The sequence below is a fragment of the Salmo salar genome, chromosome 22, assembly GCF_965601325.2.
Source record: "Salmo salar chromosome 22, fSalSal1, whole genome shotgun sequence".
In the NCBI taxonomy this organism is placed as follows: domain Eukaryota; kingdom Metazoa; phylum Chordata; class Actinopteri; order Salmoniformes; family Salmonidae; genus Salmo; species Salmo salar.
Genome location: NC_138312.1, coordinates 17325140 through 17450360, shown reverse-complemented (window position 1 = coordinate 17450360; position 125221 = coordinate 17325140). Strand labels below are relative to the sequence as shown.

General features: G+C 43.2%; 1 protein-coding gene across 4 annotated transcripts; it reads right to left on the bottom strand.

Moving 5' to 3' along the window:
- Positions 1–10627: 10627 nt before the first annotated feature.
- Positions 10628–114598, bottom strand: LOC106582865 (semaphorin-3F). Of its 4 annotated transcripts, none has more exons than XM_014166429.3 (19): positions 114209–114598; positions 111356–111511; positions 48091–48251; positions 47624–47686; positions 46367–46486; positions 37661–37750; positions 35725–35818; positions 31604–31720; positions 31172–31311; positions 29656–29770; positions 21044–21113; positions 20752–20896; positions 20285–20507; positions 19171–19259; positions 19014–19055; positions 17702–17859; positions 16784–16851; positions 16446–16579; positions 10628–14646 (listed from the first exon to the last, which is right to left on the bottom strand). In XM_014166429.3, the coding sequence occupies exons 2-19, from the start codon at positions 111471–111473 to the stop codon at positions 14209–14211; spliced, it is 2385 nt and encodes a 794-aa protein (XP_014021904.1). In that variant the 5' UTR covers positions 111474–111511; positions 114209–114598; the 3' UTR covers positions 10628–14208. The 4 variants fall into 4 exon arrangements, with proteins under 4 accessions (XP_014021904.1, XP_082823526.1, XP_014021906.1 ...); XM_082967400.1 differs by having other exon boundaries at positions 16784–16867; positions 17703–17859; XM_014166431.3 differs by lacking the exon at positions 37661–37750.
- Positions 114599–125221: the final 10623 nt, after the last annotated feature.

The window sequence follows — 125221 nt, the reverse complement described above, 5'->3', positions numbered from 1 at the left end:
ACAGTTGTACCTTATGCCACTCAAACACGCAACCTTTAGATTGCTGGACGGTCGCAGATTACGCCCACCCATCCTCCCTGACTAACCTCCCTACTTTTATTTCTGTCTAAAGTAACTATACCATTAGTAGGTATAGTTACATACATAATGTATGTTACGTATGGTTTTGAGGCCAGGCTGCTATGTCTCTCTCACTTATTCTTCTCAACCGCTTACTTTTCTAAGATGTGCTGTACACGGCTAGAACATCTTTTATCTGGAACGGCAAGCAACCATCCAATACAGGGCAAACACTCATGTCTCGATTCAATCCACATCGCGGAAGATACAGCGTGATTGAAATGTACAGGTAATTTCTGATTGAGCCGACATATGCAGCGTTTACCTGAATGCAGTCTCCGCCAATGCGCGAACATTGCCTTTACATTTCAAACACGAGCACATATCTTCAGCTCTACGGATTGAATTGAGCCTTCAATTAATATTGCAATTGAAAGCTGACTCATAAAAGCAGCTTGTACATGAAATGACATGATCAAGCTTAATTTTAAAGCTTAAATGGACAGATTCACCAGTGACTCATAAGCAGGCTCATCCTATCGTGCCTCTGTCATGTGTTATGTACGTGTAGACAGTAGCCTCTCTAAACAATAGAGCGTACAGTGCATTCGGGACGGATTCAGACCCCTTGACTTTTTCCACATTTTGTTACGTTACAGCCTTTTTCCTCATCAATCTACACACAATACCCCATAATGAGAAAGCATTCAGAAACTTGTCCCGAAGTCACTCCTGCGTTGTCTTGGCTGTGTGCTTAGGGTTGTTGTCCTGTTGGAAGGTGAACCTTCACCCCAGTTTGAGGTCCCGAGCGCTCTGGAGTAGGTTTTCAACAAGGATCTCTCTGTACTTTGCTCCATCATCTTTCCCTCAATTCTGACTAGTCTCCCAGTCCCTGCTGTTAAAAATCATCCCCACAGCATGATGCTGCCACAACAATGCTTCACTGTAGGGATGGTTCCAAGTTTCCTCTAGACGGGATGTTTGGCATTCAGGCCAAAGAGTTCAATCTTTTCATCAGACCAGAGAATCTTGTTTCTCGTGGCGTGAGAGCCCTTTAGGTGCCTTTAGGCAAACTCCAAGCGGGCTGTCATGTGCCTTTTACTGAGGAGTGGCTTCAGTCTGGCCACTCTACCATAACGGCCTGATTGGTGGAATGCTGCAGAGATAGTTGTCCTTCTGGAAGTTTCTCCCATCTCCACAGAGGAACTCTGGAGCGCTGTCATAGTGACCATCGGGTTCTTGGTCACCTCCCTGACCAAGGCCCTTCTCCCCCGATTGCTCTGTTTGGCCCCCCGGCCAGCTCGAGGAGGAGTCTTGGTGGTTCCAAACTTCTTCCATTTAAGAGTGATGGAGGCCACTGTGTTCAATGGAAACAGGATGGACCTGAGCTGAATTTAGAGTCTCATGGCAAAGGGTCTGAATACTTAAGGAAACAAGATATTTCTGTTTTTAAAATACATTTGCAAAAATGTCTAAAAACCTGTTTTCACTGGGGTATTGTGGGAACATAGATTTTTTTTATTTAATCCATTTAGAATAAGGCCGTAATGTAACAAAATGTGGAAAAAGGAAAGGGGTCTGAATACTTTCCGAATGCACTGTAAGTGAATAACTTTTTCAATTTAAGTTGAACTCATATTCTAGTATGATTTTAAGCAAGAACAATCCCTAAGTGTGCTATGCCAAAACGGACACAATTCGAGTGACTCTGTAGGATACTTGGAATTAATTCAGATTGGTCTCTTTGAATGTTAATGGATAAAGATGCCTGAGATGGGAATGGGATATCCTTCCTTTAGAGAGGCTTGCCATGTCTCATGCCTTCTGTTCATCTGTATTGTGGTGGGAGGAATGAGAGTCAGTTTCCTGCCCCTCTTAAGACTGGCGGTTGCTGAGATTAAAAGCCAGTAATAACAGCTATTCCTTACCCAGTGGGACATGGGACTTTAACATGCCTTTCACTTAATTTCCGGTTAGATTTCACTGAATAATTGATTGGATAAACGAGGGAACAAATCAAATCAAAATGTATTGGTCGTGTACACAGATTTGCGCATTAACTAAATGCTAATGTTTCTAGCTCCAACAGTGCAGCAATAGCTATCAATACAAATCAATACACACACAGAGCCCAACCTGTTTTGAGCCCCACCTGTTTAGCTAAAACAAAATGGTGTTGCATGTTTTGCATGTTATTTGGGTATGTGTCACATATCAGTTTGCAACAATGTAAAATGAATATATATATATTGAGTTAATAAAGCCACATATGAATATGGTCTCTTTTTTGCTTTCTTGAGTAAGACAGCTCCAAAATGCAGGTGTTTCAGCCTAGCTCAGTGATTTATGTGGTGGAGGGGATGCCAGCAGAAAATACAGAGCATAGGGTTTGGTAATCTTCTCTAATTGCGCAGTGATTGGCTCAGTGTTCTGTCACAGCAAAATCTACAGGGAGATCTAGAAAGTTCAAGCCCACTTGGGTGCCATCCAAGAAGGCTCAAGGTCATTGGCCACAAATAAAATGACGTCAACTCACGTTATATCTACCGTAGCTTTGATTAGATAGCAAGCTAAACAAGCAGTCATCACATGAATCACTTCGACAATCTACTGGTAAATGCTTTTCAATCCTTGTCATATGCAGATCCTTGTCATAGGGTGGCAGGTAACCTATAAGGTTAAGAGCATTGGGCCATTAACTGAAAGGTCGCTGGATCGAATCCCCAAGCCGACTAGGTGAAAAATCTGTTGATGTGCCCTTGAGCAAGGCACTTAACCCTAATTGCTCTGGATAAGAGTGTCTGCTAAATGACTAAAATGTAAAAATATGAAGATAAAATATAGATTGGTGCTCGTCAGCCATTGGATATAAACATTACACAAAAAGTTGGAAATCGCAAATTCAACAATGAGTGACTTGGAAGGAATCAGTTGCAAAGCAATCCCTGTTTTGCTTCCCCTGCCTGTTATTAGGTGGAGAGGGTGTGTGGTCCAAGTCTGGGTTTAAGAGTCTCTTTTCCAAGCTTTAAAGGATAAACATTCACAAGCAACACCATGGGCCAGAAAAGGTTGAATAAAGTGGCCATGCTGTCAATCCAGCATGACTTCTGCCGCATTCAAAACAACTGGAAATTCGGAACTGGGAAATATCAGACTTCAGTGAGTTCAAGACAACTGGGAAAATACATTTTGAACGGTCATCCAACTCTGAATTCTAAGTCGGGAACTCAGGCCTCTTTCTAGAGATACGACCTGAAAATCACTGATGTCATGATTCAACCTTGTTTTTTCAGAGTTCCCAGTTGTCTTGAAAGCACCATAAATCCAAAGACTGACAGAATTTGCTGACAAAGTTTCATGACAAACTTTGCCCACAAGAAGGACCGCCGCGCCACCTTCCTGTCCAAGTGAGCACAGCACAATGGTAAGTCCAAAAATGTATTGTATGCTGCTGCAGAAATTATGTAAAATGCCAGAAAGATATGTATACTGTAACTGAGAAATTAATACTAAGTGTATGTTGTGTAGTAAGCTTTTAGTAGCCCATGTGTCTCACCCTAAAAATGTGTTCCCTTTCCCCCTCATAACTTAGCCTACTTTTCTGACTTGGTGTGGTGGTATACCTGTAGCCTATAGCCTGTTTAGAGAAATGTATCATCAAATATTGTAAGAGCTTTCATTGTCTGCTTATATGCCGCCTTTATTTAGGTTATGGTTCTGACTTGGTGTACAGGATACTGTAAGAACGGCCCATGTACTGAATTCTGTCGTTGTACATTAAAATGTGAACTACGTCCATCTTAGCTCGCTCATTAATGTCTTAATCAAAATTACGGATTGCCTCTTATCCGCTTATCGTTCCTTTATGCCATAGTTTGTTCATCTCAATTGTCAGTAGAAACCACATTTGCTTAAGCAAGTCAGCCCTATCAGCTATGTTTTTAAAAAGGCAGTAAATGAGGCTAAATGTACTGTTTTGCTGCCAGACAAGATTCCGCTGATAGCCAGGTGTAGCAGTGGTAAGGATTCACTCCATGGTGCTGAAAAGAAAGCTGTGCTGTTGGGACAGATTTATGTAGGCCCTAACAGTTTGCGGGCACCGTTTTTTCACCGTTATAGTGCAATTAATGTATTGTTTAGCGTTGTGTTGTGTAGTGGCTTTTCTGGCGTGCATAAAATAAAATTAGTTTCCCCCCCAAAGATTGACGTGCTAAAATTGCCACTGGACACACATAATCCAAAAGTAGAAATTAAGAAATGTTGGAATGACAAACAAACATGCACATTGCTGTCTGGATTATGATAAAAAAGGAGATAAAGAAATATGAAGCTTACAAACATGTAACATGCAATGGTATAGCACTAAACATGTTATTGAACAGTAAGGTCTTTCCTGAAGGCAGAATGACATATGCTTGGAGGAAATGGTCATGGAATCAATGAGACATTCCTCCGTTAGATGAAGAGAACGTTAATAATCCACTCAGCTTTACCATTTACTATGGATGCCTCTGTTTCCTGTGACACTGAAGTGACTTCATCCGTCATCATCAGAGTGACTGAGTACATTCTCAGTGGACAAAGATTATAAAGATGATGAATATGTGCAGTTTGTCTCATTGATTTATTGGCAGTTGAACCCAGATGCAATACAAAGGCATGAATGACATTCAAGCATAGTACGTCATAGCATTTTGTTTTTCATCATGGCCACTGGTGTGTCTTGCCATCTACTGGGTGAAATGCTACAATGCAGTTTGTAGGTGGACATTTTTCCTCCAGAGCAAAGTAGGTACAGTTGAAGTCGGAAGTTTACATACACCTTAGCTAGATACATTTATACTCAGTTTTTCACAATTCCTGACATTTAATGCAAATAAAAATGTCCTGTTTCAGGTCAGTTAGGATCACCACTTTATTTTAAGAATGTGAAATGTCAGAATAATAGTTCAGAGAATGATTTATTTCAGCTTTTATTTCTTTCATCACATTCCCAGTGGGTCAGAAGTTTACATACACTCAATTAGTATTTGGTAGAATTGCCTTTCAATTCTTTAACTTGGGGCAAATGTTTCGGGTAGCCTTCCACAAGCTTCCCATGATATTTTGCTTGAATTTTGGCCCATTCCTCCTGACAGAGCTGGTGCAACTGAATCAGGTTTGTAGGCCTCCTTTCTCGCACACGCTTTTTCAGTCTGCCCACAAATTGTCGGGATTGGGATTGAGGTCAGGGCTTTGTGTTGGCCACTCCAATACCTTGACTTTGTTGTCCTTAAGCCATTTTGCCACAACTTTGGAAGTATGCTTGGGGTCATTGTCCATTTGGAAGACCCATTTGGAAGACCCTTTAACTTCCTGACTTGAGATGTCTTGAGATGTTGCTTCAATATATCCACATAATTTTCCATCCTCATGATGCCATCTATTTTGTGAAGTGCACCAGACCCTCCTGCAGCAAGCACCCCCGCAACATGATGCTGCCACCCCTGTGATTCAAGTTTGGGATGGTGTTCTTCGGCTTGCAAGCCTCCCCCTTTTTCCTCCAAACATAACAATGGTCATTATGGCCAAACAGTTCTATTTTTGTTTCATCAGACCAGAGGACATTTCTCCAAAAAGTACCATCTTTGTCCTCATGTGCAGTTGCAAACCGTAGTCTGTCTTTTTTATGGCGGTTTTGAAGCAGTGGCTTCTTCTTTGCTTAGCGGCCTTTCAGGTTATGTCGATATAGGACTCGTTTTACTGTGTATATAGACACTTTTGTACCTGGTTCCTCCAGCATCTTCACAAGGTCCTTTGCTGTTGTTCTGGGATTGATTTGCACTTTTCGCACCAAAGTACGTTCATCTCTAGGAGACAGAACGTATCTCCTTCCTGAGCGGTATGACGGGTACGTGGTCCCATGGTGTTTAAACTTGCGTACTATTGTTTATACAGATGCACGTGGTACCTTCAGGTGTTTGTAAATTGCTCCCAAGGATGAACCAGACTTGTGGAGGTCTACTTTTTTTTCTAAGGTCTTGGCTGAATTCTTTGATTTTCCCATGATGTCAAGCAACGAGGCACTGAGTTTGAAGGTAGGCCTTGAAATACATCCACAGGTACACCTCCAATTGACTCAAATTATGTCAATTAGCCTATCAGAAGCTTCTAAAGCCATGACATCATTTTCTGGAATTTTCCAAGCTGTTTAAAGGAACAGTAAAATTAGTGTATGTAAACTTCTGACCCACTGGAATTGTGATACAGTGAATTACAAGTGAAATAATCTGTCTGTAAACAATAGTTGGAAAAATGTATTGTGTTATGCACAAAGAAGATGTCCTAACCGACTTGCCAAAACTATAGTTTGTTGACAAGAAATTTGTGGAGTGGTAGGAAAAACGACTCCAACCTAAGTGTATGTAAACTTCAACTGTATGTGTTTTGGGAGGGGTAGAAGAACAAGAATATAAGATAACTGTATAACTAACAGACATTACCATTCAGTAGTTTGCAGACGGTCAAGTTAATAAATGGAATAACTAATGTGTATGAACGATTATGCTAAGGGCTCTACTCAATCTTTATCAAGGAAGTTGATTACAGCGTGATATAAGTTTAAAGGCAATGTTCCCGCGACAGAGGTGACTGCATTCCCGGTAAACGCTGCATATGTCGGCTCTATCGGAAATTACTCTTCAGCGATACAAATTGAATTGTGCTTTAAAATGCTTGTGGAAAAAAATAAATCTTAGTCCACTTATGTCATGGTTTATGCTATAACTGTCCAGCAGGGAGCAGCATTGCCCGCTTTTTTTATCTGCTTTGCCTGCCCAGGTCAAGTCACTGCAGAGTTGCCCAATGATTCTATCCATCTAGACTGTCCTTGCTAACCCAATTGTGTGTTGTATAGAGCCTAGAGTTTTTCTTGGTCAGGTAGTAAGTAGGTAAGAGAGTTTTTTTTCTGCCAAGACCTGGGAATTTGTAAATAACCCTAAATGTGACCCTAACCCTATATACAGTATTCCACGCAGTACATTGCAATTGTAATTGGTATAAGAACAGTTGATCTGCTCAAATCCCCACCAGGCAGCCACCCCAGGTTAGGACACTGATGATGTCAGTGGATTATCAGTTCTGAGTAACGGAGTGGGTGTGACTGACTGGCAGGGACCAATCACTGACTGAGGATCTTCTGAAGGTCAAATCAGAACAATCAAGCAGTTTCATGGGATGCCAACTGCTGCCTCTCACTGCTCCCAGTTCAGAATCAATCTCCCTGGCCCAACAAAGTAATTTGTGTTCCTGGGCTTCTCTGTTGTGTGTTGTGGGGGAGACAGAAGAGATTGTTGATACTTCATCTTCGTGTTGTTGTTCTTATTATTTTTGCTCTTACTGTTATTATCATTAAAATATTAAGTATTACTTTTACCATTGTTATGCCTTGTAGGCTAGCTGTGAGAGCACATCCTGTTGTTATAGCTGTCTTTAAAGTAACATTGGCCTACTTCAATTGTCTCCCAGCCTCTAGCTATGTAACGCCCTGGCCATAGAGAGGGTTTTTTTGTTCTTTATTTTGGTTAGGCCAGGGTGTTACACTGGGTGGGCGTTCTATGTTCCTTTTTCTATGTTTTTGTATTTCTTTGTTTTGGGCCGAGTAGGGTTCCTAATCAGAGGCAGCTGTCTATCGTTGTCTCTGATTAGGAATCATACTTAGGCAGCCTGTTTTCCTTTGGGGTTTTGTGGGTAGATGTTTTCTGTCTTGTGTGTGTTCGCCTGGCAGAACTGTTGGCTTTCATTTTCCCTGTTTGTTTTTGAAGTGTCTCATTACAAATCATTATGACCACTTACCACGCTGCATCTTGGTCCCCTCTTCCAGACGATCGTTACAGAACTACCCACCACAAATGGATCAAGCAGCGTGCTCGGGAGGAGATGGACACCTGGTCTCGTCAGGAGTGGCTGGGGAGGAAAGACTGGACATGGGGCCAGGTGATCGAAAGATATCGGAGCCTACCCGGGAAGAACGAGAGGCAGCCCCAAAACATTTTTTGGGGGGGGCGCACGGGTAGTTCGGCTGGACCAGGGGTGAGGCCTGAGTCAACTACCCATGCTTTTCAGGTGCCTGCCTCTCGCACTCTCTCTCCAGTACGTCCTGTTCCTGCTCCCCGCACTAGCCTGAAGGTGTGTGTTACTAGTCTGGCGTCTCCAAAGCCAGTCCCACGCATCAGGCCTACAGTGTGCATTCCCTGTCCATAGCCGTCAGAGCCGTCCGCCAGTCCGGAGCCGTCAGAGCCGCCCACCAGTCCGGAGCCGCCAGAGCCACCCGCCGGTCCGGAGCCGCCAGAGCGGCCCGCCGGTCCGGAGCCGTCAGAGCCGCCCGCCCATCCGGAGCCGTCAGAGCCGCCCGCCGGTCCGGAGCCGCCAGAGCCGCCCGCCGATCCGGAGCCGCCAGAGCCGCCCGCCGGTCCGGAGCCGCCAGAGCCGCCCGCCGGTCCGGAGCCTCCAGAGCCGCCCGCCGGTCCGGAGCCGCCAGAGCCGCCCGCCGGTCCGGAGCCGCCAGAGCGGCCCACCGGTCCGGAGCCGCCAGAGCCGCCCGCCGGTCCGAAGCCGCCAGAGCCGCCCGCCTGTCCGGAGCAGCCAGAGCCGCCCGCCAGCCTGGTGAGTCCTGTGCCTGCGCCCAGGGCCAGGCCTCCTTCATGTCTCCCCAGCCTGGTGAGTCCTGTGCCTGCGCCCAGGGCCAGGCCTCCTTCATGTCTCCCCAGCCTGGTGAATCCTGGGCCAGAGCCACCCGCCAGCCTGGAGCCGCCAGAGCCGCCCGCCAGCCCGGAGCCGCCAGGGCCATCCGCCAGCCTGGAGCTGCCAGGGCCACCCGCCAGCCCGGAGCCGCCCGCCAGCCCGGAGCCGCCGGAGCCACCAGGGTCGCCCGCCAGCCGGGCGCAGCCAGGGTCGCCCGCCAGCCGGGCGCAGCCAGGGTCGCCCGCCAGCAGGGCGCAGCCAGAATCGCCCGCCAGTCCTCCGGCGAAGCTAGGGGCGCCACCTAAGTGGCTGAAGCCAAGGGTGGAGCGGGGTCCACGTCCCGCACCCGAGCCGCTGCCGTAGGATGGCCCACCCGGACCCTCCCCTTCAGAGTCAGGTTTTGCGGCCGGAGTCCGCACCTTTGGGGGGGGGGGGGGTACTGTAACGCCCTGGCCATAGAGAGGGGTTTTTTGTTCTTTATATTGGTTAGGCCAGGGTGTTACATTGGGTGGGCGTTCTATGTTCCTTTTTCTATGTTTTTGTATTTCTTTGTTTTGGGCCGAGTAGGGTTCCTAATCAGAGCCAGCTGTCTGTCTCTGATTAGGAATCATACTTAGGCAGCCTGTTTTCCTTTGGGGTTTTGTGGGTAGTTGTTTTCTGTCTTGTGTGTGTTCACCTGGAAAAACTGTTGGCTTTCGTTTTCCCTGTTTGTTTTTGAAGTGTCTCATTAAAAATCCTTATGACCACTTACCACGCTGCATCTTGGTCCCCTCTTCCAGACGATTGTTACAAGCTAGCTCAATGGAATATCTGTCAATTTATAGTTAATCTTTATTTTCATTTCAACAAGTTTCTACTTGTGATGTGTTAAACGCCTTGATTAAGATTGATGTAAAAAAAAAAAAATCACTGGGGCTGATCTGCTTGCTCCTTTCTTACTGCAGCTTTAATTATCTCAGGTACTTTCCCCGGGTTTGGAAGGCGGCCAATGTGCTCCCTCTCCGCAAAGGTGGTGATCCCTCTGACCTAAATAATTATCGGCCAATCTCTGAACTGTCTTCGAAGCGAAAATGTTTTACTTTTTGATCAACTCTCAGCTTAGATCTTTCCTAGCTACGAACTGTGTTCTAAGTGTTTATCAATCTGCTACGAACTGCATTCTAAGTGTTTATCAATCTACTATGAACTGTATTCTAAGTGTTTATCAATCTGCTACGACCTGTATTCTAAGTGTTTATCAATCTGCTACGAACTGTATTCTAAGTGTTTATCAATCTGCTACGAACTGTATTCTAAGTGTTTATCAATCTGCTACGCACTGTATTCTAAGTGTTTATCAATCTGCTACGAACTGTATTCTAAGTGTTTATCAATCTGCTTTCAGGTCAGGTCATAACACCATCTCTGCTGCATCACTTTAATTGATGTGGTAAATTGTATGGACAAAAGGAAACACTGTTGCCCTGTTCATTGATCTGCCAGGTCCTGTACTTTTTACTGTGTATATTTACATTTTAGTAATTTAGCAGACGCTCTTATCCAGAGCAACTTACAGTAGTGAATGCAAACATTTCATACCATTTCGTGCATTTTTTTTTTATATATTTTTTTTTGCACTGGCCCCCCGTGGGAATCGAACCCACAACCCTGGCGTTTCACACACCATGCTCTACCAACTGAGCCACAGGGAAGACTATATAAACAATATTGGTCTATCTGCAAAAACAAATTACAAACACCTGTATGCCGATGACACTGTTGTGTACGCTATTGCCCCCATGGTTTACAAGGCTCTTTCGGAGCTACAATCTGCCTTTGTCGAACAGAAATTGGTACTTAATGCAGGTAAATCCAAGTATATTTTATTTTCCAAAACACTTAAAAATGTATCTGATGATTTATGCATGAGTACTTTGGATGGTGCCCACATTGATCGTGTCCCCACTTAAAAATATCTGAGCATCTGGATTGATGATATCTCTTCATAAATATCTTAATTCTATATGGCCGTTTTATTCAGAGCTGTACGCAGTATTTGGTTGTGGAATACCGCATATGATCCATTGGTTTCAAATGAAGACCATGATCTTAATTCAGCTGGCCATTGTGATTTTTTTCAGGGCGAGACAACCATGACGTTGGCCAAATGTATACGCTTTTGTTGTCCGGATTTGTTTACACTTCAAAGACAATATGCGTCTTCGACTACCTCCAGAGGCGGTCAGGAAGATCTAATCACAATGAGATCACAATGCGTCTACACCTGTCGAGAAATGTGGGCACAATCAGCATGTGGACAAGATCAGCACAACAGACATGTTAGAACAAGGTATAAAAGGGTCTACTGTGTCAGTTTGGCCATGAGCTAGATCGGTCATGGAGAAAGTGACTCAGTCTGGTGCTGCCTGGTAAGGGTCATTTCTAACCTAAGCTGTCTAGGCTTTTACAAGGTGTGGAAATCCTCAAGGCCCTACTTTAACCATGCAGTCTCCCATGGCCTTGTAGTCAGCGCCATCCTCTAAGGCAGTGTTTCCCAACTCCGGTCCTCGAGTACCTCCAACAGATCACATTTTTGTTGTGGCCCCGGACAAGCACATCTGATTCTACTTGTCAACTTGTCAAGTTGAATCAGGTGTTTTTGTCCGGGATTACAACAACAATGTGTGCTGTTGGCGGTACTTGAGGACCACAACAAATCATACAGTCCATTTGATCATAGTGAACATGATATCTACTAGTAATGAGGGTATAGGCCATGTGATTCCGTATTGAAATATGAGAGGAGATGCTAAAAATGTTACAGTTGAAGAAAAGCTCTACGCATCTATTTCCTCCCAGGGTTCCATCTTAGATAATAACAGAGCGTCACTGTCAGTCAAGCTGCCAATGATGACCTTGTCTGCCATAAATGGCTGGTAGCTCATCCTTCTCTCTCTGTGGTAGCTTGGAACATTTATTCCCAAAGTTTCTGAGTGATACACAAAATATAATATGGAAACGTCACACCATACATCAGAATAAAAGTAGAGCATTATATTTTATAAAATATAGAGCTTTAATTTATTAGTCAGCAACAACAATGGAAAGGGAAGAGAAAGTAATTTACACAAGTCATTACAATAACATCACCTCTGTGCATTGAATCTTAACTGATAGCAAAAAGAACACAAAAACTAAATACAAAAACAAAAGAAAAAAAAGACACCGTAAAAATACCAAGAAATTGTACAATCATTTTTTTGCTGTAACACCCTGTTTTCAACTGGAGGAGAGTAACAGGGGCCGTCTGGTTTTATTCTGGGAATGAATACTATCCCATAGTGAAGAGTGGAAAAGAGAGCATATCAATATCTGTCGGTACATTACACATAGTAATTGTCCTCCATTTTGTTTTATGCTGCACTGAGGCTGTCCCTCATGCCTTTGCTGACGTTTGACCATACTGTACACTTGAAGAACAGAAAAACTACAACAGTTTTTTTTGTTTCATAATTACAGTACAAATACATATTCATGCACACAATGAATATTTTGGTTATTGTCACAACGTTGTTACAATGTTTTGTTGTGTAAGGAGGACATTTATTTTTTTCACATGTAAAGTCGAAGAATCCAAACGCACCGGTAAATGAAAAGAGATGGCTCTTAGTCTGAACCAACATGGCTGCTCAGTGAAAGTGATCTGGGCATTGCCATAGATTATCCATTATATTGATCAGATACTCCATTGACCTCTCTAACAATGAAAATAAATGCCTTTAAAAATGGAAGGTAGTTGGTAGGAGGCAATATCAGGTGGGACCATTTTAGCCAATGAGAAGGCAGATACGAGTGTGATAAAAGGCACAACACCGGCTCAAAGTTGCTGGGATATGACGTGTCCTACTTATATCAGTACATTCGTAACAACCTAAGCATTGCGAAACTTCCGTTCGATCAAATAAGCCACAATAGCAAATAAGCCATTACATTTTTTGTTAACCAAATTCGACACTTTCATTGACCTCCATACAAAAACTCTTTGCTTGGTGAGAGGAAAAAAATAAGAAAAAATGGCACCTGCTGGTGAAGACAGATTTTGGGCCCAGTTTTCCCTCTCGCTTCGCCTCTTCCTCTCTGGAATCGCTTGATCTCAAACTGAATTCTGCTTTGTTTTTGTTGACCAAAAGGAAATGTATTTGGCCAAAGTGTGCTCGGTTTGGCCCTGGCCAATGTTTTGAATATCTTACACCTTCCATAAGATTCAATTGAATAATTTGAAGGTAAGAGAATAATGCCCTTTGTGCACAACCTTGACCCTTTACTGTACCTCACACTCAGTCCCATTCGATGTTTAGATCGCAAAATAAACCAAACAACGCTCGTAGACATCCTTAAAATGTATCTTTGATAAGTATCTACAGTGTTTTTTTCCCTTCTGAGTAAGTTTACTTTCTGATTCTCACAATGTCATTTACCACAATGTAGCTGCTGAAAGGTAAGGTTTTAATCCTTTTTTCATTCTTTGTTAAACAATCTATTCGATTGACCTGGCCGTTCAATAATAACCTTAGTTTCAACCCCCCCCCCCCCCCCCCCCCTCCTTTTCACGGACTCTGGTAATCTAGAGATGATTTCATGCATAGGCTACATGGCAACACTGTATTTAGAACAATTGGTTTGCCTGAGTTAATGGCACATACTGTACAGTGAGGAATAACCAATGAAGCCGAAAATAAATACCATCAACCTATTACGGGAGCCAATTATGCCTAGCAACAACAGTATTCAACATAGACATTTAGACAACAGGTTCACAGGGAGAATGGACACCTAGCCAATGAGTGGGGCCATTTGTGCATCCTCTGAAATTGGAGTCAGGAGTCTTTGTCCTTATGCACTGATTGTGAATTTACTGTATGTTCAAACAATTCCTGGTTAGCCGAGAATATGAGCATTGACATTCAGTCAAGGCAAACAAGAAACCATTATATCCCCATCTATCCCAACCCTCGGTTAACGTATCGGTTTACACAATGACCCCTTTCAGCTTTCTACCAACAGAGTTTACATTCCAAACAGAGCTGTCAATGTCGAAAGATGGAAAGATTAAGATTTTTGTAATGACAGTAACAACAATAATACAATTAATAACAATTATACAATAACACTTACCCAAAAGGTACCTATACACAAAGAGCATTTTTCTATAAGTACAAAGAAATCCACAGAATGATACTATATACAACCTACAATAAATACTGTGTATCATATACTTTATTGTTGAAAGGGATGTGGGCTGTGTTTGTTTGTATGACTTGTTTTTTTTCCACTTCCGTTTCTTTTATTTGTGGTTTTTGATTTTCTTTCACCTCGTCAGTCTCTTGAATTGAGTCTTTCCCAGTTTCCCTGGGGTGCGGTTGAAGTTTGGGAGAGTTGAGGGACCCCTCATGTCTCCACCTCCTCCTCCTCGTCTTCTCCCTCACCGTGATGTCGGCGGTTGCGTGGTTTCTTCTGCTCCTTGAGCTCTTTCATGTCATTGGCCTTGATGGCTCCCATCATGGGGTCTCCCAGCTGCCAGTAGTCCTGACAGTACTGGTTGATCAGGCCCATCTCTGGCTGGCTCAGGATGGTCAGCAGGTCCTTGTATTGACCCGCGCTGGGCGTCCAGGCGCTGGACTGGAGAGCAGATGGCCCCAGTCCCCCACCCTCCACCAGGACGTTGTTGACGGCTCGGCCGGACAGGACCACCAGCTGCAGCTTGACCAGCGTGTGTTTGAAGTTCTTCTCTGTGGCCGTGCACTGGTAGACCCCGGAGTCTGAGGGCTGGAGAGAACGCAGCAGCAGACCTTGCTCTGTCTTCAGTACTCGCCCGTCAGAGCGCATCTGCGAGAGAGAGAGTTATGACTTGAATCTACAATGATGAAATGAGGCACGATGTAAAGCCAGGGTAGTAACATCAGTGGAGAGGCCAAGCTGACAGCTAATCTCCTGTTCGGCAGCCCAGCACCACCAACCACCTACTATATCAATATATCAGTGTTATGTCTACCTGTACATTCTTCCACTAACATGATCCACATTGATCTGCAGTTAATCACGACAGTCAATTCCACTTCAATAAAAGTGCTCTAGTGATGTTTTCCAATGCCTCTCGATGTATTCCTGAAACCTATCCAAGAGTTTGATTAGCTGCTGACGGCTTTTACACCCAGAATCATATGGGCTGAGCAACAGCCCAGCCAATTGAGCCGAGCCAATGGGGAAAGGCAGCATCCAACCGAAAAGTCAAACAGAACAGACGTTACACTATAGCTTCACAATAAAACTTAATGAATAGCTTCAGGGTGAGAAACTATGAGCAGGTCTTATGTTGTTTTATGGATGGGCCCTCCCTTTGGGTACTGGGACAGTTTGGGCTTTATCCCTTCAGGTTGAAAACCAACCACCTGGTTATCATATCTGTATGGCTGTATTACAGTATTACATCAATACACTGACAACAGTAATACATCAATAGACTGACAACTTCAGCTTTCACATGAAACATACTGCAGCCTGAGGAAGACCCTTCGGCATCATTATGTAACAGAATGAGAAGTGCAGTCGACAGAGGGGAACATCATGTCCTTCGTGGGAGATTTACTCCTAAGCCAATCCCACTTTATCTGAACAAGATCACATCCCCTGTCACGAAGGTGATGTATGGTTTGAGTTACCTTAGGTCATAGTATACCAAAAACCCATATATATATATATATATATATATATATATATATATATATATATTTTTTTTATTATTATTTTTTTTTTTCACCTTTATTTAACCAGGTAGGCTAGTTGAGAACAAGTTCTCATTTACAACTGCGAACTGGGCAAGATAAAGCAAAGCAGTGCGACACAAACAACAACACAGAGTTACACATGGAATAAACAAGTGTAGAGTCAATAACACAATAGAAAAAAAAGAAAGTCTATATACAGTGTGTGCAAATGGCGTGAGGAGGTAAGGCAATAAATAGGCCATAGTAGCGAAGTAATTACAATTTAGCAAATTAACACTGGGGTGATAGATGAGCAGATGGTGATGTGCAAGTAGAAATACTGGTGTGCAAAAGAGCAGAAAAGTAAATCAAAACAATATGGGGATGAGGTAGGTAGATTGGGTGGGCTATTTACAGATGGGCTATGTACAGCTGCAGCGATCGATTAGCTGCTCAGATAGCTGATGTTTAAAGTTAGTGAGGGAAATATAAGTCTCCAGCTTCAGCGATTTTTGCAATTCGTTCCAGTCATTGGCAGCAGAGAACTGGAAGGAAAGGCGGCCAAAGGAGGTGTTGGCTTTGGGGATGACCAGTGAGATATACCTGCTGGAGCGCGTGCTACGGGTGGGTGTTGTTATCGTGACCAGTGAGCTGAGATAAGGTGGAGCTTTACCTAGCATAGACTTATAGATGACCTGGAGCCAGTGGGTCTATGTAGCGAGGGCCAGCCGACTAGAGCATACAGGTCGCAGTGGTGGCATATATATATATATATATATATATATATATATATATATATATATATATATATATAATATATAATACGTCTGGGCTCAATGGGCAGAGAGTATAGATCGCAACAGTGTTTTGGGAAAAATACTAGTTTGAGTGATATTGTGTGTGTCATAGATGGCCACTCACCTCTTTCCGGCGGTCACTGTTGTCCCTCTGCAGGTGCCACTTGATGGCGGCGTGGGGAGAACGGGCCTGGCACTCCAGGAAGCTACTGCTGCCCTCCACCCCATACTGCACCATCTCCAAGGTGTTCTTATTAGCTGAGAAAGACACCATGGCAATCATAGATTCAGTATAATTTCCCACAAAGACCAAAAATCCAAAAGAGCAATGTTTTATTTCATATCTATTTGATGAAAATGTTGCCGTGTGATGGCATAAATAAAGTCAATGAATGAATGAGATGTATTCACCACCACTGAAAATTTCTACTCCATCCACCCTCTGGCACACACTGGTCTTACCATTGGAGTTGAAGCCCCTGCACTGCCGGATGGGGTTCCCGTACTTGACGTCCTGCCTCCGGCTGCGTCTAAAGGGGTCAGACCAGTATTCCCGAATAAGAGAAGAGAATAAATTACCAAGCAAATGCAAAGCCATTCAACATTCCATAGAGTCAGTCAACAATCTGCCATAAAACATTGCATGCAGTAGCCATTCAACGACCTATAGTATAGAGCTTTTCAACCATCCAACAATCCATATACTGGAAGCCATTCAACAATCTATAGAGCCAGCTAACAATCCATATACATCAACCATCCAATCTATAGAAACAATTCAACAATCCACATAACCATTCAACATTCTAAAGAGCCATCCAACATTCTAAAGAGCCATTCAACAATCTATAGAGCCAATTAACAATCTATTGAGCCATTCAACAATATATAGAGCCCTTCAACAATCTATAGAGCACTTCAACAATCTATAGAGCCATTCAACAATATATAGAGCCATTCAGCAATCTATAGAGCCATTCAACAATATATAGAGCCATTCAACAATATATAGAGCCATTCAATAATCTGTAGAGCCCTTCAACAATATGTAGAGCCATTCAACAATATATAGAGCCCTTCAACAATCTATAGAGCCATTCAACAATCTGTAGAGCCATTCAACAATCTGTAGAGCCATTCAACAATCTGTAGAGCCATTCAACAATCTGTAGAGCCATTCAACAATCTACAGTATAAAGCCATTTACAATCTATAGAGCCATTCAACAATCTACAGTATAAAGCCATTTACAATCTGTAGAGCCATTCAACAATCTACAGTATAAATCCATTTACAATCTGTAGAGCCATTCAACAATCTACAGTATAAAGTCATTTACAATCTATAGAGCCATTCTGAGCAGCTCATGCTGATGCTCACCTCTTCTGCGAGGTGGAGTAGCGGGAGCAGGACTTTCCGTCCCAGGCGCAGTAGGGGTCCCGGGCCAGGCAGCAGTCAGCACACGCCTCCCCGTACACATCACAGCGGTGGAGGGCCAGGTGGGTCACACCAAGCTCAGAAGACACGTAGAGCTGTTGCTGTGAGAGTAGAACGCAAAGGAGGATGTGAGATCCCAGCTGGATAAAGTAGGGGAATATCCAATATTTACCACAGATCAAGTCTCAGTGCAGAGGGTTACAGTGGCCAAGAGTCGGTCAAAGCTATAACAATGTAATATGATAATATAACTATTAAAACACATGTAAATATAGTTTGCTACTTGGAAGAGTTGCGAGCACACTGGGAAAGCTCATCTTTACTGTATAACTAAGATTTCCATTGTCCCAGGAATATGCACCTTCAGCTTTTACGATCAGCTGTTTTGAATTCATCATTCTTGGCAGCCTGTGTAAAATTGTAACCCTTTCTAAGAAGGATGTCATGTCATGTATCCAAGGCCAACTATTTTAACCACAGCGAAAGACAACACTAACTTAATGCGTTTACCATATTTCTCTTTTTATTGTTTTGACCAGACTGCAGGCATTCTATGAATTATGAAGGGAAACATTAGTTCAACAGCTTCATATAGGTAGCTCATGGCATTCTTAAATAATTTCCCTTCATTTAATTCACTCCCTCCTCTTTATCCTTCAAAATATATACTACCGTTCAAAAGCTTGGGGTCACTTAGAAATGTCCTTGTTTTTGAAAGAAAAGCTCATTTTTTTGTCCATTAAAATAACATCAAATTGATCAGAAATACAGTGTAGACATTGTTAATGTTGTAAATGACTATTGTAGCTGGAAACGGCTGATTTTTAATGGAATATCTACATAGGGGTACAGAGGCCCATTGTTAGTAACCATCACTCCTGCGTTCCAGTGGCACGTTGTGTTAGCTAATCCAAGTTAATCATTTTAAAAGGCTAATTGATCATTAGAAAACCATTTTACAATGATGTTAGCACAGCTGAAAACTGTTGTTCTGATTAAAGAAGCAATAAAACTGGCCTTCTTTAGACTAGTTGTGTATCTGGAGCATCAGCATTTGTGGGTTCAATTACAGGCTCAAAATGGCCAGAAACAAAGAACCTCCTTCTGAAACTCGTCAGTCTCGTCAAACACTCACTGTATTTCTGATCAATTTGATGTTATTTTAATGGACAATTTTTTGGGCTTTTCTTAAAAAATAAGGACATTTGTAAGTGATTTCTAAGACTATTAGGTAAGCTTATACAGACATGCTTACCCTTTTGGACGAAATCTTCATTGTTGTAATTGGAGTTGGAACCTGGAATGTGGAGACAATGCATTGATGAGTCTTCTAAAGTATCTTTATTGAAAATAGACGTGGATATAGGCAGAGAGAGAGAGAGACAGACAGAAGAAAGACAGTGAGTGCTCACCTTGAACACCTCAACCTCCTCCAGGACCAATTCTTCAGTCTGCAGGTCGTCTTTGGGCAGAACAATCACCTTCTGAACCGTCCCCCTGTCTGTGGCCCAGGGAAACACCTGAGAGTTAATATTACTACACACACCTACTGTGGCTTGACACTACCCTGCCTTGCTGCCTGTCAATCAAACAGCCCTCACTATAGCCCCCTCTCAGTCTGCTTATGTAAAGGTTAATCCTCATTGCTCATTCCATCAGGCTTTATACTTCAGTACTCTTCACCTCTTTCAGACAGCTCTCTCTCAGTGTTCACCTTTGTGCTCCCCTATATGAACATCCTCTCTTTCACTTGCTTAGTACTGCATGTCAACTATCATAACGTTCTCCTCTTCCTCCCTGCGTCCCGTTCTACAGGAGCCCAAAGGTAGGAATTTCCCCCAGACAGCCCAGCCGCTCCCCAACAGAATGGCATGTTTGATTTCTGCACCCAGGCTTTCCTGAGTGCAGGATACCTGAGATTTATTATGACTCTCAATGTGCCCCAACGCAGCGATGAATGCGTGCTCCTGACGGCGGCTCAAAGGAGAGACATTCCACTGACTCCGGGCACAGTGGAGCACGGTGCACTCGTCTAAAAACACTTTAGTCTCCAAGAGACGCAGAGCAGAACAAAGACGGAACACAAAAGGGATAATGTGCTGTACGTATTGGAGAAAAAAACGTAAAATCTCTACTGCTGCACTATGCAGGTGGTGAGATTAGTGTAATGGATTTCTTTACTGTAACCCCCCACCTCCATTCCCCCTCCTCTCACCCATTCCCCCTGCCCTGCAGGTAGAGAACTCCAAAGCTTTTACTTCAAGTGAATGACGCAAAGGACGACCCTGTTTATTGGTTAAACATCCATTTTGACAAAAAGGGGTCAGAAGCTTTTCTCCTGGTGATAAATGATAGTGGGAAAGACACCAGGTCCATCTGGCGGAAGTTTACTCCTTTGTATTCCTTTCAGAAGGAAATCTGTTGAGCATCCTTGGACATTGTACAAAGAGTTATAGAAAGTAACGCTAATGTGACTTTATGTAGGCCTACTATATTTCACGTGTATATAGACTACTGACAACTCACCAGTTCCCAGGAACAGCACTTCATAGTTCCCGTCTGCGGCGGCCACCTGGTCCACAGTGATGGTGGTGAACTCGTAGTCCACGTTGGTCCGGACCACCAGGGGGCGCTTATGCATTGGGTACACTGCATTGTACATGTTGGGGTGGTTCCTCATGAAGTTGATGACTTCATCTGGGTAGTCTTTGGTGGACTTCATGTTGGGGGTAAACGTTCCACCAGGGCACTGTGGTTGCAAATGAAACGAACATTAAAACTTTGCCTCTCACCACAGAAACAACAACAACAACCACTTATCCACAGCATCATCATGGGAGACATGAGGACTCTTATAGCAGGAGAACACGGCTATGGAGGCTAATGTTTGTGTCCTGCTTGACAGACAGATGGTTTCTATTTCAAGTCTAAGTGTCTGTTATGCCAGCTTGGTTTGGTATTAACACTCATGGTCATGGGAGGGTGAGGCTCACCGTCCCAGGTCGAGGGTAGGGGATCTTCCCAGTGTAGGCGACCCACTGGTAGTTGGGCCCTTCTTTGTGGGCGAAGGGCCCATTGAAGACCTGGCGGATGTCTGCCATGGAGTAGACACACACTGCTGAGCCCCTAAACACTGAGCTGTGTGGAGAGGGGAGAGACAGACAGTTCATCGGGTTAAGAACTGAAACAACTAATAGGGACATCATATGACAACGAAAGTGTATTTAAATAATTATTCTTCAATGTTTCGAATAAAAGTTTCTGAAAACAATTTTGACCACTCACCCCGAGACGGAAAAGACTCCGTAGATAACAGGATTCTTGGTATCCTGGGTCGGCTGTATGTAAACGTCTCCTTAAAGAGATACACAGCAAGAATCACGTCAGTGCAAAGAGAAGCTAGTGTTTACAGAGGTCCAGTCAATCCGCCCTTCGCTTTTCACACCTTTTGGCAAAACCTGAACTCCCATCAGAACAGCTCTGCTCTTAGGGATGTCAAACAGGAGGAGCAAATGCACACAATGTCTCTCCTCTCCTCTTTTAGAGGGCAGGTCAGAGATCAGAGGCATGCATTTCATTTCTCTTTATCATCACATGAATCGTTTCTATTTCACTTTGACCTGCATTGTTGGAGCTCGGAGCTTAACATTTTCACTGTACCCTGTGATTAGACCTGCAACACTACATGTAACGATTCAACTTCTAATCTGAATTTAATGTCAAGCTTTGTGTTGCTTGAAGACGTTGTGTGACCGGACCACAGTCATGCAGTGGCGGCAGGTAGCCTAGTGGTTAGAGTGTTGGGCCAGCAACCGAAAGGTTGCTAGATTGAATCCTCGAGTGGACAAGGTAAAAATCTGTCGTTCTGCCCCTGAACAAGGCAGTTAACCCACTGTTCCTAGGCCGTTATTGTAAATAAGAATTTGTTCTTAACTGACTTGCCTAGTTAAATAAAAAATGCAGTGGGCTTGATGGAATTGGAGATAAACTAGCCTAGCAGTGAGGATGGGGTCAAAATGAAAGGAGGAGAAGATGTGGCTAGCTTCTTCCTCCAGGGCTGTACGACTGACATCCATCATACTGCTGACGGAGCAACAGGAAACTAACAGAGACAAAGTCCACAGGATTCCTCCCTAGGCCAAGGTGAAGGCTAGAGTACTGTCTGTACAGTACAATATATGATAAAACAAAGACAAGGTGCTTCAGAGACCACACCTTTGAACAGTAAGCATTCTATCCATGAGTGGATATTCCCAACTGAACCCAGAGGGTAAATGAAACTCATTATTGAGCATCTATGTATGCAGAACAATTAATAAAATAGACCAAACTGGGACACCATATAAAGATATACAGCTATGGAAATAGCAATGAAACCCACACAGTTGCCTGAGGTGTCTAGGCTTGAGTGAGACAACATGATTGCTGTGTCACCTGAGAGTTTTCTCCAGAATCTGAGTTATTTAATATGTGACGAACAGACACTTTCCACTTCCTCTGTCCAAGGTTGGGAGGGGTGGCAGTTGGGCTTTGTTCTAAGCCCTAGAGCAGGGGTGTCAAACTCAAGCCTAGTGTCTGCTGGTTTTTTGTTTTTCCTTTCAATTAAGCCCTACACAACCAGGTGAGGGTAGTTCTTTACTAATCAGTGACCTTAACTAATCAAATCAAGTACAATGGAGGAGTGAAAACCTGCAGACATTCCCCCCGTGGAATGAGTTTGACACGTGCCTTAGAGGAAGATGGAATCATACCTCTGGGGGGTCCCAGAGAGAAACTACACACGATTTGGCCAGTTTATTTCTGGTTGGAGCCCAGGTGGCTGCAGAAGGAGACCTACTTTAGATCTGATTGGCCTCCGGCCAATAGTGATAGTCTCTCCCCGCTGGCCTGCTTTCTGAGTGGCCCACAGTCTCCTCTCAGGAGTCCCATCCACCTCAAAGAACAGAACTCAATAGTAAGTCCGACTACTTGTGTGTAGTAGGGGAATGGCCATTGGCCAGAGGATAAAGACACTGCATGTCTACATGCAAGAGCCTGTGAAGAGCCTGTGAGAACTCGAATTGAAAGCATTACCATGCAATGGACACCAATGAGACGTATGATAAATTCTGCATGTCCTAGAGTCTACAATTCTTCCTTTTGCGTAGACTGGGCACATTGTTATTCACTAGGATTAGCAATTCGACATACTTAATAGAATACAAAGAGAAAGGCTGTCAGGGTTGCCATATAACAGATGAGCCCCACCAAGAAACACAGCTGTTCCACTACAGGAAGTGATGAATCAGATACCGTAGACTACACTGCAATAGCAAACAGCCAGAAAACCAGAGCTATCATTAGCTCAATACAGTTGGCTGTCCGAGTCGGTTGTCCCCCAAAAATGTAATTATTATTATGAGATAAGCTACTTGATTTGAATTAGAAATATTCTGACAAGGCAGTGAAGAGTTGGCAACAGGAAGGCTTCTCACTTGCATGTTAGTAAGAGCTGTGAATGAATCCAGACTCCAAAATTGCCCTTTCACCTTCCTACTTTTGTAAGGCAATAAAAATCTTGTCTTTACATTTTTCGTTTCCTCAAAAGTAAGAATGTATTTTTCCTAGAGCTTAGCCTGATATTGCCCTCTACCTCTCCCCCTTCTCTTTCAGTCTTGCTTTCCCTCTACCACTCTTGTTCATCTCTCATAAAGTCTTCTCTGTGAAATCCATGCGCAGGTACCTGCGGAATGTTGAAGCAGTGAGATTGATTAGAGTAACTTCAAACGTGTAAATATTGTTGATGCTCAATTTCATGCAATGCACTTCCTTAATTATATAAAACCATACAATCTAAACCTTTACAGTATCCATTTCTATAATTGCTTTGCATTATTCATTTTTGACATGGAATACAAGCACATGTGCCTGGATAAGGGCCTCTACCTTGTGTTTCAATTTACTGGGGGTCATTTGGGTGCAAGTTCTCAAGTAGAGCCAAAATTTTAACTCTTTCCAACTGTCAAAATCTCTGGGTCTCTGGCGTCCCAAGCTAACAGCAGCCACACATAAAACTGTTGCCACACAAGGAATACAGCTGGGCTGGAAGGCTCATCAAAGTTCACAATAATTACCCCAAGGTCCTCTTTACTTTACTACTACACCAATAGAGAGAGTGAAAATGTTCTCTTTATCCAGGCACATACCATAACTCCACCGCCACCATGGGGCACTCTGTTGAAAACGTTGACATCAGCAAACCGCTCGCCCACACGACACCATACACGTGGTCTGCGGTTGTGAGGCCTGTTGGACGTACTGACAAATTCTCTAAAACGACATTGGCTTATGGTAGAGAAATGAACATTCAATTCTCTGGCAACAGCTCTGGTGGACATTCCTGCAGTCAGCATGCGAATAACACACTCCCTCAAAGCTTGAGACATGTGTGGCATTGTGTTGTGTGACAAAACTGCACATTTTAGAGTGGCCTTTTATTGTGCCCAACACAATGTGCACCTGTGCAATGATAATGCTGTTTAATCAACTTGTTGATGTGCTACACCTGTCCGGTCGATGGATTATTTTGTCTCACTAACAGGGATGTAAACACATTTGTGCAAAACATTTGAGAGAAATAAGCTTTTTGTGCATTTGGAACATTTATGGGATCTTTTATTTCAGCTCATGAAACATGGGTGGGACCATCACGTTGCATTTATATTTTTGTTCAGTGTAGAAGGCACATAGAACTTGTTACCCTGCAGTACTGGATTAATCCTTCCATCCTTATTCTCACCTGTCAACACCACAACCTGAGCATGGACCGACAGATGTAGGATCTTCATTTGATCACTTCTTTGTTGCTGAGAATTTTAGTGGCATTCAAGGTTTAAAAAGGCTTCTAAAGTTTGTAATTTCCACTTTAAAATGTCAGCCCTAACACCCCCTACAAAATACACTACATGACAGAAAGTATGTAGACACCTGTTCATGATTTTGGAATGAGATGTTCAACGAGGGGGTGTTTGTCCCCCCTTTGATGCTATAACAGCCTCCACTCTTCTGGGAAGGCTCTCCACTAGATGTTGGAACAATGCTGCGGGGACTTGCTTCCATTCATCCACAAGAGCATTAGTGAGGTCGGGCACTGATGTTGGGCGATTAGACCTGGCTCGTCGGCATTCCAATTAATCCCAAAGGTGTTCGATGGAGTTGAGGTCAGGGCTCCGAGCAAGCCAGTATCCCGGAGTCGCCTCTTCACTGTTGACGTTGAGACTGGTGTTTTGCGGGTACTATTAAATGAAGCTGCCAGTTGAGGACTTGTGAGGCGTCTGTTTCTCAAACTAGACACTCTAGTGTACTTGTCCTCTTGCTCAGTTGTGCACCGGAGCCTTCCACTCCTCTTTCTATTCTGGTTAGAGCCAGTTTGCTCTGTTTTGTGAAGGGAGTAGTACACAGCGTTGTACGATATCTTCAGTTTCTTGGCAATTTCTCACATGGAATAGCCTTCATTTCTCAGAACAAGAATAAACTGATGAGTTTCATAAGAAAGTTCTTCGTTTCTAGACATTTTGAACCTATAATCGAACCCACAAATGATGCTCCAGATACTCAACTAGTCTAAAGAAGGCCAGTTTTATTGCTTCTTTAATCAGAACAACAGTTTTCAGCTGTGCTAACATAATTGCAAAAGGGTTTTAAAATGATAAACTTGGATTAGCTAACACAACGTGCCATTGGAACACAGGAGTGATGGTTGCTGATAATGGGCCTCTGAACCCCTATGTAGATATTCCATTAAAAATCAGCTGTTTCCAGCTACAATAGTCATTTACAACATTAACAACATCTACACTGTATTTCCGATCAATTTGATGTTATTTTAATTGACAAAAAAATGTGCTTTTCTTTCAAAAACAAGGACATTTCTAAGTGACACCAAACTTTTGAACGGTAGTATATACACTGCTCAAAAAAATAAAGGGAACACTTAAACAACACAATGTAACTCCAAGTCAATCACACTTCTGTGAAATCAAACTGTCCACTTAGGAAGCAACACTGATTGACAATAAATTTCACATGTTGTTGTGCAAATGGAATAGACAACAGGTGGAAATTATAGGCAATTAGCAAGACACCCCCAATAAAGGAGTGGTTCTGCAGGTGGGGACCACAGACCACTTCTCAGTTCCTATGCTTCCTGGCTGATGTTTTGGTCACTTTTGAATGCTGGCGGTGCTTTCACTCTAGTGGTAGCATGAGACGGAGTCTACAACCCACACAAGTGGCTCAGGTAGTGCAGCTCATCCAGGATGGCACATCAATGCGAGCTGTGGCAAGAAGGTTTGCTGTGTCTGTCAGCGTAGTGTCCAGCGCATGGAGGCGCTACCAGGAGACAGGCCAGTACATCAGGAGACGTGGAGGAGGCCGTAGGAGGGAAACAACCCAGCAGCAGGACCGCTACCTCTGCCTTTGTGCAAGGAGGAGCAGGAGAAGCACTGCCAGAGCCCTGCAAAATGACCTCCAGCAGGCCACAAATGTGCATGTGTCTGCTCAAACGGTCAGAAACAGACTCCTGAGGGTGGTATGAGGGCCCGATGTCCACAGGTGGGGGTTGTGCTTACAGCCCAACACCGTGAAGGACGTTTGGCATTTGCTAGGGAACACCAAGATTGACAAATTCGCCACTGGCGCCCTGTGCTCTTCACAGATGAAAGCAGGTTCACACTGAGCACGTGACAGACGTGACAGAGTCTGGAGACGCCGTGAAGAACGTTCTGCTGCCTGCAACATCCTCCAGCATGACCGGTTTGGCGGTGGGTCAGTCATGGTGTGGGGTGGCATTTCTTTGGGGGGCCGCACAGCCCTCCATGTGCTCGCCAGAGGTAGCCTGACTGCCATTAGGTACCGAGATGAGATCCTCAGACCCTTTGTGAGACCATATGCTGGTGCGGTTGGCCCTGGGTTCCTCCTAATGCAAGACAATGCTAGACCTCATGTGGCTGGAGTGTGTCAGCAGTTCCTGCAAGAGGAAGGCATTGATGCTATGGACTGGCCCACCCGTTCCCCAGACCTGAATCCAATTGAGCACATCTGGGACATCATGTCTCGCTCCATCCACCAACGCCACTTTGCACCACAGACTGTCCAGGAGTTGGCGGATGCTTTAGTCCAGGTCTGGGAGGAGATCCCTCAGGAGACCCTCCGCCACCTCATCAGGAGCATGCCCAGGCGTTGTAGGGAGGTCATACAGGCACGTGGAGGCCACACACACTACTGAGCCTCATTTTGACTTGTTTTAAGGACATTACATCAAAGTTGGATCAGCCTGTAGTGTGGTTTTCCACTTTAATTTTGAGTGTGACTCCAAATCCAGACCTCCATGGGTTGATAAATTGGATTTCCATTTATTATTTTTGTGTGATTTTGTTGTCAGCACATTCAACTATGTAAAGAAAAAAGTATTTAATAAGATTATTTCTTTCATTCAGATCTAGGATGTGTTATTTAAGTGTTCCCTTTATTTTTTTGAGCATATATATATATATATATATATTTTTTTTTTTACTTGTTTTAAGGACATTACATCAAAGTTGGATCAGCCATTTCACACATGTGTGTGAAATGTGAATTATTATGTGGATTATATATATATATATAATCCACATAATAATTCACATTTCCTGTTGCCGCAGGATTACTTTCCTGCTGTAGCAAACTGGCTCAAATGAAGATCCTACACCCGTATTTAGACCAGACATTATAACCCATCAGTAAACTGGAGCCTTGGCATGGAGCGCACCTATACCCAGTTAAACACATGCACTTCCTGGGGGTACAGTACCTGGAAAGTGTGGGCAGTGGCCACTGGCATCAGGTCTGTCTGACCTTTGCTTCCTAGTTCGGGATGTACTGTATGGATGTACTGTATGGACAGCCTGTGGCTAAGCTGAGTCTGCACTGTTCATTAGGAGACTGCAACAGCCCGTGTCTTTACACATTTACAGCTTTATTAAAGTAATATCCTGAACGGTGCACTGTACATGTGAACCAGTGCCAGCTCTCCACACTCCTCTAAACCCAGTGTGCACGGCATGTCTGTGTCAACAATGAGCCGACTAATAAAGACACAAAGTCATTTATAACCGTAGAGTACGCTACTCATGGTTTGGATATCCTTTCATTTACTTGGGCAAAATGGTTATATAGCACCAGTAGCTAGGTTTCCATACAATTGGAGGCAGATTTTCATGCAAACATTCTAAAATCTGCATAAAGAAAATATGTGCATTTTCCAACAAGTGGTGTGTTTCCACCAAACTGACTTGTTGCAGATAAAGTGTGTGATGACTTAGTGCACACAAAAAGTACTTTTTCGCTTCCATGTTCTTAATAAAAATCGAAAGTTCAATGTGTTTCATTTTAAACTCTACCAATAGTTTAGTCACAAAAACTGTTGCATTAAAAAGCAAATGTGCCTACTGGATGAGGCATGTGCGCTCTAGACCAGGGTTCCCAGAAGTTGGTCCTGCCCCCCCATTATTGGAAAGGAGAACAAGATCACTGTGCACTTTCACCACCCTGTGAAATTCTCTGTAAATTATTTCATCTTTAGCCTAATAGACTGCATGGTTTCCCGAGTCGTAGTGGGAGGACCACAGGCCATGTCATCGCGTGACTCCAAGTTGACTTCGATATGATGGTTGTTATGTCAATATTTGCGGATAAAGGCATTTCTATCGCCATTTCTCGCGTATCTAACAAATTATCTGTCGGCATTTATACAATTGTACCGAAACTTACTGTTTCCATCGCAGCTGTAGTGATTTTGTTTTATATACGATATTACTTAACTCGCATAAAAACTTTGGATGGCAACGTTACTGAGAGAAAAAAAACTTACAAGACTAATGCACACGCAAGCAGAATAAATCAACCATAACCTACAACGTAGTTCAATTAGGCATAATGCAAGAGTGCACTCTGGGACTAAAAACAGAGGTCAAATAGAAAGTAACACAAGGTTTTCATTCTTGAGGTTAGGACTTGTCAACTGTAGGCTCGGTCATAGAATAATCAGAACTCTTATCACTCCAACATTCTATTTAGAAGCAGTGAGACAGAGATAGAAAGACATGGTAATGGACTTGACAGTCCTGCCTGGCTACTTGATCTGTCTGCCACGAGGCAGCAAGCCCCTTATATCCAGTCTATTACAGGATGGGAGTGCTTCCCAGACACCTTTTACTGCACAGCAAGGAAAAAGGAGCCTTTTGTTTGAGACATCTTGAAAGAAAATAACAACTATAGTACCGGAGGGCGCGCAATTCCCATTACAGCATGCCATATGGGCCACAGGAGGATTGAGAGAAGGTTGTGTAATGGAAGAGGCTGCCATATGGGACAGAGACTGGGCTGTGTGCAGTGCAGCGCAGTGTAGTCGGGCACTTGTCAGGTGGTGGTATGCAGAGCTAAAACTGGCCTTAGATGAGCCTGGGTGGATAGTGCAAGCAGGGTTATAAAAGACAGGCAACACCAACTAGTTCCTCTATCAGGAGTGGGCATTTCCAGTCCTCAGGGGTCTGATTAGTGTCACCGTTTTGCCCCAGCCCCAGCTAACACACCTGACTCCAATAATCAACAAATCATGAGCTTCAGTTCAGAATGCTATTTGATTAATCAGCTATGGGGATGGAGAAAAAGTGTGACACCAATCAGACCCCCAATCAGACACCCCTGCAACTGGTCTGGAGTCCGTTCCAACACCATCATCTTTAACTGGTCTCTATTTGACACAGTTTTAATACCAACGAGAAACCTCAAGATATTCAACAGGCTGTCTGATTCCTCGCTCCTTACTTTGATGTGGATAGCGGATGAAACCACAGTAAAGGGGAGGAAGGAGAACTCACGGAGCTCGTCGAAGTGTGTCTCGATCCCGTCGGCCCCCGGCACTGAGCAGATGAGCCGTGCCTTCAGGAAAGTGCTCCACTTGTTGACCAGGCAGCAGTGTCCACCGTCATCATTCTGCAGCGAGAGAGGGGGAGGAAGAGGGGGGAGAAAACACAGTCTTCATCACACACACACTCACATCCTCTGTCTTCCCACCAAAAACAAACAGGTGGAGCCACCCACATACATTGTACATATTTTAAAAAGCAGGTCGGTTTTGAGAGCGGCCCTGCAAAACATTGAGAAATGCTTAGTTGTGGGGGGATGAGATGGTAAACACTGTCTCCTCTTATTTAGAGCCTCTCCCATCTGTCATGGAGCAGGGCCAAATTCCAGTCTACTGAGGGACAGCCAAACCCAGTAGATGTGATTTAGAGGTTTCCTCCTCCTTAACCAACACATTCTCCTTAAAGCACGTTCCACTTTGAGGGGGAAAACACACTGCCGTGTCATATATTTAAAAAATATTGCCGTAATAAATTGTTTTCACCACATATATCATTTTAATACCCACACGACTGTTGTAGGCCTGTACATACTGCACACTACCTTCCACACACATGTATTTGGAATAAATCCCTAGATGGGATTTGAAATTGTTTTCACAAACTTTGTACTCCATTTTTAGAGCAATTACGCTGTACAGTTGTTCATGTTTTGGGGTACGAGGAGTGTATAGAGCCAATAAAGTGAACGGCATTAAGAACATCCAGATGTGTATGGAAGTGAGAATGATAGAACAGCATCCCTGGGGACCAGTGTAAAAAACACTGAGAGGGGAATGAGTGTTTGTGTGCAGGGTCACCGCCTCACCTATTCAAATAAACACAGTGGTGAGCTGCGGAAGAACTGGAGCATGCACGCACACACACACACGGTGACTAACTGAATAAACACTACGCTCTCCATGTTTGTAAGCTAAGACCAGAAAGATGCACCCTAAGCTCCAAGTTTACCCTACAGGGACAAACACATTCCCTGTTTTTGCTGTTCTTCTCAATTTGTAGCTCTGGGGTAGAAGGTCAGGGCCGTGCTTTTATTAAGACAGTGTGTGGTTAATTACCACAGACACTAGAGAATACTGATGTCGAAGGGCTGCTGGGCTGGTTTAGAGGCTCTGGACTTTACCATGCTGTTAACTGAATACCTAATATACTACATCCTTTAGAGTTTTTTTAAGACTACCAGTCAGGAGAGGTCAGAGGATCATGGGGTCTTAGGTCAGAGTACCATCTCATGGACAGAGGCATGCATTGTACACAGGAAGGTTAAATAGACATGTGGATTTCAGCGAGTTAGTGTTAAGCTAACACAAGTAGTTCCACACCCAGAAAGTCCCAACGAAATTGGTTCCTTTTCCCTTTCTTAATGAAACTAGGGTTTATTTGTCATGTTGTGCATGTCACATGTTATTTGACAGTTCTGAGGTGAACGTGGCCTCATTATTAGTACACTCCATTCTGAGGCTGTGCTCACCAGGCAGATCCGACCGATGCGGGCCTGAGTCACGGGACTCTGGCCCATCTCAGCAGACGTCTCACGGAAGAAGAAGTACAGCTTGTCGTCATTCCTCTCTGCACTGTCAGGGATGAGCTGCACATGGACAAAGGAAGGGTCTGGGAGAAGGAGACAGAGGAGTGCGAGAAGCTTAGGAGGAGATTCATTTCACTGAACATCTGGTTAATATCATTTACAAACTGTCTGCATTTCGTGTTTATTAAAGGATTAGATTTTGTAAACATAAATATTATTAAACTTTTTCAATAGTTTTGGCTCACATGTTGACAAATGGTACTTTCAAATCCGTGCCATCTCATGCATAAATTACAGCACAGTAGTTTTAATAGCATAAACAAGCTCTTGTATAACACATATCTCGAGTGCCAAAGAAGCCATTTATTTATTTACCATTTAACCATCTGGAGTTATACTGGTCTGTACGCATGGCGGTCTGTTTCCCAGTACGGAAGATGGCAGAGTCTGTTCCCATGAAGTCAATGTAGACCCCAGCATAGAGTTCACCATCTGAGAGAAAAGGAAAAGAGAGACGGAAGGACAGAGGGAGAGAGAGAGAGATTAATCGGCTGAGCCAAATACTTTTGACTCTTTGATATAAAGCCAGCCACACCCTTGGCATGAAGGACTGAGGCTCTCCTTACGCAGAACCCCCCACTCCCATAATTAAACCTTTAGTCCCTGGCAGGTCTCCTGACAGGACCCTAGTGCCCAATACCTCAGGGCTTTCCATCCCCTACGTCCAGATACATATCTTTAGACTGTCATCATCACGGTGCCTGTGTAAAAGACATCTTTAGCACATAATGTGGACAAAGACAGATGAACAACACACATTATATTACACACTCATACATAAGGAAGACTGCACGGTTTGCCACTAACCAGGCCTTTTAAAGTTATGTACAGAGAAGGAGGACCATAGTCTTGTTAGTCAGTGGGGAGGCTGGGTGTTGGTCCTTCAGTTGCTGGTTGGGCCTCATATGACAGTAGGTGTCTCAGCATGCATTTGGCAGCTACGGAGAGTTCTCAAGGGTGGGGTTAACAGGACAACAGGGGCTCAGGGCAAACGGAGCAACAACTAAACTACTAGTATGTACTAACTAGAGTCAATACAGGCAGTTTTGTAATACCTGTGGCAATCGAAAACGCCTAAACTGCCAAAACCTGACAAACCAGAGGCCACCTCACTAAGATCTAACTTTGCCGTGCAAGAGAAACCGCATTGGCAGGTAACAATGGCGTGCATTGCCCCTGAACTTGAGAAGAATTTTGTCGTAATAGCTGAGGGATTCAAGACTTAATTTGCTAGAATGGATGCGAAACTAGACAACATCCACACTCTAGTTACTTCTCCATGCCAGCGGATCGTCGACCTTGAAGCAGCTGCTGAAAATACCTCAGGCCGGGTCTAAACACTAGAAACGACATGCGAAAAGCTGAAGAGAGACAACGAAATGCATTTTTTTTTAAATGTAATCTTTATTTAACTAGGCAAGTCAGTTAAGAACAAATTGTTATTTACAATGACAGCCTACCCTGGCCAAACGCAGCCGAAGCTGGGCCAATTGTGCACCACCCTATGGAACTCCCAATCGCAGCCAGATATGATACAGCCTGGATTCGAACCAGAAACTGCAGTGACGCCGCTAGCACTGGGATGCAGTGTCTTAGAACACTGCGCCACTCCATTACCCTAATAGCGAGGGTAATGGACCTAGACGGGCGCAGTAGGAGACAGAACGTGAGGATCGTGAATTTACCCGAAATGACAGAAATGGACACATACCACTGCTTTTTTCTCCAAGTTCTTTGTGGAGGTCCTAGGGGAAGATGTTTTCCCCTCTCTTCTGGAGCTAGACAGGGCCCACCACAGCCTCATTCAGAAGCCTGGACCAGGCCAGAAGCCTCGCGCTGTCATTGTTTGCTTCCACCGTTACCAAACTAAGGACCTTGTGTTGTGGACTGCACGGGTGAAGGGGCCCCTGAAATACCATAGGCACACTGTACGCTTCTATGAGAACTACAGCCCTGAGGTCACTAATAGGAGGGCTGAGCTCAAAGACGCCATATCCAAGCTCTATGAACGTGGCGTCCGATCCTACCTCCTCTACCCTGCCCACCAGAGAATCACCCAAAACGGAGAACTGGTGCTGCTGCACTCTACCCTGGAGGCTGACAGATTCATGGAACTTGCAGAAAGATCCACTGGAGAGTAGAAGACCTGGAAAACTATGGCCGAAAAAGTTTGCCCTGAGTTGCCACCGACTAGCTGGGCTACAACACTGGCTAGTTTGGCTGAGACTGGCTTTGCAAGCAAACCACAAAACTTTTTGGAGACATTCCACTGAAGGTACGGGACTTGCTGCGCTGTGTTAAACAATTGAAAGCGAGTGACTGTGTGACTAGCACCCGTTATCTCTCCCTCCTCCCTGCTGCAGCGACCACCACTGTCCCTTTTTGTTATTAGCTGTACTCGTTCTAATTGTGCGTTGTGACAATGTCAAGCACTGAGTTGTCATCGTTCCCATATTAAGCACCTTTTATTTTCGCTAATCTACAGTGGCAAGAAAAAGTAGGTGAACCCTTTGCAAATTACCTGGATTTCTGGATAAATTGGTCATCAAATTTGATCTGATCTTCATCTAAGTCACAACAACAGAAAAACATAGTGTGCTTAAACTAATAACACAGAAATTATTGTATTTTTCTTGTCTATATTGAATACATCATTTAAACATTCACAGTGTAGGTTGGGAAAAGTATGTGAACCCCCTCGGCTAATGATTTCAAAAAGCTAATTGGAGTCAGAAGTCAGCTAACCTGGAGTCCAATCAATGAGCCGAGATTGGAGATGTTGGTTAGAGCTGCCCTGCCCTATAAAAAACACTCACAAAATTTGAGTTTGCTATTCACAAGAAGCATTGCCTTATGTGAACCATGCCTCGAACAAACGAGATCCTAGAAGACCAATTTGTAAGTCGCTCTGGATAAGAGCGTCTGCTAAATGACTAAAATGTAAAATGTATAGCAGCCCTTAGTCACATCTCTTGATAAAACCACTGTTGTAGTCACAGAGGAGAATGGCTTGGGTACCCACACCTTGCATTATGGCCAAAGTCTAGGGCCCCTTTATCATCCATTCAGTCCTTATTTATCTACTGACCTAATTACCTCTTAATTACTATTCTTTATTGATTTATTTATTGAACACATTCTTTCCCCCCCACTTGACCCTCTAACCTTTATCTTTCTATCCATTTGTATTTCTTATTTTTCTTTAGTCAACTGACTGGTCAGGTTTTGGGGGAGGTGGCCGGGGGGGGTGGAGGGAGGGTGAGCCGTGGGACTGAAGTGACAGCCAGGAAGGATCTCACTATCTTCCCGGCGGGTGGGAACTGGGGATGTGGGATTGGGATGGGATGGGAGAATCAGCTGTATTGGGACCTGGGATCGTGGGAGGAGGGAGGAAAAGTTTTTTATATGGTCATTCACAACCTTTTGGGATTTTTTCACACATTCTATGAATACATTTGACCATTTGTAACCTTTAAAAATGTCCCAAACTGTGACATTATATACTCAAATGTTTCTCATGATTGGTATCAATAAAACATTTTTAACACAAAGTAGTCTCCAATTCTCAATTCCTGCCATCAGTCACCCATAGCTGATGCTAACTGGTGGAGATGGGGGGTGGGGCGGGGGGTAGTTGGTCTCAGACTACAGTCCCCTGGTTTCCTGGTTCCGCCCTGGTCAGCTGGCAGTATGCTACACTGACAATTTATACTGACTATCCCACCCCACAGAGTCAGAATCAACTTACATTGGTGGCAACTGTGAGGTCTGGCCCTGGCTGACTGACCTTGAGTGGCAGGCGGAGAACGCTCTACTACCTCATAAACACCAATATCATAGACATTACAACATGAAGTTACCAGAAACCAAACATGTTGCAAGGTGCCATGTGATTGCTCCTCATACATTGGCCAGGTAAGCAAATTATTGGATTTCTCATGAAGGTAAATGACCACAACAAATCATGTGAATATGTTCTGGGTATTTTTCCATTGGAAGTCACGAAACCACGATGGAAAGGATTGGCTTATTAAAACAGTGAACCCAGTGGTATGTGCCCAGACTGCCCACAGCTCTTTCAATCCTAACAAAGCAAAATGCCTTCTGATTTTATCATGAGAGATGAGATGACCATTCCACTGTGATCTATCTCGTGGGAAATAGGCACAGAATGGAAAAGGACACTGTCTGGACATAACTTAGGCATTAAAACATTTTTTAAGTGTGCCAAAAACAGAATTGGCCATTAAATTGAGGATAGAGGAGGTGGCCATTTTTAATAGTGGGAAATAAAAGGAGGCGTACACAGGGGACATGGCCTCAAGGTCCCTCAGAGTCACTGAGAGAGCCATGGGGACGAACTGGATGATCTGGACTGGACTGGGGACCTCTCCAGCCATTCTCCAGCCATGTGGCCAAGTGTAGATGATACTCACTGATCAAAGCTGAGACGCTGTTGAGCTTTGGGTCGTAGGAGCACTTTCCCTTCCCAGACTCCACTTTGCCCGGCTCCAAATGCCATATGTATTCCTGAAATAGAAAAATCATAAGAAAGAAGCGATACATTCATAGTGCTCTTCATCATGTCACAGTGATTCCCTAGTGGAGGGAAAATAAGGCAGTGCAATATGTTTCCAGCAGGTCCTCTGGGGCCTATAAGGCATTGTAGTTTCAGAGGATGAAACATAGAATAATGAGAGTGCCTTCATACAGAAAAACAAACTCCCAATTCAACTCTTCTAAATCCATCTATAGTGCACTAGAAGGACTGGGGGAATAATGCGTCAAAGGCTGTTCTTTCTGCACAGAAATGTCTCCTATGCCAAATGTCTCTCATCCCCTCTTGATTATAACTGTTTATGTACCCCTACTGCTGCTGACACCTGCAATCCTGCTCAGTGAAAACATTTCCTGGATGGAGGCTGGATGACTGATGCTCATGACTCCTGGCATCCCTATACACAGCACTGAAAGGTGATTGGCAGGTATTTGGATGTGCGGGTGGGAACAGCCAATGGCATGCGATGACATAGCCTTGCCACAAACCAGAACAAGTCAAATCCCCCAAACCCTCGCTCTTCAATCGAGGAAGAAGGGGAGCAGAGATGAAGACATCTCTGTCCTTGTCCTTCAACACCTGAGCAGGAGAAAGTGAGGTGCTTGCCAAAGTTATTCTCCTACGTGCACCTTTATGAGATTCCCTCTCACCTTTGATTAAAATCAACCGCACATGTAAATCTGAAGGTGTTGGCAGCTATCTGCAAGAGATGCCAGATGTTGACGTGCACCAAGTCACCAACGGTTACATGTGCCAAGGGATATTCTCTGAACATGTTTTTAAACCATTCTGAAAGATTTTACCCTACAGAGGATTAAGTGTTGCATGCAACACATTCAAACCATAAGGCTGAAAACATAATGGCCCTGTCGTTCAAAGGGTTAAGAGTTCCTTCCTGTGCTGCGAATGGTGGGAGAGCACAAACATTCAAGTAATGCTCAGCTATGTGGGTCTATTATTTCCTTTCTGCTTTAGTCGTTGGACACAGTCGGCTGGTGTTTGTCCTGAACCAACAGGGCTGCAGTGTGAGGGGGTCAGACGTTAACCGTGTGAGACCTTTGAGAGGGGTTGGCCCACATTCCTACAGCGGGAGGACGGGAGGATGGGTGGGTGGGGGGGGGGGGGGGGTAAAGGAATGGAGGGTGTGGCATTCTGTGCCCTCTAAGACAAGTGACAGGACAATGTGAGGAGGAGAGGAAAGTTACTAATTTATCTACCACAAATGAAACATGTATATTTGATTGTGTACTGTATCAACATGTTCTGTGACCTTGTGTAGCAAATCACAAAATGCTGGGCTTCCATCTCTCTCATGCATAAGAAGCAGGCAACGCAAATGCTGACAAAGCAGTTCAACAAACACACACACACACACACACAGCGAGAGAAAGAGAGAGAGCGCTCAGAAAGTGAGGCTTACATAAAAATGGACAGATGAACAACGAGAGCCACGGACAACACAAACATGATGGATAAAACTGAAAATGGACAGGGTCTAGAGGAGACATGCTTAGCCATGAGGAGATAAGCGATCCACTTCCCTAGACTCCCAATGGAGTGGGACAATTCAACTGATAAAGACAGAAATGCTTCAAGGCACGCAGAATGAGCACAGACAGAACTGAGGGGTCGGGAGACATGCACAGCCCTCCCCTACAGGGAGACAGAGAGAGAGAGAGATAGAGGCATGGCATGTTGGCTGAGTTCCATAGTGGGTCTCCCCAGCCCATAAAGGTAAGGCTCAGGGGCAGACAGGCAGGCAGGCAGATGTGCCCATGCTAGTGATGGGCACCTGACCCAGACCCACGTCCCACCTTTAGTCCCAGTGTTTCGGACACATCGTTTGGTTGGGCAGCGCGGCTAGCCCTCCCTCCGGCCTGGGGCATCTGCAGGTGCATGGCGGCCTAAAACAGGAGACAGCGACACATTCTGGACGTTACGCACCTGCAGTAGGTGGGACCTGACGTGAGTACAGTAACTCTGTCACTGGTCTGGGACTGATGTGACTACATGACTGTTTCAATAATGTCATTTGGAAAGCCTGTGGGGAAAATGTATCTCATTCTCTACATTCTCTGTGCAAGGAATGCCTGTGTGGCTCAACTTCACCAGATGGTGTGAAAATCATCAATATTAGTTCTGTACCATGTGGTTGAGTCAATACAGTCTCTCACAGTATGGTACATACATTAAACCCTGGCCTGAGCCACTGCCAAGAACCAACATTTGGCTTTTACAGACAATACTAGCTATCATAGCCCCGTGTAGGCTAATATATATCCTTTAGGTATTTAGAAAGGAAATTGTCTACAGCTGAGTGAATAGTACGTGTCTGAATAATGTCGGAAAACAAAAGAATGATGGTATCTGGCAAGCTGATAACAATATATCTGGTCTTCAGTTACAAATGTCAAAGCAGGTTCCTGACGTGTGAGAATGAGTGTGTGTGTGTGTCTATGTGTATACATCTACATGAGACAATGAGCACAGTAGATTTCTGGCAATGAGCAGCATTTCGCCTTCTCCTGGCTTCCTGTCTGGAAAAGCTGTGTGTATGGTGGTGTACCATTTCACATCTCTGCTCCCATACTTAACTCCAGACCAGCAGAGAGAGAGAGAGAGGGGACTCACGAGAAGAGTCTGACCTGTCTGTTTAATATGAAGGGGAAAATAAAAGCCATCTCATTAATGTACTATAACTAGAACATTCCACTGGCACCCCATAACGGGTGCTCTCATGGCCAATTACCCAACTTTTCATATGGTGAGGACTGGAGGCTGAGGGAGCAGAGCGGGAGCAGGCCAACTGAGAGTCACACAGGGCTTCTAGAGCTATGAGTGGATGGACGGATGGATAGATGGATGGAGGGAGGGATGGATGCCCTTTGTTTGGATCCATATGAAATAGCAGAGGGAAAAAGTACTCCGTGGTGGTGATGCCTGGCTCTAGGAAACTCAAGACCTCCAATTAAAGAGTGAGAATTAACATTCAGCGTCGTAACGGTGGGGACGACAATTGTGAAGACTGAGACTCCAATGGCTGCCTAGGCCTGGGGCTGGAGATGAAGTAGTGGAGATCGAGAGGGGTAGAGGATGGTGAAGGTAGGAATAAAGGTAGGATGGCGAGAGAGACGTAGAGAGAGAAAGAGAGATGTGGGGATGAAGAGAGAGAGAGAGAGAGAGGAGAGAGAGAAAGAGAGAGAAAGCGAGAACGAGAGAGAAAGATGGAAGGGAGGGAGGCTGTGGGATGGAGAGTAAATGTGGAGATGATCTCTACAGATCAGAGGCGGCGTTTCTCTTGGCCGAGGATTTTAATCCAGGGAAACTGAAATCCGTTTTACCAAATTTTTACCAGCATGTCTCCTGTGCAAAGAAACGCATACAAGGCCCTCCCTCGCCCTCCCTTTGGCAAATCAGACCATAACTATATACTGCTTCCTGCTTACAAGCAAAAACTCTAACAGGAAGTACCAGTGACGTGCTCAATATGGAAATGGTCCAATAAAGCGGATGCTAAACTACAGGACTGTTTCACAAGCACAGACTGGAATATGTCCGGGATTCATCTGATAACATTGAGGAATTTACCACATCAGTCACTGGCTTCATTAATAAGTGCATTGACGAGGTCATCCCCACAGTGACTGTACATATCCCAGCCAGAAGCCATGGATTACAGCAGTGGTCCCAAACTAGAGATCTCGACCCAATGTGGTGTCATCTGATATGAAAATGGGGTCGCGGGTGAATTTCCAAAATCTACCCCCAAAAAATACATATATATTATAATATTGTCTTTGTATCTAAAAATCATTGTAATATGGCTAACCTTAAAAATCTAAATTATTCAAATCTAAAAGACTAAATTCAATCAGAGAGCGCCCTTATATCATGGGAAATGTCACACTCTGATCTGTTTCACCTGTCCTTGTGATTGTCTCCACCCCCTCCAGGTGTTGCTTATTTTCCCTGGTGTATTTATCCCTGTGTTTCCTGTCTCTCTGTGCCAGTTCGTCTTGTATGTTCAAGTCAACCAGCATGGTTTTTCCCCCGTACTCCTGCTTTTCTATTCTCGTCTACTAGTCCTCCCGGTTTTGACCTTTGCCTGTTTTCTGGACTCCATTCCCGCCTGCCTGACCATTCTGCCTGCCCTGACCTCGAGCCTGCCTGCCATTCTGTACCTCTAGAACACTGGTTTTGACATTTTGCCTGTCCACGACCATTCTCTTGCCTACATCTTTTGGATTGTTAATAAACATCTTCCTCCTGTGTCTGCATCTGCGTCTCGCCTTGTGCCCTCATAGGAAAAGGCTGCACTTGAAATCATTCCCACGGTGAATGGCTAGGCCAGCTACGCTATGAAGCCACACACTATTGCAGACACTTTGATATTACCGGACACACTTCATATGGTGAAAACAATGTGTGTGGAGGCAGAGGCACAGAAACTCACATCAATACCATTCTGAGAGCACTGTTTGTAACGTGGGTATAAAGGGGACCAAGTGCTCAAGTGCTCATATTACCTTTAATGAATACACTTAAAAAGGAAAACAACCAAACAGTTCCGTCAGGTACTACAGACAAAACAACTACCCACAAAACCCAGGAAGAAAACCCCTACTTAAATGTGATCTCCAATCAGAGGCAACGAGGACCAGCTGCCTCCAATTGGAGCTCAACCCCCCAAAAAACAACATAGAAATAGAAAACCTAGAACAAACAGAAATAGAAAACATAGAAAACACAAAACACCCCCTGTCACACCCTGACCTACTCTACTATAGAAAATGACATCTTACTAGGGTCAGGACATGACAGTACCCCCCCCCCCCCAAAAGGTGCAACAAACCAACAAAAACAAAAAACAAAAGGGAGGGTAGGAAGGGTGATAATTGTCTATGGCGGCTCAAATGCAGTCTACCTAACCTTAACCTCCAGCATAGGAGGCGGCTCCGGTTCTGGGCGTACTCCCCGCTCCACCCGCTGATTCTTCTGCTTTATTACCACCTGACCGTGGATCGTCGTCGAAGGAACCGGACTGTAGATCATTGCTGAAGACTCTGGGCTGCAGACCGCCGCTGAAGACTCTGGGCTGTAGACCGCCGCTGAAGACTCTGGGCTGCAGACCGCTGCTGAAGACTCTGGGCTGCAGACCGCCGCTGAAGACTCTGGGCTGAGGAGTGTCGCTGGAGGCTCCGGACGGAAAAGCGTCGCCGGAGGCTCCGGACAGGGAGGCGTCATAATAGGTTCCGCGGAGGCGTCATAAATGGATCAGGGAGGCGTCATAAATGGATCATCTCTACAGGTTCCGCGCCAAGGATCATCACTGGAGGCTTCTTACCATGGATTATCTCAACAGGTGCCTGGCCATGGATTATTCCTACAGGCTTCGTGCCATGGTTTATCCCTACAGGCTCCGTACCATTTATAATCCCTCCAGGCTTTTTGCCAAGGATTATTTCTTCAGGTTCCGGGCCATGGATTACCTCTTCAGGCTTCGTGCCATGGATCATCACTACAGGCGTCGGACCATTGATTATCACTGGAGGCTTTGTACGTGGAGCAGGAACCGGTCTCACCGGACTCGGGTGATGCACTGAGGACCGAGTGCTCAAAGCAGGCACCGGTCGTACTGGGTTATGGATGCGCACTGGAGGGAGAGCACGAGGAGCAGGCACAGGATGTACTGTGCTATGGAGGTGCACTGGAGAGAGAGAGTGCGAGATGCAGGCACATGCTTACCACAAAAAGAACAGGGAATTGGCTCAGGTCCCAGTCCTGGCCCAGCCAAACTACCCGTATGCCCCCCCCCAAAAAAAAGTTTTTTGGGGCTGCCTCTCGTTCTTCCCAGGTAGGCTCTGATATCGCTTGATTATCTGGCCCCAAGTCCAGTCTCTCCTCTCAATCCACTCCTGATGTGACCAGGTGTCCATTTCTTCCCGGGCACCCCGCTTGATCCAATCATGGTGGGTAGTTCTGTAATGCGGGTCGTATAAAGGGGACCAAGGCGCGGCGTGTGATGTGCTCATATTACCTTTAACGAATACACTTAAAACAGAAAACAACAAACCGACCAAACAGTTCCATCAGGTACTACAGACAAAACAGAAAACAACTACCCATAAAACCCAGGAAGAAAAACCCCTACTTAAATATGATCTCCAATCAGAGGCAACGAGGACCAGCTGCCTCCAATTGGAGATCAACCCAAAAAACAACAACATAGAAATAGAAAACCTAGAACACAAACATAGAAATAGAAAACATAGAAAAACACAAAACACCCCCTGTCACGCCCTGACCTTCTCTACTATAGAAAATTACATCTTACTAGGGTCAGGACGTGACACTGTTAAACAAAGAATTTATGCTATTGCTAGCAATCAAGAGGAAACTGACTGAACTACTCAAACTCCCCAGCTTATGCTCTCCAAATGGACGTCAGCAGTGAGGGCCGAGATGCCCATGCATTTGTATTTGTATTTATTATGGATCCCCATTAGCTGCTGCCAAAGCAGCACATGCTCTTCCTGGGGTCCAGCAAAATTAAGGCAGTTTATACAATTTTTAAAACATTACAATACATTCACAGTTTTCACAACACACTGTGTGCCCTCAGGCCCCTACTCTACCACATATCTACAGTACTAAATGTGTGTGTGTGTGTGTGTGTGTGTGTGTGTGTGTGTGTGTGTGTGTGTGTGTGTGTGTGTGTGTGTGTGTGTGTGTGTGTGTGTGTGCGTGTGTGTGTGTGTGTGTGTGTGTATGTGCCAATGTTTGTTTTGCTTCACAGTCCCCGCTGTTCCATAAGGTGTTTTTTTAATCTATTTTGTTATCTAACTTTGCTGCTTGCGTCAGTTACTTGATGTGGAATAGAGTTCCATGTAGTCATGGCTCTATGTAGTACTGTGCGCCTCCCATAGGCTGTTCTATGAAGAGACCTCTGGTGGCATGTCTTGTGGGGTATGCATGGGTGTCCGAGCTGTGTGCCAGTAGTTTAGACAGACAGCTTGGTGCATTCAACATGTCAATACCTCTCATAAATAAAAGTAGTGATGAAGTCAATCTCTCCTCCACTAAGAGCCAGGAGAGATTGACATGCATATTATTAATATTAGCTCTCTGTGTACCTCCAAGGGCCAGCTGTGCTGCCCTGTTCTGAGCCAATTGCAATTTTCCAAAGCCCTTTTTTGTGGCACCTGACCACACAACTGAACAGAAGTCAAGGTGCGACAAAACTTGGGCCAGTAGGACCTGCCTTGTTGATAGTGTTGTAGAGCATCGCTTTATTATAGACAGACTTCTCCCCTTCTTAGCTACTACTGCATCAATATGTTTTGACCATAACAGTTTACAATCTGGGGTTACTCCAAGCAGTTTAGTCATCTCAACTTCCTCAATTTCCACATTATTTATTACAAGATTTAGTTGAGGTTTAGGGTTTAGTGAGTGTTTTGTTCCAAATACAATGCTTTTAGTTTTAGAAATATTTAGGGATAACTTATTACTTGCCACCCACTCTGAAACTAACTGCAGCTCTTTGTGTGTTGCAGTCATTTCAGTCGCTGTAGTAGCTGACGTGAATAGTGTTGAGTCATCCGCATACACAGACAAACTGGCTTTACTCAAAGTCAGTGGCATGTCGTTAGTAAAAATTGAAAAAAGCAAGGGGCCTAAACAGCTACCCTAGGGAATTCCTGATTCTAACTGGATTATATTTGAGAGGCTTCTATTAAAGAACACCCTCTGTGTTCTGTTAGACAAGTAACTCTTTATCCACATTATAGCAGGGGGTGTAAAGCCATAACACAAGTTTTTCCAGCAGCAGACTATGATCGATAATGTCAAAAGCTGCACTGAAGTCTAACAAGACAGCCCCCACAATCATTTAATCATCAATTTCTCTCCGCCAAGCATCAGTCATTTGTGTATGTGATGTGGCTGTTGAGTGTCCTTCCCTATAAGCATGCTGAAATTCTGTTGTCAATTTGTTTACTGTGAAATAGCATTGTATCTGCTCAAACACTATTTTTTCCAGAAGTTTACTAAGGGTTGGTAACAGGCTGACTGGTCGGCTACTTGAGCCAGTAAAGGGGGCTTTACTATTCTTGGGTAGCGGAATGACTTTAGCAAACCCTCCAGGCCTGAGGGCACACACTCTCTAGTAGGTTTAAATTGAAGATGTGGCAAATAGGAGTGGCAAAATCATCTGCTATTATCTTCAGTAATTTTCCATCCAGATTGTCAGACCCCGGTGGCATTGACTTTTGTTCGATATACGTCGGGGGATGCTATTCACAAAGACATATAGTTCTGTCTCACGATTCCCGAGCATTAAATGGCATGGAATGTTCAGTGTGCTATGTTGACGAAAAACAGATTCTTTGGGATCGAATGGTGGGCTTTTGCACAGATGTAGCTCCATCTATGGTGTGATGGTAGGCAGGCCTCTGCACTCTAGTTATGAATATGGATCCATTGTATGATACACCGAGAGCAACTGGTGGCAAAAGAGCTGAGCACAGAACTAGGAGATATACTGTAGCAGATAACTTAAAATGTAAACTACATCAAACCACATCCACTGTGTACACGCCTGTTTGCAAATCTATGTGGAGATATGGGATCAGAGAATGACAATGATCTATTTCATACCAAGGTTTGGTGGTTATCGAGGGGGAGTGCTGGAAAGATGTTTCGCATTGAGAGGGGAACTGTTATTCACAATATACAGTTGAAGTCGCTGATTCTGGATCTCTGCATACATATTATCAAAATTAAGTGTGTGTGAGGGAAATAAAAGTAGTGATGGAAATTTCACAATTCTTTACCTAGGCAGTTTTACATATTTTAAAACTCGTTTTTCAACCACTCCACAATTGTTTTGTTAACAAACTATAGTTTGTGCATGACACAAGTAATTTTTCCAACAATTGTTTACAGACAGATTATTTCACTTATACTTCACTGTATCACAATTCCAGTGGGTCAGAAGTTTACATACACTAAGTTGACTGTGCCATTAAACAGCTTGGAAAATTCCAGAAAATGATGTCATGGCTTGAAAAAGCTTCTGATAGGCTAATTGACATCATTTGAGTCAATTGGAGGTGTACCTGTGGATGTATTTCAAGGCCTACATCCAAACTCAGTGTCTTTTTGCTTGACATCATGGGAAAATCAAAAGAAATCAGCCAAGATCTCAGAAAAGAATTATAGACCTCCACAAGTCTGCTTCATCCTTGGGAGCAATTTGCAAATGCCTGAAGGTACCACGTTCATCTGTACAAACAATAGTATGCAAGTATAAACACCATGGGACCACGCAGCCATCATACCGCTCAGGAAGGAGATGCGTTCTGTCTCCGAGAGATGAAGGTACTTTGGTGCAAAAGTACAAAAGTATCTATATCCACAGTAAAACGAGTCCTATATCAACACACCCTGAAAGGCCACTCAGCAAGGAAGAAGCCACTGCTCCAAATCCGCCATAAAAGCCAGACTACGGTTTGCAACTGTACATGGGGACAAAATCATACTTTTTGGAGAAATGTCCTCTGGTCTGATGAAACAAAAATAGAACTGTTTGGCCGTAAGAACATCATCCCAACCGTGAAGCATGGGGGTGGCAGCATCATGTTGTGGGGGTGCTTTGCTGCACGAGGGACTGGTGCACTTCACAAAATAGATGGCATCATGAGGTAGGAAAATTATGTGGATATATTGAAGAAACATCTCAAGACATCAGTCAGGAAGTTAAAGCTTGGTCGCAAATGGGTCTTCCAAATGAACAATGACCCCAAGCATACTTCCAAAGTTTTGGCAAAATGGCTTAAGGACAACAAAGTCAAGGTATTGGAGTGGCCATCACAAAGCCCTGACCTCAATCCTATAGAAAATTTGAAGGCAGAACTGAAAAAGCGTGTGCGAGCAAGGAGGCCTACAAACCTGACTCAGTTACACCAGCTCTGTCAGGAGGAATGGGCCAAAATTCACCCAAACTATTGTGGGAAGCTTGTGGAAGGCTAACAGAAACGTTTGACCCAAGTTAAACAATTTAAAGGCAATGCTACCAAATACTAATTGAGTGTATGTAAACTTCTGACCCACTGGGAATGTGATGAAAGAAATAAAAGCTGAAATAAATCATTCTCTCTACTATTATTCTGACATTTCACATTCTTAAAATAAAGTGGTGATCCTAACTGACCTTTTTACTAGGATTAAATGTCAGGAATTGTGAAAAACTGAGTTTAAATGTATTTGGCTGAGGTGTATGTAAACTTCCGACTTCAACTGTATTCCTCGTGTCACTATTTCAATTTTGTATTCCATTTTTGATCTTTAACTCTGCATTGTTGGAAGAGGGCCCATAAGTCAGCATTTCACAGTCTACACCTGCTGTTTCCAAAGCATGTGATGAATATATGTTTGATTGGATTTTACAGACAGGCTCTCTCACCTCTTCATTATTTTAACACAGATTCAATGTATTCCATAAGGTGTGGAGCTCTAACCTGTGGTTTGCGTCCACGGTTGACATAGGTGCAGATGGGGTTGTAGGCCCCAGTACCACAGACATACAAGTGGGTCCTGTTCCATGGCTCAATCAGACGGATAAAGTTCCCACACTCGCCCTGCATGGAGACAAACATAGACAGACATGAATGGATTATCAACATGTATGATAATACCTATATACAACATAAAGCATAGTACAAGAGGCAATTATCTTTAACATCAATGGAAATGTCAATATATTAACATGCCAGTATAACAGTATAATACCAGTATAATCTATTTATCCACACCCCACACTGGCAGATGGGGAAGGGCGAGAGTTGTTGGTGCCAGTCCTGCCCTGTCTGTTTGGCCAGACAGAGCGGAACCAGGCTTTTTCAGGGCCAAATGAAATCCCCATAGGTATATGGGGCGGCAGGTAGCCTAGTGGTTAGAGCATTGGACTAGTAACCTAAAGGTTGCAAGATCGAATCCCTGAGCTGACAAGTTAAAAATCTGTCATTCTGCCCCTGAACAAGGCAGTTAACCCACTGTTCCTAGGCTGTCATTGAAAATAAGAATTTGTTCCTAACTGACTTGCCTAGTTAAATAAAGGTAAAAAAATAAAATATGCCTTTCAACTGGATATCATCATAGTGCTTAATGGCTTTTGCGACTGTACTTCAAGAAACTTTCCATATTGACTGACCTTCATGTCTTAAAGTAATGATGGACTGTCTTTTCTCTTTGCTTATTTGAAATATTCTTGCCTTAATATGGACTTGGTCTTTTACCAAATAGGGCTGTTTTCTGTATCCCACAAATAAATTTTTTAAAAGGTACACCTGTTAATTTAAATTCATTCTAGGTGACTACCTCATGAAGCTGGTTGAGAGAATGCCAAGAGCGTGCAAAGCTGTCGTCAAGGCAAAGGGTGGTTACTTTGAAGAATCTCAAATATAAAATAACACTTTTTTGGTTACTATATGATTCCATATGTGTTATTTCATAGTTTTGATGTCTTCACTATTATTCTACAATGTAGAAATGAGTAGGTGTTGTCCAAACTTTTGACCGGAACTGTATATATATATATATATATATATATATATATATATATATATATATATATATATATATATATATATACACTTTATAAATCGCTAAATATAGAAAATACATTACTACATATTACAGGTGGCACAAGTCACCTGATCTGAAACATAAATCCTGAATTAGTCGTGTGGAGATCGAGAGTCAACAGAAATACTTACATTGGTGTCCTTCCCACTTAGAACACACTCAGTCTTCCTCTGCTGGGAGACAGGCCAGTGGAGCTGAAGGCAGGGGGGGAACAAAGGTCATTTTATAGCAATAACCCAACACATCGCACAACCCGTTCAACATCACTGGACTTTATAGATGTGGGGCTAAACCTGCACACAGGGTACTATTAGCCACCTTGGAATGGTCATATCCAGATTTTGTTTTTACAGTGTTTTACAACCCCTGTCTCCAGAAAATAGTGCAGTCCAATACAAACTGTAGGTGAGCTAATCAAAATGTCAGACACAGGGCAGCAAAATGAGACATATGACCCTCGGGAGCCGTTTTTGAGAGCTGAGGTAAAGGGTTAGCCTCACCCCGGATCATAGAGCTCTGGAGAGGAGAGGGGGGAGGAGAGGTGAGAGTAGGTAAGGGAAGGTGAAGAGGTACAGGGTTAGTGACTGTAAGGTCTTACAATGAGCGGCTCCTTGTTGATGTCATGCAGGTCCAGGGACAGGATGTAGTCCTTACTGCCAACGTACATGCGGTCATGGTCCTCGTCCATACGCAGGATACGGTAGTCAGACGTGTTGAGCAGGTAGGCAAAGTGTTGGGCAGTGCCGGTGGACCTCAGCTCTGCAGAGAGGAGAGGGGGAACAAGAGAGCAAAATATCCATTAGGGAAAGACAGCTGCTGTACACAAACAGATTAACACACACATGCAGGCTCAACTGACACATTCCACCCCTGTCCTGCATACCCATGTGGGATTATGGGATGGTTTTTTATCAACACTGTTGAAACCCAATACAGTCGATCAGTGACAAGTGCTAGAGAGCGTCTCATTGTGTTGCCATCTCAATACTGTCTTTCCTCCATATCTCTGTTAAATGCCGGCATGGACATCTGCCAAGGCTGCTTTTCTCTGGCCATCTGAAGGTCTGAGTGGGTCTTCTGCGGCTACATTAAGAATGCAGTTGACAGACATTCCTATGTCAAGAGTAACAGGACCCTTCCTATAGACCCTTCCCTGTGAGACTTGAGTGTTTGTTTGATACGTTCTCCACGGTTCAGCAGCCATGTACAGACAGGGCAGTGCTGTTTGAGAGGCCCACTGTCTCTCCGCTGCTCTGGCCCTACACCAAAGACAAACAATCAATGGGACCCTACAGTGTAGGGCTTAGCAGGGTGGCAATCATATACTGTTGCTTGACAAACATTGAGGTTTTACTCAATGAGCTTCTACTGAACTCATTTAGGAGTCCACCAAAAAACAACATATCCACGATGCCACAAATATCCTTCGTGTATGGTAATTTTTGTGGTTAAATTGTGGTGAGGAAAAAACGGATGTAGATCTAATTCAATTATTTTACTGTTTACATACTATACATCAGAACTAAGGTATGCCTGCACATAATCAAAGGATCAACTTCAAATAAAATGGTCCTGTTGTATCACAGCTTCAATAGTCCTGTTGTATCACAGCTTCAAATGGTTCTGTTGTATCACAGCTTCAAATAGTCCTGTTGTATCACAGCTTCAAATAGTCCTGTTGTATCACAGCTTCAAATGGTCCTGTTGTATCACAGCTTCAAATAGTCCTGTTGTATCACAGCTTCAATAGTCCTGTTGTATCACAGCTTCAAATGGTTCTGTTGTATCACAGCTTCAAATGGTCCTGTTGTATCACAGCTTTAATAGCCCTGTTGTATCACAGCTTCAAATGGTCCTGTTGTATCACAGCTTCAATAGTCCTGTTGTATCACAGCTTCAAATGGTCCTGTTGTATCACAGCTTCAAATAGTCCTGTTGTATCACAGCTTCAAATGGTCCTGTTGTATCAAAGCTTCAAATGGTCCTGTTGTATCGCAGCTTCAAACGGTTCTGTTGTATCGCAGCTTCAAACGGTTCTGTTGTATCACAGCTTCAAATAGTCCTGTTGTATCACAGCTTCAAATAGTCCTGTTGTATCACAGCTTCAAATGGTCCTGTTGTATCACAGCTTCAAATGGTCCTGTTGTATCACAGCTTCAAATGGTCCTGTTGTATCAAAGCTTCAAATGGTCCTGTTGTATCAAAGCTTCAAATGGTCCTGTTGTATCACAGCTTCAAATAGTCCTGTTGTATCACAGCTTCAAATGGTCCTGTTGTATCGCAGTTTCAAATGGTCCTGTTGTATCACAGCTTCAAATGGTCCTGTTGTATCACAGCTTCAAATGGTCCTGTTGTATCACAGCTTCAAATAGTCCTGTTGTATCACAGCTTCAAATGGTTCTGTTGTATCACAGCTTCAAATGGTCCTGTTGTATCAAAGCTTCAAATGGTCCTGTTGTATCACAGCTTCAAATGGTCCTGTTGTATCACAGCTTCAAATGGTCCTGTTGTATCACAGCTTCAAACGGTCCTGTTGTATCACAGCTTCAAACGGTCCTGTTGTATCGCAGCTTCAAATGGTTCTGTTGTATCGCAGCTTCAAATGGTTCTGTTGTATCGCAGCTTCAAATGGTTCTGTTGTACCACAGCTTCAAAGTCAAAACCTGCACAACATAGTTTCAAATAACAAATCCTTCTGATATTGCAAAAGGGTAAAAATAAGTTTATTAACCTGTTGGGTCTAGGGGGCAGCATTTGCACGTCTGGATAAAAAAAATGTACCCGATTTAATCTGGTTACTAATCCTACCCAGTAACTAGAATATGCATATACTTATTATATATGGATAGAAAACACTCTAAAGTTTCCAAAACTGTTTGAATGGTGTCTGTGAGTATAACAGAACTCATTTGGCAGGCAAAACCCTGAGACATTTTCTGACAGGAAGTGGATACCTGATGTGTTGTATTGACTTTAAACCTATCCCATTGAAAAACACAGGGGTTTAGGAATATTTTGGCACTTCCTATTGCTTCCACTAGATGTCACCAGCCTTTACAAAGTGTTTTGAGTCTTCTGGAGGGAGATCTGACCGAACAAGAGCCATGGAACGATGATGTCCCAATAGACACCTGGCGCGCGAGTTCATGTTGGGTACCCTCGTTCCAATACGTTATAAAAGAGTATGCATTCGTCCACCTTGAATATTATTCATGTTCTGGTTAAAAAAGGCCCTAATGATTTATGCTATACAACGTTTGACATGTTTGAACGAACGGAAATATATTTTTTCCCCTCGTTCATGACGAGAAGTCCGGCTGGCTTACATCATGTGCTAACAAGACGGAGATTTTTGGACATAAATGATGAGCTTTTTTGAACAAAACTACATTCGTTATGGACCTGTGATACCTGGAAGTGACATCTGATGAAGAGAATCAAAGGTAATGGATTATTTACATAGTATTTTCGATTTTAGATCTCCCCAACATGACGTCTAGTCTGTATCGCAACGCGTATTTTTCTGGGCGCAGTGCTCAGATTATTGCAATGTGTGATTTCCCAGTAAGGTTATTTTTAAATCTGGCAAGTTGATTGCGTTCAAGAGATGTAAATCTATAATTCTTTAAATGACAATATAATATTTTACCAATGTTTTCTAATTTTAATTATTTAATTTGTTACGCTGACTTGACTGCCGGTTATTGGAGGGAAACGATTTCCTCAACATCAATGCCATAGTAAAACGCTGTTTTTGGATATAAATATGAACTTGATAGAACTAAAAATGCATGCATTGTCTAACATAATGTCCTAGGAGTGTCATCTGATGGAGATTGTAAAAGGTTAGTGCATCATTTTAGCTGGTTTTATGGTTTTGGTGACCCTGTCTTTGACTTGACAAAACATTACACACAACTCTTGTAAATGTACTGTCCTAACATACTCTAAATTTATGCTTTCGCCGTAAAACCTTTTTGAAATCGTAAAACGTGGTTAGATTAAGGAGATGTTTATCTTTCAAATGGTGTAAAATAGTTGTATTTTTTAAAAATTTGAATTTTGACATTTATTTGGATTCAAATTTGCCGCTCTTGAAATGCACCTGCTGTTGATGGAGTGCACCACGGGTGGCACGCTAGCGTCCCACCTAGCCCCAAGAGGTTAACCTGTTAGGGCTAGGGGGCAGCATTGACACGGCTGGATAAAAAACATACCCGATTTAATCTGGTTACCACTCCTACCCAGTAACTAGAATATACTTATTACATATGGATAGAAAACACCCTAAATTTTCTAAAACTGTTTGAATGGTGTCTGTGAGTATAACAGAACTCAAATGGCAGGTCAAAACCTGAGAGATTCCTTTACAGGAAGTGGCCTGTCTGACCATTTGTTGAACTTCTTTTCCATCTCTATCATTTACTAAGGATCTCTGCTCTAACGTGACACTTCCCACGTCGTCCATAGGCGCTCAGAGCCTGGGAAAAAACAGAATGTCATCATTCCAGCCCCAGGCTGAAACACATTATCGCCTTTCTCAAGTGGCCGATCAAGAGACACTAGCTTATGCGCGTGACCCCGACCGCCCCCGCCTTTGGGATTTTTTCCTCTGTTTGCCGAAAAGGAGATTCCCTGTCGGAATATTATCGCTTTTCTACGAGAAAAATGTCGTAAAAATTGATTTTAAACAGCGGTTGACATGCTTCGAAGTACGGTAATGGAATACTTAGAATTTTATTGTCACGAATTGCGCCATGCGCGTGACACTTCTTTACTATTTCGGATAGTGTCTGGAACGCACGAACAAAACGCCGCTATTCGGATATAACGATGGATTATTTTGGACCAAACCAACATTTGTTATTGAAGTAGCAGTCCTGGGTGTGTATTCTGACGAAGACAACAAAAGGTAATGAAACTTTTATAATAGTAAATATGATTATGGTGAGTGCTAAACTTGCCGGGTGTCTAAATAGCGAGCCCGTGATGCCTGGGCTATGTACTTAGAATATTGCAAAATGTGCTTTCACCAAAAAGCTATTTTAAAATCGGACATATCGAGTGCATAGAGGAGGTCTGTATCTATAATTCTTAAAATAATTGTTATGCTTTTTGTGAACGTTTATCGTGAGTAATTTAGTAAAATGTTAGCGAATTCCCCGGAAGTTTGCGGGGGTATGCTAGTTCTGAACGTCACATGCTAATGTAAAAAGCTGGTTTTTGATATAAATATGAACTTGATTGAACAAAACATGCATGTATTGTATAACATAATGTCCTAGGGTTGTCATCTGATGAAGATCATCAAAGGTGAGTGCTGCATTTAGCTGTCTTCTGGGTTTTGGTGACATTATATGCTGGCTTGAAAAATGGGTGTCTGATTATTTCTGGCTTGGTACTCTGCTGACATAATCTAATGTTTTGCTTTCGTTGTAAAGCCTTTTTGAAATCGGACAGTGTGGTTAGATTAACGAGAGTCTTGTCTTTAAATGGCTGTAAAATAGTCATATGTTTGAGAAATTGAAGTAATAGGATTTTTAAGGTTTTGAAAATCGCGCCACAGGATAGCAGTGGCTGTTACGTAGGTGGGACGAATTCGTCCCGCCTAGCCTAGAGAGGTTAATATCCATGTTTATGCAGGACCTGTTTCTAAACTGGTTAACCTACTCTGGGAATAAAACATGCCTCCATAAAGCCAAAGAAGGCGTGTGCTGTTTTATATTCAATCCCCTCTGTTTGAACATGGTGAAAAATACATTCCTATCTGGTTGTCTGACTGTCTCTCAGGAAGTTATCTGAATACCAAGACAAGACGAAAGCCATCCCCAAGTCCTCCATCAAACCACAGGACCTTAAAATAAACTCCATCCACAGACGTTTCTCAACATACTTACCATGGAATCTGATATTACCAGTCTTCCATACCGTATCTAAATTTAACTCTGGGTTACGTCAATAATCAACGATTCATAGCATTAGATTTGCTATATTTGTACAGTTTGATTTAATAAGAGTGTCTGCCAAGGGTCTGTTTATAGGTCATCTGTGTGATTGACAGCTGTCGGGGCCCTATGCGTAAGAGCTGCGACATGTGGTCTCACCCTGTGATTATTTGTGTTTGAGAGTTGGGTTGAATGATGAGTCCCCATACTACACCCCTCTGTATATCATTGGCTATGTGCTACTGGATGTGAAGTTTAACACACATGCACACACGCTTGCGCGTACGTACACAGACAGACAGACAGACAGACAGACAGACAGACAGACAGACAGACAGACAGACAGACAGACAGACAGACAGACAGACAGACAGACAGACAGACAGACAGACAGACAGACAGACAGACAGACAGACAGACAGACAGACAGACAGACAGACAGACAGACAGACAGACAGACTGACTCCAGGGGCCAGTTCAAGCCCTTTCTGAACCAGTTTGTCAGCAACTCCTCAGCGTATGTTTGTTTTCAGAGAGTAGCTGAATGTGACCATCTGTTTGGTGAGGAGGGAGTCAGAGCACTACAGAGCAACAATAGACTCTATAGAGCTCTCCGTATCCAGCTCCAAAACATATGTAATCGAAGCCCATAATCATCTGATAACGGACAGATAATGGAGTCATAATGTACACTAAAGGGTGGTGACAAACCAAACATATAACCCTGTTACACATCTATAGCTAGCTTGCCATATGTTAATTTTCCCAAAACCTAAAACCTTACACATTAAACATCCATAACACTTGAAATAAATACTGTTATACCTTAGATATGCATATTTAGATAATAATACTGTTATGCATTAGATATGCATATTTAGATAATAATAATAACTCCCTCCCTCCCCTAGTCAGTGAAAAAACGTTCTCTAAACAAATACAGAACGTTTACCAGGCTGCGTAGAAAATCATATTCCATCTGTTCCTTAATGCTCCTGTAGCACTGCAATTAAAGCATTATTACGAGGAAACTACTGTTCCTATACTAGCATTAGAGGCCATTCTCCCGGTGATTTGGCATTGAGCTCATTGTAAACCCAACATGCCACTTAGGCTTCTTGTTGTATCAGTCAGAGAAATGGAACTTCCTGATGTCTCGTCGGGGGTAAATACACAAGACAAAATGAGGAGGAAATCTGAAAGGAAAAGTCTGCCAGCTACTGTACATTATCCCCTGCTCTCCTCTCCCCTCCTCTCCCCTCCCCTCCCCTCCCCTCCCCTCCTATCCCCTGCTCGACCCAGCTCGACCCTCTGCTCAGACAGACACAAGCACCGGGGAGTGTGCTCATATTAAATGTTGATCCAGGGCTCATAATGGCGGGAGACTGGGCTCAGCTACACCACACTGCCTCAGAGGTCAGGCCACCTGTGGAAACAAGCCCAGGAGGCCTGGAGAGGGACTGGGCAAACACTGAGACACCATCAGCAAGCTAAGGCACACAACGACAGAGGAGAAAACGTGCATGATCAAGACGGATGGTGATTTTTAACCAGGCTGCTTAATTTGCTGTCAAACCATTTGACAAGCAGAATAAGAGATTTGGTTGAGTTTGGAGGGAACAGGGTGCCTCATACCACATTTTTTTTAAATTTAGTTTTGCTTATTTCATTCAAGACTTCCATCTATATAGCCAATCTAAGGCCTATTCCAAGAAGTGCTGTTTCTCTATATATTACAGGACAGGTGCATGATCCCCAACAGTAGAGGGAGTGAAGCAGCAGGAATTAGACCTCTGCAGGGCAGGCCAGGGGAGTTTTAGTACAGGAAGAGGCTCCAAGCCTGAACTCCTCTAAGCTCTGTGAGTCATACGCATTAGGGCAGGACGCCATTTTCACCACACAGACTTGGAGATTTGGAGACCTGGAGCAACATAAGAGCGTATATATTAGAGGCAGATCAGCTCTTAAAGTAGTCCATTACTGTGTGTGGGATTTTAGCTCACTCTGGGGGGCCTGTAGGACAGAGGGGGGCTTTGTTTTCGGGAGCGGACCAGTTCCCCCTGTTGAATGGCAATGGCTCTATTAGTGGGGAAAGTTAGACTTCCTGTTGCTGTTGAGGGAACCTGATCCGTGTACTCCTGATCCCTCAAACACACACACATACACACGCACACAAACACACGCACACAAACACACACACTGAAATGAACGTTACTCCCAGGAGTAATGGTGCACAGAGAGGAAGGTGATCCCACTGTAGCTTGAGCTGAGAATTCTCAGTAAAGTCGTTGGTGGTGGTCCTGTCCTTTCTCTCTAGTCTACTGAGCAGGGATAATCCTCTGTCTGGATATCTCTAGATGGTGCTGGCTTCCCATAATTAAACACCCCATTCTATTAGCAGAAAAGGTTATGTTAGTGGATGTAGCTTGGAGTCATGTAAGATGAAGCCCAAACCCACTGTTTCTTAATAGCCTATTCTCTGGCAGATTCCCCAAGTCCCCAACTCCTCAGCCAGCCATCATACAGCCCAAACTCAAGCTCAAGGTCACACATGACACATTGACACATGTTTAGAGGGAGCAACAGGTTAAAATGCATATGTGCACTTCACTATGTTGTGAAATGGCCACAGATTCTAATTCCCCATCTCTAATGGTTCAGGGTAAGTCCTAAGGACCTCCTCTGTGATTACACAGAAAGGGGCCAGAGAGCCTGTCAATCCATGTTTCTGGTGGCTACAGGAGGGAGGCAGAAATCAAAGGCAGAACTCAGAAGCCCCACAGTCAAACAGGGTCAGTCCTCCTGAGAGAATACTTGGCCACTGAAGGTGAGATCCCATGGCTGCAGGCACGCATGTTACAACATACAGGTAATTGCCAAAATAAAGGAAACACTTGAGTAAATGAGGGACACAAAGTACTGTATATTGAAAGCAGGTGCTTCCACACAGATGTGGTTCTTGAGTTAATTAAACAATTATCCTCCCATCATGTTTAGGGTCTTGAGTAAAAATACCCAGTTGCCCATTATTTTGGCTACCATGACTAGAAGAAGAGATCTCAATGACTTTTATAGAGGGGTCTCTAAGGAGCATAGGGGGTTTAAAGGGTGTGTGTGTGTGTGTCTATACGTGTGTGTGTGTGTGTGTGTGTGTGTGTGTGTGTGTGTGTGTGTGTGTGTGTGTGTGTGTGTGTGTGTGTGTGTGTGTGTGTGTGTGTGTGTGTGTGTCTCAGTCACCAGTTCTCACCCGAATTGAACACTTATGGGAGATTCTAGAGCGGAGCCTGAGACAGCATGTTCTACCACCATCAACAAATTATGGAATTTCTCATGGAAGAATGTTATCGCATACATCCAATAGAGTTCCCGACACTTGTAGAATCTATGCAAAGGCGCATTAAAGCTGTCCTGGCCACTCGTAGTGGCCCAATGCCCTATTAAGACCCTTTACGTTGGTGTTTCATTATTTTGACAGTTACCTATAACTCCCCATCTTCAATTAATTGCCCGTGGGTCTAGATTACTTTCTTTTTTTTATTGGGCATATATTCTATATTCTTGAGATCCCCTGGCAAAACTGGACATCTCCATTTCAAGTTTTTGTATTTTTATATAGGTTAAAGCTGTCTTATATAATATACTGAACAAAAATATATACGCAACATGCAACAATTTCAAATTTTACTGAGTTACAGTTCATAAAAGGAAATTAGTCAATTGAAATAAATTCATTAGGCCTTAATCTATGGATTTCACATGACTGGGTAGGGAGCCAGGCCCAGCCAATAAGAATGAGTTTTTCCCCATAAAAGGGCTTTATTACAGACAGAAATAATCCTCAGTTTTCATCAGCTGTCTGGGTGGCTGGTGTCAGACAGCTGGTGTCAGGTGAAGAAGCCGGAAGTGGAAATTCTCTAAAATGACATTGGAGGTTGCTTATGGTTGAAACATTAACATTAAATTCTCTGGCAACAGCTCCGTTGGACATTCCTGAAGTCAGCATGCCGATCGGCTCACAGCCCTCAAAGCTCATCACTAAGCTAAGGACCCTGGGACTAAACACCTCGCTCTGCAACTGGATCTTGGACTTCCTGACGGCCCGCCCCCAGGTGGTAAGGGTAGGTAACAACACATCCGCCACACTGATCCTCAACATGGGGGCCCCTCAGGGGCGTGTGCTCAGTCCCCTCCTGTACTCCCTGTTCACTCATGACTGCATGGCCAGGCACGACTCCAACACCATTATTAAGTTTGCCGATGACACAACAGTGGTAGGCCTGATCACCGACAATGACGAGACAGCCTATAGGGAGGAGGTCAGAGACCTGACCGTGTGGTGCAAGGACAACAACCTCTCTCTCAACGTGATCAAGACAAAGGATATGATTGTGGACTACAGGAAAAGGAGGACCGAGCACGCCCCCATTCTCATCGACGGGGCTGTAATGGAACAGGTTGGCATCCACATCACCAACAAACAAACATGGTCCAAGCACACCAAGACAGTCGTGAAGAGGGCACGACAAAACCTATTCCTCCTCAGGAGACTGAAAAGATTTGGCATGGGTCCACAGATCCTCAAAAGTTTCTACAGCTGCACCATCGAGAGCATCCTGACGGGTTGCATCACTGCCTGGTATGACGACTGCTCGGCCTCCGACCGCAAGGCACTACAGAGGGTAGTGCGTACGGCCAAGTACATCACTGGGACCAAGTTTCCAGCCATCCAGGACCTCTATACCAGGCGGTGTCAGAGGAAGACCCTAAAAATTGTCAAAGACTCCTGCCACCCTAGTCATAGACTGTTCTCTCTGCTACCGCACGGCAAGCGGTACCGGAGCACCAAGTCTAAGTCCAAGAGGCTTCTAAACAGCTTCCCCCACCCTCTTTTACGCTGCTGCTACTCTCTGTTATTATCTATGCATAGTCACTTTATTAACTCTACCTATATGTACATATTACCTCAATCACCTTGACTAACCGGTGCCCCCACACATTGACTCTGTACCGGTACCCACTGTAGCTTCACTATTATTATTTTACTGCTGCTCTTTAATTATTTGTTCGTTTTATTTTTTTTTTTTGTATTTTTCTTAAAACTGCATTCTTCGATAAGGGCTTGTAAGTAAGCATTTCACTGTAAGGTCTACACCTGTTGTATTCGACGCATGTGACAAATAAAATTTGATTTGATTTCGATTTGAATTGCATGCTCCCTGAAAACTTGAGACATCTGTGGCCGTTGCGTTGTGACAAAACTGCACATTTTAGAATGGCCTTTTATTGCCCCAAGCACAAGGTGCACCTGTGTAATGATTATGCTGTTTAATCAGCTTCTTGATATGCCACACCTGTCAGGTGGATGAATTATCTTGGCAAAGGAGAAATGCTCACTAACAGGGATGTAAACAAATGTGTGCCCAAAATTTGAGAGAAATAAGCTTTCTGTGCGTATGAAAAATGTCGGAAATCTTTTATTTAAGCTCAATAAACATGGGACCAACACTTTACATGTTGCGTTTATATTTTTGTTCAGTATATAATGCACAATCCACTCAAATAACCAAAAGAAGCAGAAATTGTAGATTCATAATTTAGACTGTATTAATGAATCATGTTTTGTGGTGGGCTTAGAAACATGAGCACTTCCTCGCATTAAGGACAGATTACTGCATCTACCATGATTTACGAGTATATTTACTTTCCTGGCAAATCTACAAGACCAATGAGGCGAATGATTGAATAATGGAAAATGTTTGACTGTATGGTTAAACATAACACAGGGGGGAAAAAATACTTCTGGCACCCAACTGTGTGGCTCACATTAGCTACATGAACTTGATGTGGGTGTTCCACCCGGCTACATACCGTATTTCTATGGTTTCGAATTGGGTAAATTAAAAGTGTGGGCCCTGCCAAAGAAAGACAGAACAGGGCATGTTGCTGCATGAAGACTGCCTGTGTCTCTGCGGAGGCCTGGAGGAAGGGGAGGGTGGCAGAGTTGAGGGAAACAGGGTTGGGGGGCTGAATAGTTACATGGAATCGGCCAGATTGAGGATAGGGGCAGGGGCTTGCAAAAATATCTGGTTTTATACCACATGAGCCATCTAGGTTCTGTGGTTTCCTTTTTAAATATGACAGTCTCTCCTTAGTGGAATTGTAGTGAGTTTTAAGGCTAGAATACATGCAGTAACATCAGTCTATCCAGTTAAACCATATTCATTCACTGGGACATATTTATTGAAAAACCAACAATGCGATTTGGATACACTAACACAAGCCTGTACTACTACTACTGGAGTCCTGAGGCAGTTTTCAGCTCCTTGGAGCGAGGCGAGGTGTGTGAGTTCACACACACTGGAGTGGCAGGAGTGATAATTAGGGTGTTTAAGAGGGGGCGGGAGAAGTGGCATGCTCACTCACATGAAAGGAAGTGCATGTCAGAAACCGGGGTCTAATATTTTAAAAGCTGTCAATGTAGTGAAGAAAAATGGGAAAGTGGTCAACACTACTCCTTTACGCCCACTCCATTTCAACACCAGTGGACGGGATCTCAAACCCTATATATTTAGGACCTAAGGAAAAAACGAACACCAATAGGAAGGGCATGAGTTGCCATGTTGGCAGTTCTGTCAGATTTTTATGAGGTGCAGTAATGTGTCAACCAGGCAACGGTGCCACAGGTTTAACAGATTTACCCGTCATCCATTACCTTATGGAAATCTAAGTCAGACATTCTCATTAACGTCTGTGTTATTCTTCTCTCCCTGCCATAATTAGGAAGTGTCTGCTGCCTGTAGCCCTGTACATATAAGAAAGGCTCATTTGTTCTCAGGCAGAGTAAATGTCAGTGGTTGGTTAGGCCTGCCAGGGGTATGATGGACCTGGGAATGGGCTCAGCGCTCAGGCTCTGCTATCTGGAGATCAGAGCTACAACCATTCCCTGTGCCCTTCTGTCCCTGTCTAGTCCAAACTGTAAGAGAAAAACATGATGTGGCAGCTTAATGCTGCCAAGAAGGTTCTCCTACACGGTTCCACTGTAAACATGCTTCAACTAGTTTGCGGACAAATATGAGAAAATTCTGCATGCAGCGTTTTGGTTGTTTTATCATCTAATGATAGATGTATCTAATCACCAGAGCCACTAAAATAATGTGAGAGATTTGTATGTAATCAGAGTTTTTCAGGAAGAGGTAATCAGCTGTTAATGAGCCAGCTTGTGATTAACTCTGGAAATGCAGTGTGATATTTAGCGGTTGGGCGTGTATGAATTTGCACCTCACTACCAAGTGTTAGGACAAAGCAGTAAAAGTAAATGTGATGAGGCAGTTAACTGGTACATCCTCTGAAACAACCACAGTGTTACTCTAAGAGCGTTATCGGAGTATGTGACCTCGTCCTACCAGGGAAAGATGCCACCATAACCAGAACCGTGGGGAATCCAGTATAGTTTAGTTACACAGATATGGTCCATCTCCAGATACCTGCATGTCTACGACCGGTTGTTAACTTTCTCACAGTGACTTCCTGTTAGTGCTGAGCGATTAGTGCTTTTTGAGTTCGGTTTGGATTCGGTCCAATTATTTTTTTTAAAGAAATACTGTTTTCGATTTGTTTCAAAAAACATTTTCAACATTAAAAGCTTTATGAAATAATCACATTAAAATGATTTTAAAGCTTTTTAATGGAAATTCCAAAGGCAATAGTGAACATTAAATAGCCAAAACATAGAAAATATTCTATTGTCTCTGTCAGGTCCACATTGGATAGACATCAATAGAAAAATAAGAAATTACTATGAAATCATTCAATATTTACATTTAGTTTTTATTTGATTGCTTTATTATTTTTTAAGTCATCATCTGATTCCTGCTCAGGCAGTAGCAGCCAGCCAGCCAATCCATCTAACGTTATCTCTGTGCTCCCCATACTGTACTGTCATTAGTCGTCCTATTTAGCTAGGCTAGCCTGACTAAGTACGCTGCAGAACTGTCTAACTAAATAATTTTACTAGTTCATCAAAGTAGATAAGGCATATATATTCACAAACGGTCTGTATCCCTCTCGTCGTTGTGTTGTGCACATTCCTCCCTCATGTGGCCTATACAGTCTGTATATATCAAACCTAATGTAGCAGGCGTAAAAGTTTATCTACAGTGGAAGTCAGAAGTTTACATACACCTTAGCCAAATACATTTAAACTCAGTTTTTCACAATTCCTGACATTTAATCCTAGTAAAAATTCCCTGTCCTAACCTGTTAGGGCTAGGGGGCAGTATTTGCACGGCTGGATAAAAAAATGTACCCGATTTAATCTGGTTACTAATCCTACCCAGTAACTAGAATATGCATATACTTATTATATATGGATAGAAAATACCCTAAAGTTTCTAAAACTGTTTGAATGGTGTCTGTGAGTATAACAGCACTCATTTGGCAGGCAAAACCCTGAGACAGATTCTGACAGGAAGTGGATACCTGATGTGTTGTATTACCTTTAAACGTATGCCATTGAAAAACACAGGGGCTGAGGAATATTTTGGCACTTCCTATTGCTTCCACTAGATGTCACCAGCCTTTACAAAGTGTTTTGAGTCTTCTGGAGGGAGATCTGACCGAACAAGAGCCATGGAACGATGATGGCCCATTAGACACCTGGCGCGCGAGTTCATGTTGGGTACCCTCGTTCCAATACGTTATAAAAGAGAATGCATTCGTCCACCTTGAATATTATTCATGTTCTGGTTAAAAAAAGGCCCTAATGATTTATGCTATACAACGTTTGACATGTTTGAACGAACGTAAATATATTTTTTCCCCTCGTTCATGAAGTGAAGTCCGGCGGGCTTAGATCATGTGCTAACAAGACGGAGATTTTTGGACATAAATGATGAGCTTTTTTGAACAAAACTACATTCGTTATGGACCTGTGATACCTGGAAGTGACATCTGATGAAGATAATCAAAGGTAATGGATTATTTACATAGTGTTTTCGATTTTAGATCTCCCCAACATGGCGGCTAGTCTGTATCGCAACGCGTATTTTTCTGGGCGCAGTGCTCAGATTATTGCAAAGTGTGATTTCCCAGTAAGGTTATTTTTAAATCTGGCAAGTTGATTGCGTTCAAGAGATGTAAATCTATAATTCTTTAAATGACAATATAATATTTTACCAATGTTTTCTAATTTTAATTATTTAATTTGTGGTGCTGACTTGAATGCCGGTTATTGGAGGGAAACGATTTCCTGAACATCAACGCCACAGTAAAACGCTGTTTTTGGATATAAATATGAACTTGATAGAACTAAAAATGCATGCATTGTCTGACATAATGTCCTAGGAGTGTCATCTGTTGGAGATTGTAAAAGGTTAGTGCATAATTTTAGCTGATTTTATGGTTTTGGTGACGCCTGTCTTTGAATTGGCACAACATTACACACAACTCTTGTAAATGTACTGTCCTAACATACTCTAAATTTATGCTTTCGCCGTAAAACCTTTTTGAAATCGGAAAACGTGGTTAGATTAAGGAGATGTTTATCTTTCAAAGGGTGTAAAATAGTTGTATGTTTGAAAAATTTGAATTTTGACATTTATTTGGATTCAAATTTGCCGCTCTTGAAATGCACCTGCTGTTGATGGAGTGCACCACGGGTGGGACGCACCTAGCCCATAGAGGTTAGGTCAGTTAGGATCACCACTTTATTTTAAGAATGTGAAATGTCAGAATAATAGTAGAGAATGATTTATTTCAGCTTTTATTTCTTTCATCACATTCCCAGTCGGTCAGAAGTTTACATACACTCAATTAATGTTTGGTAGCATTGCCTTTAAATTGTTTAACTTGGGTCAAACATTTATGGTAGCCTTCAACAAGCTTCCCACAATAAGTTAGGTGAATTTTGGCCCATTCCTCCTGACAGAGCTGGTGCAATTGAGTCAGGTTTGTAGGGCTCCTTGCACGCACACGCTTTTTCAGTTCTGCCCACAAATTGTCTATGGGATTGAGGTCAGGGCGTTCCTGTACTCCCTGTTCACCCACGGCTGCATGGCCAGGCACGACTCCAACACGATCATTAAGTTTGCAGACGACACAACAGTGGTAGTGTCACAAGTTTCTTCATCTTCCGACGATATAGAGAAATCGTCGTCTGAGAACGTGGACCAATACGCAGTAGAGTTGGTGCTCATCATCTTAATTTATTAAATGACGTTGAACACGAGAAAACAAGAAAACAACAAGAACGACGAAGGACAGTTTCACAGGCTAAAATGAAGACTAGCAGTGCGAAATACAACTACCCAAAAAACACAACGACAAACACACCCTATTATATAGGACTCCCAATCAAAGGCAACTCAACACACCTGCCTTCAATTGGGAGTCCAACCCCAATTAACTATACAAAGAAAACAAACCTAGAACCTATACCCACAACTAACTAAACTAAACATAGAAATACATAAACACAGAGCAGTGCCCAAAACCCCCGGAATACATAAATAAAACACCCTACTACCTACACCACCACCCCGAACCATAAAAAACAAATACCCTCTGCCACATCCTGACCAAACTACAACAACAAATAACCCTTAACCTGTTAGGGCTAGGGGGCAGCATTTGCACGTCTGGATAAAAAAAATGTACCCGATTTAATCTGGTTACTAATCCTACCCAGTAACTAGAATATGCATATACTTATTATATATGGATAGAAAACACTCTAAAGTTTCTAAAACTGTTTGAATGGTGTCTGTGAGTATAACAGAACTCATTTGGCAGGCAAAACCCTGAGACATTTTCTGACAGGAAGTGGATACCTGATGTGTTGTATTACCTTTAAACCTATCCCATTGAAAAACACAGGGGCTGAGGAATATTTTGGCACTTCCTATTGCTTCCACTAGATGTCACCAGCCTTTACAAAGTGTTTTGAGTCTTCTGGAGGGAGATCTGACCGAACAAGAGCCATGGAACGATGATGTCCCATTAGACACCTGGCGCGCGAGTTCATGTTGGGTACCCTCGTTCCAATACGTTATAAAAGAGTATGCATTCGTCCACCTTGAATATTATTCATGTTCTGGTTAAAAAAGGCCCTAATGATTTATGCTATACAACGTTTGACATGTTTGAACGAACGTAAATATATTTTTTCCCCTCGTTCATGACGAGAAGTCCGGCTGGCTTAGATCATGTGCTAACAAGACGGAGATTTTTGGACATAAATGATGAGCTTTTTTGAACAAAACTACATTCGTTATGGACCTGTGATACCTGGAAGTGACATCTGATGAAGAGAATCAAAGGTAATGGATTATTTACATAGTATTTTCGATTTTAGATCTCCCCAACATGACGTCTAGTCTGTATCGCAACGCGTATTTTTCTGGGCGCAGTGCTCAGATTATTGCAATGTGTGATTTCCCAGTAAGGTTATTTTTAAATCTGGCAAGTTGATTGCGTTCAAGAGATGTAAATCTATAATTCTTTAAATGACAATATAATATTTTACCAATGTTTTCTAATTTTAATTATTTAATTTGTGACGCTGACTTGACTGCCGGTTATTGGAGGGAAACGATTTCCTCAACATCAATGCCATAGTAAAACGCTGTTTTTGGATTTAAATATGAACTTGATAGAACTAAAAATGCATGCATTGTCTAACATAATGTCCTAGGAGTGTCATCTGATGGAGATTGTAAAAGGTTAGTGCATCATTTTAGCTGGTTTTATGGTTTTGGTGACCCTGTCTTTGACTTGACAAAACATTACACACAACTCTTGTAAATGTACTGTCCTAACATACTCTAAATTTATGCTTTCGCCGTAAAACCTTTTTGAAATCGTAAAACGTGGTTAGATTAAGGAGATGTTTATCTTTCAAATGGTGTAAAATAGTTGTATTTTTGAAAAATTTGAATTTTGACATTTATTTGGATTCAAATTTGCCGCTCTTGAAATGCACCTGCTGTTGATGGAGTGCACCACGGGTGGCACGCTAGCGTCCCACCTAGCCCATAGAGGTTAACTGGTCAGGACGTGACAGGTAGGCCTTATCACCAACAACGACGAGACAGCCTATAGGGAGGAGATCAGAGACTTGGCCGGGTGGTGCCAGAATAACAACCTATCCCTCAACGTAACCAAGACTAAGGAGATGATTGTGGACTACAGGAAAAGGAGGACCGAGCACACCCCCATTCTCATCAACGGGGCTGTAGTGGTGCAGGTTGAGAGCTTCAAGTTCCTTGGTGTCCACATCAACAACAAACTAGAAACACCAAGACAGTCGTGAAGAGGGCACGACAAAGCCTATTCCCCCTCAGGAAACTAAAAAGATTTGGCATTGGTCCTGAGATCCTCAAAAGGTTCTACAGCAAGGCACTACAGAGGGTAGTGCGTACGGCCCAGTACATCACTGGGGCTAAGCTGCCTGCCATCCAGGACCTCTACACCCGGCGGTGTCAGAGGAAGGCCCTAAAAATTGTCGAAGACCCCAGCCACCCCAGTCATAGACTGTTCTCTCTACTACCGTATGGCAAGCGGTACCGGAGTGCCAAGTCTAGGACAAAAAGGCTTCTCAACAGTTTTTATCCCCAAGCCATAAGACTCCTGAACAGGTAATCAAAAGGCTACCCGGACTATTTGCATTGTGTGCCCCCCCAACACCTCTTTTTACGCTGCTGCTACTCTCTGTTTATCATATACGCATAGTCACTTTAACTATACATTCATGTACATACTACCTCAATTGGGCCGACCAACCAGTGCTCCCGCACATTGGCTAACCGGACTATCTGCATTGTGTCCCGCCACCCACCACCCACCACCCACCAACCCCTCTTTTACGCTGCTACTACTCTCTGTTCATCATATATGCATAGTCACTTTAACCATATCTACATGTACATACTACCTCAATCAGCCTGACTAACAGGCCTTGCTACTTTTATATCCTCGCTACTGTATATAGCCTGTCTTTTTACTGTTGTTTAATTTCTTTACTTACCTATTGTTCACATAACACCTTTTTTGCACTATTAGTTAGAGCCTGTAAGTAAGCATTTCACTGTAAGGTCTACACCTGTTGTATTTGGCGCATGTGACAGATAAACTTTGATTTGATTTGATCTCCACTACAGTGGAACAAGATTAAGCCTGACACCACCACTGACATCCCCTCAGTCCCAGTTTGCACACATGAGCGACAGGGGAGCCTCTTCTAATCAGCAGCCCAGAGCCAACAGGTACTTTGATTTGCCTTTAACAGCTCCTTTCAACATGACTTCTCTTCATGTCAAACATTAACAGGAGTTATTTGGCTTTGAGTTGGCTACATGCATCAAAGCCCGAGGAGAGGTGACACATGTAAAAAGAATGCCTGTGTGATTGCTGGAGGTTGGTACTGTAGAGAGTATGAGTTAGTGGAGGCTCCTCAGAGGAGGAAGGGAAGGACCATCCTACTCAGTGAATTTCAGAAAACCAATACTAAATATAATCACGTCAACAAATAACTGATTAAAACCCAATGTTTTGTAGTGAAGGTCTACATTAGCCTCAACAGCACTCTCTGGGTAGCACCATGGTGTAGCCGGAGGACATCTATTTTCCATCCTCCTCTAGGGATATTGACTTCCTTACAAAACCTAGGAGGCTCATAGTTTTCACCCCCTTCCATAGACTTACACAGTAATTATGACAACGTCCTATCAGAGCTCTTGCAGAATGAACTGACATATTGTCCACCCAATCAAAGGATCAGAGAATGAATTTAGTACTGAAAGCGTAGCTAGCACTGCAGTGCATAACATGTAGTGAGTAACTGACTCAAAGAGGAAGAAAAGCAACAGTTTTGAACAAATTCATGTATTCAAAAAATAAGAAGAAGCAGCAGAGAGAGAAAGAGAGCTAGCAATATTTTGTTGTATATTTTACACATTCACTTACTTAGCTAGCTAATGCAGCTACCTAACTACTCAGAGAATAATGTTAGCTAGCTGGCTAAGGCTATCCAACACTGGAACCAAAGATTTTTTATAACTAACCAAAGATAGACCACAGTCTGTTATTTCCAATGGGAACAAATTAGTCATAGAACATGCAATGAGAGGGGCAGAGCCAAGCAAGAGCTAGCGTTCTAGCATGTATTTGCATATTTCTGTTAGGGAACGCCTACTCTGTGAAGTGAGAGATGCATTAAGTCAATTCGCCATTGCACTCCTTCTAAACAAAACATTTTTTTTTACTTTGGCAAAGGGTAAAATCTACAAAACTTAGTCCACTCTGTTCATAACAGATTCTAGTTTTGGGAACAGAAAACGGAATTGAAATCAAATGTTTCATTGATGAGAAAATGTGCAAATGTCGGCCAAAATTCATCTCACTCCATCTTTCATTGCCTTCCAATCTCACAATATTTGGTAGTTGAGTGGAAACGCCAACCGGATGCTTCACACTTATACATCCGGTGAAATATCTGGCTTATCATTCTATCTGTGCTGGAACTCATCCAAGTCAAGGTAAGCTTTCGGTTATATTAATTTATTGCCACCGGGGCCCGCCGGTGTAACTGCTAAACTGTTTGATGTACATTGTACTGCGTGATTGTAGTGGGTTTACTAGCGCGTTAGTTCTAGTATGTATGTTGACTATGGTTTGGCTTGGAAAAGTTTTTTCGCTTTTTCACAGACAGCCATTGTGTTGTGCACTGAAGTCCACAAGCGAATGGGTAAAGGTGAGAGGAAAGTGTGTAGATGCGAGAAGGAATTATACAACGAGCAAAGTGATGAGGCTGTTTGTATGTGGTTGCTCTGAAAGTGAACTGTGTGTGCAGGTGGTCAGGGGCATATTCATTCTGCTGATTCTGTTGAAAAATGTTTCTTAACCTCTATGGGCTAGGTGGGACGCTAGCGTGCCACCCGTGGTGCACTCCATCAACAGCAGGTGCATTTCAAGAGCGGCAAATTTGAATCCGAATAATAGTCAAAATTCAAATTTTTCAAACATACAACTATTTTACACCCTTTGAAAGATAAACATCTCCTTAATCTAACCACGTTTTACGATTTCAAAAAGGTTTTACGGCGAAAGCATAAATTTAGAGTATGTTAGGACAGTACATTTACAAGAGTTGTGTGTAATGTTTTGTCAAGTCAAAGACAGGGTCACCAAAACCATAAAACCAGCTAAAATGATGCACTAACCTTTTACAATCTCCATCAGATGACACTCCTAGGACATTATGTTAGACAATGCATGCATTTTTAGTTCTATCAAGTTCATATTTATATCCAAAAACAGCGTTTTACTATGGCATTGATGTTGAGGAAATCGTTTCCCTCCAATAACCGGCAGTCAAGTCAGCGTAACAAATTAAATAATTAAAATTAGAAAACATTGGTAAAATATTATATTGTCATTTAAAGAATTATAGATTTACATCTCTTGAACGCAATCAACTTGCCAGATTTAAAAATAACCTTACTGGGAAATCACACTTTGCAATAATCTGAGCACTGCGCCCAGAAAAATACGCGTTGCGATACAGACTAGACGTCATGTTGGGGAGATCTAAAATCGAAAATACTATGTAAATAATCCATTACCTTTGATTCTCTTCATCAGATGTCACTTCCAGGTATCACAGGTCCATAACGAATGTAGTTTTGTTCAAAAAAGCTCATCATTTATGTCCAAAAATCTCCGTCTTGTTAGCACATGATCTAAGCCAGCCGGACTTCTCGTCATGAACGAGGGGAAAAAATATATTTACGTTCGTTCAAACATGTCAAACGTTGTATAGCATAAATCATTAGGCCCTTTTTTAACCAGAACATGAATAATATTCAAGGTGGACGAATGCATACTCTTTTATAACATATTGGAACGAGGGTACCCAACATGAACTCACGCGCCAGGTGTCTAATGGGCCATCATCGTTCCATGGCTCTTGTTCGGTCAGATCTCCCTCCAGAAGACTCAAAACACTTTGTAAAGGCTGGTGACATCTAGTGGAAGCAATAGGAAGTACCAAAATATTCCTCAGCCCCTGTGTTTTTCAATGGGATAGGTTTAAAGGTAATACAACACATCAGGTATCCACTTCCTGTCAGAAAATGTCTCAGGGTTTTGCCTGCCAAATGAGTTCTGTTATACTCACAGACACCATTCAAAGAGTTTTAGAAAATTTAGGGTGTTTTCTATCCATATGTAATAAGTATATGCATATTCTAGTTACTGGGTAGGAGTGGTAACCAGATTAAATCGGGTATGTTTTTTTATCCAGCCGTGTCAATACTGCCCCCTAGCCCTAACAGGTTTTAACCGGAAGCAAACAGAACGAAGTGGGGATTAACCCAGAGATAAAAATCTGAATTTGTCCAATATAAACTCTTTTTGGACTAATCACTGTCTGTCACTTTGATTACTCCACTTTATTTCGTAGTAGCCTAAACCTATCGATGTTACATTTAATGGAATATGAATGACAGTCATCCAATATGATGTTATAGAAATAAGATCATGCTCATAAAACAAAAATGTCCTCCCTACTCTTAAACAGCACCGACCGCCACTGGTATGAGTAGCTGTGCTACTTAAATGAAAAGGAATGATGATAAGAGCATGGGACATGGAAATACAGCAGCTGCTGCTTACTTAGCTAGTGCTTCTAGAAAACCACTGAGGGTTCAAGCATAATGGACAGGGTCAGAGTGGCTGGCAGTCTCAGATCAGACAGCAAATATGAATCACCAAATAACGAAGATACAAGAGCACGGCGTCATGGTTAGAATGAGGAGATACTGTATGATCAGTCTTCCTTGGTGATGCCTTAGAGGCCAATGGAGAGGGGGTGATAAACTCACGTTTCTGTCTCTCAGTGGTGTGGTCACGCTTCCCTGCACACTGTATTTTCATATCTAAGTGCAGAGACAGCCCAGCGCTTTGTTGCTGGGGAAGCAAACAAATAGAGACATGACAGCATGCCTGTGTCCTGTGCTGTGTGTGTTACCTAACTGCTGTCTCTTACACGTAGAGCTAGAACCGAAACCTTTGCAATTTCATTTTATTAGTGGCCTATGTGAATACTAATACTCTACTTCATTTCTAGCTTATCCTGCAGGAAACATACCTGTATATACAGCAAGAAAGCCATGCTAAAGCGAATCCTCAGGCATCTTTGATTTTACAACTGCACAGGGTACTATATAATCCCACCCCATCTCGCCCGCTGTCCCACAATAATGCATACATACCCCGGCATTCACGGCATGCTGTTGATAGTCTCTTGCATAGAGCTCCCTTAATATTAAAAAGGTGTGAACCCGGAACTGCTTAAGAATGTCTCAAAGCATGGCGTGTGAGTTTGTGTGTGTCACATGAATATGCATTACCAGATGAAGATCATTAGTGTATAGCTCTGACCCCCGCAGAGTTCAGAGGTTGTGCTGTGATGTCCCTCTATGCCTCTGACACATCTCTGTTTACCACCATCGCCACCTCATTATCACCCCCTACCCCCGACCCCGGGACTCACCCACCCTGTAATTAGGACCCACTCATGGCTGCTCCCTTCCAGCTAAAGGCACGAATTTGTATTCATTGTCAGCTCTGATGGGCTGTCATCCGGAGTGATGGCCCTTCACTGGGGCCTCTGATTCCTGTCGCCTAAGCCCTCTCCTCTCCTGCTGCCAGCCAGCCCCACACCAGTGATGGACAGGCTTGGTGAGAGAGGATACAGGCTGGGAAGGTGTATGGGGAGAGGCATACTCTATGTTTGTCTCTAGCGCCATTCTAAATGTTGCAGCCGCAGACAGCTGTGGCCTACTTCAGTGTCAGGTTAACAACATGGATGGGAGGCGATGATGGATTTCTAAGGGAGAAGAAGACACTCTCCTCTTTTAATGTTTCATCTTGTTCAGAGGGTAGGGGGAGGCAAAATGTAATTAGAACAGTTTGTTTCGAAACAAGCAGAAATGGGAAGGAATTGCTTTGTTTGCCCAAGCACTGTCTAAGCACTCTCATACAGAGAAACAGCTTAAGAAAGGGTGCAATAGAAAGAGTGAGGAGAAGGAGAAGGTGAATGAGAGGGAAGGAGATCCTCCCTGGGTAAAAACATCTCTCTCTCTCTCTCTCAGTGGTCATGTGCTTTATCTCCTTTTCAACAGTGACAAATCTCAACCCTGCTCCTATCTCACACGTCCCCTCCCCACATCTTCCCCATCGGACTGCGAGCCCAGTCAGTGTGTCTACACCACAGCCTGCTGTTAATCAGGTGCATTCTGGATCGAGTCCTCCCCCATCTCTTTCTCTGGGGGTTTGAAACCAAAGTTAAGATGATTATTGCAGACACACTCCTGTGTTGTATCTGTGTTGTAGGCACTCAGTGGATTTTAATGCTTGGAGAGATGACATGGCGTGTGTCTCTGGTCGACCGGCTTTGACCTGGTTTCCATCTCACAGTGTTTTGAGTGCTGTTCAGCAGTGCTGAGCATGCTCAAGCATCAGCTCTGAGACCGAGAGGTGAAAGGTCAGCAGTGGTCAGCAGTGGCCGGCCATGCTCCAGTATAATCTGGGATTAGCTCATTGTCAGGGTTATCTCCCACCGGCCTGAGAGGAATCAGGAAACAGGGATTGTCCTGGGGTAAAGTGGCATTACTGCACAGTGCACAGAATACAAATGAGCCTATGTTCACCAGGAGAGGAGTAGAGATGCAGAGACCAAACACACAGAGAAGAATGGGCAGAAAGAGGCTCAACCATGTTTCACTGAGCCCAGGGTCATGACCCCTGCCATCACTTTGAAACAGTCTTCCATTAGGTTCCACTCAATGGAAGACAATGTGTGACTATGAATTACTATGCCCTGTCTACCCATGAATCACATGCATTAACAGTATGTGTCTAGCCACATTTATTGCAATTTCTGGCTTTCAGCCCCACAAAAAAGATGATAAATAAAAACGTTGCCGGCCAAAATGACCGTTGAGAAAAACAAATAACATTGCAAAATAACGCTTTTTATTCATTGATGGATATACCAGTCGATGGAAATATATTTGACCATCATACGTATCAGTCCATAGGGCAATTTGCATAATTTTGTGGATTTCAATTGTCCTGTGTGTATTTTCGTTAGTCATCATGTATCTTATTTATCCAACACAACTATCACACGCGCACAGTGGTAAAAAAAGTATCCAATTGTCATACTTGAGTAAAAGTAAAGATACCTTAATAGAAAATGACTCAAGTAAAATTGAAAGTCACCCCGTAAAATAGTACTTGAGTAAAAGTCTACAAGTATTTGGTTTTAAATATACTTAAGTATCAAAAGTAAACGTAATTGCAAAAATATACCTAAGTATCAAAAGTAAAAGAATAAATCATTTAAAATTGCTTATATTAAGCAAATTAGATGGCACAAATATATATATATATTTTTTTTACGAATAGCCAGGGGCACACGCCAACACTCTGACTTCATTTACAAATGAAGCATTTGTGTTCAGTGAGTCTGGCAGATCAGAGGAAATTGGGATGACCAGTGATGTTCTCTTGATAAGTGGTGAATTGGACAATTTGCTGCTAAGCATTCAAAATGTAAAGAGTACTTTTGCGTGTCAGGGAAAATGTCTGAGGTAAAAATTACATTATCTTCTTTAGGAATGTAGTGTACTAAAAGTAAAAATTGTCAAAAATATAAATACAGTACAGATACCCCCCAAAACTACTTAAGTTGTACTTTAATGTATTTTTACACCACTGCTTTCCTTTTGATTCAGTGCGCTTTTCTTTCTGCAAGGTAATTTTTTTATGGTGTATAGAGGTAAAGGAATTGCTGTATTTTCCATAAATAAAACTGTCAATTGTTCACTTTTGACATTTTTTACGTCAAGCAGAGGATATGGACATATATTTTTGACAACTTTTAATTTTAATCCACTGCATTCCTAAAGAAAATATGTACTTTTTAACTTCCATACATTTTCCCTGACACCAAAAAGTACTTGTTGCATTTGAAATGGCAGGCAGAACAGAATTATGGCCCAATTCATGCACCTATCAATATAACACATTGTCATCCATGCTGCATCTGATCTGACAAACTCACTCAACACAAATACTCAGTTTTAAAAGGTGTCTGAGTGTTGGAGTGTGCCCCGTCTGTCTGTAATCGTGGCTTCTGGTTTGCTTAATATAAGGAATTTGATGTACAGCATTTACTTAAAATGTTACTAAAGTATGACAATTGAGTAATTTTCCCACCACTGTACATAAGTACATTTGAAACCAGATACTTTTAGACTTTTACTCAAGTAGTATTTTACTTGGTGACTTACAGTATGTCATGCCCTGAACTGTTTCACCTGTCCTTGTGCTTGTCTCCCCCCTCCAGGTGTCGCCCATCTTCCCCACTTATCCCCTGGGTATTTATACCTGTGGTTTCTGTCTGTCTTTGCCAGTTCGTCTTGTTTGTTCAAGTCAACCAGCGTTTTGTCTCAGCTCATGCTTTTCCCCAGTCTCGCTTTTCTCGTCCTCCTGGTTTTGACCCTTGCCTGTCCTGACTCTGAGCCCACCTGCCGTCCTGTGCCTTTGCCCCTACTCTGGATTACCAACCTTTGCCTGACCTGACCCTGGGCCTGCTGCCGTCCTGTACCTTGGCCCCCACTACTCTGGATTATCGACCTCTGCCTGCCTTGACCTGTCGTTTGCCTGCCCTGTTGCAATAAACATTGTTACTTCAACACAGTCTGCACTTGGGTTTTACCTGAAAACTGATACAGTATGCCACCGTGCTTCTTTCACATGCTTTGCTTGCTGTTTGGGGTTTTAGGCTGGGTTTCTGTACAGCACTTTGAGAATATCAGCTGATGTACGAAGGGCTATATAAAAATAAATTTGATTTGATTTGAAATTTGATTTATGCTGTCCCTTGAGTCATTTTCTTTTAAGGTATCTTTACTTTTACTCAAGTATGACAATTTAGCACTTTTTCCACCACTGAAGGAAAGTAAGAAGAGACAGGGGTTTCAACTGAGTAAGAGAATGAGAGTCATGGGGAGACAACATGCAGAGCTTTGGAAGACCGTTGGAAGATAATTGTACATATCTCTCTCTCTAACATTTAAGCAGTATCCTCACGTCTAACGTGACCCCATATGATGACCCCTAAATGTACAGTTGAAGTCGGAAGTTTACATACACCTTAGCCAAATACATTTAAACTCAGTTTTTCACAATTCCTGACATTTAATCAGAGTAAAAAGTCTTAGGTCAGTTAGGATCACCACTTTATTTTAAGAATGTGAAATGTCAGAATAATAGTAGAGAGAATGATTTATTTCACATTTCCAGTGGGTCAGAAGTTTACATACACTCAATTAGTGTTTGTTAGCATTGCCTTTAAATTGTTTAACTTGGGTCAAACGTTTCGGTTAGCCTTCCACAAGCTTCCCACAATAAGTTGGGTGAATTTTGGCACATTTCTCCTGACAGAGCTGATGTAACTGAGTCAGGTTTGTAGGCCTCCTTGCTTGCACAAACATTTTCAGTTCTGCCTACAAATTTTCTATAGGATTGATGTCAAAGCTTTATGATGGCCATTCCAATACCTTGATTTCGTTGTCCTTAAGCCATTTTGACACAACTTGGAAGTGTTCTTGGGGTTATTGTCCATTTGGAAGACCCATTTGCGACCAATCTTTAACTTCCTGACTGATGTCTTGAGACGTTGCTTCAATATATCCACATAATATTCCTACCTCATGATGCCATCTATTTTGTGAAGTGCACCAGTCCCTCCTGCAGCAAAGCACCCCCACAACATGATGCTGCCACCCCCGTGCTTCATGGTTGGGATGGTGTTCCTTGGCTTGCAAGCCTCCCCCTTTTTCCTCCAAACATAATGATGGTCATTAAGGCCAAACAGTTCCATTTTTATTTCATCAGAGCAGAGGACATTTCTCCAAAAAGTACGATCTTTGTCCCCATGTGTAGTTGCAAACCGTAGTCTAGCTTTTTTTATGGCAGTTTTGGAGCAGTGGCTTCTTCCTTGCTGAGCGGCCTTTCAGGTTATGTCGATATAGGACTCGTTTTACTGTGGATATAGATACTTTTGTACCTGTTTCCTCCAGCATTTCCACAAGGTCCTTTGCTGTTGTTCTGGGACTGATTTGCACTTTTCGCAGCAAAGTACGTTCATCTCTAGAAGGCAGAACGCATCGCCTTCCTGAGCGGTATGACGGCTGCGTAGTCCCATGGTGTTTATACTTGCATACTATTGTTCGTACAGATGAACGTGGTACCTTCAGGCATTTGGAAATTGCTCCCAAGGATGAACCAGACTTGTGGAGGTCTACAAATGTTTTTCTGAGGTCTTGGCTGATTTCTTTTGATTTTCCATGATGTCAGGCAAAGAGGCACTGAGTTTGAAGGTAGACCTGGAAATACATCCACAGGTTCACCTCCAATTGACTCAAATGATGTCAATTAGCCTATCAGAAGCTCCTAAAGCCATGACATCATTTTCTGGAATTTTCCATGCTGTTTAAAGGCACAGTCAACTTAGTGTATGTAAACATCTGACCCACTGGAATTGTGATACGGTGAATTATAAGTGAAATAATCTGTCTGGAAAAATGACTTGGGTCATGCAAAGTAGATGTCCTAACCGACTTGCCAAAACTATAGTTTGTTAACAAGAAACATGTGGAGTGGTTGAAAAACAAGTTTTAATGACTCCAACCTAAGTGTATATAAACTTCCTGACTTCAACTGTAAATGTCCTATTTGTACACCAGTGTGGGGTCACAGTGTTGGACAGCATTATTGTTTCTCCTCATCCTGTGAAGGACAGGAAGAGCAGACAGAATGTGACAGAGGCCATTGTGACGGGGCTCTTCCTCCCACCAGCCACTAGCCTCCTGCTGCTGCTTCACATTGGGCCCGGCCCCTACAGCAGAGCGCCACCTCAGCGTTTATCTTCCTGACCTGTGGGAGGGAGATTGTGTGAAGGGAATGGCATTGTTTTGCCCTTTGTGTGAGTGTTTTCTGTTTTTAGGGATGGAGGAATGAAGGAGGATAAACTAATTGCTTTATCAGCATCCTCTTCCCAAGTTTTCCAACAGTTGCAGCCTGCATCCTTACATGGAGTTTGGTTAGGGGAGTTAGGATTAGTTATGGGGGTTGGGGCAGCGGGTGGCCCAGTCAGCCCCTCCGATAGCAACGGGCACGGCTCAGTCCCCAGGCAGGTGCCCCGTTTCCCATGCCGGAAGGACAGGAAAGGGGATTAGGAGTCAAAGCGGGTGTTTTCTCACGCTTATGTCAGCAGGGTCATGCATTTTGCCTCATCATTTTCTTACTCTTTTGAGAGGGCACTCATCTGAAATAAAAGTGATTAGCCCATCACCAACAGCATGGTGTTTTTGGTCCGCTGCCGCCTCTCCGGGCCCCTCACCAAGCAGTCAGCTGAAGTACCCTACATCCCCAACACATGCTCCCATGGGAACGAGAGGCCACAGGGTTAACCCCTCCAGCACAACACTATCAGACAGCCAGCCCCAACCAGCCTCAGCCAGACACAGGGAGCAGAGAGCAGAAAGCAGAAGTCACTGAGCTCAAGCCATGGTGGTTTGTGACTGTGTGACAGTCCTTTAAACCTGCATGGCAGTTTTAAAGGGCCTTTCTAGCCTTGGCTGTCTGATCCGCTTCGGGAACCAGAAAGAGATAACAGTCTCCCTTAAGACACTAGCATTCTATCTGGTTAGAAAAATCCTGTCTTTCCACTTGTCATGTTTCTGTCAATGCTCTTGTCCCTTCACATTATTGGACAGTGGTTTACTTCTGTACAATACTCAATGTCCATTAAACATAACAATAATTCATAACATAATAATGACAGAATTGCTAAAACAATCTCAATTATTCTACTTCACTGTATGGATTGTATGGAATAATCAGCACAAGTTGGTAGGCCTACTTAAAAATGTACAGACAACTGTCACAAATGGTTCAGATGGCTTCCTGCAGTCCCCAGAGCTTTATCAGACTTAACTCTGCTCTACTCTACACCTGCTCTACTCCCAGTCCATGTGAGGCGGTGTAAAGAAGATACAGGATAAGGGGAATGGGAGCCAGGGTCAGTGAGTTGGAGTTTGCCAAGCCGATTTAGTCCTCCTAGTTTGTCACTGGTAATCTCTCTGCAGCTAACAGGAAGAGACAGGGGGTGGGAAGTACTTCAAGCTGATGAGGACAAGCTTTCTCTGATTCTAACTCTCCCTCTCTGACACACACATAAACACACACACACACTTGTTCAGACCAAAATAATCCCCAACATTCCTTATGTTTCTTAACAGCTTAAAGGGCAAAATTGAGAGGGCAATGGTTAAAGCTAGAATCCTTAGTTGCTACATCCATTTTTATATACTCATTGATTCTTGAAGGACATAACTTATAAATGCCTCATGAACTTTGTTTAACTGTCGTACTACTTAAGAACCCCAAAAAAGCTGATTTAAATTGCAACCAACATTGCCCAGCGAACAACTTAGTCCTACTTTATGAGCAGACTAAGGGCGATTCATCCATTTGACAATCATTCCATACAACTGAAATAAAGTATTTCCTCATTTTAACCAGGCAAATCTACTGTGTGGGAATTTACCTGACACGTATGAATGGAAAACTAATGTTGATGGTGTAGCCTACTCTTATTATTTTATTTGTTTCCAATTTATGTAATCCATTAAATACTTTAAAATAAAATGATCTGAATGTTCATTTCTTATCAAGATCAGGGGTAAATTCGTGATTGAGTTATGTAATATTTGGTTGATAGTTTATTGGGGGCGTGAGGAGTGAATCTAGACCAGCTGTCTGGTATCATAATCACTTGACACGGTAACAACAAGAGATCAACTGGTCGGCTGGTTCATTCTTGTAGGTTTTTCCATTTGCAATCAAGCTAGCAGCGGTTTAAAAAATCCAGTGTGTTAAGTTCTGCCTATTCGCTGAAATCAATACAGTATTTATATATCATGGATGGTCAATCCTTGCATCCATAGCTCTGTCTATGAATTTGAGCGTGGTTACATTTCTCCATGGCCATCCCTCAGCTTTTTTTCCAAAACAGAGGCGGGGTGCCGCTTTGTTATTTTTCAATTAATGATTCTGGCTTTAAGAATTGAAAGAATGAGATAATAGAAGACCAAGTTCAGAGAAAGAGAGTAAAGCAAGAAGCGTGTGAACGAGGCAACGTTCGTATCAGGCCGGTTCCTGAGGTGTTTAGTTTGGCTGTGCCTAGGAACTTAGCTAGCTACGAAGCCAAAGTATCCCTCATTCCCTTCCCTCAAACACCACAGCGTGACCTCCCCCACACCCCCACACGCCGTACACCCGTCATCTCACCCTGACCCCACGCCTCTGACAATATGCTTTCTGAATTAAGAGACACCCCATCTCCACCCCAGGTTGAGAGAGAGAATGGGGTCTATGTGAAAACGTCTTCATTCTGCCTGTCCGTGAGCCGAGCCAACCACAGCCAAGTCTCCTTTGTCGAAGGGAAAACACAGGGATATTATTCTAAATAAAGTAATGTGTGAGCTGCTAGCATAACAGGCCAACAGATCCTCAACTGGAGCACCCAGATTAATTTCCTCACTTTCACTAAATGAAAAGTGAATTTTGTCGAAATGCATTTAACTGCAGGTGCAAGCAGTTTTAGCTGTGATATGCAATAGCTTTTTGGTGTGCACCTCTGCATGTTTTCATGCCAAACCGTACAATTTCACGACTAAACATAACATACTTTGGGACTAGGATTTACTCATACTGACCAGATACAGTATATGACCACATGTAACTGTATATTAACCAGCTAATCTATCAGGCCTATGGCAGATTAAACAAATACTGTACCCTAAAGCTGAATTGCATTTGTAGTGAGCAGAGATGACAGCAACACAAAATCATTCTTCCCTCTTGGTTCTGTTCTGTCCTGCTCATAGCACTAAACCCTAGTCTGCTTGACTGCAGCCCCCACCTCTCTACTTCCCTCTGGTACTAGACCGAGGGCACAGACGTCATTTTCAACCTCTATTCCACGTTGGCTCAACGTAATTTCATTGAAATGACGTGGAAACAACGTCGACTCAACTAATGTGTGCCCAGTGGGGAGAATGTGAAGAGACTGGCCTACAGCTGATTGGCCTACAGCTCTGACAGGCTAATATTGTCTGTTCTGGGTGACCTTAATAGACAAAAACCAAACTGTCAATCATTGATTGCAGAGAGTTTTTACACTTTCACTTAAGGGGTCCCCTTTCAACATTGATCAATCAGCCAACAGGACACTGGGCCATGGCGGAAGAGGGGGAATTAGTTGACATTCAGAGAGAGAGAAAAGGGGGGGGGGTGGTAATGCAACTGGTACAAGTATGGAGTTTTTGTTGATCAGAATGGCAGGCATGTGACCAAAGCATACCAAACCCCAAAACAGTTCCTACATCCGACCTACCTACACTTGATCCCCAGGTATGAAAGAGTAGTCACCCTCTCGACTAAGCTAGTGCCAATACAGAGACATTGCATGCCAGGCTAGCTTCTGACCATAATGTCATTGGACATGCACGATATATACAAACAAAAGGCTACTGTCCTTTCAAACAATGACATCACCAGGAAGACTGGATCCTCCTTTTCACTGCTTGTGAGCATCAACATTTTGCTCAACACTCTTAATCACGCATAATGTCATGAAATATCCCCTTTTAGGGAATACAATGACGCGGTATGACTGATGTCAGAAAAAGAGTGAACATCAGGTGAATCGCTCTTTTAGAGAGATAATATAACAGTACAGCTCTCTCTACACTACACAGCCCTCACTATGAAACTAGTACTGCTGCCACAGTAGAGTTTGTGCCCTGGTTATGAAAACGTAATCGCTGCCACAGAACAGGAGAGAAAAGCCTGTTAATGTTAGAGAAAACAAGTCCTCCGTACTCATAAACAAACACATTTCTACATTGGCACCACAAACTTCACTGAATCAGTACCAGTAATAGCCTCAGGCCTGTGAAAACAACCACCGAAAGAACGGCGATCTTCATCTGTAGCGGGTTTCAATGTTCCTATATGAGCAGGGCCTTTAATCCTACTACTGTAGGCCTATATCCCAGTAAAGCACTACCTGAGCCCTCGGTCTGTGTACGGTACATGGTCTGAGGTAGAAGCAACAAGTCCCTACACCATCACCGCATTCCACAGTAAAGCCGGGATCGTAACTTGAAATAAACAAAAAGCACGTTGGGTTATTAAACTCATTCACAGTGTTGTATCCTGGAAAGTGTCCTGTTAAAACGTGGAAAACTTTGCTCATTATTCCTGGAGAGTATATTTGACATAGAATTAGGGAAGGGGGAAAAATCGATACAGTAGAGTATAGAAATAATTTTTTTTGCCTATTTTATGTCAATACTGTGACCCCAAGAAACGCTAGCTAGCACTATTTGGCTGTAGCTGCAGTAAAACTCAGAAAAACTAAACTTCAGAAAGTATTCACACCCCTTGACTTTTTCCACATTTTGTTGTGTTACAGCCTGAATAAAATGGATTAAACTGAGATTTTGTGTCACTGGCCCACACACAGTACCCCATAATGTCAAATTGGAATTTTAGAAAAGTTGTGTGTGCAATAATAGTGTTTTTTTGAATGACTACTTCATCTGTCCTACCCCACACATACAAGGTCCCTCAGTCGAGCACTGAATTTCAAACACAGATTCAACCACAAAGACCAGGGAGGTTTTCCAATGCCTCACAAAGAAGGGCACTGGTCGGTAGATGGGTAAAAAAAAGCTGACTTTGAGCATGGTGAAGTTATTAATTACACTTTAGATGGTGTATCAATACACCCAGTCATTACAAAGATACAGGCGTCCTTCCTAACTCAGTTGCTGGAGAGGAAGGAAATCACTCAGGGATTTCACCATGAGGCCAATGGTGACTTTTAAACAGTTACAGAGTTTAATGGCTGTGATAGGAGAAAACTGAGGATGGATCAACAACATTGTAGTGACAAAAAAATACTAACCTAAATGACAGAGTGAAATGAAGAATAAAAATGTCCAGAATAAAAATATTCCAAAACATGCATCCTGTTTGCAATAAGGCACTACAGTAAAACAGCAAAGAATGTGGCTAAGAAATTAACTTTACGTCCTGAATAGAAAGCGTTATGTTTGGGGCCAATCCAACACAACACATCACTGAGTACCACTCTTCATACTTTCACGCATGGTGGTGGCTGCATCATGTTATGGGTTTGCTTGTCATCAGCAAGGACTAGGGCGTTTTTGTGGGGGATAAAAAATAAATTAAATAGAGCTAAGCAGAGGCAAAATCCTAGAAGAAAAACTGGTTCAATCTGCTTTCTAACAGACACTGGGAAACAAATGTACCTTTCAGCAGGACAATAACCTAAAACACAAAGCCAAATATTCACTGGAGTTGATTACCAAGACAACATTGAATGTTCCTGAGTGGCCTAGTTACAGTTTTGATGTAATTTGGCTTGAAAATCTATGACAAGACAAAAAAAATGGCTGTCTAGCAATGAGCAGCAACCCAAGTGACAGAACTTTAATATTTTTTAAGAATAATGTGCAAATATTGTACAATCCAGGTGTGCAAAAATCTTAGAGACTTACCCAGAAAGACTCACAGCTGTAACCACTGCCAAAGTTGATTCTAACATGTATTGACTCAGTGGGTTAAATACTTATGTAATAAAGTTATATTTGTGTTACATTTTTCATAAATATTATTTCTTATTTTATTTGGTACTTTATTTATAGATTTTCAGTAATGAGAACAGAAAAATAGTACAACCCCAAACCCATCCATCCATCCATCCATCCATCCCTCCCCATAATGATATAGACTCCCCATAATGACTCATTGATTGAAGCTTCTCGATCCCTGCTGGGCTTATCTGAGCTAGTGGTCCAAGCTCGGGATCTCTCACGAGCCACCCCCAATCTCCACCGCCGCTAAGTGCACTTAAGAGTTCAGCGGAGGCGCTGCGGCTGCTTTTTGTAGCAGAGCACTCAGTCTGTGTGTAGAAGAAAAGCTCCATCCATCTCTCTGGATGGAATGTACGTCCCCTCTGATTAGAGGGCTTCCCCTCTCCCTCTATCTCCTCCAATCTTTTTGTCTTCCAGTGGAAGAGTGGTAACATGCATCACTTGGACTTCCTGTTATCATCTCAAACACTAAACTAGCATCTCACACGATGTGACATCCATAGCTCTTCCCAGTGTACGATAGCCTCGTATTGACCCCAAACATTTGAAACTCACAATGGGACTCCCTCTGCACACCCATGACATGCTTACTCATTTACATTCATTTATAACTTTTGGGATGGCATGACAACAGAAAGCAGCAGGGAGTGGTATGGGAGGGGGAGGCTGTGAGTAAAGCTGTGAGTAAAGGAAACGTGGTAGAAAAAGAAAGAGCAGAAAACTGTATTACAAATACAATACACTTCCCTCTGAACAGTTTTGATTCGTTGAGCCTACTCTCACTCTCACTTGGACAACGAGAGGTTATAGGTAAAGTTCAAAGTCTTAAACTGTACAGAATGATTTCAACAACAATCCTTTATTAACAGGAAAACATGTTGATATTATGATATAGAAATTATATATATATATATATATATATATATATATATATACATACATACATACACTGAGTGTACAAAACATTAGGAACACCTTTCTAATATTGAGTTGCACCCCCTTTTTCCCTTGAAACAGCCTCAATTCGTCTGTGCATGGACTCTACAAGGTGTCGAAAACATTCCCCAGGGATGCTGGCCCATGTTGACTCCAATGCTTCCCACAGTTGTGTCAAGTTGGCTGGATGTCTTTTGGGTGGTGGACCATTCTTGATACAGGCAGGAAACTGTTGAGTGTGAAAAACCCTGCAGCGTTACAGTTCTTGACACACTAAAACCGGTGTGCCTGGCACGTACTACCATTCCCCGTTCAAAGGCACTTGCCCATTCACCCTCAATGGCACAATCCATGTCGCAATTGTCTCAAGGCTTAAAAATCCTTCTTTAACCTGTCTCCTCCCCTTCATCTACACTGATTGAAGTGGATTTAACAAGTGACATCAATAAGGGATCATCGCTTTTACCTGGATTCACCTGGTCAGTCTATGTCATGGAAAGAGCAGGTGTTCCTAATATTTTGTACAATTAGTGTATATATATGTATATTTTTTATCATATAATAATATTATATTATATGCATGATATTACACTAAGAGCACTCTTAAAAAATAAAAAACGGATGGATTTTGTATTGTTCTGAATCCAGTCCATCACTCAAGGTCTAAGCGTTATGTTCTAACACACATTAGGCCTGTCAAATACCAGCTAGCCTGTTTTATTTACTTATTTATTTAACCTTTATTTAACTAGGCAAGTCAGTTAAGAACAAATTCTTATTTACAATGACGGCCTACAACGGCCAAACCCGGACGACGCTGGGCCAATTGTGCGCCGCCTTATGGGACTCCCAATCACGGCCGGTTGTGATACAGCCTGGGTGTGATACAACCAGGGAGTCTGTAGTGACGCCTCTAGCTCTGAAATGCAGTGCCTTAGACCGCTGCGCCACTTGGGAGTCCGAGTTGCGTTGCAGCCCTATTGGTCATCCACTTCAGGCACTCTAAATCCATGGGTCCACTCTTAGAGACGAGAATAAAGCACTTCTAAGCTCTCTGCAGCCGTCTAGCATCCAGGGGCCCTGACATTAATCTCATATGAGCCCTACGGGGGTCAGGCCAGGGCCAGAGGCATGAGAATATCTAGAGAGACGACCCAACTAGTAACCCCCATTCACCAAAGCTGAGGTCTCTCGCTGTTTTCATACTCTTATGTCTGGGGTCAGTGGGGTGTTAGCTACATTTGCATTCGGAAAGTGTTCAGACCCCCATCACATTTTGTTACGTTACAGCCTTATTCTAAAATTGATGAAATTGTTTTTTCCCCCTCATTAATCTACACACAATTCCCCATATGTGACTTGTTTCAGGAAACTAGGCACATGTCGTGGGTCACTACTTCACAGGAAAGCCATTTGAACAAACATTTTTTTTTATCAAAATGCATTTTTGGCATAAATGCCTTCCTGAACATTCATGTGCCTTAATAACATATTTATACGCCATCTGTAAATACAAATAAAATTATTAAATTACAAGCCTAGTTGGTTTAGCCACAGAAAAAGAGGCAACCTTCCCGCTAGCCATGATTGGCTGAGATAATGAGTGGGCTGAACATGCCGAGAAATGAGTTCGGATTGGTCTGCCATATAGCACGCTTCTATTTGTTTTGAGCTGGTCAGTATGTGTAGGTAATCCTGTCGAATGCGACTTTTTTAATGTATTGCATAGTAGAACCGCATAAGTGTTGCTCTCCACTTTCTGGAGGACTGAGTTTTGAAATCAGTGGAATTAGAGTATGATAGTTAAGGAGATGGAGAAAACACCTGTCTCCGGATTTTACACATTTCTAATTTTGACAGAAAGTTGTTTTCATTTAAAGTTAAAGTGTACTGTTAGCTAGCGAGCTAACGTTAGCTGGCTGGCTCGCTAGCTAACATTACATGTATGATCTTATTATTCGTATTTCAGAGCCATTTGCTTTGCTAGTTATAGCCTAATGTTAGCTAGCTAACATTGAACCTGGTTGGTTAGCTACCTGCAGATTCATGAACGGTAGTAACGTCATGACTTAGGATTATGGTTCATTGCTTACCTAACTAGCTACTGTAGCTACATGTCTTAACAAAAGAGTCCACTATGCAAGTAATCATTTCAATAGAATGCCATTGCGACAACTGTTGATAGACATAGCTGGTAAATTCACTCTGGTTATTTACTCCAATTTCAGAGCACTCTCATCTTGAGTGTGCCAGAGCACAGAATAACTGATGAATTTACAAACGCTCAACACCTGTTGAATATGGCCAGTGTCAGTAAACATTGCCAAAAAAGAGCGAATTGTTGCCAGCAGTACAGTTGCAGTCACCAACGCTCAGGATAACATAAAAACAGCCAAACCAGCTCTGCTGGGGCGAGTAAAATGGTCAGTGAGCTGTTCTATCATTTGTGTTTGGAAGTAGCTAGCAAACTAGCCAATGTTAGCCAGTTAGCTTGGGTGCTTGACTGTTGTTGTTAGGACAGAACGCTCGGCTCAACCCTTAAAGAGATGGGTGGGGCTAATGCTTAAGAGGGTATGGACGATGCTGAATGGGTGTAGACAAAGAAGAGCTCTCCAGTAGGTACCAAAATATTCAAAGGCCATTTTTTCAAAAGTGAGGTAACAAGTTAATCAACATTCAAAGCAGAAATACTTTCCCATTGTTCCTCAAATGCAATGTATGATATACCATTTTGTAGCTCTGTGTCTATGCTTTTATCCAATGTAAAAAACACAATTTCAAATTTTGCTACATAAGACCGAATCAAGGAGGTCGGTGACATATGACATAGCAAAAACAGGTTTTTAGAAATTTTTGCAAATGTATATAAAACTGAAATATCACATTTACATAAGTATTCAGACCCTTTACTCAGTACTTTGTTGAAGCACCTGATTACAGCCTTGAGTCTTCTTGGGTATGATGCTACAAGCTTGGCACACCTGTATTTGGGGAGTTTCTTCCATTCTTCTCGGCAGATCCTCTCAGCTATTTTCAGGTCTCTCCAGGGATGTTTGATCGGGTTCAAGTCCGGGCTCTGGCTGGGCAACTCAAGGACATTCAGAGACTAGTCCCAAAGCCACTCCTGCGTTGTCTTGGCTGTGTGCTTAGGGTCGTTGTCCTGTTGGAAGGTGAACCTTCACCCCAGTCTGAGGTCCTGAGAGCTCTGTAGCAGGTTTTCATCAATAATTTCTCTGTTCATCTTTCCCTCGATCCTGACTAGTCTCCCAGTCCCTGCCGCTGAAAACCATCCCCACAGCATTTATGCTGCTACCACCATGCTTCACTGTAGGGATGGTGCCAGGTTTCCTTCAGACGTAACGCTTGGCATTCAGGCCAAAGAGTTCACTCTAGATTTCATCAGACCAGAAAATCTTGTTTGTCATGGTCTGAGAGTCCTTTAGGGGCCTTTTGACAAACTCCATGTGGGCTGTTATGTGCCTTTTACTGAGGAGTAGCTTGTGTCTGGCCACTCTACCTTAAAGGCCTGATTGATGGAGTGCTGCAGAGATGGTTGTCCTCCAGAGGAACTCTGGAGCTCTGTCAGAGTGACCATCAGGCTCTTGGTCACCTCCCTGACCAAGGCTCTTCTCCCCTGATTGCTCAATTTGGCCGTGCGGCCAGCTCTAGGAAGAGTCTTGGTAGTTCCAAGCTTCTTCCATTTAAGAATGAAGGAAGCCACTGTTCTTGGGGACCTTCAATGCTGCAGAAATATCTGTGGCTCGGCACGATCCTGTCTTGGAGCTCTACGGACAATTCCTTCTACCTCATTGCTTGATTTTTTTTTCTGACATGCACTGTCAACTGTGGGACCTTATATAGACAGGTGTGTGTCTTTCCAAATAATGTCCAATCAATTGAATTTACCACAGGTGGACTACAATCAAGTTGTAGAAACATCTCACGGATGATCAATAGAAATAGGATGCACCTGAGATCAATTTTGAGTCTCATAGCAAAGAGTCTAAATACTTATATAACTAAGGTATTTCTGTTTTTTATTTTCTATAAATGTGCAAAAAAAATCTAAAAACCTGTTTTCGCTTTGTCATTATGGGGTATTGTTGGTAGATTGATGAGGGGAAAAATGGATTTAATCAATTTTAGAATAAGGCTGTAACGTAAAAAAAAATGTGGAAAAAGGGAAGGTGTCTGAATACTTTCTGAATGCACCGTAAATAAAAGACAGGTTGACAACTCAGAAAAAGAGTGAAATAAAGACTCTTCCTCTCCCGCAGCGGTGATTGTCCAGGTAGTCTCTCCCAGAGGAACTACATTTTCAACTGCAGTCAAAACTGACAGTCTTAATGTTTAATTGGCATTCTATCCCATGACCTTGTAGCCCATCGCTGGAGGAGTTTTGGAAGTGAGTGAGGTCGGAAGTGTATATTCCAACTGCTTTTCTCAGTGAATTTCTAGATAGCAAGTAAGGCAATGATTTGGTTGGGAACAGGACCAACTACAAGCTCAATGAGAGGGTGCTCTCTAACTGTCATACAAATCACAGACGAGATACCTCACACCTGGTTGCAGAGTGCCTGTTGGTGTAGCCGTGTGGAAACGACACAGATGAATAAAAGAGAAATTGAAGTTATAAAGTAAAAAGGAGCAAGGCAGGGAGAGATGGAGAGAGAAGTAAAGGAACAAGTACAATGGAAGCCAGCGACTAACTTATTTTGGTCTGTCTATAATTGGGGTTATCACAGCGTTTCCTCTTCCTCTTAGGCAGCAGTGTTATGCTTTGATGCACCCAAACTGCTCTGTGGAGCTGAGATCTCCGTCTGGCCCTGGCCCTGTGTAAAAGCCCAGCATGCTCCAGTACTTCTCAGCACTCCTTTGTGGCCTCCATGTCTCAGCAATTAACCATCAACTGAGCATCAAACCATGGATGGAGAGCATCCCCTTGTTTGAGGGAAGAGATTAATGGATTCCCCATGCTGTGCCAAATGGAACAAAACCCAATCCCAGTATGTAAGCAATTAATATGGCATGTTATTGTTGGCTCTATTCAAGCAAGGAAACACGGATACACTGAAAGGCACGTCTCTAATAGTTACATCATTCACAACGAGGGGGCCCCAGAGTCATTTTACGAGAGTGCTTACTATTCACTTAGTATGAGAATGACTTCATATTGAGTTATACAAAGTAATCAAAGTCATACTCTTCCAAAAAATCTGAATGTATAGTGAAGGGGCTTTGTGGGAAGGATTTTGAACATCTAACAGACGATTTGATCCAGTGAAAAAAAGTGGAATGAAAAGGGTGTTCCACAAATGTAATGTCTGTGTGGTGTGTAGAACCATGACCACCCAGCATGAGGACCTAACAATACACAAAGGAGGAGGAGGAGGCAGGAATGAATGCTGGGAGGGTACCGGGTGTTCTGTACAGGGTCAGTAGTCTTCTATCTCTGGTGGCACTGCTGCGCTGTTGAAGTAGCACAATGAATCAGATGAACACAAAACCCTTTTAAGTGTTTGCGATTACAACAGCGACCAAGTTGTTCTCTTGTTTTGGTCTTTCTCCTTTGGTTTAATTCTCTCTTGTTTGAATTGTTTGTTTCCTTTTGATGTACATTAATTTTCAGTTTGTTTCTCAGTCTCAGCACTTCCCATGTGCGAAGGTAACATGGTAGGGCTGTGACGATTATGGAATTTTGGGTAATGTTTATTGTCATGCAAATAGACACGGTTGTCATAATTGTCATTTTTGTTGATTTTTTGTTGTTGTTGCTTGTAATGCATCATAATGCATCTTTGAAAATTAGCTACGACATCCCTAATGAATACAACACAGCTTTGGTGACACCTCTGTCTTAAAAACGAATGGTATTGACCGCGTGTAACTTTTGGAAGTGAAACTTCTCCTCCCGACTATGCCATTCATTCTGCTCGTAAAATAATTACCAATTCTACCCACTTCATGTAAAAATCAAAACCTGCTATTGGGTAAACTCGATTTACTTTAATATAAAGTTGATTCTTTACTGCTCCTAAAATGAATGTATTAAGATGATTATGACGATCAGTTTATTTTGTTCAAGGATTGTTATCCATGATTATTGGTTACACGATTATACAATAATTGTGCCAGCCCTGCTGACAGGGTGGTACCACCTGAAATGAAGATTTTGCTGGGCATTTTTTAGCTCTTACCACGACTGCCAACCAATCTCCACTCCTTCCATCTGCATCAGGTCAAAGCAGATGATATCAGAGGAGCTCCAGAAAGAACCACATGTATATCATGATAAAGGAGGTGCCTCTCACTTACTGGAATCTTAGTAATATTGTTCATCTGATTTGGACTGGACCACAGATATGATTCTTGGCCCACTGTTTTGTTTTTTGCTCGCCAGCTTTTCTTCTCTACAGCAGCTACACTAGAGCCGTTGCACAGCTGTGAACGAGATCGAGATGTAGCCTTCTGCGATTCGCCTGGCCTCTATCCCACCGTCATGATGTTTCTGAAAAACAGTTTAATTGCCACGGCAATTACACAAGACAAGTCAAAACGGAGCTTCATGTAAGGTAGAAGGTAATCTGCTTCCCCAGGCAAGTTTCTCTTCCACAGAATGCTCGGAGAGAATGCAGAATATCCGTTGAAGATCTATGGCTTGAATCAAAGCCAGAGAAAGTGCACTGAAGGGGAAATATTTGGGCTGTTGGATAATGTGAAACTGCAGTACATCACCAGCTAACATGTCCTAAATCAATTTTGTCGGATGCTTTATGCACCAACCCCACACTGTCTCAGCTATGATATGATGTGGGAGAGCTGTTGGGTGTAGAGAAAAAAAACATTGAATTGTTGCAATGTTCTTTTATGCCATTCATAGCTGTAGTTAAAATACATTTCCATATGTGGGAACTTCAACAGCATTCAAAAAATGTTGAGACATATGCAAACCTATCCGTTTTTATCCAGTGGGCAGACAGGGTTTACTGTGAAGCTGAGAAGAATGAGAGAGAGAACAACTTGGATTATCCATCCACTCTAAACCAGAATGTGTTGACATTGATACATTACCTTTGAAAACTCCTTTTCACAGATGATGTATACCACTATCGACCTCCAGACCGTTTCTATTTCCTCACAAGCTTCTGAAGAATGAAGTGAGAACTTCAGTTACTCTGAAACTGAGTACCTTACACCTACAATCACAAGATTCAGATCTGTTCTCCTGTATATTCCCATTACTCAAACCACAAGCACTGCATGGTTGCACACAGAGAGGCATTTTGATAACACAAGCATCTTTATAAACTGATTAGAGGAAAAACTATGTTGTTTAGCTAATCAAATTTGATTGTGGTGCAGCTGCTGTAGTAACTTGTGCCAGCCTCCTAGAGCACAGACAAAAACAGTCAAGTAATGTCCATAGGCCTTCTGTATATCACACTGATGCAGATCAACATGATGTTAATCAAATGTGGAAATATCTGGCATGAAAATATCTTGCTGGCAACCGTTTTTGTGTTTGATACAGGAAAGTAGGAGATGAAACTCTATGACATGAAATATGGCAGGCAGTGGCATACCGCATTTTGGCTTTCACTGATGGAAGTGAATCTCCTCTCCATCTCAAATGGCAGCCATTGGCAGGTAACTTAAGAATGTTACTGAGAGGGAGAATTGGGGTTCTTTTGAACAGAGGACAATGACAGCTCAGCTGAGACAGAAGCCTGACTGTGAAAAAAACAAAACAAGTGATCCAAAACCAACTCTCAGTTTCACTATTCACCTAGAAACACTTAGCTAAGGGGTTGACAAAATACACCTTTGGAGACAATAAGGTCTTTGTATGTCACGTCCTGACCATAGAAAGCTCTTATTTTCTATGATAAAGTAGGTCAGGGCGTGACTGTGTGTTTTCCTAGTTATTATTTTCTATGTGGGGTTCTAGTTTAGTTTTTCTATGTTTGGGTGATTTGTATGATTCCCAATTAGAGGCAGCTGGTAATCATTGTCTCTAATTGGGGATCATACTTAAGTAGCTTGTTTTTCACTTGTGGGTTATTGGATATTATTTATGTGTAGTTTCATTTCAGTCACGGTTCGTTTATTCTTTATTTGTTTTGTATTTTTCTAAAGTTTCACTTTCTCATAAATGATGTGGAACGCTACTCACGCTGCGCCTAGGTCCGATCATTATTATGACGAACGTGACATTGTAACACAACTCAAAAGCAAATTGCAAAACATCTCCTGAACCTTCATTTGAAAGGAGGCCATGAACGCCTCAGAGAGCAATATTATGATCTTGTGTTGATTTACACTCTCTGTTCTACGGTAATCCAATTAACAGGTCCCTCGAAGCTGTTTGAATGTAATTACGGTGTGTTAAAAAAGCTCCCATTGGTAATACATCTATGACACTAAAACCACTAAACTGAAGCCTCAGCTTAACTTTGGCTTCCACCACAAGACACTTTCTCTTTCCTAATAAAACCACAGAAATCATTACAAGTGGAACCATAATAAAGTCACTTCAGAGTTGTTTGGGAGATTTCGCAGTCTTGCCAGATTCTCTTTTCAGGAAGGCCCATTTTTTATTCCAGCTCCTAGACAAAACCAGACCTGTGCTGCATGGGCCTTCCTGGCAATGCCAGCTGACGTGTGACATGGAGAGGAGTGGCTGTTATAGGGACTGGCATGGGGTAGGAGCAGTAGAACAGTAGAACGGGTCTGGTCAGTACAGAACCACACACTCTCTCGCTTTCGCCATGGCAACATCATCCCTGTATAGTGCTGATTAGTAAAGAGAGCAGGATCCAAGATGAGTAAAAAGAGAAGAGAGAGTCAACCTGGTATAGTGATGATCGGGGCAGCAGCGTTGCCTAGTGGTTAGAGCGTTGGACTAGTAACCGAAAGGTTGCAAGATCGAATCCCTGAGCTGACAAGGTACAAATCTGTTGTTCTGCCCCTGAGCAAGGCAGTTAACCCACTGTTCCTAGGCTGTCATTGAAAATAAGAATTTGTTCTTAACTGACTTGCCTAGTTAAATAAAGGTAAAAAATAAATGAAGAGAGAGTCAAACCTGTATAGTGCTGATTAGTAAAGACAGCAGGAGAGAAGAGAGAGTCAACCCAAACTGACCCAACAAGGTCACTACTTCTCCCTGGAGTGGACATAAACCCTCTTCTAGAGCCAGCATTCAATAAAACATTTATTTCCACCAAAAACCTTTTTGTAAAGGCTTTTAAGTATAAATGTTAGAGACTGGAAAATCCAGTCATTTAAATCATCTAAACTGCTTAGGTTTCCATACACCAGCATGGCCAGCAATGAGAAAAACTCATGCACGCACGCACACACACACACACACACACACACACACACACACACACCAAGCGTCATCTTGTGCTTGCAGCCGCGTCAGGACGGATGTTGAAGAGTTAATTCCACAGTGCATTCTATCCTCCAGTGTGTCATTAAAACCACTGCATCTCATCCGCTCGGCATCGTTTATCTGCGCTCCGCTAATTAGTTACGATCAATTACATTTACTCAATGCTGCTTTCATGTCTAACACAACAGGAAGAGGTGCTTATGTGCCGCTGCTCTTTTGGCCCACCGCTTAAATATTCCCCCGGGTTGGTTGGTTGGTTTGTTTGTTTCAATAGCTCAGCTCAGCCTTATTTCTGCTGAGAAGGCAGGTCCCATTAAATAGACATAGCTCGCTCAGGGGTCCTGGGGTGGACAGAGGTGCATCCAGAGTGAGACCCTCCCTGGCTGGCACCCTCCTCTGCATGGTCACACACCTTCCTCCCCCGTAACGGGAAAATGAGGAGGTGCATTTAGTTAATAACATAGATTAAAATAGCCAACTGTCACCATCACAGCCGTGCTATGTCATTTAACCTAAGCTGACAGAGTTATGCGCTGTATCTTTTCTTACTCAACAGAGTAAAAAGCAACATTACAAAGGGGCTGATGATATCTGTCATCCAACAGTGAAAAAGCATGAGGTTGAGTTGAGTAGTTTGTTCATACTGGCACGAAAGGAAGCAGAAATAAAATGTCAATGGTGACAAACACATGAACCCCTGCCTGACTACACACTAGTAGCTCTCAACTCCAGGGAAGTGACCGCATGCTGCCACGGCCCACAGTGTACAGTTACAGACAGGGCTGCAGCCAAATCCCAACGCTCTGCCCCCAAACAGCTCACTCACTCCATCTCTATCCTCCTCCGCTAGTCTACAATTTTTGTCTCTCCGTCTCTCACCCCGTTCTTTTACTCTTTCTCTCTATTCATATCCTGGAAGGCACAGCATAAACATGCCAAAACTGGGCAAGTGGAAGAGAACAACTGTGGATGAAATGTGATCCACTCTGTAGCCCTAGAGAGAGATTGTCTGTGGACCGATGGAGAGCCTAACTGAGGAGGAGTGGGAGAGTGGGAGAGTGTAATCCTATCCTAACCTCTGCCTCTCTCTCTCTCTCTCTCTCACTCTCTCACTCCTTCTCTCCCTCTCTCTCTCTCCCTCTCGGAGTGTATGAGTGAGTGGTTTTTCTCAGACTCTGGGTTCGTTTGTCTTCCCACAGAAAGGAAATGCAAAAGAGGCTGTCGTGATACTCTGGGAAACGCCATGGGACGTCTCTTGGAGGGGGGGGGGGGGGATTAAATACGCTCACTGAGATACACACAGTAAAGTAGCAATAAAGTATTCATTAACCCTCATTCAGAGGGGAAGCGGGCGAAACAAGCGGCCAAGTTAGTAAGTCAAACAGAGACTTAACATTGTAAACCCCTCCCCCTTCTAGATTTGTAAAACAATGGGAAGCCATTTATGAACTCAGGTTTGGGGTGCACCTGAGGGGGGTAAGAGAATAAGACAACTCCAGAGCTGGAACAAATAGAAATGAAATCAGATGAATGAAATCTCCCAGGGTTAAGTGGAGTATTATGTCATAGCATTGACCAAGGCATTTAAAAAAGCATTCTCTTTTCCCTCCAGACCCATAATATCCACAGATATTTACGATTACAACACCGGGCTCATGTCGACATGGCAATAGGCCAGCCAGAGGAGAGAGTGTGAACAATCCTCCCAGCTCCTCTGACTCCATCCAAGCACCCCCATGTCCACCCAAGGACTTCATTTTTCACCCATATTCAAAGCAGCTGTCGTCCCTTTGCATCTCCAAAGCGATCCTCTCTGGGCCCGACCTATAGAGTACATGCAGCACAGAGAGAGGCCTGTGGGATGCGGTGCGGGGCATTCATTGACAAAAAGGCCTGATGCCAGTTTGACACCCACCCCCAGGTCTCCCAGAATGTGAATGAACTTCTGTGAATGGGAGGCAGACCTATACAAACGCCCCTGTGGCTTGAGAGGCCTGCGGGACCTTCATGGGGGAAGAGTGTGTGGGCGACACACAACAACAACAACAACAAGGGGAATGCATGCCGGGGTCCCCCCTTTCACTCCCTCACCAATGGAGAGGAGGCATCACCATGGGGGTGGGGGGGGGTGGGGGTGGGGGGGGGGGGGGGCTTGAAAAGATGAGCCACAAACAAAACCAGAGGGGGTAAAAGCTGCCCTGGCATGGCCTCAATTGATGTGGATGAGAGTCCATCTCCTCACATAACAATCAACACCTACCTACTCCACCAACATGCAAGAGGCAGCAAAGGGAAAAGTAGAAATCAGCATTTCAAAACGCCCCACCACAAAAGCATCAAAGCAACACGCATCCTATTACGCCTGAGTGCTCTTTGGGGCCACTTCCCATACATTGTGCCTTCCTAAGGGCTTAGTTTCCCCTGTTCCAAACGGGGGATATGACTACAGCTGACCAGTTGAAGAGGTGGAGTGGGGGGACTTGACAGTCATAAAGGGAACAGAGAGAGAGTGGGTGAAATTCTGATGGTAATTTAATCTAAGTGAGAAAAAATGAAAACGTACTTGACGTTTAGAGGTCTACCTCTGGAAATGATATTGTTATATTTTCCATATTATTCCAGCTTGTTGTCTATATCCGTTGCATGCATTGGAAAACACTTAGTTGCTATACTTTATGTAAAATGAACGGAAGTTAACAACGTAGCTAACATTTTGATAAAACAGAATGTTTTATTGCTCAGAACTGTACGTTCAGACATGAGGCATGGAGTCTTCTTTTTTAGAAGTTGGTTTGCAACATCATACTATGGCCAACTTATATGACCTTTTCTTCCTGAGTTCCGACTCAGTTGAGCCCATTTGGTTCAGGTCTAAACTGTACTCTCCCACTCTCATAACTCAGCTTGGTGACTGCATGGTGTTCCCAGTGTCAGCAAAGAGAGAGAGAGACTACGGTAACAGAATCTCCGACTGACAGAAGGGTGAGAAATGATAGTTAGGCGGGATGATCAGAGGGAATGACCTCAGTCAGAGTAAGGCCCGCTAGCACAAACTATGAGTGGAATTCCCACATAGCTCACCTCTTGGGAGAAAGGAGCTGTGTACATGAACGCATGTAAGAGTGCTACTCTCTATGTGTTTAAGACAAATAGGGTATGGGTTAAGTCCATACCCCATGTTACGTGGCATAACTCCTGAGATATACCAACAAACATCAACTAAATAAATAGATTATCCAGCTGGACACATTTTCAGAGGATGGTTGTTGTGCCTCAACGTGCTCCCCATACTGCTGAGAGAGAGAGACAAGTTTGAGATTTAACCAATTACTAAACAACAGTAGCTACCATGAAAGGCAGGAGCCATCACAACCATCTTGTTCTCACCCTGACACCCTGAGAGAGATTTCCTTAAACAGATGGAGGACAAAACAAGATTAAAATGACATGAATGTACTGTATAACCCCGCATGGATATCGTCCCCAACTCTACAGGCATTTTCACCTCGTATCTTAAAAGACACTTTTCCAAGTTCTGCTGTCATGAGCCATTGTGGTAACGAGAATAGCACTGGCGCTGTATTCTCCCTGTATCCAAATGACAAGACAAAGAAGCCTGTCAAGGTCATGGCTCAGTCAAACTGCACTTGATCACTGTGTGGGTCACTGCATACAGGTTCTCTCTCTCTCTCTCTCTCTCTCTCTCTCTCTCTCTCTCTCTCTCTCTCTCTCTCTCTCTCTCTCTCTCTCTCTCTCTCTCTCTCTCTCTCTCTCTCTCTCTCTCTCTCTCTCTCTCTCTCTCTCTCTCTCTCTCTCTCTCTCTCTCTCTCTCTCTCTCTCTCTCTCTCTCTCTCTCTCTCTCTCTCTCTCTCTCTCTCTCTCTCTCTCTCTCTCGCTCTCTCTCTCTCTCTCTCTCTCTCTCTCTCTCTCTCTCTCTCTGTCTCTCCCTCCCTCATTCTCTCTTTTTCCCACCACTCCAGTAAATCAGAGCATTTTAAGTTGGTCCTGTTATAGTACTCTCCCTTTCACCAGGGTTCTGTTTTCTGGTAGCCTTCCAGCCTCAGCTCAGGTTTAGGGAGGATGCATCCATGCATGCACACGCAACTAATTATTAGGCATCTAATCCATCTGGACTATCATTCTCACTGACACCTTAATCGTATCTTCCACAGGCTTAGCACTACATCTAAGAATACACTGTAGTTCAGGTCTTGAACTGAGAACAGAGAGCGTTGGGTACAACAGGACAAAGTCAGACAGGATTCTAGACCTGTTTATCCAGTAAGCACTAATTCTCTGTTTTCACTGGTGAGAAAAGCCACCAAATCCCACAGGATGTGCCAATTATGCCACCTAGAAAAGAGTCACCTTGAAGGGTAAAACCCTGCAGGTGAGTGAAACATTTTAGTATCACTGCTCCAGTTTAACCTGACAAGCCTGTTCTGAAAGAGAGCTCATTTCTGAGAACCATAAATTGCTCTATCAGTTTCTGTATCATATTTTTGGACAAAGTGGCAATATAATCTTGCTCTCTAAGTTTGTCCATATACAGTGGCTTGCAAAAGTATTCACCCCCCTGACATTTTTCCTATTTTGTTGCCTTACAACCTGGAATTAAAATGATTTACACAACATGCCTACCATTTTGAAGATGCAAAATATTTTTTATTGTGAAACAAATAAGAAATAAGACAAAGAAAATGAAAACTTGAGTGTGCATAACTATTCACCCCCCAGAAATCAGTACTTTTTAGAGCCACCTATTGCAGCAATTACAAATGCAAGTCTCTTGGGGTATGTCTCTATAAGCTTGGCACATCTAGCCACTGGGATATTTGCCCATTCTTCAAGGCAAAACTGCTCCAGCTCCTTCAAGTTGGATTGGTTCCGCTGGTATACAGCAATCTTTAAGTCATACCACAGATTCTCAATTGGATTGAGGTCTGGGCTTTGACTAGGGCATTCCATGACTTTTAAATGTTTCCCCTTAAACCACTCAAGTGTTGCTTTAGCAGTATGCTTATGGTCATTTGGAAGGTGAACCTCCGTCCCAGTCTCAAATATCTGGAAGACTGAAACAGGTTTCCCTCAAGAATTTCACTGTATTTAGCATCATCCATAATTTCTTCAATTCTGACCAGTTTCCCAGTCCCTGCCGATGAAAAACATCCCAACATCATGATGCTGCCACCACCATGCTTCACTGTGGGGATGGTGTTCTCGGGGTGAGGTGAGGTGTTGGGTTTACGCCAGACATAGCGTTTTCCTTGATGGCCAAAAAGCTCAATTTTAGTCTCATCTGACCAGAGTACCTTCTTCCATATGTTTGGGAAGTCTCCCACAAGCCTTTTGGTGAACACCAAACGTGTTTGCTTATTTTTTTCTTTAAGCAATGTTTTTTTTCTGGCCATAAAGCCCATCTCAGTGGCGTGTACGGCTTAAAGTGGTTCGATGGACAGATACACCAATGTCCGCTGTGGAGTTTTGCAGCTCCTTCAGGGTTATCTTTGGTCTCTTTGTTGCCTCTCTGATTAATGCACTCCTTGCCTGGTCTGTGAGTTTTTGGTGGGCGGCCCCCTCTTGGCAGGTTTGTTGTTGTGCCATATTCTTTCATTTTTTTAAATAATGTATTTAATGGTGCTCCGTGGGATGTTCAAAGTTTCTGATATTTTTTTTATAACCCAACCCTTATCTGTACTTCTCCATAACTTTGTCCCTGACCTGTTTGGAGAGCTCCTTGGTCTTCATGGTGCCGCTTGCTTGGTGTTGCCCCTTGCTTAGGGGTGTTGCAGACTCTGGGACCTTTCAGAACAGGTGTATATATACTGAGATTATGTGACAGATCATGTGACACTTAGATTGCACACAGGTGGACTTTATTTAACTCATTCTGTGACTTCTGAAGGTAATTAGTTGCACCAGATCTTATTTAGGGGCTTCATAGCAAAGATGGTGAATACATATGCACGCACCACTTTTCTGTTTTGAATTTTTTTAAATTTATTTTAAGTTATTTGTTTCATTTCACTTCACCAATTTGGACTATTTTGTGTATGTCCATTATATGAAATCCTCAAAAATATATTTTCAAATTACAGGTTGTAATGCAACAAAATAGGAAAAACGCCAAGTGGGATGAATATTTTTGCAAGGCACTGTACAAGCACTCTGTAACAGTAGCTGCATGTAGTTCACTAAATACCATTCCTTACTAATGGGAGAGAAGACTGCCTTTGCTTGTAGACTGGAAATGTCTGTACACGTTCTCTGTAAGATGTTCAGTGTAACCTTCACAATATAAATATAAAAACAAATGTGTACAGGCCCCGCTGGTCTGGTACAGTAGGGAAGAAGTTATTCATAGTGTCTGGATGATTTGGATTTCCCAGCATGGCGAGGGAGCAACAGATGCAACAACATGGCTGTGAAACACAAGCCACAGACAACACTGGGCATTTCTTTTTAGGACGATCTCAGTTTCAATGAAGACAAGGCTCTAAAAGAATCAGGAACCCGAGTCCAGCGAGGATGTTCACAGGTGAAAGTCGGAGCAGTGAAGGAACACCACACACACACACACACACACACACACACACACACACACACACACACACACACACACACACACACACACACACACACACACACACACACACACACACACACACCATCAGCTCTGTTCCTGTGTGTGCTGAAAGAGATTACCACTGCCACTCCAGGAATCCCAAACACTCCACTCCCTTTGCATTTACTGCTATTCCCTTGTTAATTGAAGAGAGAAGGAAGAAAGAAGGAGTGAGAGAAAGGGGGGAGGGAGTGTGAGAAGGAGAGAGGGAGTGGGAGTAGGAGAAAGGGAGTGGGAATAGGAGAGAGGGAGTGGGACTGGGGGGGAGAGGGAGAAGGAGAGAGGGAGTGGGAGAAGGAGAGAGGGAGTGGGAGAAGAGAGGGAGTGGGAGAAGGAGAGAGGTTGTGGGAGAAGGAGAGAGGGAGTGGGAGTAGAAGAGAGAGAGTGGGAGTAGGAGAGAGAGTGGGAGTAGGAGAGAGGTTGTGGGAGAAGGAGAGAGGGAGTGGGAGAAGAGTGGGAGTAGGAGAGAGGTTGTGGGAGAAGGAGAGAGGGAGTGGGAGTAGAAGAGAGAGAGTGGGAGTAGGAGAGAGAGTAGAAGAGAGAGAGTGGGAGTAGGAGAGAGGGCTCTGCACCAGGAAACTGAGCGGCTGAGATGGGGAGGGCTATGTTTAGATGACACACTGTCACCTTCAGTTTCCCTCCCCAGAATAATCCGCCTGCTGTACTTAGGGTCCCTGCCGAGCACAGTGGGGATTGGACCTGCCTGTGTCTCCTGTTCCTCCACAGAATCTGTTTACACACTTAATGACACACACACATGCACTCCGCACACACGCACCACCCCACAACAGATTTCCCCATGAAAGCATGAAACAGAGACTTTATCAACATCTATCTTTCAGCAACTGGGCCCAGATGTGTACACACTGAGCAATGCTGCTAACTCTTATTTAACCCCAATAGATTCCAGAGAGAAGCCCCAACCCTTTATCAGCATAAAAAATGTGTGCCACCCAAGTGGTTTTTGATACATATTCTCTTAAAGACTTCATGGCTGTGGTCTCAGTATGGCATAAAAACGGGTTCTCAGCATGACTCCCTGCTTAGATAGAGGTTAATTAAAAAATAAATAAAATGGCCACATGGCCTTAGGTACTGTACTGTAAGCTTTCTGCAGACTCAAGTGCCAGCTGGCAAGATTCTGTAACAGCGATTCTATAACCCATCACTACAATGACCGCAATTCATGGGCTGTCATAAAAACTACTGTGTGCCTTTACTGACCAACACATGAAGATGTGAGACAATATCACAACCAATCCCCCATGTGTGACCCTTCTGGGATCACAAACCCCTCTAACACACCACCTGATGTGGGTAAGGGGTAAGGGTGAGGGGGTGCGGTGGTGAGGTGGGGGGTAAGGGTGAGGGGTAGGTGTAAGATGAAGGCAGCTTTCTACATGACTAATCCTGTCAAGTAGGAAACACAGCTCTGCCCTTAGTGCTCTCACACTGTGTAAACAGATTTACAAATTGTTTTGTTTAATTACTAATCCATGGAGCTATACTGTTAGTATGCCAGCCAACCACTCATGAAGTTGGGGGGACTCATGCCACCCTCCCCTTCACCCCTTACACACCCTTACCTTCACCTCCCCTCCACTACCCCCCCTCACTTCCCCTCCCATCTCTTCCCTTCCCTTCCACTCCTTTCCCCTCCCCTTCACCCCCTCCTGTCATGTGGACCACAGTGGAGGATCAACACTGGTTTTGGAACACGAGCTCAATCTACTGACCTCACAGCATAGAGCTTCAACAATCTCTCTCTCTCTGTCTCTCACACACACACACACACAATTATGTACACAAACGATATGCATCTGACAGAGTGAGACTTGCTTGCCTGACAGAAGTGACACACTTGACACGTGTATCATGAATACAAAACCCAGAGAGAAAGGCAAGACCAGGCAATGTTTCCACATATCCACTGGCCTTCATCTGTCTCTGGTTAACAACTATATTACAGATGAGCGCTATGTGCCTGACACTTAGCGGGCACAGCATTTCTCACTAAATATAGCTGCTATGGGGAGAAACTGAGGTCTGGGCCAGGGCCAATGTAATAGCTTTTTTTAATGCTTTGTCAGTCATTACCTCTCCACCACTGGCCTGCTAACTGTAATTAGAAAACATAGCCAAACATTTTCATCTGTGCCAGATGACAGCGGTTTGGTTTCATAGATTCAACACGTCTTGTGGTCCATAGGAGTGTTATGAGCTAGGTATTCGATGTAAAGGTGTGTCTAAAAGTGTACGCTCGAGGTGCCATGAAAATCAGGGCAGATGGCGAGACAGCCATGGAAGCTGTTATGGAGCTAATAGCCTCATACACACAGCCAATTGTCCCTATAATAATGATCTTCATATGTAAACCACATTATGGGTGGTTGATGTCCTTGATGATCTTTTTGGCCTTCCTATTACAATCTTGTGCTGTAGGTGTCCTGGAGTGCAGGTAGTTTGCCCCCGGTGATGCGTTGGGCAGACCGCACCACCTTCTGGAGAGCCGTGCGGTTGCGGGCGGTGCAGTTGCCATACCAGGCGGTGATACAGCCCGACAGGATGCTCTCAATTGTGCATCTATAAAAGTTTGTGAGGGTTTTAGGGGCCAAGCCAAATTCTTTCAGCCTCCTGAGGTTGAAGAGGCGCTGTTGCGCCCTCTTCACCATACTGTCTGTGTGGGTGGACCATTTCAGATCGTCAGTGATGTGCGCGTCGAAGAACCTGAAGCTTTCCACCTTCTCCACTGCGATCCCGGAAAGGGGCGTGCTCCCTCTGCTGTTTCCTGAAGTTATTTCCGGCTGTATGTAATAACACAAAAATAATTCTGGGCTAATAATGTAAGAAATAACACACAAAAAAACGAAATCCTGCAAAGTTTCTTAGGAGCTCGAAGCAGAGCTGCCATATCTGTCAGCGCCATCTTACCACAGGTTTTTGGAGGTACATGTGAAAGTGAAACCATTGTTGAAAAAAGAGACAGGTGGGACTTTTTCTGCAGAAAGTACAGATTGGGTCATCAGATATCATTTCCCACAAGCAATCTTGTAGGATTTTTTTGTGAGGATTTAAGACCTACTCTGGAAAGAAAAACGAATGCCATTCCGGTGCACATCCAAGTGCTATCCACCCTCTGTTTTTTTGCAACAGATACTTTTCAGCGGGCGGCTTGGTGATCAGCATCTCACAGCCCTTGATGAGCCAATGTTTTTGATACAATCATCAGCAAAACCAACAGTAACACATAAAATGTTCATACACCAACAGGTTGAAGTCAAGAGGGGTTCCTTTGCCATCAATGGGTTCCCAAATATGAATGGAACAATACCTCGCCATAAAAGCACCATCCCAAAACTATTTAACCTGTTATGGCTAGGGGGCAGTATTTTCACAGCCGGATAAAAAACGTACCCGATTTAATCTGATTATTACTCCTACCCAGAAACTAGAATATGCATATAATTATTAGCTTTGGATAGAAAACACTCCAAAGTTTCTAAAACTGTTTGAATGGTGTCTGTGAGTATAACAGAACTCATTTGGCAGGTCAAAACCTGAGAAGATTCCATGCAGGAAGTGCCCTGTCTGACAATTTCTTGCCCTTCTTGATTATCTCTATCCATTACAGAGGATCTCTGCTGTTACGTGACACTTCCTACGGCTCCCATGGGCTCTCAGAAGGCGGCAAAAAGCTGAATCGTGGCTTTGCAGGCTCTGGCTGAAAAAAGTAGCGCGTTTGGGTAGTGGCTGGTCACAGTACTGTGAGACTCAGGCTCGTGCCCGCGTCGACCCCATGCTTTGTTTTCTTTCGTCTGTTTACCTAAACGCAGATTCCCGGTCGAAATATTATAGCTTTTTTACGAGAAAAATGGCATAAAAATGGATTTTAAACAGCGGTTGACATGCTTCGAAGTACGGTAATGGAATATTTAGAAATCTTTTGTCATGAATTGCGCCATGCTCGTGACCCTTATTTACACTTCGGATAGTGTCTTGAACGCACGAACAAAACGCAGCTGTTTGAACATAACTATGGATTATTTTGAACCAAACCAACATTTGTTATTGAAGTAGCAGTCCTGGGAGTGCATTCTGACGAAGAACACCAAAGGTAATCAAACTTTTGTAATAGTAAATCGGAGTTTGGTCAGGGCTAAACTTGGTCGGTGTCTAAATGGCTAGCCGTGATGGCTGGGCTATCTACTGAGAATATTGCAAAATGTGCTTTCACCGAAAAGCTATTTTAAAATCGGACATATCGAGTGCATAGAGGAGTTCTGTATCTATAATTCTTAAAATAATTGTTATGTTTTTTGTGAACGTTTATCGTGAGTAATTTAGTAAATTCACCGGATGTTTGCGGGGGTATGCTAGTTCTGAACGTCACATGCTAATGTAAAAAAAGCTGGTTTTTGATATAAATATGAACTTGATTGAACAAAACATGCATGCATTGTATAACATAATGTCCTAGGGTTGTCATCTGATGAAGATCATCAAAGGTTAGTGCTGCATTTAGCTGTGGTTTTGTTTTTTTGTGACATTATATGCTAGCTTGAAAAATGGGTGTCTGATTATTTCTGGCTGAGTACTCTGCTGACATAATCTAATGTTTTGCTTTCGCTGTAAAGCCTTTTTGAAATCGGACAGTGTGGTTAGATTAACGAGAGTCTTGTCTTTAAAATGCTGTAAAATAGTCATATGTTTGAAAAATTGAAGTTTTGGGATTTTAGAGGAGTTTGTATTTCGCGCCACGCCCATCATTGGATATTGGAGCAGGTGTTCCGCTAGCGGAACGTCTAGATGTAAGATTAAACTTTGTGGACAGAAAAGGCTTCCACTCTTTATGTGCAGGTGATAGGTAATGTGATGCTGAATGTGGTGGCAAGGTGCCAAGGTGACTCATGCATGACTCATTCATTCTACCGAACAGCAATTTTGTCCTATATGCCTACAGGAGGACGCTGTTGTCACGTCTACTCCCGCTCCCTCTCCCTGGCGCTCGTTGTCGCCAGTTTACTTATTATTACGCGCACCTGTGCCTCATGAGACTCACCTGGGCTCCATCACCTTCCTGATTACCTACCCTTTATCTGTCACTCCCTTTGGTTCTTTCCTCAGGCGTTACTGTTCCTGTGTTTATGCGTAGACGCTACTGTTATGTTGTCTCGGTCCATGTTTGTTGTCTTATTAAAAGTTTCACCTGCACCTGCTTCTCGACTCTCAGTGTCTCCGTTACAGCTGTTGAGGATGGATGGCTTATTGGTGAGTGTTGCCTACTCATTTGAAGTATATTTGCCATTGCTAAAGCAACTTGAGTTGTTCTAATGGTCTTCTCTTTGTATCTATGTGTCACGATTGTTTGTAGCGAAGGACCAAGGCGCAGCGTGAGTATCGTTCCACATCTTTATTAATATGTGAAACTTCGCAAGACATACAATAAACTAAAAACAAAATAACAAACCGTGATGACAGAGGTGCAACATGCACTAACTAAAAATAAGATCCCACAAACAACAGGTGGGAAAAAACTGCCTAAATATGATCCCCAATCAGAGACAACGATAGACAGCTGCCTCTGATTGGGAACCATATCTGGCCAACATAGAAATATAACATCTAGATTACCCACCCTAGTCACACCCTGACCTAACCAAAAATAGAGAATAAAAAGATCTCTAAGGTCAGGGTGTGACAGTACCCCCCCCCCCCCCCCCCCCCCCAAAGGTGCAGACTCCGGCCGCAAAACCTGACTCTATAGGGGAGGGTTCGAGTGGGCATCTAGCCTCGGTGGCGGCTCCGGTGCGGGACGTAGACCCCGCTCCGCTCGTGGATCCACCATCTTTAGTGGCGACTCTGGTTCAAAGATCGTCGCCGGAAGCTCCGGACTGTGGATCGTCGCCGGAGGAACCGGACCGTGGATCGTCGCCGGAGGAACTGGACCGTGGATCGTCGCCGGGGACTCTGGACCGTAGATCACCGCAGAAGGTTCCGGACTGGGAATCCCCGCTGGAGGCTCTGGACCGCCGACCGTCGCTGGAGGCTCTGGACCGCAGACCGTCGCTGGAGGCTCTGGACCGCAGACCGTCGCTGGAGACTCTGGACCGCAGACCGTCGCTGGAGACTCTGGACCGCAGACCGTCGCTGGAGACTCTGGACCGCAGACCGTCGCTGGAGACTCTGGACCGCCGATCGTCACTGGAGGCTCCGGGCCTTGGATCGTCACTAGAGGCTCCGGGCCTTGGATCGTCACTGGAGGCTCCGGGCCGTGGATTGTCACTGGAGGCTCTGGGTCGTGGACTGTCACTGGAGGCTTATTGCCATGGATCGTCACTGGAGGTTCCGGACCGTGGACGTCTCAGGAGGTTCCGGACCGTGGACCGTCTCAGGAGGTTCCGGACCGTGAACCGTCTCAGGAGGTTCCGGACCGTGAACCGTCTCAGGAGGTTCCGGACCGTGGACCGTCTCAGGAGGTTCCGGACTGTAAGCCGTCTCAAGAGGTTCCGGACTGTAAGCCGTCTCAGGAGGTTCCGGTCTGTAAGCCGTCTCAGGAGGTTCTGGACTGTGGACCGTCTCAGGAGGTTCCGGATTGTGAACTGTCGCCGGAAGCTCTGGACTGGGAACTGTCGCCGGAAGCTCTGGACTGGGAACTGTCGCCGGAAGCTCTGGACTGGGAACTGTCGCCGGAAGCTCTGGACTGGGAAGGCGCACTGGAGGCCTGGTGCGTGGAGCCGGGACAGGTGGCACCTGACTGGTGACACGCACCTCAGGGCGAGTGCGGGGAGCAGGCACAGGACGTACCTGACTGGGGACACGCACTTCAGGAAGAGTGCGAGAAGCAGGCACAGGACATACTGGACTGTGGAGGCGCACTGGAGGTCTGAAGCGTAGAGCTGGCACAACCCGTCCTGGCTGGATACTCACTTTAGCCCGGCAAGTGCGGGGCGCTGGCACAGGACGCACTGGGCTGTGAAGGCGCACTGGCGACACAATGCGTAGAGCCGGCGCAGGATATCCTGGACCGAGGAGACGTACTGTAGACCAGGAGCGCTGAGCCGGCACAACCCGTCCTGGCTGAATGCCCACTCTAGCCAGGCAAATGCGGGGAGCCGGCAACGAGCGCACCGGGCTGTGAATGCGCACTGGAGATACAGTGCGTATCGCCGCATAACACGGTGCCTGACCGGTCACATGCTCCCCACGGTAAGCACGGGGAGTTGGCTCAGGTCTAAACCCTGACTCTGCCAATCTCCCCATGTGCCCCCCCACCCCCCCACCCACCCACCCCCAAAATATTTTGGGGGAGCTGCCTCTCAGGCTTCCGTTGTCATTCTAACTTCTCGTATCGTCGCCGTTCCTCTTTTGCTGCCTCCATCTGCTCCCTTGAACGGTGATACTCTCCACTTTGCGTCCAGGGCCCTGCTCCACTCATGATCTCCTCCCATGTCCACTCATCCTGGCCACGCTGCTTGGTCCGTTTTTGGTGGGATCTTCTGTCACGATTGTTTGTAGAGAAGGACCAAGGCGCAGCATGAGTATCTTTCCACATCTTTATTAATATGTGAAACTTCGCAAGACATACAATAAACTAAAAACAAAATAACAAACCGTGACCACAGAGGTGCAACATGCACTAACTCAAAATATGATCCCACAAACAACAGGTGGGAAAAAACTGCTTAAATATGATCCCCAATCAGAGACAACGATAGACAGCTGCCTCTGATTGGGAACCATATCAGGCCAACATAGAAATATAACATCTAGATTACCCACCCTAGTCACACCCTGACCTAACCAAAAACAGAGGTTAAAAAGATCTCTAAGGTCAGGGCGTGACACTATGTTTTTATTTTTACTGGTCAAGCCACAACTGAGCGAGCTGAATAAAATCTAATATTGTATTCAATCTCTGATATTACATGACTAATGCCATACTCGGCCTACTGCCACAATCAGTTAAATATCAAATTATTAGTGTGCATGTAAACAAACATACTCAGGAGTTCAGGATGAGACAACTTTGTCCTCTAATGTATTCCTAAGTGAATACTTGGGCTATTGTCTGTACTCTGTATCAATGTTGTAATGGTTTAAACATTGACTAGTGGAGGCAGTGAGAGGGCACCACTGGGGGATTAGCTGAAAGACGAACTGGCACTCAGATTTATAAAAAGGAATACAACTATTGCTAAACAGCATGTATTAAGCTGCTTTTTATACATGGTTTTTAAATCCTTCTCTGTTGTTGTTCAGGTTATAAGGCGTTAACCCAGAAAAACACTGGCAAATAACACTTTAGATTACAGATACATTAATACTGTCCTTCAAGGGCACTGCCATTCCTGAGTGCAGGGACTTTAGCCCTGAAGGGGAGTTTTTAAACCCAGCAGCACCCGAAATAGAAAGTCTGCTGCTACCCCAGGCATGGATGGGGAGGATACAGATGACAACTGTGAATGAAATACAGGGGCAGTCATTCAGTGTAGCTTCCTCCTGCTTTGAGACACCTACCGCTGGCATTCCTGACCCCAACCACGGTGGTAACAGTGACCCCTTCCGGTGGATTTGGTCCTGTATGCCAATGGGGGAGTAATGTGATGTCACGGCATTCCCACCATGGTCTATAATTCCAGGGACTACACTGGAGAACAGCCGTTTCAAATGTCATTAACCCCTTCAGGGAAAAGGTGAAAGGGAGAGTAAAGGTGCATGCATAACTTCTCGCTAGCATTTAATGGGAAGCTAGAAAACAGCAAACACAACCATTTATATGTGAGTATACACACTAGTGTGCTCCATGGTCCTATCAGCACGTTTCTAGTAATGGTGGTTGCAGGGGAGGGCTATGTCACCTTCACAGCCATGGTCATGTTATTTACAACTGTGGTGGCTCTTGACCCTGTGCCTTTTACAATAACATTAAACAAAAGCTGACGTTCTATAAGAGTACAATAAGCATTTAGTCAGTTATAGTGAGCTACGTATTTACCAGCACAGCTGTAGCCAGGGTTCACGTGTGGTTTAAGACCTCAAAAGGCAGAGCTATAAGCATGAATTTAGATCCGTAATGCATGAGCAGAAATGTGTCAGAGGGGGAATATGGGCCAACATTGTAAGGTTACACTTAATCTGTGATGCAGGGGAATTCTATACCAAAACATAATGGAGAAACTTCCCTGGAGCAATGCCTAGCAGTGCATTTGTTCATCCAAATGATTTGTCATTCTCTATGGGTATTGTCAAACTGTGACACGGAACGAGTAATCTGTCGAAGTACACAGATACATCTGTTGTAGTCTTTAAATGGATTTACAAGGGGCCTTGCATGTAAACAATAACCTAGGAGTTGTCACATTGGAGGCCTGTATTCTCTCACACAATCCTTTTGCATGGCAGTAAACCCAATCTGGAATAATGCCTTTACGCTCCATTTATTACATAAATATAGAACTGTGTTGGTCATCGAGTTCCGTAGAAAGGAATATTATTTTTTTGGCTCAGGCACACAGAGTTACGGCAGATTTCACTCCCTATGAATTCCCGCTGGCTCGGAACTCAACTTTCATCCTTAAAATACGGTCATTGGGGAAAGGCTCAAACTAATTCACTGTTTTTTTCCAGTTTTTTCCAGGCACTCTGACTTACGTGCGAAGAGGGGAGGAGACATTCCCTTCTTGGGGATTTCTGGCGACAGCAGTCTTGTCTGAGCTACCCCCATAGAGTGCAATTGATTATCTATGGCGACTAACTTCTCTTTATGCCTAAGTTAGGTTGGCAATTTAGACAAGCTGTGCGGTATTGATTACACAGATTCCTATAAGCTCTCCTAACTGAAGCGGATTTCACAGCTCTGGCTATCAAAGTCCTTCACCCTGGCTGTGATCCTGCAGGGCAGGAGACAGTTATAAGCCTGACCAAAGTCTATTTTTCCAAGGCTCTTACCTCATGCTTTCGCTAGCTACAGAGGAGTATCCTTTTGATGGCTACACTTCCTCACTGTGGTTCATATCAAGTTACTTAATTTAGCTCCAAAACATACTGTATGTGCAGTACATAAGCATTTCTAACTATCAAGCATTAGAGTGAATGTCTTGAGACATACTAACACATCTGCATTTAATGGACACTCAGTCAGTAGACCAGACTGTGGATCATAGATGGTGTTCCCCGGGGAAACATTTAAGTGAAGAACAAAATAAAGGGGAAAGGGAAAAAAAACAATTAAGAGGTTCTTGATTTACTCTCCACATGTGTACGGCCTGTTTTAATGGGGAAGTGAGGGCCTCTTGAGTAAGAGGTCACGGTCCTTAAACCGTCTCGGGAGAAACAGAGTTAATCAGTTTTTGGCAGGCAACCAACTTCGTAATATTGACCGGACCGTCAGGTAACCAAGAGAGGGATGTAAGCTTAAAGTTTTTAACTTGAGATATGTTTAATATGATACAGCACCTTTATACGGCACGTTCATAATGAGTACATTCTAGCAAAAGATATATATCATTATCAACTTCATGCTGTGCCAAAGCCCATATCCAAAACATCTAAGGGTGCTATAAAGAGAATCTAAAACTTGTTGCCAACAATCTAGTAACCTAAATTGCTGGCCAATAGTCAACGTAGTCTTGCAACTGAAGTGAAGAATTAAAACACTATGATACATAGGTGAGGTTACCAAGAGATTAGAAAAACAATTAAGTGCATTTCACAATATTTAAAGGTAAAACGCTCTCTCCGGAGCTTTGGAGAAAAGCAGAGTCAGTAGACTGTGAAATGCATGTTGACTGGGGAGAAAAACAAACAGGTATGCAAGAGAGCCAGGTTCTCCTCTGTCTTCTCGTCAGCTAAACAATACTGCTATAGTAAGCTGGTTTAATAGAAATTAATGACTCTTTAAGAGTCTTGCAGGTGAATAAAGAACTGGCTACAATTCCAACTACATACTTCTGAGAAAAAGATTTGAATAAAAAGTAATCCATTCTAAGAAAGGCATTGAACCAAAAAAACGAAAGACCAACCTACAGTTGAGTAAAAGCAATATATTTGCAGATATTAAACTAGAGAACTGGGTAAATAATATTTGGAAAAAAACATGAAAGAATTGCTGAGCTCTGGATACGGGCTCAGTGATATGTAAAATCCGACTTGATTAAAAAGGGAAAGAACCTTTAGTAGTGAACTGTGCCAGTCCAGTTAATTAAGTCAACTGGTGCTGTGGAGACAGCCTAGGGAAACGGAAGGCAAAGCAAACAGGGGCACTGCTCAGTCCCTTAGCTCTGCTTCGGCTGCTAATCGCAGGCTATATCTGAGAGTGGGACAGACCTTAGGGACAGACAGCGCTCTGCTTGGCTGAACCAGGCAATTTGCTCTCAGTAATACCCGCTACCTGCTCCCTCCCTCCCTACCCCACCTCATCTACATGACCACTGAAGTGCATGAACAAAGCCCTGAGATGTGTCGTTCTGTAGAGGGGCCCTCAATCTGATAATGACCAAGATAGTGTCATTATTACATGCTAATATGCTGCAGGCGACGTCTTTTTAATGCATCTCTTTCACCTTTAGATTGTTCCTTCTCCATTACAAAAACATCAGAGAATCGAATCATGTTGATTCAAGGACACTTTAGAACTAGCATTCTGTACCAGACACAAAAGGCTTCTCAAAAATACACTGTTGTCTTTGTTAACCTCAATTTGAACCTTTTTTTCTGTCTTTGTTTATGTTTTTAATTATTCGTACATACAGTCAAGTGGAAGCAGCTGCTGAGAATTACCATGCCAGGATGTTTAAGAGGGGAAGCAAATTAGCATCGCATGATTTGTTAGTGGTCACTGGGACGGGTCTGCGGTGTAACCTGAGAGTCTGAGTTCTTCCTATGGAATCTAGAGCACTTATCAAAGCCAGAATCATCCCATTTATCTGATTATCAACTCATCAGTCACACATAAGGGTGCACACACACATTGCAGAGTAGCAGAAAACAGCAAATGAGGCGATTCTTTTAAAGACGATACACAGAGCTATTAGAGGAGAGCACTGCATGAATGCAAGACACCACGTAGAAACCACTAGCACAAAACACTAAACAGATAGGGATGTGGTTGGGGGAGAAATAGACCAGAGACGTTTGCCTCTTACCTTTGAAGGAGATGAAGACGCGGGGTGCAGCATGAGGGTCGATGATGTTGTGGTTGCACAGAGCCCCGACAACCAGGGCCAGGAGCATGTGGACCGTCCACAGACTGTCCAACAGCATGGTAAACCAACCTCCAGGAATAGAACGATCGCAGAACACTGGAGGAAAGAAGAGGTCAACAATTAAAGAGTTAAAAACTTCCGCTACCAAAAGCTTTACACATTATAACACAGCGTCCTTGAGTGTAGATCTCGAAACATTGGTCTTCATGAGAGCTTCTTTGTGAGAGATGTGAACATCTGAAGTACATCACTGATGTTCAGGGATTATAACCAGACCATTGGGACCTAAGCCTTTCGAAAGTAGAGAATCTAGCCTTTTAGTTTTCTAAACAATTCCATTTGGCAAGAGTCATATTTGACCTGTATGTCTGTGTGACACAATGATAGGAACATCAAGCTGGTCTCATCCACTGTCCTGCACTACTCTGTAATTATGTACTGTAGTCACCTAATTTAAGGTTCTACCTTGTCTTCTTCACACAATATACCTTGTTTTCACACAATTCAGTGTGACTAATTATTGTCACTGATGTAATCTCATCTCTACAAAGGACAATACGGTACTGAAAATAAATAAAATCAGTCTTGCCAGAACCACTGGGACTGTTGATTGAAACTGTATATAACATTGTAATTAAATTGTGTAATGGAGCCAGCCACATCAAACAGGAATGTGCAATAAACTCACGTTATAAAGGGTAAGCAGAATACTGCATGCTTCTTTATGGGTATACAGGGTTGCCTAGAAACGTTATTTAAAAAAATCTACAAATTGGTCTTATTTCATGGCTTTAACAGTATAGGACAGACGCCACTGTAATTATGTTCACCATAATAAAGCATGGATCCACAGATATTGAGGCTTGGATAAAAGGTAAATGCCCTTATGGACACTGCCAACCTTCATATTCTCCTAATTCCCACAGGCAAGGAGCTATTGTGCTAATACTTCAGCTGTAACAGGGAGCTTCTCTGTCCCGTAGCCCAGGGTGCTATGGCTCAACACTTCAATTCCAAGAAGCATCACATACACATTGGATTTAACACAAGTACTGTATCACTTTTACATTGACGGCCATCTAACCACTCTGCATGTGATTGCCAGAGAGCACATTTTAAAGGGCACTTCCACCACAAACACAAACTCAACATGTAGACTGCCGGAGAGCTGGAGGGTTGGTTAGGGGGATTTATGAGTATAAGTATCAGCTCAAACCCCAGCTATTTATGGGCAATTTGTTAACTGGCCAGCTGTTTATTCTGAGTCAAGGGCAGAAATATTTACACAATTCAATTAAACAACAGACTTTTTACAAATTACATTTCCACATAGGCAGACACAAAACACACATACATGCTGTCACACACACAAAGGGATGACTTTCCACCTGATTTGATTATCTAAACAGGTCGATCTAATGTATTCATCTTTACATTCTTGAAGAAAGTGCAAGAAGTGTAACTGCAGTGTAATAGCGTGGGCCACGGTAAAACATATTTGGCGCTCAATACAGGAATCAAGGTCAGTAGCCTTGACATGGTTCTAATCAAAGGATCAACCATGTATAATAAACATGACATCTACATTAAGACAACGTATCCCCCACCCCATCGGTTCATTGGCATTTTGAACGCTTCCTCGTTTATTCATTTTATCAAGACCATTCCTATACAAGGTGAGTGTTGACCAATTGTCTTTTCGCAGTTCTTGCATGTGTTTTAGACATCAAAACTTAACTTATTGCTATATTGTGAGTCAAGAGTCAAGACAATCGCCATGTTGAGCATGATTTACAAGCGCAGGGTGGTAAAGACCACTATTAAAACGCGCTTTCAGCCAATCACCCTCCCTGCTTAGTCCAGCCGCGCTTGTAAATTCAGCGGTCTATAGGGGATCGTATTCCAAGAGTAGCCTACATTTGTGCGTGTTCCCAATTATTTGGAAATTTGCTATTTTTCCCTTTCAGGCGTGGGTAGGCTAAATACTGCATTGCTAGAGACATTTGTGCGCTGTTAATGATTTATGCGCTTTTACCAGCAGCAAAATAAACTTTGTGGATGACTAAATCCATCCCGTCCATATTTTTATTCTAAAAAAAAAAAAGCACCTAGGCTATTACAAAACCAATTTGAAGAATTTTTGAATTGTTATGCTATTTTGAAAACACTTCAGCTGTCAAATTCCAGTGCGAACAAAGCAATAGTCTGTGAATAAGTAGGCTGCAAATTTTATTAGATCATATCGAGAAATATTTCCCTAATTTCACATCAACACTATCCGTGATGGACTGCGAGAGATAAAGCTATACATTTTTCTGATTTTAAAGCTGTAAACAATCTGAACCTGGTAGGAGTTCATGCGCACCTTGCAAGAGTGCATATAATAAATTCAAAATACTAATTTAAAGCACGTTAAAAGTCACTGACATGAACTATAATATTTAGTTCTATGTTTATAACAAAGTCTAAGTGTCCAAATATTACTGTCACACTTTCAAATGCAAAAGTTCATTATTAGAATTGAAATAGCCTCATGATGGTTTTCATAAGGCTAATTAAGCCTAATCAAATGAACATGTTTTACGGTTACAATGCCAGTACAGAACTTATTAAAACCATTTTGTCACAGTTATTTTGATGTAACCAAATACCTCATGCAACACACCAGTAAATTAAACAGCATAGGTCTACCCCTCACAGTAATATAAAGTAAATGAAAAATGACAGTGCTGTGTGAGCCAATTGCAGGCTGTTTGAATGCAAATCATTAACGTTATAAATAATTTGGCATACCTGATTGTCACTTTACTCTCCACAAATAACTTTGTGTCCAAGTCCAACTTTACAAGTCATCGAAGAAACCAACAGAATTCCACGGAACCGTTCGCCTCAATTCTCCAAGTTTAAAATGAATAAGATCCGGGGTGCCGTGGCCCGGTTGCAGGAGTCCTTATAGAGATACACCTGGAGCACGGTGTGTTTACCGCTGCCCGGTCCAATGCTCATGAGGCGCAGCTGAAAATATCGTCTCTCCAAGTAAATCTCCTGTAAGTTTAATGACCAGAAGTTGTGACAAGTCCAATGTGACAGCTCCTTCAGAATTGTCAATTTAAAGAATTCCTCGTCTGAAACTCGGCTAAACATGCAGCCAGTGTTACTGGTGAAAGTGTATTCGCTCCTGACTGCTGGGGAAACGCGCTGGCAGGTGGATGCAATGGCCATTTGCGTAAAACACACCCACAGGGCGGGAAGTACCTTAGCTGCCACCGCCCATTCCTCCAGCATCTAGATGAGCAGGCGTTTAGAAAATATCGGAGTATTGTGGTGATTAACTGGACAACAGTGGCCCTCAAACCAGATTGCTTCCACAATTATGAAAAACACACACATTTAAGGCTTTTGCTTTGATAGTGTGTTTGCCAATGTATATGACCTTAAACCTATATTATAAACTCTTTTCGATATATATTGTAATTACAGTGAACACTTACAATTGAGTCATTTTACAATTTAGTCATTTAGTCATTTAGCAGACACTCTTATCCACAGCGACAGCAATTAGGGTTAAGTGCCTTGCTCAATGGCACATCACCTAGCCGGCTCAGAGATACTAACCAGCACCCCAACGTTCTTAATCGCTAGGCTACCTGCCGCCCCTACTAGCCTACACATTGTTATAGCCTACGTGTAGACCTTACCTGCTAACAGGGCATACTGCCTTAGTCTGTATGATAATGATATGAGAAGAAAATATCAGAGATGAATCCGTAATTAAGAAGAATAAATCACTTACCTATGATGGAGCATACTGTACCTGACTGCAATAACATCTTGGTCTTTGACACGTTTCCCTGAACAATTTCTTTGATGTTGGAATGTAGGTGTGGTGTATGGACACAAATGAAGACAGACAGCCACTAACAATATAGCAGGAAGGCACACATATTGCCATACATCAACAAGAATGAAGTTCAAACACAGGTACATGAATATTGTTGCATGACTGAAACGTCAGACTTTTGGCAGATTTACATTAGGCCTGTATATTATAGGCAGTATTTCATTAAACAAAACAGGAGTAGCATACCGTATTGCTATTACAGCTGAGACAAACTGACAAGATTACCTTCAAACAAAGGTCAATAAAACATTCACCTTCAAATATTCTACATTCACCTTTGAACGGCTCCTTTCAATTGTCAACAAATCAGAGACTTTCTTATGGAACAGCAGTGACTTATCCTGTAACACAGAAATACGTATTCCAATGTTACAAAATACTTCTCGAAACTGTAATGGATATGAAAAATATGTTAGAGAAAGTAACCTCTAACATCTTGATGTTTTCAGCACTTGGGAATGGGAATTACTCAAAAACCTGTTATTCATACTCTATTTCTTCCTTTGGAATTAATATTACCATGTCTGACTCAGACTATTGAGAGGGTGTTTGTTTGCTTTGAATCAACTGCCTGTCTGTATTATTTCCATCTCCCGTCTCACCGACAGCCAGCAACGTACCATCTGCCACCCTCACATGAAATGTGGAAGGAAAATATTCAACAGGATTTGGCTGAGTATACACTTCCTAATAATGTGTTGTATATTCCTACGGATTTCAATGCTTGTCCAATCCACAAGTGGTATAAAGTATACTTCTTTTTTTTTGTACTGGAATTTCATGCACGAAGAAAAATAGACAAATGAAGACCTATTGCAAATCACTGGTAATGCACATGTTGCATATGTTCAGTTCGCTACCTCTGTGGCCATGAATACTGTGTGAGATCACATACTAACTTGACCTTTAAGCCTTTAAACCTCATTCACATCTCTTTCCAAATAATGTTTGACTTTTACTTTCACTAATGTGACTGAAGACAGAGCACCTTAACAGGTGCTGATTACTAACCCCATTGCAAATGTCAGAAATTACAGTGTTATCTTCGTCATGTACTTATGATGATAATTTGAATAATACTTTTCAGAGGGCAGCTGATGTAATTTATTTAACAGCGATGGGGAAATTACCATTAAAATTGTTACTTTCCCCTTCCAAACTGATAGAACTTAATATATTCATTGAGTTATTGCTTATAAAGAATTGTTCATTTTCAAAAGGAGACTCATTCTTTTCACCGTCCTTTCCTACCTGCATTATCAGTTCCTTATTCAATCTCGTCCCTTTAAATGTCATGCATTAGTTTCTCAATAAAGCCTGCCAATGACTTCAAAGAAGTTAGCTAGAAGTGTCAGGATGGAATCAATGTGGTCAAAAGAAACTGTCCTTCCCAAGTATTCACACATACAAAGCCATGCCATTCACTCTATACTCCTGAATCTCCAATCTATTCTGGCCTTCCATAAAGGTCCTTTTACAAATCCACTTGGCAGAGGTAAAATGAAAAAGATCTCCCTGATGATTCCAAGTTGACTTCTTCCTCTTCATCTCTTCAGGCAAGGTCTGACAAGTTATCTGTTCACTGAGGGTGAGAATGGATTTGCTGGCTGAGATGAGAAGCAAGCCTGAGAGTCCTGCAAAGCCATCTCTACATTCTTCTCCCCATCCAGTCTTCACGCTTAAAGACGAAAGTTGGGGGTGTCAGATCTAGTTCCACTCTGCCCATATGGGAGTTGTGCTTTTCTGCTTGATAGAAATCCAAGATCACTTGTGCAAGTTTTGCCGCCAACATGACTTTTTAAGTGGGCCTGAACTATAATATTTTGGATAAAATCTTGCCAGCACACGATTTAATGATGCTGTTGACATCTATCTAAGTGGTGTATGACGTTGTTTTTAGTGTTCTGCGGAATACGCTGCATTCCAAATGGAGTGTGCAATACCTGCTCAGGGCCACTGACTGCCTTTGGGGCTCAAATGGAGGGCTAGCATTGGACACCACACTGCAGAGTTCCAGGGATCATCCACATTGTGTAGGCTTATTGTGTAGGGAGATGTAACACCCCTGGTGCATGTCTCACTCTCCACTCTTTGTGACTGCATGCGATCCAGTGCTGCTGGCGTTCTGCTGAGCAATGCAGGGTTCAGAATCCACCTCGAGTCGGTGCTGCTGAGCTGAAAGGTGTAGTTGTCAGCCCTGAACTCTGTCTCTGGCTGAATGTTTCAGGCAAGTTGTGGGAAATGTTTTCGCCATTTTGTGAGACAAGCATGAGGTGTTTTGTTCATCCTGGAAATGGGTATTGCAGTTTCCACATGCTGTGTTGCCATGTCAATGGACGTTTTCTTAGCAGTGGTGTTTTTGTCATTTTGGGGAAATTCCAACTCATTGGTATTTTACAATATCTATCATTCACATATGAACCTGGTTATAATGTGGTTGTGATATGCTGTGTTGGCACATGCTGTCTCCACATGCTGTGTTGCCATTTCAATGAATGTTTTCTTGGTACATAATGCTGGTGAGTCTTCAACACCAAGATAAGGAGGCGTAAACCCCTCCTGCTATGTTTTGTGAGTTGATGTTAATTAATACAGAGATAATTCCTCTTTGCTCTCCTCTTTTGTGTTCAGAGAAAGACACATATCATAACCCCATGGGTTGTTCTGCCCTGAAAACAGGAAGTCAACAGGACAATATTGACCCTGTTCCATTGTCATAACAAAGGGAATTCCAATCACAAAACACTCTGTTTCGGGATGTCTACCTCATTGCTTGGCAACTAGTCCCAAGTGTAAAAATCATGACATCATATAACTCATGAGAATTTTAAGTCCTTCTCAATAAGCCTAAAGGTAAAGCGTAATCACAAACACATCACCAAGGGAGAAACAATGTTAAAAGGAAAAAAGTTTGGCTCGACATATGCCTATTTCATTATACGCTATTGGTCTTCGGCTATGTGTTTAACATTGAACCTTCTAACCTAGAACCCAGAACTACACACACACACACACACACACACACACACACACACACACACACACACACACACACACACACACACACACACACACACACACACACACACACACACACACACACACACACACACACTTTAAACCCCCCATGCTCCGTTGAGACCCCTCTTTCAAAGTCATTGAGATCTCTTCTTCTAGTCATGGTAGCCAAAATAATGGGCAACTGGGCATTTTTACTCAAGACCCTAAACACAGAAAGAGATTGCCCTGTTGAGTTTCAGGACTGCACATGTGGTAATCTTTCAACTTCAGTAGAAAAGCTTTAACCTTATGGTGTGACGAGATATGACAAAAAGCCTGACTCTTTGCTGGTGTGAAGTCAATGTTCTCAGAGTTATTTGCATTTAAATGGGAAAAGAAGATATTGCAGTAGACAGCATCTCACCTTGATCATGGAAGAAACTTTTTCCTATACTGCTTATAGGAAAGACCAGAGTGAGAGTTTTTGGAAAAGTGTTTATATTTTCGTTGGTATGCACATAGACCTGCCTCAGGTCTAATGAAGGACAGTCAGAAGTACTTCAGCTGAAAATACTTTTGAAATTAAACACACATACACTATGAATCCACCTGGGATGATGTGTAGAAGCAAGTGAGCGAGCAAGAGTGAGTGCGAGAGTGAGTAAGCAAGATAGCGAGCGAATGGCTGAGAGAGGGAGTGAGTGTGGCCTGGCAGCAGTGTTGAACAAGCCGACTGGCCGTGTGATGGCCCCTTTAGCAACAGACCACAACCCTCTGCAGCTCATACCACACAACCGTGCCTGTTTGTACAGCTGCCCCCTCAGCTTGACCAGTGCCAAAAATCAACTACATTTCAAAGATGATATGTATTGATAATGTTCTCTGAATGCACGTAATAGCATGGTACTCACAAGAACACTAATGTTACAGGACCACCTTCTTTTCCCCGTACCTGTGGTTGGAGTGATTGAGCAACAGTTTCCCCTGTTGTTTTTGGCAGAGGGTTGAGCCCTGCATGCAGCACATCTCCCTACCTCCTTCCCTCCCTCCCAGACTGAATGCAGCCCCCCATGTTTCCTTACTGCCAGTCTCTCATTGGAGCCACAACCCACTGTGGCCAGAACCATTTGAAGGAATGGCTTTGATTTCCTTCCACCTTTCACACATCAAATAGGGAAGTAGTACTATAAACTGCTCTCGTCTAAGCTGCACAAATATACCAGTATCCCAGTGAGACTACTAGACCACTTCCTAATGTGTGTGTGTGCACACACGTGTGTGTGTGTGTGTGTGTGTGTGTGTGTGTGTGTGTGTGTGTGTGTGTGTGTGTGTGTGTGTGTGTGTGTGTGTGTGTGTGTGTGTGTGTGTTTGTGTGTGTGTGTGTGTGTGTGTGTGTGTGTGTGTGTGTGTGTGTGTGTGTGTGTGTGTGTGTGTGTGTGTGTGTGGAGGAAGAGGTGACTTAATTTTTACCCAGGACTGCCCTACATCAATGTTGAAATATGTCTAAAGTAAATAGTCTGTCCTTTAATAAAATCACAACTCTACAGTGCTAGGATGGAGAACATATCAATGCCCACAAACTAAATGTTCCGCAATAAACCTCTGTTCTTAAGGGCAGGTCCTCAACTGCAAATTCTGTGGCCATTCTTGGCTGCTAAAGTCAAGGGGCAGAAATGTAAACAAATAATCCATCTTCCAAAGTTTGAGTGGTGATTCATTCTGCAGAAAAGGAACAGTTTCGATAAAAGGAAATAAGCACAATTAGAAGGTGGGTCAGTCATGATTCATGTACTGGTTGCGTCATGCTTTGATGACATTCCAAGGGAAATTTCAGGGAGGTAAGAGCAAGTACTGTAGTGACTGTGCTTTGTGCTGGCTGGTAGTACCCTTGCGAGAAGTCAAATGCTCTATTATGTAATTATTGCATTGTTATTGGAAGGCAGTGTCTACAGTATTTACAACAAGTTCATTTGAATAAGATTAAATCTCCATACAGTTGCAAATACCAATATACTGTAAATCCACCATCTGATTGTGATATCACCAGGCCTTTTTCATTTTTTATTGTCCCCAATGAAGAAAACCACCAATCAAGATGTTACATTGGACAATAAAATCGCATTGTATTGTATCGTATTGCTACACTGACATTGTGGTGTGTCCATCAGACAAACGGAGACAGTAGAAGGGAACTGAGAGGTATGGGTACATTTAAAAACATATTAGCAGCTGTCTCTCTCTCTCTCTCTCTCTCTCTCTCTCTCAATGCTGCATGCCCCACCACATTTCCAATGCCACGCAGTCTCACTTCCAGCTACTGTGGTGGTTAATGTAAGGACACATCTGCACCTCCCCCAGAGGAATGCTGGGGTTATTCTCTACAACAAGGTTTTATTTATTTATTTAACCTTTATATAACTACGCAAGTCAGTTAAGAGCAAATTCTTATTTACAAGGCAAAAGGCCTCCTGCAGGGACGGGGGCTGGGATTAAAAATGTCGGACAAAACACACATCACGACAAGAGAGACACCACAACACCACATAAAGAGAGACCTAAGACAACAACACAGCATGGCAGCAACACATGACAACATAGCATGGTAGCAACACAACATGACGACAACACGGCAGCGACACAACATGGCGGCAGCACAACATGGTGGCAGCACACACATGGTACAAACATTATTGGGCACAGACAACAGCACAAAGGGCAACAAGGTAGAGACAACATGGGCCTGTCAGCCCCAGTGATGACAGACACCCAGTGTCTCTGTCATCACTGTCCACTATATGAACATGATCATGATAAATGATTCAATGTGGTCCTTGTGCTCATTAGGCAGTAAACACTATCACCCTGTATGGTTGCATACCACTACATAAAGATAAACCTCCGTGTTATTGAATAACAGATAGTGTTTACTGCCTAATGACCACAAGGACAACATTGAATCACTTATCATGATCATGTTCATGTAGTGGACAGCCCATGGAGCAGGCGGTCAGGTCAGTGAGGTCACTGAGACCATGCAGGTACTCCGTCATGCATGTTCACTTCTCACCACCATCTGCTTACATGACGCTTTTCCTTCCACTTTGTGCTCAACCCAATAACCTATATCCCTACATGTTTGATGTATTTTGTCTACCCTCTGTTTTCTTTAGCATTTATATGGTACACATCTTGAAGTGACAGAATTTTTGTATTTTTTTAAATAAATCAAGTTCTGTATTATCTTTTACTTAGTCCCGCTCTTGTGCAAAAGGAAGTCAGCTACCATTGGAACATTCAGTGGCCTCTCTCCCCAAGTGGTCTATTGTGCTGTAGGCTTGGCATTGGCCAATCCATTGATACTTCATGAGGATACTGTGGGAAGGTAGCAGGCTCCTACTGGATAAGAGAGCAGAGGTTCCTCTTTCTACTTCCTGTCTTCCTATTTGGCAGTGGGGCTGTGACACCTGTCTCAACATCCTACTAGGGCCATACAAATATGAAATATGGTCAAAACTCTGTAATTCTGCCAATGTAAACCTCTCCTGCATACTGTGACACCCCCAATGATCGAGTAGACTAGAGATTAGACATGGGAGATAGTAGACACCACTGCTGTGTACTGTAGGCTATGTTGTACCACACCAGAATGAAACACCATCGGACAACATTCACACTGTAAATGAGGTGTGTTGAGACTTTGGTTGCTCTGTCTGCTGTCTTTGGATGCTGGTTGGAGAATGCATTAGATCTATGAGAGGAATGTATTAACAGTCCCCCATCCTATTCATGTACTACAACACCGGTGGGCGAGTATCCATGATGTTCATAACCTTCGTAAATACATTACAATGGGGATTTGTACAGGTAATGTGTGAGTGGCAGACCGCACAAGTGGCTGAGTTTAACCATGAGGATTTTCGGAAAAAGGGCGTGTGTCTGACAATCATTCAGGACAGTGGCGCACTCCTCATCACGTCATTCCATAATAAAGGAAACATTCTCCCATGTAGTTGCTGTTTCCCTTCCCTGCTGATGCTTGCTTATTTTCCCTGTGCCAGCCCACAGGAAGCCAAGCAAAGCCCAGGGTTCCAATGTGCCATGGTGTGCTCTCCAGACGTCACTCTATGACATAACTCATAACTCCCACATGCACACCACCCAGAAGTCATGGAAACTCACTCTCATATCGTTCACAGGAAAGATGAGTAGTCGAGATATCGCAATTTGAAACCACCTGTTTGCTTCCGACCAATTGGAGCCAAGAGAATTGACTCATACTGTTTCTAACCCTAACCTGGAGTCATGATGTATGATGCAGGTCCTTCAAGAGGATAATTGACAAAAGCTGTCTGAAAAGGGACTGGCAGAACAAGTGTTTGTACACTTCAGCTAATCTCAGGATGAGTGTCCACCACCTTCCAGTAAGCTTTTTCACAATATCAATATCGCAATACTTTGATACACATTTTTCCATGGCAAAAAATAAAACATGAAGCAGACTGAACTCTATGGTCCTTTGTAAGGTTCGGTATTTATTTTCTTAGTCAACCTTGTGCTCTGTTTCGTTGTGTTCTTGAATGTAGCCATTTTTCTTTATGTTCTTGAATGTGGCCCTGTCTCTCAATTTTGTTCATTGATTTCACCTGTGTTAGTTACTCACCTGGTCTCATCAGCTTCTTATTTAGTTCAGTTCATTCTGTTTGTGCCTTTTTGAGGTATTGTTTGTTTTGACTCTACTAAGCCTTTTCCTAGCTCATTTGTGAGAACCAGTTATAGCCTTCAGTCCTAGTTTTGATTCACCTGCCTGTTTGCTTACCTGTGTATGACCATTGCCTGCCTTTGACCACGATTCCTGCCTTCTGCGAAATAAACACTTCCTGCAGTCTGCACGTGAATCTACACCTTTTTCTCCTTGAGTATTCATTACACCTTTCATTAAAAACCTGCTTTATGTAAAATATGGTGTGCACTATAAATAAGCAATAAATGTGTGTACTGGGGTGAGTGACTGGTTGCCGGGAAGTCAGGCGTAGGAGAGCAGAGATGGGTGATAACAGGAGAACTTTAATATGGCCCAAAGGCACCGGCGAGGCAGCACAAAGCACAACCACGGTAACATGAACCGGATTAAAAAAACAAAAAACAAACCTAGGTTTGTGTCACGTCCTGGCCAGTATAAAGGTTAATTAGTATTGTAGTTTGGTCAGGACGTGGCAGAGGGTATTCGTTTTATGTGGTTCGGGGTGGTGTGTTTGTTGAAGGGGCATTTGATTTAGTATTCCGGGGTTTTTGGGCACTGTTTGGTTTCCATGTATTCTATGTTTAGTCTAGTATGTCTGGTTCTATGTTGGGTTAATTGGGGTTGGGACTCTCAGTTGAAGGCAGGTGTTGTCTATCTGCCTTTGATTGAGAGTCCCATATATTAGGGTGTGTTTGTGTTTGTTATTTGTGGGTGATTGTTTTGTGTTAGCCTTGTGCCTTGCACAGGGGCGGAAATCCCGGGGGGGACGGGGGGGACACGACCCCCCCATCCTGGGAAAATATGATTTGTCCCCCCCAATATATCACTGAAACATAACTATGTAATTTAAATAATATTAATAATACGCAATGAAAGCAATTGTGCTGATTATAGACACTTAATAGCTCGTTTTTAAGTTTCAAAAGATTGCGACCCCCCCCACCCTTTGCCTCACAATGGTTTGATCCACTGCCAGTTCCTTAGCTTGCGAGGTAACGTAGAGGTCGTATCTACTGTCTGAAAGGCACTCAATGCACGTAACTGACGTGAGGTTAATCCAGTCAATCGCGCAAACACACTAGCTGAATATGCAGAGCTAGCGCGCAAATATTAACTATTAAGCTAGCTAGTACCTATTCCATTTATGTGGCGTCGTCAAAGATGGAATCTTTGCTATCGTCAATTTATTCCAAGATCAGCATGCATGTAAGTTAGTGCTTCAAAGTCCCTGTGATAAGGTTAGCGATAAACTGAACAGAACTACACTCTCTTCTACCATTGTTTTAAATATATTTAATGGTCTCGTTGCAAAAGCAAAATTGTTGCAAGGGAACTTTTATTTACATATTTTATTTCACCTTTATTTAACCCGGGTAGCAAAGATTATAGCAAACACCACTGAATTGGTGCTCGCTAGCTTTGCAAATTCAGCTATTGTTAGAAGCCAGCCAATATGAAACAAACGATTAAAATTACAAAAGGTTGCAGAATATGTTGTGTAAATGGTGAACTCATACAGCTGTCAACTCTTGTCACTGCAATCCGTTTCACATTTGCTAGCTACCTTTTAGATCGAAGCCCATATAGAATGATAGAAGATAAGATAATAGAAGCCCATCTCCTACTGTAAATAACCTACATACTGTGTGTGTGTAGCCAACCAGGTAGACAAATGGCAGAAAAATGGCAGAAAAAAGACGGACATCAGAGTATTTTTCAGTACACCAAAACGCAAAGTAAGAATCCTAGTAGCCTAACATCTCAAAGACTAGTTGATAAAATGTTCATAAGAAAGAAATGAAATTCTAATGGAAATGTTTCACAATGATGTCATTAGGCAGAGCAGGCAACAGATGGCACACAGACAGCAGAGTTGGGGACAGATATGCAGGGACAGACTGGCAGAGACAGGGAGTCTCAGGTAAGTTTGTTGAGTCTTTGTTTGGCAACATTATGAAAGGTTCTCAAATTTTTTGACTTGTAAAATAGGAACATAATTGGAAAATGCCATGGATACCCCCACTCTCAACTTAAACTGGTGACTGAACTAAGATTTGTTAAAGGCAATGGTATTGCTGTTGTGATTAGTTGTGTAGTTTTGGGTACCGGTAGTTAGGAGTACGGCAAACACCTTATTTCTTTGGTTCCTCAATATACATTTACC

Excerpts from the sequence above, each read along its gene's own strand:
- LOC106582865 (XM_082967400.1), bottom strand. The coding sequence starts at position 111,473 with ATGCTGTTGGACAGTCTGTGGACGGTCCACATGCTCCTGGCCCTGGTT. Across the intron at positions 48,252-111,355 it reads CGTCTTCATCTCCTTCAAAG|AGCTGAGGTCCACCGGCACT; the intron begins GTAAGAGGCAAA and ends TCCTCTCTGCAG. Across the intron at positions 31,721-35,724 it reads CAGCGTCTCAGCTTTGATCA|ATGGTGAACTCTATGCTGGG; the intron begins GTGAGTATCATC and ends CTTTTCTCTCAG.